We start from the raw sequence: 144,179 nt of genomic DNA on the forward strand, positions 1-144,179 counted from the left end.
TAGGCCCTTGAGCAGTGTCCTCACTTCCAGGCTTGGCCTTCTTCATCTGCTGGATAAGAGACCCTTTAAAACGCAAGCTGACCATATTATCTCCTGCTTTCATGGCTCTCATTGTTCTTAGATAAAGAACTACCTACTTAACAGGACTAGAAAATCCAGCCTCATGTCGACCCCCTTCTCTCTGCTGTCTGCAGTCAGGACCACTTGCTTGCTTGCACGTGGGTATCTTCATCCTACTGCTCCGAAACGCTCTCCCCCCGCCCCACCCCCCAGCCCCCAAGTTTGGTTAACTTACTCATTCTTCACTATTAGACCACATGTCACTTCTTCAGGGACACCTTCTCGCTGCTCCTCCACTCCCCACCTTACCAGACTGGGACAGGTCTCCTGGTATTTATAACACCCTGAACCTCATTGTCATAACTTGCTCAGTTTGTCATAATGCCTTCGTTTCTGTGTTTATTTACTCAACGACTTTCTTCCTCTGGTAGAATATAAACTCCCAAAGGGCAAGGACTAAGTTAGTTTTTGCTGACCATTGTATCCCCTGCAGGCATTGATAAATATTCATGGAATCAATATGAGATGAATGACTTTTATAACACAAGAGAATTAATTTTGAATGCAACAGATTAAATGGCAAGAACTAAATCTCTGTTGAATGATAGGGAATGTGTTAAACTTTAAGGTAGTTAAAATTTTTTGACTCAAACTCTCTTCTTCTGGTGTAAGCTTCTTGCCACACTCTGAATATTTCATTGTATAATCCTTTTAAGTTTCTCAGTGACATATGACAAAATCTAGTCTTTTCCACCCCTGGGTTTTGAAACTTGACCTCACTGTAGTGTGTGGCAGTCAGAGCGTGCTGCTTTGGGATACTGCCTGGCTGTTCCCCTTTCTACCACACTCACCAGACGTCCTTGCATCGCCAACTTTCTGGGTTCCCCAGCTACCCTGCCTTCAGGTCAGAGCCTATGGCTGGCCCTCAGTTGGGGTGATTCTGTTTTTAGTTCCACCCTTGGATTTTGTGTCCCTACAGCTTCAGCAGAAGTGGAGAGTGCAGAGCTGAGGGTAGAAGGAAAAGAGGGTAGGAGTGGGGGTATTGATGATTGGGCTCATTCCAGGTCCCTGGCAAGAGGGTTATTTGAGAAGATCGGACCTAGAATCCAAACAGCCTAGACGAAAGAACATGGAATGATGAGAACTGCATGAGAGGATGAGATACTAATAGGATTCAATATTTTCAGTGTGCTTTGGGGAAATGATTAAGTGCCAGATCTACTAACTCTGAGTCTCTGAAATTGGTCCAGGAAATCTGCACTTTTATATGCAGCCCAAGTAATTTTGATACATGTGGTCCCTGTACTGCACTTTGAAACAACACTGGCACAGAGTCACCTTTTATTCAGAGCACTGTTAACACTTATTTTCAAAAAAAGCCCATATTCTCAGCTCTGCTGACTTGCTTGGAATAAGATACCTATATTTCACCAGTGGACTGATCCTCGGGTCCCTTCTATTAAATATAGTAATGGGTATCACTGTGTTTTTATGCTTAGAAACATAGAGGAGCAGCTACCTGTTTTTCTTTGTGAATCCCAGGCACATCTGTTGCTGCACACCTGGCGTTCTCTGTAACAGGTGTATGCTCAAGATAGCAATGGTAAAAAATCAGATGATGTTGGCCCAGACCACAATTTGCAGCCTGTTACTCCTGCCAAATGGGTCAGTTGAGATGGAAACCACAATTTGAGCAGATGTGTGTTAATAATTTAGGGGAGAGTCATAATTTAAAGGAAAGAGTACAAGAAGATGGGCTGTCTTGTGAAGTGGGAGAGGTGATTACCAATTGCCCAGGAACCTCATTTTCTTTCTTCCTCTTTATAAGCTCTCATTCCACCCTTACTTTTTTACCATAAAGCATTGCTGCTGCTGCTGCTGCTAAGTCGCTTCAGTCGTGTCCTACTCTGTGCGACCCCATAGACGGCAGCCCACCAGGCTCCCCCGTCCCTGGGATTCTCCAGGCAAGAACACTGGAGTGGGTTGCCATTTCCTTCTCCAATGCACGGAAGTGAAAAGTGAAAGTGAAGTCACTCAGTTGTGTCCGATTCTTCGTGACCCCACGGACTGCAGCCTACCAGGCTTCTCCGTCTCTGGGATTTTGCAGGCAAGAGTACTGGAGTGGGTTGCCATTGACTTCTCCGACCATAAAGCATTACCTACTTCTAAAGCCAATGAAGGAGATGAAGGCTGGAAATTTGTCTGAGCAAAAGAGAGCTGTGGCATCAATTGTGGAGACCTCAGTTGGAAGACTGGTAGGTTGTCTGATAGGCTGTCAGGTCATCGGGTTCAGACTCCCACTATTTAGATGAGGCAGTGGAGGCCCAGGGATGTTATGTGATTGAGCCCTGGGACAGGCTCCCTTATCTTCTATTCTGTCTGGAACCCAAAGCTCAGCTAGAGTCCAGATGTAGTTTGTTAGTTCTTCCCCCGTTTTATCGCAACATGCTAACTCTAAGAGTTCTAGGGAAGGGAAATGGTTAGTGATGTTCTCTCCACTACAGTGGAGATTGTATGACTACAGGCACCTCTCCCGTGTTGTTCTTTATTGTAACCTTAACATTTAAAACAGTGCCAGGCATACTGCAAATGACTGATAAGTCTTAAGAAGCCCTGGTAGCTTCTACTTCTGTGTTTCTGGGAACCTTGAGCTGCCTCTGAGAAGTCTGCTACTCTGATAGAGAGGCCACATAGAGAGACTGTGTGCCCAGTTGAAAACTATAGGTGAGACCTTACTTGGAAATAGGGTCTTTGCAGGCAGAACTGCATTAAAATGAGATCATATGGATTAGATGAAACATAGAGCCGATAGCTGGTATGCTCACAAGAAAGTGAAAAAGTGAAAGTGTTTGTTGTCCAGTCTTGTCTGACGCTTTGCAACCCCATGTACTATAGGCGGCTAGGCTTCTCTGCCCATGGAATTCTCCAGACAAAAATACTGGAGGGAGTTACCATTCCCTTCTCCAGGGGATCTTCCTGACCCAGGGATTGAACCAGGTCTACCACATTGCAGGCAGATTCTTTACCATCTGACATAAGAAGGTCATGTAAGTACACAGGCACACATTGGGCAAAGGCCATGTGATGACAGAGGCAGAGATTATAATGATATAGCTACAAGCCAGGGCACCTCAAAGATTGAGAGCAACTGCCAGAAGCTAGAAAGAGTGACAAAGGATTTTTCCCTGGAGCCTTCAGAAGGAGCATGGCCCTGCTGACACCTTGGCTTTGACTTCCAGCCACCAGAACTGTGAGAGAATACATATGTGTTGTTTTAAGCCACCAGTTTGTGGTACTTTGTTTCAGCAGCCCTGGGAAATGAATACAAGTGAAGCAGCCTTGGAACAACATGGAGAGGGAGCAAAGACCAGGTATCCAGTAATCATGTGGGTTCTCCAGGTGACTCTAGCCCCAGCCTCCATCAGACCACAGACATGGGAGACCCCAGGTGTGACAAGCAGAACTGTCAAGGGACCTCAGACACATGAGGTTCCACAGCATGGGGGCACCTTGGACAGTCCAGCCCAGGAAAGCCCCCAGATGACTGCAGCCCCTCTGTGATTACACAGGCTAGAGGAACTACTTACCTGAGCAGTCCCATTGTACTGTGAGAGATAATAATATGGTTGTTTTAGCCACTACACTTTGGGATGGTTTTACACACAGCAATAGACAACTAAAATATTTGGACTCCCCAGAAGTAGACTTTGAGATACGGAAGTGATTTATCAGGAGGCATTCCTGGGAACACTAGAGGTAAATGAGGAAGTGGGACAGCAAAGGAGAGACAACCAGGCAAGGATGTAGCACCAAACAAAGTCCCATGGAGGGTAAGTTTGACCTAATCTTGCAAGGAGCACTGGAGACAGTGAAAGTCCTAATGCAGCGTTGTCCCCTTCAGGGTCAAAAATCCTGGCATGTCTAAACTCCTTTACATTTCAGTCATTGGTTAAGAGCTGCTCAGATGGTAAAGTGTCTAGCCGCAATGTGGAAGACCTGGGTTACATCCCTGGGTTGGGAAGATCCCCTGGAGAAGGAAATGGCAACCCACTCCAGTACTCTTGCCTGGAAAATTCTATGAACGGAGGAGCCTGGTAGGCTACAAGTCCATGGGGTAGAAAAGAGTCGGACACAACTGAGTGACTTCACTTTCTTTCTTTTCTGGCTCTCTGGGGGGTCGTAGGGAGGTTACAGGAGGTTAGCAGCGTGAGAGTAGCTCTTCAGCAAGTAGACACAGGCACCAAGAGTGAAGACCAACACAGAAGCAGATGTGTAAATTAGAAAAGAGAGTGACCTGTTCATTCCAGCTTACCAAGGACTGCATTCAAAATGGAAAGTCCCACATCTCAGGAACGTTCTCCGTTCTAGGCAAGTCAAGCCAACCTGTTAGTTGGCCACCCTAGAAAGGGATCCTAGGGGATGTGGGCAGAGCCTATGGATATCTCTAAACTGGAGAAAGTGGGGCCCACAGGACTCTCCAGAGGCATCTCTGTCAGAGACCAGGGATGCTGGAGGTCAACCTGCAGCCAGAAACCCCCTTAATGATAAGATCCTGTAAGCTATGATGAGTATAAATGATTCCAAACTGTTTTAAACTCTGTAGAAGGGCTGAGGATGATCAGAGTGGGGAAATATCTTTTACTTTGGCTGTGAAAGGCATGGGTGAAAAAAGAGGAGCAGAAACACAGTGGTATGACATGAAACCCAACAATGGCCTCAGAGCACTGCATCCTCCAGGGGCGAGGGCGGACAGGGAACAAGAAACCTGGGAGGCAGAGGAGTGGCGGGGGACAGGAAGAGATGAATTTACCGAAAGGATTTAAAAAAAATCTGTGCTCCGTAAGAATCATTTTTGGATGTTTTCTGATGGAAAAGAGTTCATGGATGAAAATGAAGGTGAAAGATAGTCAGGAGAGGGATGAGGCTGGTGGCTGGTGGTTCCCGTAGGGAGATGAAATGGAGTCCCAGTCACTTCAATTACGAGCAGAGAAGCTGATTTATGTAATTAACTGAAGAGAACTAAGAAATTTATTAGCAGGAATGAGAACCCTTCAGTGAGAAAAGGCAAAAGATAACGGGAAGATTTCATTAAGGTTTATAGATTAATGAATGGTTTTGGGGACAATAAACATAAATACGTTGATTTAATCTAGGCATATTAGATGAAAGGGGTTGGTTTTTCAACCAAGAAAGAAATGTTTATAGTATAAATGAAAGGAATGCTATTTTATTTAATTCGACAAGTAAATATATGGAAGAGTCTCTGCTAACAGGGTGTAATATGTAGGCTAAATACATAAAGAGGTTCAAGACAGGTTTGAAGACATTACTGAGTACAAATCTATATCGTATCATTAATGAAAGATGTTTAAGATTTCCTTGTCCATTATTCATTTTTATAGAAGTATTTGGGAAATACAAAAGGCCTACAGTGAAAACTTGTTCTCTTGCAGCTGTTCTATGTTTGCCCAGCCCTTGCATCTCCCAACAGTTAATCACTACTATGGACTTCTTGTATCTTCTATTTTTAAAACTGCATATGTAGACAAATAAGAATAAATTCCATGAAGGCAGGGAGTTTAGTCGGTTTTGTTTGTTGTCATATCCTCAGAGTCTATAAGAGTCCCTGGGACATTGAAAGTATTCAATAAATATATACTACATGATCAAATATATTTACCCCCATAAGGGTTAAACAAATAGCAGCATGCTATACATAATTGCTTGTTGCATCTTGCTTTATTTATTTGAAAATATGTCCTCAAGATCTTTCCTTATGTGTACATAAAGACCTTTTTCATCCTTTTATAGAGTTATAGAGCTGAGTTATATTCCATTGTGTGGCTGTGCCTTAATTTATTCAGCCAATGTCATTAATGACTACTTAGTTGGTTTCCAGTGATGTTTGATTTTACAAACATCACTGCAGTAAATAATCTCATGCGATTCTTGTATTTGTGGGATGCATTTTCAGAAGTGCAACACCAGTTTTTAAGAAGTCATGTCCTCCCCCAAATGTCTCAGATAATGGTGACAAGATTCTTGATCAAATGGACCACTGACCTGCCCCTACATGACATTTGTTGTGTTTTTTTCAGTAGTCACTGTTGATGCCAGGTGTCTTTAGCCTGATTAAAAAAAAACAGAGTTTTGTGGAATGAGGAATAGTGAGAAGGATTGGGAGGCAATGAAATTGTCACATGGATGCTCAAGACCAGGCTGAAACATCACTGCAGAATCAAATCTAAAAACCCCCAGCTCTGTGTGGCCATTGCTTGGATGGCTAAGCTGTTTTCACTGTGATGTATAGGTTTTAATGGCCACTGTATCATATAATACACATCTATAGTTTTACTTATTTTCTAAGGACAATTGAGTACCCAGGGTTCTTGCTTCATCATAGCCTTTTATTTTCATCATAGCCTTGGGGCTTCGATCTTATTATTTTGGTCAGACTGTGACACCGGGGCCATCAGGCTGAAATGACAGTTGGTTTATCTCAGTGTTGCTTCTTACAGGGGAGGGCAGAGCTGAATTGGACGTGGATGATGGTGCTAAAAGAAAACGGTCTCTGAATCCTTAACCCAGACACACATGGCTATGCTTCTTTTCACTGCCATGTTTCCACAGGAAACATGAAAATAATGATACATGCCCTGCACCCACGGAGAGTGTGGTGGTGAATATTAATAAGACAAGCTTCAAAATTCAGTTTGAGCTCTTCAGCCCTGAGGTTCTTGATAAAAACTGGTTATAGAATTAGTGAGATAAAGAAGCACATTCCAACCATGACCATTTTTCATTATAGAATACCTGACAACTGCTTTAAGCCTGGAACTCCAGTACAATACCTAAGAACTTTCAGTACAGTGCATATATATTTTTAATACTTGGCTTTATCTTCTCATGTACTTGCTAAGTGCCAGGGACTGTGGGTCGTTTAGTCAGTCACTGTGCTGTGCTGGGCTGTGCTTAGTCTCTCAGCCGTGTTCAGCTCTTTCCAACCCCATGAGCTCCTCTGTCCATGGGGATTCTCCAGGCAAGAATACTGGAGTGCGTTGCCATGCCCTCCTCCAGGGGATCTTCCCAACCCAGGGATCAAACCCAGGTCTCCCGCATTGCAAGGGGTGTTTCTTTACTATCTGAGCCACCAGGGAAGCCCAAGAATAGTCCCGAGGGGAACTTCTCAACCCAGGAATTGAACCAGGGTCTCCTGCATTGCAGGCAGATTCTTTACCAGCTGAGCTACCAGGAAGCCGTTAATCAATCCCTAGATATGTTTTAAATGTTCACTGGGTTCTGTGTGACCTTCAGTCTCAAAAAGGGCCCTAGGCTGCCAGCTGGGAAATGACTTTGCTCTGACTCCTCCACAACCACCTAAATGCTCGTGGGCAGCCACTTCACTTGAGCCTCAGCTTCCTTTTCATCAAATCAGGGTAATGATTGCTGCCTTGTGTGTCTCTGTGGATGGACGGGAAAGCTCAGTGAGAATGGATGGGCAGGTAGTTTAGTAGGATGTTGTTGTTGTTTAGTTGCTAAGATTGTGTGACTCTTTTGTGATCCCATGGACTGTAGCCTGCCAGGCCCTTCTGCCCATAGAATTTCTCAGGCAAGAGTACTAGAGTGGGTTGCCTTTTCCTTCTCCAGGGGATCTTCCTGACCCAAGGACTGAACCCATATCTTCTGTATTGGCAGGCGGGTTCTTTACAGCTGAGCCACCAGGGAAGCCCATTTAGTAGGATAAGGTCCATGAAAGATTACTCTATTAATGTCTATGCAGGGTACTCATACTTTAGCAAAGAAAACCAAGATGTCAGGAAACAAGGGCCACACACTTTAGACTCGGGCTTCTCTACCTCAACTGAACTATAGACCAGTAACATATCTAAGATTTCTACTCTGATACATCAAAATTATATAGGTCTATATATGTGTAAAATGTGTAAACAAAATATATGTAAAATATGCATTTTGTTGTTCAATCGCTAAGTCATGTCAGACTCTTCATGACCCCATGGACTTCAGCCCACCAGGTTCCTCTGTCCTTGGGGATTCTCCAGGCCAAGTATACTGGAATAGGTTGCCGTACCCTCCTCCAAGGGATCTTCTCAACCCAGGGATTGCACTCAGGTTTCCCACACTGCAGGTGAATTCTTTACCATCTGAACCACGAGGGAAGCCCAAGAATACTGGAGTGGGTAGCCTATCCCTTCTCCAGGGGATCTTCCCAACCCAGGAATCAAACTGGGGTTTCCTGCATTGCAGAAGGATTCTTTACCAGCTGAGCTACTAGGAAAGGCACCAAATATGCATATATCCATATAAAATATAGGGAAAGCAATACTTCAATGGCAGCAACAATAGAAAAAGGATTTCTCTTTCAGTCAGCTCATACCCTGCCAGCCCACATTCCAGACCTGGGAACAGGCCCATGTCCTTTGAATACCCATAGGAGCTTGGTACAGACTCCATTCCAGGAGCCCTGGGGACTCAGTGAAAGGGCGGGGGGAACACTGTTGATTTTGTTTTGATTTTTTAAAAAGTGGACAGCTAACTGGAGGCTGGTGATGCTGGTACCCACGGTGGTGATTAGAGTCTAGCAGGCAGCGAGAATTCACTTAAATGTGTATTGGACTAAGCAGATGATACAGAAGAGTGAAGCAGCCAATATAAGAATTCTTTTAATCCAGCATCATTACATTTCATTTTCAGAACTGCAACTGAGCACATTTCAGGAATATTCAGGAAGACTACGGTTCAACAGACAGCATCACTCCTCTTGATTGGTGTCCCAGATGGGAATGGAGGCTTCATGTTGTAGCATCCTTTGATTTTTAGTTGAGGCCTAAATCTGAATCTTTTGTGACATTATTCTATCTGTATACATATATACTCATACATACATGCACAGATCATTATGTGATACAACCTGGGGTAGTCTCCTGGGGATACCTGGACCCTTCGGTGATGGAGAGGAGTTGATGATGTTAGGCAGTAGACATGATTATAACTCAGCCATAACAAGTTTTCTTCTGGAGCTCAGCCCAAGCTCCAAGGGTTGAGAGGCTGCTGGGCCATGGCAGAAGCAATCATCAACTTTCTAGGGACTGGCAGTTGAGGAAGGTTACTTTACAACTGTTCAGATTTCCCATTTAGTTTGTCCAGGATCATGCATTTCCCTGGCCATAGGAGAATTAATGTGCAGACAGTGGCACTATTCTTTGACAGCTATATGGTTTCCTAAGAACAGCAAGAAGAGGTAAGAAAGCCTTCTTCAGAGATCAATGCAAAGAGATAGAGGGAAAGAACAGAATGGGAAAGACTAGAGATCTCTTTAAGAAAACTAGAGATACCAAGGGAACATTTCATGCAAAGATGGGCTTGATAAAGGACAGAAATGGTCTGGACCTAACAGAAGCAGAAGATAGTAAGAAGAGGTGGCAAGAATACACGGAAGAACTGTACAAAAAAGATCTTCATGACCCAGATAATCATGATGATGTGATCACTCATCTAGAGCCAGACACCTCGGAATGTGAAGTCAAGTGGGCCTTAGAAAGCATCACTACGAACAAAGCTAGTGGAGGTGATGGCATTCCAGTTGAGCTGTTTCAAATCCTGAAAGATGATGCTGTGAAAGTGCTGCTCTCAATATGCCAACAAATTTGGAAAACTCAGCAGTGGCCACAGGACTGGAAAAGGACAGTGTTCATTCCAATTCCAAAGAAAGGCAATGCCAAAGAATGCTCAAACTACCGCACAATTGCACTCACCTCACATGCTAGTAAAGTAATGCTCAAAATTCTCCAAGCCAGGCTTCAGCAATACATGAACCGTGAACTCCCTGATGTTCAAGCTGGTTTTAGAAAAGGCAGAGAAACCAGAGATCAAATTGCCAACATCCGCTGGATCATGGAAAAAGCAAGAGAGTTCCAGAAAAACATCGATTTCTGCTTTCTTGACTATGCCAAAGCCTTTGACTGTGTGGATCCCAATAAACTGTGGAAAATTCTGAAAGAGATGGGAATACCAGACCACCTAACCTGCCTCTTGAGAAATCTATATGCAGGTCAGGAAGCAACAGTTAGAACTGGACATGGAACAACAGACTGGTTCCAAATAGGAAAAGGAGTACGTCAAGGCTGTATATTGTCACCTTGCTTATTTAACTTATATGCAGAGTACATCATGAGAAACGCTGGGCTGGAAGAAACACAAGCTGGAATCAAGATTGCCGGGAGAAATATCAATAACCTCAGATATGCAGATGACACCACCCTTATGGCAGAAAGTGAAGAGGAGCTAAAAAGCCTCTTGATGAAAGTGAAAGAGGAGAGCGAAAAAGTTGGCTTAAAGCTCAACATTCAGAAAATGAAGATCATGGCATCTGGTCCCATCACTTCATGGGAAATAGATGGGGAAACAGTGGAAACAGTGTCAGATTTTATTTCTGGGGGCTCCAAAATCACTGCAGATGGTGACTGCAGCCATGAAATTAAAAGACGCTTACTCCTTGGAAGAAAAGTTATGACCAACCTAGATAGCATATTCAAAAGCAGAGACATTACTTTGCTGACTAAAGTCTGTCTAGTCAAGGCTATGGTTTTTCCTGTGGTCATGTATGGATGTGAGAGTTGGACTGTGAAGAAGGCTGAGCGCCAAAGAATTGATGCTTTTGAACTGTGTTGTTGGAGAAGACTCTTGAGAGTCCCTTGGACTGCAAGGAGATCCAACCAGTCCATTCTGAAGGAGATCAGCCCTGGGATTTCTTTGGAAGGAATGATGCTAAAGCTGAAACTCCAGTACTTTGGCCACCTCATGTGAAGAGTTGACTCATTGGAAAAGACTCTGATGCTGGGAGGGATTGGGGGCAGGAGGAGAAGGGGACGACCGAGGATGAGATGGCTGGATGGCATCACCGGCTCGATGGACGTGAGTCTGAGTGAACTCCGGGAGATGGTGATGGACAGGGAGGCCTGGCGTGCTGCGATTCATGGGGTCGCAAAGAGTCGGACACGACTGAGCGACTGAACTGAACTGAACTGAAGGAAAACAATATGAATTGTATTGAATATTACAGGAAAGGTGGGTCCAGTAAATGGAACTTGGTCATTCCTATAGTCATAAACACTGGCTATTTCTAATAAAGGGAAAAGGTAAACAGGCTGATGATTGCCCTTTGCTCTTGCAAAACAGCAGAGCTGAAATGTAAGAACTAAGCTGCAGACCTCCTGTAAAGTAATTCTGGGGAATTGTTTGCTCCAGAATTGGAAAGGTAAGTACTTCCCAATGATTTATTGTCTTCCTTCTTTTCACTCCCTGCAATTTCCCAAGTGCTAAGTGACAGGCAAGAAAGTATCTGCCAGGGCACAGACTAGAACTATGAATTTGGATAGAGTACTTCTATTCAGCTGATTATTTCAATTTTCTCACCCATTAAAGGGTGTAGCAAAGAACATGTTTTCAATACGCTGTGAATGCTCATTTGGAAACCAAAGGCTTGATTCTTTTCTTTTGCTATTAAGCCTGGATGTAGAAATCAGCCACACCTAATTTAAGCACACCTGTTTCCATTTTGATGATGAGATCAAGGGATTTATAAGCTGAGGCAGACAACCCCAGGGAAGCAGGAGGGCAGGCACTGGTGCCACACGTGGTGAAAATCAACACATTGAACACCCGGAAATGCAGTCACATCCATGATCCTGATTAATACTCACAGCTTCCGCAGAGGCAGAAATCCTTACCTTCATTTTATAATGAAACAAGTTTTTTTTTTTTTTTTTTGGACGATTCTAATTAGAAATCAAAGTGAAAAATAGAAGCGATACACAGGAAAGGAGGAGGAGGAGGGAAAGAAGAGAAGCATTAGAAGCTGCCTCCTCCTCGCTTGCCTTTAACTTAACTTGATTAATCTTTCCTCCTTTCCTCCCAGTGTTCAATCCTTAAAGGGAAGCACTTCCAACCTTTGCTTCTTATCCCAGTTTCTATTTCTGAAAGATCTTATCCACTCCAGGCTCGAGTTATAGCCTCTGGAAGATGACTCCCGTCTCTACTCCCAATTCTGTCCTAATTCAAGACATGTGTCAGGCTTGCTTGCTCCCAGCTCCCTGTACATATAAATGAGCAGGGCTGAACTGTTTATGGGTAATGGGTATATGTGTGTGTTGAGGGAGGGAGGGACAGAGTTAACTCCAGCCCTTTCCAGAATCCTAGTGAGAGAAGGTAGGACCAAAGTGCATCTGCTTAAACCAAGAGGTCAGGAATCTGACTGAAGGGGACACCTTGGATCAACAGCACCCTCTGGAAATAATGGGGCTGAGCAGATTTCTAGGGCCGTAAAACTTTCTGGGCATTTTAGATCCCCTCCCAGGCAGGTTCATCGCAGGAGGACACCCATCCATTATCCCTCCAAATCCTATTTTCCTATCATCCCCAAGGCTTGGGAAGACCAGCTCTTCCTCTCATTCTTCACAATCTGGCCTTACCTGGTTTGGCATATAGTGTCATACCCACTCTGCTCTGACCCTTGCCCCTGGATTGAAACTCCAGGATTTGCCACTTCCTGATTGGAAACTGGAGAAGACAATGGCACCCCGCTCCAGTACTCTTGCCTGGAAAATCCCATGGATGGAGGAGCCTGGTAGGCCGCAGTCCACGGGGTCCGCAAAGAGTCAGACACGACTGAGCGACTTCACTTTCACTTTTCACTTTCACTTTTCACTTTCCTGCATTGGAGAAGGAAATGGCAACCCACTCCAGTGTTCTTGCCTGGAGAATCCCAGGGAGGGGGGAGCCTGGTGGGCTGCCATCTATGGGGTCTCACAGAGTCGGACATGACTGAAGCGACTTAGCAGATTCCAAACTGGACTAAATCCTGACATCCCCTGGCAGAGTTGGTCTTCCCATACTGGTCCCCTCTGAGGAACAGAAGCTTGGTTCATTTTCTCATTCTCCATTTAACTTTGGAGTCAGGTTCCTCCACCCTCTCCCATACCAACTACTGACTGACAGCACCAGCAGCTGTCTATTTGAATGTATCCACATATATGTTTTCAACATGCTTCAGATCCCTCAAGACTTAAATAAAATAGGGTTTCTCCTGACCGTGACTCTGGATCCTTCTTTATGTTCATATGGAAGAAGAGTCAATGGCATAGCATATATGGCGTAGCATAGTATAGTTGTCATCCATAGCTGCTCCAACTTCCTCACTTTTTTCTATTGATACCTCTCTAGAAAGTCATGTGTCTTCTCTTCCTCCCCTACTCATCTCCCCCTGCCATTTTTGTGCTACTTTGCCACTAACGGGGTGCCTTGGTCAATATTTTTCTTCAAGCTGTTCTGGAAATTTAATATAGGCATACCTTGTTTTATTGTATCTTACTGTGCTTCACAGATATAGTGTTTTTTTTGTTTTTTGTTTTTTTACAAATGCAAAGTTTGTGGGAACCCTGCATTGAACAGGTCTACCAGCACTAGTTTTCCAACAGAGTTTTCCCCCTTCATGTCCGTGTCGCATACTGGTAATTCTCATAACATTTTGAATTTTATTACTATTACTATAGTTGTTATGGTGATCTGTGATCAATGATCTTTCATGTGAAAACTGTCATCCTTTTGGGGCATCATGAACCATGTCCATCTAAGACAGCAAACTTAAGGATAAATGTGTGTGTTCTGACTGTGCCACTGACTGTTCCCCAACTCTCCCCCTCCTTGGGCCTCTCTACTCCCTAAAACACAATAAAGTTGAAAATAGGCCAATTAATAGCCCCACGATGACCTCTAAGTGTTTAAATGAAAGGAAGGGCTGCACATCTGTCACTTTAGTTCAAAAGCTAGGAATGATCAAGGTTAGTGAAAAACGCATGTCAAAAGCTGAGAAAGACCAAAAGCTTGGGCTCTTTTCCAAATAGTTGACCAGGTTGTGAATGCAAAGGCAAAGTTCTTGAAGGAAATCAAAGTGCTACTCCAGTGGACACATGAATGGTAAGAAAGAGAAAGAGCCTTACTGATGATATGGAGAAAGTGTTAGTGGTTTGGATAGAAGATCAAACCAGCTATAACATTCCCTTAAGCCAAACCATAACCCTAAAAAAGGCCCTGACTCTCTTAAATTCTGTGAAGGCTGAGAGAGATGAGGAAGCAGCAGAAGAAAAGCTTGAAGTCAGCAGAGGTTGGTTCATGAGGTTTAAGGAAAGCTGCCTCCATAACATCAAAGTATAAGGGGAAACAGCAAGTGCAGATTATCCAGGATATTTAGTTAAGGTAATCCATGAAAATGACTACATGAAACAACAGATTTTTTTCAAAATAGAAGAAAGTCTTACATTGGAGGAAGATGCCAGCTAGAACTTTCATAGTGAGAGAGAAGAAGTCAATGCCTCACCTCATGTCTTCAAATGACAAGGTGACTCTCTTGTCAGGGTCTAATGCAGCTGGTGACTTTAGGTCAAAGCCAGTGTTCATTTACCATTCTGAAAATTCTAGGGCCCTTAAGAATTATGCTATATCTACTCTGCCTGTGTTCTAAAAATGGAACAACAAAATCTGGATGACAGCATATCTTTTTACAACATGGCTTATGGAATATAAGCCCATTGTTGAGATTCACTGATCAGAAACAAGATTCTTTGCAAAATATTACCACTTATTGACAATGCACCTGGTCATCCAAGAGCTCTGATGGAGATATATCTTGTTTTCATGCCTGCTAACACATCCATTCTGTAGCTCATGGATCAATGAGTCACTTCAACTTTTAAGTCCTCAGTTCAGTTCAGTCGCTGAGTCATGTCTGACTCTTTGTGACTCCGTGGGCTGCAGCATGCCAGGCTTCCCTGTCCATCACCAACTCTTGGAGCCTACTCAAACTCATGTCCATCATGTTGCTGATGCCATCCAACCATCTCATCCCCTGTGGTCCCCTTCTCCTCCCACCTTCAATCTTTTCCAGCATCAGGGTCTTTTCCAATGAGTCAGTTCTTTGCATCAGGTGGCCAAAGTATTGGAGCTTCAGCTTCAGCATCAGTCCTTCCAATGGATATTCAGGACTGACTTCCTTTAGGATTGACTGGTTGGATCTCCTTGCAGTCCAAGGGACTCTCAAGAGTCTTCTCCAGCACCACAGTTCAAAATCATCAATTCTTCAGTGCTCAGCTTTCTTTATAGTCCAACTCTCACATGCATACATGACTACTGGAAAAACCATAGCTTTGATTAGACGGACCATTGTTGGCAAAGTAACATCTCTGCTTTTTAATGTGCTGTCTAAGTTGGTCATAGCTTTTCTTCCAAGGAGCAACATCTTTTCATTTCATGGCTGTGGTCACCATCTGCAGTGGTTTTGGAGCCCCCAAAAATAAAGTCTGTCACTGTTTCCACTGTTTCTCCATCTATTAGCCATGAAGTGAGTGGACCAATGCCATGATCTGTTTTCTGAATGTTGAGTTTTCAGGCAACTTTTTCACTGTCCTCTTTCATTTTCATTAAGAGGCTCTTTAGTTCTTCTTCGCTTTCTACCATAGAGGTGGTGTCATCTGCGTATCTGAGGTTATTGATATTTCTCCCGGCAATCTTGATTCAGCTTGTGCTTCATCCAGCCGGGCGGTTCACATGATGTACTCTGCTGCTGCTGCTGCTGCTAAGTCACCTCAGTCGTGTCCGACTCTGTGTGACCCCACAGAAGGCAGCCCACCAGGCTCCCCCGTCCCTGGGATTCTCCAGGCAAGAACACTGGAGTGGGTTGCCATTTCCTCCTCCAATGCATGAAAGTGAAAAGTGAAAGTGAAGTCTCCCAGTCGTGTCAGACTCTTCGTGACTCTATAGACTGCAGCCTACCAGGCTCCTCCATCCATGGGATTTTCTAGGCAAGAGTACTGGAGTGGGGTGCCATTGCCTTTTGCTTATAAGTCAAACAAGCAGGGTGACAATATGCAGCCTTGATGAACTCTTTTCACTATTTGGAACCAGTCTGTTATTCCGTGTCCAGTTCTAACTGTTGCTTCTTGAACCACATAAAGATTTCTCAGGGGGCAGGTCAGGTGGTCTGGTATTCCCATCTCTTGAAGAATTTTCCACAGTTTGTTGTAATCCACACAGTCAAAGGCTTTGGCATAATCAATAAAGCAGAAGTAGATGTTTTTCAGGAACTCTCTTGCTTTTTCAATGATCCAACAGATGTTGGCAATTTGATCTCTGGTTTCTCTGCCTTTTCTAAATCTAGCTTGAACATCTGGAAGTTCACGGTTCATGTACTGCTGAAGGCTGGCTTGGAGAATTTTGAGTATTACTTTGCTAGCTTGTGAGATGAGTGCAATTGTGCTGTAGTTTGAGCATTCTTTGGCATTGCCTTTCTTTGGGATTGGAGTGAAAACTGACCTTGTCCAGTCCTGTGGCCACTGCTGAGTTTTCCAGATTTGCTGGCATATTGAGTGCAGCACTTTCACAGCATCATCTTTTAGGATTTGAAATAGCTCAACTGGAATTCCATCACCTCCAGTAGCTTTGTTTGTAGTGATGCTTCCTAAGGCCCACTTGACTTCACATTCCAGAATGTCTGGCTCTAGGTGAGTGATCACACCATTGTGATTATCTGGGTCATGAAGACCTTTTTTGTATAGTTCTTCTGTGTATTCTTGTCACCTCTTCTTAATATCTTCTCTTTCTGTTAGGTCCATACCATTTCTGTCCTTTATTGAGCCCATCTTTGCGTGAAATGTTCCTTTGGTATCTCTAATTTTCTTAAAGAGATCTCTAGTCTTTCCCATTTCATTGTTTTCCTCTATTTCTTTTCATTGACCACTGAGGAAGGCTTTCTTATCTCTCCTTGCTATTCTTTGGAATTCTGCATTCAAATATGTATATCTTTCCTTTTCTCCTTTGCTTTTAGTTTCTCTTCTTTTCTCAGCTGTTTGTAAGGCCTCATCTAAATACTAAGGAAATACATTCCGTAAGGATGTAACTGCCTTAGGTAGTGATTGCTCTTATGAATCTGGGCAAAGAAAAGTGAAAACGTTCTGGAAAGAATTCACCACTCCAGATGCCATTAAGAACATTTGAGACTCATGGGAAGAGAGCAAAATGTCAACGTTAACCGCAGTTTGGAAGAAGTTGATTCCAACCATCATGGATGACTTTGAGGGGTTCAAGACTTCTGCGGAGGATGTAACTGCAGAGGTGGTGGAAATAGCAAGGGAACTAAAATTAGAAGTGGGGCCTGAAGATGTGGCTGAATTGCTGCAATCTCGTGATAAAACTTGAACAGATGAGTTGCTTCTTATAGTTGAGCAGAGAAAGTGGTTTCTTGAGATAATCTACTACTAGTGAAGATGCTGTGATGGTGTTGAAATGACAACAAAGGATTTAGAATAAGACAAAAACTTTAGTTGATAAAGCAGGGGCAGGGCTTGAGAGAACTGACTTCAATTTTTAAAGAAGTTCCACTTCAGGCAAAATGCTATCCAACAACCTTGCACACTACAGGGAAATCACTCAGGAAAGGAAGAATCAATGGGTGCGGCAAACTACTTTTGTCTTCTTTTAAGAAATGGCCAGAGCCATCCTAACCTTCAGCAACCACCACCTTGATTAGTCAGCAGCCATCAACATCAAGGCCAAAAGAGGATGGCCCTTTGAAGGGTCAGATTATGGTTAACATATTTCAGCAATAAAGTATTTAAAATTAAAATATGTCAATTGTTTTTTAGGCATAATGTTACTGCACACTTAATAGACTACAGTATAGTATAAATACAGCTTTTATATGCACTGGGAAACCAAAAAAATTTCTGTGACTTGATTTACTGTGGTGGTTAGGAACTGAACCACAGTATTGCAAGGGTATGTTTGTACATATATTAAATTGCTTTCAGAGTAGTAGCTGTTCCATAAAGGACTGTTATAATTTAAAAACTGTACTGCACTATTATCAGCTTGACTTACCGCTGTCCTCTTATATTGTATATCTTTACATTTAGATTGAATGTATCACAGCATAATGGGCTCAAATACACTGTTGTGGGGCCTTGGGCATGTGACTCCTCTGAATCTCAGCTTCACATCTCTAAAATGGAAATAATACCTCCCTCAGTCGCAACATGAAATCTGATCATATAGATAAAATGCTTAGCACTGTGCCTGGCATACGGAGCAACAATCAGCATTATCACTATCTTTTGTGCCTTTGCTCATGTTAGTCTTCTCTTAGAATGCTGATTATCCTCCTTTTCATTTTGCAAAATTCTAGAAGACCTAGCTGAAATACCCTTTTTCCCACTGGAGTCATCTTTTCTCAATCATGTCTCATTGCACCCAGGTTTATTATTACAGTTTATTGTATTATGTATGTTGATTTGCCACTTTTCCTCCTGGACTCATCCTGGTATTCAGAATGCTCCATTTTAGCTTTCTTTTTTCCCAGTGTTCCTCTAATACTTCCTCTGGACCATCTGATCCCTTCATATCATAACGCACTCCCATGACTGTCTTTTCTTCTGCTGGAATGAGTTTTCCTATTTTTCTTTGCAACTGGACTCTTACTCATTCACCAGGGACCAACTCTATGAATTCTCTGTTTCCTCCAAGTTAGAATTACTCTTTCACCCAGCTTCAATAATACTGTTTATTTCTCTCTTAGGAAACTTGGCATTATAACATTTTAATTATATGCATCTATCTTTCCCATTAGAATGTGAACTCTTGGAGGGAAGGATAATGTCTTATCTATTTCTCTCAGTACCTAATACTGTGCTCAAAATAGAGGAACAATTTGTCAAATTTTTTGTTGTATTTGTCCTATATAAATGCGCCAGAAAAGCATCTGCCTAAACCAAGAGGTAAGATATACGACTGAAGGTGGCACTTCTGAATCAGCACTACCTTCTGTAAAGCTCATGGGTTCCTGAATAGTTTCCAAGAACCAGATGAATAGATGGTTTAAAATGTATCACAGGGGCTATCTGAGATAAAATATCCAGTGATGAACATAAATATAGGCTAACATAATGACCAACAAAGTCCAGGAAACATAAAAGAAATTGGGTCACATGCAAGGGCAATAAGTCAGTAAAACTAAGAAAAAAATCTAATAAACTCTGGCTGTGGTCGTAGTTCCTATGTATTATGAATGATCCTTATTGAAATTTATGCTTGTGGAAAACTGGCCAGTTTCAGGCTCAGCATGATTAGGTCAGGGACATTTCCTGTTATCAATAGGAAGCTGCTCTACAATTAAATGGATCAATGATGCAGTGAACTGAATTAGTTGTTTTTTTATAGCCAGGTAATTGAACTGGTTGTGCAAGTCTACATATTTTTAGTAGTACAAGCGTGATCTTTGAATCTATTGTGTAAGGAGATGCTTGGGCTGCTGTAGCTTATTGATTTGAGAAGCAGTAAAAGGAACTGGGTTTGGTTAGGAAGACAGTGAAATAGCATCGATAAAGTGGTGCAGTGGATGCACGTTCCGCATGCTTAGTAGGTTTATGGGGATGGTGGTTTCTGAGAACAATTTCCAAATCTGGTCTAATTCAGTTAGTACTATAATAATATACCTTAAAATATGGTGGAATGTTCTGCTGTGTATGTACTGCATTTGGTTCTGGTCTATGGAACATTACTATTCATGGCATGCTAGTAAACTGCCTCTCTGTCCTGTTTTCTTTTTCTTTTTTCACTTAAAAAAAAATCTGTCTATTTTTATTGAAGGATAATTGCTTTACAGAATGTTGCTGTTTTCTGTCAAGCCTCAATATGAATCAGCCATAGGTGTACCCATGTCCTCTCCCTTTTGAACCTCCCTCCCATCTCCCTCCCCATCCCACCCCTCTAGGTTGATACAGAGCCCCTGTTTGAGTTTCCTGAGCCATACAGTGAATTCCCGTTGGCTATTTTACAAATGGTAATGTAAGTTTCCATGTTACTCTTTCCATACATCTCACCCTCTCCTCCCCTCTCCCCATGTCCATAAGTCTATTCTCTATGTCTGTTTCTCCATTGTTGCCCTGTAAATAACTTCTTTGGTACCATCTTTCTGGATTCTGTATATATGCGTTAGAATACGGTATTTATCTTTCTCTTTCTAACTCACTTCACTCTGTATAATAGGTTCTAGGTTCATCCACCTCATTAGAACTGACTCAAATGTGATCCTTTTTATGGCTGAGTAATATTCCATTGTGTATATGTACCACAACTTCTTTATCCATTCATTTGTGGATGGACATCTAGGTTGCTTCCATGTTCTAGCTATTGTAAGTAGTGCTGCAATGAACAACAGGATACATGTGTCTCTTTCAATTTTGGTTTCCTCAGGGGATACGCCTAGGAGTGGGATTGCTGGGTCATATAGTGGTTTTATTCCTAGTTTTTTAAGAATCTCCATACTGTCTTCCACAGTGGCTGTATCAATTTACATTCCCACCAACAGTGCAAGAGTGTTCCCTTTTCTCCACACCCTTTCCAGCATCTATTGTTTGTACTTTTTGATGAGGGCCATTCTGACCGGTATGAGGTGATAACTCATTGTAGTTTTAATTTGCATTTCTCTGATAATGAGCGATGTTGAGCATCCTTTCATGTGTTTGTTAGCCATCTGTATGTCTTCATTGGAGAAATGTCTGTTTAGGTCTTTTCCCCACTTTTTGATTGGGTTGTTTGTTTGTCTGGTATTGGGTTGTATGAGCTGCTTGTATATTTTGGAAATTAATTCTTTGTCAGTTGTTTAATTTGCTATTATTTTCTCCCATTCTGAGGGTTGTCTTTTCACCTTGCTTAGAATTTCCTTTGCTGGGCAAAAGCTTTTAAGTTTAATCAGGTCCCACTTGTTTACTTTTGTTTTTATTACTGTTACTCTAGGAGGTGGGTCATAGAGGATCTTGCTTTGATTTATGTCATCGAGTGTTCTGCCTATGTTTTCCTCTAAGAGTTTTATAGTTTCTGGTCTTACATTTAGGTCTTTAATCCATTTTGACTTTATATTTGTGTATGGTGTTAGGAGGTGTTCTAATTTCATTCTTTTACGTGTAGCTGTCCAGTTTTCCTAGCACCATTTATTGAAGAGGATGTCTTTGTCCCACTGTAAATTTTTGCCTCCTTTGTCAAAAATAGGGTACCCCATAGATGCATGGGTTTATTTCTGGGCTTTATATCTTGTTCCATTGGTCTATATTTCTGTTTTTGTGCCAGTACCATACTGTCTTGATGACTGTAGCTTTGTAGTATAATCTGAAGTCAGGAAGGTTGTTTCCTCCAGCTCCATTTTTCTTTCTCAAGACTGCTTTGGCTATTCAGGGTCTTTGGTGCTTCCATATGAATTATGAAATCTTTTGTTCCAGTTCTGTGAAAATTGCCATTGGTAATTAGATAGGGATCACATTGAATCTGTAGATTGTGTTTGGCAGTATAGTCATTTTCACAATATTGATTCTTCCTAGTCAGGAACAAGGAATATCTCTCCATCTGTTATGTCATCTTCGATTTCTTTTATTAGTGTCTTATAATTTTCTGTGTACCATTCTTTTGTCTCCTTAAGTAAGTTTATTCCTGGATATTTAATTCTTTTTGTTGCAATGGTGAATGGGATTGATTCCTTAATTTCTCTTTCAGATTTTTCATTGTTAGTATGTAGAAATTCAAGGGATTTCTGTGTACTGGTTTTGTATCCTGCAACTTTGCTAAATTCACTGATTAGTTCTAGTAATTTTCTGATACTAACAGTAGGGTTTTCTATGTATAGTATCATGTCATCTGCAGACAGTGAGAGCTTTACTTCTTTTCCAATCTGGATTCCTTCCATTTCTTTTTCTTCTCTGATTGCTGTAGCTAGAACTTCCAGAACTATGTTGAATATACTGGCAAGAGTGGACACCCTTGTCTTGTTCCTGATCTTAGGGGGAATGCTTTCAGTTATTCACTGTTGAGAATAATCTTTGCTGTAGGCTTATCATATATGGCCTTTACTATGTTGAGGTAGGTTCCTTCTATGCCCATTTTTTGAAGAGTTTTAATCATAAATGGGTGCTGAATTTTGTCAGAGGCTTTTTCTGCATCTATTGAGATGATCATATGGTTTTTATTTTTCAATTTGTTAATATGGTATATCACATTGATTGATTTGTGTATATTGAAGAATCCTTGCATCCCTGGAATAAACCCAGTTTGATCGTGGTGCATGAGCTTTTTGATGTGTTGCTGAATTCTGTCTGCTAAAATTTTGTTGAGGAATTTTGCATCTATGTTCATCAGTGATATTGGCCTGTAGTTTTCTTTTTTGTGCTGTCTTTGTCTGGTTTTGGTATCAGGGTGATGGTGGCCTTGTAGAATGAGTTTGGAAGTGTTCCTTCCTCTGTAATTTTTTGGAAAGAGTTTTAGAAGGATAGGCATTAGCTCATCTCTAAAAGTTTGATAGAATTCTCCTGTGAAGCCATCTGGTCCTGGGCTTTTGTTTTTTGGAGAGATTTTTGATCACTGCTTCAATTTCAGTGCTTGTAATTGGGTTGTTCATAAATTCTATTTCTTCCTGGTTCAGTCTTGGAAGATTGAACTTTTCTAAGAATCTGTCCATTTCTTCCAGGTTATCCATTTTATTGCCATATAATTGTTCATAATAATCTCTTATAATCCTTTGTATTTCTGCATTGTTTGTTGTAACCTCTCCTTTTTCATTTCTAATTTTGTTGATTTGATTCTTCTCTCTTTTTCTCTTGATGAGTCTGACTAAAGGCTTGTCAATTTTGTTTATCTTCTCAAAGAACCAGATTTTAGTTTTATTAATCTTTACTATTGTTTCTTTCATTTATTTTTTCTGCTCAGATCATTGTGATTTCTTTTCTTCTACTAATTTCCAGATGTTTTGTTCTTCTTTTTCCAGTTTTAGGTGTAAAGTTAGGTTGTCTTTTCAATGTTTTTCTTGTTTCTTGAGGTAGGATTGTATTGCTGTTAACTTCCCTCTTAGAACTGCTTTTGCTGCATCCCGTAGGTTTTGAGTTGTCATGTTTTCATTGTCATTTGTTTCTAGAAAATTTTTTATTTCCATTTTGATTTCTTCAGTAACCTGTTGGTTATTTAGAAACATGTTATTTAATCTCTATGTGTTTGTGTTTCTCATGGGTTTTTTCTTGTAATTGATGTCTCATAGCATTGTGGTAGGAGAAGATGCTTGATATGATTTCAATTTTCTTAAATTTACTGAGGTTTGATTTGTGACCCAAAATGTGGTCTATCCTAGAGAATGTTCCGTGTGCACTTGAGAAAAAGGTGTACTCTTCTGCATTTGGATAGAATGTCCTGAAGATATCAATGAGATCCATCTCATCTAATGTATCATTTAAGACTTGTGTTTCCTTATTAATTTTTTTTGATGATCTATCCATTAGTGTGAGTGGGGTGTTAAAGTCTCCTACTATTATTGTGTTACTGTCAATTTCTCCCTTTACGTCTGTTAGTGTTTGTTTTATGTATTGAGGTGCTGCTATCTTGGGTGCATAGATATTTACAAATGTTATGTCTTCCTCATGGATTGATCCCTTGATCATTATGTAGTGTCCTTTCTTATCTCTTGAAATCTACTTTATTTTAAGGTCTATTTTGTCTGATATGAGGATTGCTACTCTAGCTTTCTTTTGCTTCCCAGTTGCATGGAATATATTTTTTCCATCCTCTCACTTTCAGTCTATATGTGTCTTGAGATCTGAAGTGGGTTTCTTATAGACAGCGTATATATGGGTCTTGTTTTTTGTGTCCATTCAGCCAATCTGTGTCTTTTGGTTGGAGCATTTAATCCATTTTCATTTAAAGTAATTATTGGTATATATGTTCCCATTGCCATTTTCTTAATTGTTTGGGGTTGATTTTGTAGATCTCTTTTCTTCTCTTGTACTTCTTGACTATATAAGACCCTTTAACATTTGTTGTAAAGTTGGTTTGGTGGTACTGAATTCTTTTAACTTTTGCTTGTCTGAAAAGCTTTTTATTTTTCCATCAATTTTGAATGAGATCCTTCTTGGGTACATTTGTCTTGGTTGTAGATTTTCTCCTTTCTGTACTTTAAATATATCCTGCCATTCCCTTCTGGCCTGCAGTTTCTGCTGAAAGATCAGCTATTAAGCATATGGGGTCTCCCTTGTATGTTATTTGATGCTTCTCCCTTGCTGCTTTTAATACTCTTTCTTTGTGTTTAGTCTTTGTTAGTTTGATTAGCATGTTTCTCCTTGAGTTTATCCTGTATGGGATTCTCTGTGCCTCTTGGACTTGATTGACTATTTCCTTTTCCATTTTGGGGAAATTTTCAACTATAACCTCTTCAAAAATTTTCTCATACCCTTTCTTTTTCTCTTCTTCTTCTGGGACCCCTATAATTTGAATGTTGGTGCATTTGATATGGTCCCAGAGATCTCTGAGACTGTCCTCAGTTCTTTTCATTCTTTTTACTTTATTCTGCTCTTCAGAAGTTATTTCCACCATTTTACCTTCCAGCTCACTGATTTGTTCTTCTGCTTCAGATATTCTGCTATTGATTCCTTGTAGAGTATTTTTAGTTTTAGTAATTGTGTTGTTTGTCTCTGTATGTTTATTCTTTAATTCTTCTAGGTCTTTGTTAATTGATTCTTGCTTTTTCTCCGTTTTGTTTTCAAGGTTTTTGATCATTTGTACTGTCATTTTCTGTATTCTTTTTCAGGTAGTTCTCCTTGTTTCCGTGGCTGCCTGGCTTTCCTCCATAGGAAATTCCCACCATGACCTCCTCCCTCACATCTCCTTGATCTGTCTCTCCACAGTCAACAGCATCCCTGGCCCTGGGGTTGCTCCACAGTCCCTAAACTCCAGCTCCAAGCTGCCGCTCCTTCCAGGAGACCAGCGTCTCTGTCTGGGGTATGTATGGCTGTGGCAAGGACTGTCTGATTCTCATTCCATTTAGGCTGCCACAGATCAGCTGTTTTACTTTTAGCCTTAACTGTTTCTCCTCTGACTCAGACAATTGCCCTGATTTGGGGATCAGACCCCTGCTTCAGTTCCCCCACCCACTGAGGGCCAGTCCAGTCCTACTAACACTCCTGTTTCCCCCCTCCCGCCCCCCCCCCCCCCCCGCCCCCCGCCCCAGTTCCTTTGTCCTACTGAGTTTTGCATGGTTCTATATATTCTTTTCCACTGATCAGGTCCTCCTGTCTGCGCTCAGCTGGTGTTCTGCATGCACTTCTGTGTCTGAAGGTGTATTTTTGATGTATCTATGGAGAGAGATGTACTCCACGTCCACCTATTCCTCTGTCATCATGTTCTCCTCTTGTCTTTTTGTTTTTTAAAGCCATGATTTTTAGTCCTATTTCTATGGTGTAAATACTCCCATTGATGGCTGATTTTAAGCTACAACAGTTTAATAACCACTCTCAAAATTTCTGAATCTCTGACAATGAGCTCTTAGGGGCTGGTACACCATTGCAAGCTACTACAGTGGAGGTGAGCCTATTAAAACTTAAAATCATGCAGTCTTAGGACTAGAAGCATCCAGAATATGTTAGTCCTACTCCTAACTTTTCAGAAGAAGAAAATTAATGCTGAAGATAAGTAACATCCTTAAAGTCATGCAGAAAATTACTAGAAAAGTTGGGATTGGAATCAAGGTGTCTGGACTCCCCATGCAGTGTTCTGTGCCAAAGCCTTTATATAGGGAGTAGAGAAAAAAGTAGTTTTGGGCTATGAATGGAAATCTGACTGTATAATTGTGTGTTGGGCCATAGATGGGACAGGATGGGTGATGGGCTATGAACCTGAAGCTCCCTCAGATTAGGAAACTCTGCACTTTGTAATCTTGGTTTGTTAAATAGGCAGGGCACTTAAACCTTTATGGCTTTGGTTTTACTATTTTTTAAAGACAGTTTTTAATATTAGTATGTCTTAAACTCTAGTGGTAAATAATCTAGGGTACTTAATTAAAAATCATTTCAGATGGGGTTAATTTTAAGATAGCTCACAGAAGAAGCACTAATTTAGATCCTCTTTGAAGACACTTTTGGATCTAAGGTAGTTTATCTGTTTACTCATAGCCAGGAAACATTTCTAGAGTGTTAATTCCTTAAAGGAGTTCTTAGATTAGCTGCATCAAAGGCACCTGAGGAGCTTTTTAAACTTTCTGACCACCCAAGGTTCCACCTAAGACCTGTGCGATAAGAACTGAGGGAGAGGAGGGCTGGGAAATTGGATTTTTTGTTTTTTAGAAGTTGACTACTTGATTCCATACTAGAGTTGGGAACTTCAGAGGTTTCCAACCTAGAGAATGCTGTGTAGGGTAAGGAAGTGATAACTTGCTGTTGACTACTGACCTGTAGAGTAGGGGCTATGTACAAAGATTTTATCCAATAATTTCTCAAATAGGGGATGGGAAAAAGCAGATGATGAGCTCTAGGGCACTATTGAGGAGCAACTGGAAAGTGTCACTGTAGTTCTCAAAGGGGCAAGGACAAAGTATGGAGTGGACCAAGGTGGCCTGAAATAAAATACTAATGGTGACTCAGCAAATCACAGGTTTGAACTTTGCATGTCTGTATCGAAAACACCCAATTATGGAAATCTAATGCTTAAGATGTATTCTTTAGAACATGTTAACATGAACACATTAAGATGGTTCTTGCCCTCTTCTTTCCTGTATTTGTAAAAAGACTTGTCAAATGACAACAAACTAGTGAATCCAAAATTGATTTTACCCTTTAAAAGACCATGCCACCTTTTCAAATATAAAATTTTAGGAATTATGACTTGGTTGTTGGGTGCATTCAGTTTTTAAAAAGGTAAAGCTTTGACAATGATTGCTATTTGACTACAAAATAGAGAGGATCCTCTCTAACTACTTCAATCACATTGTTATAATGAAGACTGCTTTAAAGAAAACACAAAAAGCATTTCAGGCTGGCAGAAAAGTTTTAAGAAGAAAAGCATTTGGGCATTTAATCCTAGGTTCTCTACAAAGGTTCCTAAATCCTTAAAGTCTACTGACCCTCAGCATTCAACCCCATGTTTGTTAACCATCCATGTCATGCAGAAGAGTTTTGAATCAGAGAATTACATGTTTTCTCATCTTCCTTCACAGACCCATCTATTCTAATAAAAGGCTGGAAAATAATCTAAGAACTGCACACTGATTTTTCATACCCGTTTACCTAAATCTACATTCTTAAAGGGCATTCTCGGTGAAGAAGGTCTGCTGTTACATTCCTTGTGAAAAAGAAAAGAAAGGGAACTACATTTGCTGCTTGCAGATTCACAGTGCAGATGAGAAGTCCTGAAGGAAATGATATTTAATGTTTTTCAAATTTACTGGTTATAGAAACATTTGCTTGTTTAAACTCATGGGAAATGCTGACCTAGGGTTAATTAAGAGGGCAGTAGAGAAATAGTTCCTTAGAGGTGTCAGAAAGTTGTTCCTACTTCATCAATGAATAAATCATTATGTAAGTTTAAGACATGTTCATTGGGCCATATAATTTTATTGGAGAGGTCATACGATTCACACAAGTTGCCTATTTGAATCAAAGGGAGACTTACTTTATACAAAGCATATCATTTCCAAGAACCATCATTTTTTTAGCTTTATACTTTGAAATAATTTCAGATTTATAGAAAAGTTCTAAAAATGTACAGTGGATTTCTATATATTTTTATATATTATTATCTCAAATCTCAAAATGTTAACAGTTAACCATATTTTAAAACTCATTTTTTTCTCTATACGTGTGTGAATATACAAACATACACACAAGTATACATTTTTTTCCCTGAACCATTTGAGAGCAAGTTGCTGACATGATGCTTCTTTGCCTCCAAATACTTGTGTGTATTGCTAAAACGAAGGACATCCTTTTGTATAACTCCAGTACAAATATTAAAAAAAATGTTAACACAATTATCCAGTCTATAGATCTTAATCTTACCTGTCTCAGAAAATCTTACCTTTTCTAACAAATAAAGGCTTTTTTATTTTTTTTGCCCACTATTCAGTCTTGAATTGTTTGTTGCGTTTAATTATGTCTCTTTCACCTCCTTTAATCTGGAGTAATTCCTCGGTGTTTTTCATGACCTTGTAATTTTTTTTTTTTAATTAGCCGCTCTTGATTTTTTTAAAATTTATTTTCAATTGGAGGATAATTGCTCCACCATATTGTGCTGGCTTCTGCCATACAGTAGTGTGAGTCAGCCACAAGTACACTTTTTAAAAGAACAGAGGCCATTTTGTAAAACATTCCTCTATTGGATTTGTCTGATGTTTTCTCATGACTATTAACAGAGTCAAGTCATACACTTTCAGGAATGTGTGCTCTTTTCAGGAGAAACATGCTATCTGTTTCACTGTTAACTTCTGATCCCTTAAAGTGATATATCCCAGGTTTCTCCACCGTCAAGTTATGATTTTTCTCTCTGTAGAGTATCTCATGGGCTTTGAGATTATGTAAATACTCAGTTTTTCATTAAACTTTTACCTACTAGTTTTAGCATTTGTCAAGAAATGGCAACCTACTCCAGTATTTGTGCCTGGAAGATTCCATGGACAGAGGAGCCTGGTGGACTGCAGTCCATGGGGTCACAAAGAGTTGGACACAACTTAGCAACTAGACAACAACGTACATAAAGAAGTACATTGAGGCCAGTTCAAATTACCAGTAATATTGTGCCATTTTCCCAACATGCTTTGGAAATGCTTATTTCATTCTCTGTGCTTCATTTGGGGAGTTGTTAAGAAAAGTTAATTCTTCAAATGTTTACTATTATTATTCTATGATCAGTGACCTTTTTTTTTTCCTTTCTGGCCATGCCATGTGGCATTTGGGATCTTGGTACTTGACCAGGCATTAAGCCCATGCCCTCTGCAGTGGAAGCATGGAATCCTAATCACTGGAACACCAGGAAATTCCCTGATTAGAGATCTTTTTTTCCTCCATCAAATTCCTTCTTATTTGCTACTCAAGATATCATTGAATGATAATTAGCTATTATCCAAATTTGTCTCTCAATTTTCTGTTTGAAGAGTACTTTCCTTCTTGACTATTTAAAAAGTCCCAGCAGAAGTGGAGACCTTTCTTCTCCCCTCCTTCCTGTCTATCCTTTCTCAACTAACCTGGGAAGGAACACAATTTATTCACAGTTAAACTTCTTGTTCACAACTTGATGAGTGGGCCTTGATTCTATTACTATGACTTGTAAACCTCAGATGATGGTTAGCAGTTTTTAGCAATAAAGTATTTTTTAATTAAAATATATACAATATAGTACAATATAGTTTTAAAAGCCAATGTTATTGCAGACAATAGAGACCACAGTTTATTGTGAACATAACCTTTACACGCTCTGGGAAACTAAAAAATTCATGTGATATACTTTATTATTTACTTTATGGTGGTAGCCTGGGATTGAACCTACAGTATCTGTGAGATACACCTGCATGGCCGTCGCCAGATGGTGATTTCTAAATGCTATATTTCTTTTACTTTAGCTGTTATTGTACTATAAGGAGGACCCTTCTCTTCTGCCATTGATTCATTTATCTCTACCTGTATGGACTCATAGTTTGTTGTTTTATTCTCTGGGTTATAATTTATTATTATTTGTTTTGATGCTCAGTTATCCCAGATTGGCTAGTATGATAATTCTACAGTCTATGTCCTTTAGCCATATCCCCATCATTTCTTTGTACATGTCCTTACTATCTGGCAAAGAATTCCAGGCTCATCTGTGCTTTCTCTGCCCCACCCCAGGAATTAGTAATTTTTCTAAGAAACCTGTTTTTTTGTTTTTGTTAAGTAGAAAATTTAGAAACCAAGATCTGAGTGCTAGGTCTTCTCATTGCTACCTACTGGAGAAGGCAATGGCACCCCACTCCAGTACTCTTGCCTGGAGAATCCCAGGGACGGGGGGGCCTGGTGGGCTGCCGTCTATGGGGTCGCACAGAGTCGGACACGACTGAAGTGATGCAGCAGCAGCAGTCACTGTTTCTAGACACTCTTAGAGGACGGAACTAGTAAACACATGTATAAAAGTATTTGTATTTCTATATCTATAAATATTTCTATTTTCAATTAATCTAACTGAAAAACCCAAGAGTTCATACTAATGCTGCCAATTCCAATGCTGGACCTATGATTTATAATTACTATCTTGAAACTGTCAGATCTCAGACTTGATAACATTAAATTAACCTGCTGTAGAATAGGACCTGCTATCTACTCTGGAGCTGCACACTACATCTACCCATTCACTTACTAACTCACATCCTATGTGCTAGGACCTGGTTAGGAACACAGAAACAAGATTTTCTCTGTATCTTCAAGCAGCTCAATCTGTTAGAGATAATGGAGGAAAAAATAATGACAATATAGTACAAGTTCTGTTATTCACAGGGCTCTATGGGAACTGAAAGGAGGACCACCTGGCCCAACCTGAGTAAATTGGATTATTTCAAAGGACGTGAAAATAGGTTGCTTACACTAGTTATTGGAAGAGTTCTTAGATTATTGCATTTGCATGAAATGAAGAGTGCACTTTGTTTCTGAGTAACAGTACATTTTATGGAGAGCTCTCATCCCATGACAATAGTGAAAGTGAAAAGTGAAGTTGCTCAGACTGTAGCCTACAAGGCTCCTCTGTCCATGGGATTTTCCAGGCAATAGTACTGGAGTGGATTGCCACTTCCTCCCCCAGGGGATCTTCCCAACCCAGGGCTCAAACCTGGGTCTCCCGCATTGTAGACAGACGCTTTACCGTCTGAACCATGACAATACCTATGCAAGTAAGTTCCAGGGAAACTGCTGTTGAGTTTGTGGGTCCAAAAGTTAGGTTTTGGTCTTTCTGCGCCTCCCAATGACCATAAAGGAAGGGAAAAATGTGGGACTTCATTTCGAACTACCTATTATCGCAAATTAAATAAAATGATTTTGCCATTGTATTGATTGCCACCCTCTTGAGTAATGGGCTTCCCTGATAGCTCAGCTGGTAAAGAATCTGCCTGCAATGTGGGAGACCTGGGTTTGATCCCTGGGTTGGGAAGATCCCCTGGAGAAGGGAAAGGCTACCCACTTCAGTATTCTGGCCTGGAGAATTCCATGGAGTGTACAGTCCATGGGGTCACAAAGAGTCAGACAGGACTTTCACTTTCACTCTTGAGTAAAAGAATAGTTTATGCATACTGATTTATCTAAATGTAATCTTAAACTAGAAAGTTTGAAAGAGAAAGATTTGTGTGTGTGAGGGTATATATATGGAAAGTAAAAGCTAAAACAAAGCAGGGTGGAAATAAAATAATCAAATGAAAAATATGAAGGGGATTTTATTTTTTGTCATATATATATATACATATATACGCATACACACACAAATATAGTATTCGAATCAAAATTTATCACTAGATCCTTGTTTCCCCCTTATTAAAAAAAAAAAATAAGTGTGGACTATCTTCTGGTTTGAGCACATTTCATCAGTTTCCCCCAGTTCCAAGTCTGGTCACTCTCATATTGCTTATGTCACCAACTTAGAAATCCCAGATGAGAAAGTTGCTCAGTAAAATGTGTAAATAAAGACCACCAGTACCAGGAGGCTGATTGTGACATGACTTGATATCCTTCCTTCTGCTACAAAATGACTCTTTAGTACATCTGATACCACAGAAAAAAGTAGAACTGAGAAATGTATATACCTCTTTATTCACTACAGGAACATAATCAAACATGACTGAAATATTTATTTTCTATCAGGGAACCTTAGATCATAGTAGATATAAAATCAGTTTAGTCATGAAATGGTCATGGTAAGTAATAAACTTCAAATGTTAATAAAGATACTAAAGTTTTATTCTTATGCTTTTTTAAAAAAACGTAATTTTAGGTAACCATAAAGTTGAGGCAAGGGTAGTTTGGAATTTTGGAAAGAATTCCTAGCCATTGCTGGCGGCATCTGGGAGCAGAAACACTTGTGATCACTGTGTGTGTATCAAATGGAAGGGGCCGGCTTATGCCAAAGGTCCCTGTGCTGACAGCAGCAGCAGCACCTGCAGAAAGCATGGGTCCTACCCACTCTGCACCACGTTCCTCTCCCTCAAATGCACAGAACCATAAGAACAGGGAGCCACCAGGTCAGGGCTTTACTATATGTAATGATTAGTGATAGCTGCTTTGAAAGTGAGAATTTTAAATTACTTTATTAAATATTATATTCAATTTAAAAGTTTTGACCATCCATAATCATCATGATACAATATGTGTGTATATATGTTAAAAAATACCCATCAACATGCTTGAAGAGGAATAACTGTGCTTTGTAATCTATGCAACATGAAATATGATTTTCTATAAAAAACCAATAATCAGAAGCATGAAAAATGGTATGTTTTAATAAGAGCCTATTGCAGATTCTGGAATGACTGTGGCATGCATGTCTCTTGTCATGTTGGACTTTTCCTTCAGTTTCGACTGGAGTAATGTGTGTTCCACAACACCGATTCTAATGTCCATCTGAACGGTTTCTTGCTTCAGCTTCGTTAAGCTCTGTTTAATCTTCACCAGAGGAGCTGCAGAATGAAAATAACATGGAATGAAAATTTTCATTTGGAGTATCAGTTTATTACAGAATGGTATGACATTTTCCTCACTTTGTCTTAAGCCAAAAACAGGGTTAAAAACATAGCCAACAATTTACTGACATTCACACAGTTTTGCTGTGGCATTTTAAACACCTGAAATTTCTAGTCTGGGAAATGATGTAGCATTTGATATACTGAGGCTGAACTTCTTTTCTAGGGGAAGAGTTGCTAAAGGGGTATATAATGATTTCTTCAGTATTTTTTAATGGGCTAGTATATCTGTCTAAGGAAAAAAGGATACTACAGGAGAAAGGAGATTAAAAAAGGGATACAAAGGGAAGAAAGAATTACTTTGAGACAGAGCTAATGGGTTCATTCAAACATACTGCAAACCCTCTATACATCACCTTTTGAAAGATTACTTAGAACTCTAAAATCTTTCTAGAACATAGAAAGGCCTTTGGGCAATCACCACCAGGCCATGTCAAAGTAACTAGCTCACAATGGAGGATGATTACTGTCGGAATATTAATTCTTCCCTGTCTGACCCTTGCCCATCAGGCCTACTGGGGGTGAGTGAAAAAGGAGTCATCACATCATCACCTACACTGAGTGTTTCTGTACAATAAAATGGAATGATGAATCTCACTGGATGAAAACAGAACAAAATATTACATTTTTAAACAGGCATATCAAAGTGTATATTTAAATATTTTCTACCCTATTTCTGAACAGATATAGTTTGAATAAAATCCTGAATGACAGTAAAAATGACTCTTCTCAGCTCATTTATAAGGAAGATAGTATACTGATTATCAGACATCATTTTTGTACCATGTACCCCTCCTTCAAACAAATTCATTTTAAAAAGGAGACTTCCTATTTATTAATACCTTCTTAAAAATACATTTCTTAAGGAGAGACACTGCTTTTGCTCATTTTCTTCTTAAAATTAGTGTGTACTTACCACCGTCAGTCATACTGCTGCCTTTTTCTTCCATTTCTTGTTTCACCTTCTCTAGCTCTTCTGTAACCTTTCATTGAAAACAAAAGTTCTCATGAGCGCTGGATTTTAAAGAAACTTCCAAATTTTTGAATGATGTATTAAGACAAATAATTCAGACATAATACACACATAAAGGGATACAAAGATATTAGCAGTATCCTGGACATAATTTGAACAATAAGATGCAGTATGCAGACATGCTAAGCTTTTTATCTTCTAAGCGTGCTCCTATTGTTAAACGTCCCCAAATTACTTTCTCATTAACTGTCTCAGGTTGTAACAGATCTAAGTTGTTTTTTTTTTTAGGCATTAGGCACTCAAGCTTTGCAGTTATCTCACAGCATCTACCATGCAAGTCTCTAATGACTAGTTATTAATTAAAATACCATAAACATCCTAAAGGCTCTGCTAATTCTAAAGATTTACTAGGTATCTTTCTTAATATTATAATTTTGTAACAGAATATGCCACCTCTTCCACTATAGGACACTAAAAATAACATTTATGCCATATGGCTATATGTAAAAATATTCTAACTGCTTTATCCAAACCATGAACTCCAAGAGGCGTACTGTGCTGTTATACTGGCCCTTATATGTACTCTACATCATACTCACAATTGTACTATAGTCTCTGTTATTAGCAAAATTCCAAACTAGCGTTAATATTGGTAGAAAGTTATCACCTTTAAAAAACTGAAAAAATTTTGATACAATCTAGAACCAAACCATGGAGAAGGCGATGGCACCCCACTCCAGTACTCTTGCCTGGAAAATCCCATGGACAGAGGAGCCTGGTAGGCTGCGGTCCATGGGGTCGCGAAGAGTCGGACATGACTGATTGACTCCACTTTTACTTCTCACTTTCATGCATTGGAGAAGGAAATGGCAACCCACTCCAGTGTTCCTGCCTGGAGAATCCCAGGGACGGGGGAGTCTGGTGGGCTGCCATCTATGGGGTCACAGAGAGTCAAACACAACTGAAGTGACTTAGCAGCAGCAGAACCAAACCATAATTATTATAACTTAGTAGTCTTTATTTTTTATCATACTGGTGAGTAAAAACTTCCTTGGGAATAAAGTGCACATCCAAGTAAAGCAAATTAATTTTGTTCAGGCATCTGAAATGTTACAACTGGGGATAACTACATACTCCGAAAGAACTAAATGGTTCCCTGGACTCCCTTCCAGTGTTAATTTACCTAACGTAAGTGAGCACTTTAGTTCTGTATAATGTTTTATCTGCCTAGAAGCACCACAGGACTAGAGTCTAAATATTTCTGAAGTAATATTCTTATTATTTTAAAATAACTATTTACTCCTCAAATAATCTCCAGGAAAAAAGCTTAATTCTACTGCATAGAATGTGTGTGTGCTGTTTGCTCAGTCACGTCAGACTCTTTGTGACCCCGTGGACTATAGCCCACCTCCGTCCATGGGATTCTCCAGGCAAGAACACGGGAAGTGGGTTGTCATTTCCTTCTCCAGGGGATCTTCCTGACCCAGGGATTGAACCCACATCTCCTGTGTCTCCTGCACTGGCAGGTGGATTCTTTACCGCTGAGCCACCTAGGAAGCCCACTATGCAGAAAAGTTTGTAACAATTATACTTGAATGTATCCAAAGATAGTCTTAGACTTTAGTCCCACACTGGCTACTGATCTTGTCAGGCCTTTTTTCCTCTCAGCTCTTCAGTGAGAAGCAGGAGTATATATTATTAATATATATATATATACACATACACACACATATTTAAAGGTAAGACCTAATACATAAAATATAATACATGTATTATTAATATAACTAATATATATTAGGTCTTCCATCTCTTGCAAAATGATGAAAGTAAATACAACAATGTATGTAAACATTCTAAAAACTCTTTTTATACTATTCTAAAAATAGTCTAAAAATCCCTTTAGAAGGGAAAGGGTTAAATGCCTGTCTCAGTTTCTGGACAGACAAACAGGATCACATACAAGTTATCAACAACAATCATTAAAAAAATTGTATCTTAAATACTAACATTAAAATTTACTATAGTAGCTCAGAGGTTAAAGTGTCTGCCTCTAATGCGGGAGACTGGGGTTCGATCCCTGGGTCGGGAAGATCCCCTGGAGAAGGAAATGGCAATCCACTCCAGTATTCTTGCCTGGAGAATCCCATGGACGGAGAAGCCTAGTAGGTTACAGTCCACAGGGTCACAAAGAGTCGGATATGACTGTCACCTTTATAGACATTTAAGTAAATACTTTACTTACTCTTCTATATGTTAATTATAATTATTATGTTTTTAAAAAGATTAAGGAAGGTTATAAACGTGCTAATAACATTAGCATGTTTTATGTTACATTTAGTAAAACAATTTTAGGCATTTTGTGGAAATAAGTAGGTATATAAATACCTAACTGATTCATTGAAAAGAAAATTTAGGGATTTTTCTCCTGAAGAAAAGGATTTAGAGCCACAGGAAGCAATTACTAAAGTAAACAACCATGGCTGTAGCAGTATTAAACCATCCATGGCTGTCAACAGCAGGGCCCTGCTGACAGGTGAGAATTTGGGTGAACACAGTGTGTACCTCAGACAGGATTCTGGTTCTTTCAGTTACTCCACCGTTTCCCTGCTGGTAACGCTCCCTTGCCTGAGGGAGAAAACATTTTGTTTAATGGCAAAATCAAAACAAGCAGATTACTTAAATATGACCTCTTTGTATTCACAACTTCTGCATATCATTTTATGACAACCCCCCTCCTTGTCTGTGAATACATTTGTGAAAAGTGACATTTTAACAGCAGCTATTGGAATGTCCCTAACGGGCACCATGTATTTAATGAAAACACTATATAAGGGTGAACTACCTCAATCACCATATACTGACTGCGTAACACACAGGGCCACAATTCACAATAAAAATCTGTCCTCAGCCATTCCTAAACAGTTTAGACAATGGCTCTTGGTTGATCTAATCTGCCCGCTATGCAGAGAAAACTCATTCTCAAAAACAACAGAACATCAGAATCAGTAATTAGTAAGATTTAACAGGCAGTATGACAATATAGAATGTGTTCTTGGGAACTTATTTAACAATTATTTAGTGTCGGTGTTTGAGAAATACAGGGTGGCTTTAATCAGAGACTTTTTACAGCATTTTAAAAGTAAAAATATCCATAAATTCATGTGTATATGTGTGAACAGTTAATTAAACAAACAATAAAAAATGTGAAGGTTAGTTTCTGCTTCGTCTTTGAGAACTCCTAAAAGTATTCATACAAAAGTATCTCCAGTTTATTCCCATTCTTTTCTCCTTCTAACTTTGTCTGCCTTCAACTGACATCAGTAAGTGCTCTTAGTGGTCTTCCTCAGTATCAGGAAAGTGGGGAGCATAAATCCCAGAGAAAAAAGCCTTTAGATCCCTACCGCTGGAACAAAGCGCGGCTGCTTTCAAAGGATGAAGGTTTTTATTTTTGGTTGAAATTCTAAAACGTTGCAAGGATCAAAAAATGTGCTCATTTAATTAATTAAACTGCTGTCTTTGAATGTGTCTCACTTTCATATCCCTGATTATGTGGTTGTAAGCCATTATGGCAAGGCTGTCTTTTCTCCCTGACACATGTAAATGCATACTCTTACTTCCTCCTACTCAGACAGTAAATTAACAGCAGACTTAGAAACAAAACCAGGTGTCCTGACACTCTGTTCCTTTTCTAAGGAATACATGACTTCTTTTACTTCAATCAGATGAAGAAATGCATTTTAAGGACTCCTAGGATGTCATTTCTATCACTCTAAAATGGAGATGACATGTTCCATTTGCTTCCGAATGCGGGCAGAGAATTATTGTGCTGCTGTCTGTGAAAAGTACTGCATGACCCTCTAGAAGAGAAGTGCTGTGCCAAGTTTAGGGATTAGAGTCATGACCTGGAATGAGCCCCAGCTGTCACTCTTCAGTTACCTCACTCAGCTGGGCTTGAGCCGCGCGATACTCCTGAACCAAGTGCTCGAGCTGATTGTTGATGTACTTTTCTCGGCTGCCAATCTTTTCCAGAGTCCTACTAATTTCATTATGAAGTCTGTCCAAAAATCCCTAGAAATTTCATAAAATTTTAATAGGCAAAGAATGCACAAATATGTTTTTCCAAAGTAGTTCTAAATGGGTTAAACCTCCGTTCAGCCCACAAATTCTTAGTTACAAATGAAAAAGACGAAACAGTTTGAAATTTTCAGTAACAAAAAAGTCTGCAAGGAGAATTATTTTAGTCACACTTTGCAGAATGTTAAAATTAAAAAGCACCTGGTAGTGTTAGTTGATTTATTTGTCCTTATGCAAATCCAAAATGTGTGTGAGTGGAATCTGCTTTAAAGTTCACAATCAAAGTAGGTAAGGGAATAACATAATTTTCTTATGAGCACAATTCAAAGATGACTGGAATACTGCAGCTGGAAGTAGATCATTAAACTTATCGCTCTAGTCTGCAGTGACATCATTGGGTGACACAAAAAAAGATGCCAGTTTTGAGTGGTATCCAGAGGGAAACAGGGGTTCTATAGCAGATTCATACTTTGGCATGAGCAATCTTGCTATGATTGAATTGTGTTTTCCGAAATTAATATGTTGATGCCTTCCTTTCCCCCATCTTCCCTCAAGTGACTGTACTGGAGCCTTTTAGGAGGTGATTTCGATTAAATGAGGTCATCAGAGTGGAGCAGACGGAACTGGTGTTGTTATAATATGAGGAAGAGACATCATAGCTCTCTTTCCCCATGTGAGGACACAGCGAGTAAGTGGCTGCATGTGCGCCAGGAAGAGAGCCCTCCCACAGCCTGGTCACGCTGGCATCCTGATATCAGACTTCTGGCCTCTGGAGCTGTGGGAAAATAAACTTATACTGTTCAAACCAAACCAAACCAAACTTATAGCTCCAGTCTGGGAACCAGAACCTTACTGCAGCTTGGCTTCCTTGCGGTAGTCTCCAAAAGTCCCTATTACTGGCAGGGCAGCAAGCCTGGAAGCTGTAGGTTCTAGGCATTGCTGGCCTGGCGCGCTATTATTCTTTGGGATTCAAAGAGGAAAGAATGATGAAATGATTCTAACACACCTACATATATAAATAAACTATCTAAAGTATGCAATAAACTATATATATATATATATATATATATATATATATATATACATAACACACACATTTTAAATAGTTACCTTTCTTTAGTTGGTTTAAATCTTAGGGCTGTTGAAATATAATATGGTATATTTGATCAGTAAACTCCTCAAGGGTAAGGACTGGGCCGTTTTTCTTTCATGTCTTCCCTTAACAGGTACTTCACAGATGAATAAATGGACTCACGGACTCATCTGAAGTAATTCACATACCTTGGTTTCCTTTAGAGCAGATTCAATCCCACTTTTGTGCTGGTGCATTTGGTCAACATGGATTCTCCAATCCTATAGGGATAACAGCATAGAGGAAGAAGTGAAAAATACATTTCCTTCTTTCTTCTACTTTTTTGAAGCTGTATTCTTTATTTTAATTACTTTGGTTGCTGCTCTGTTTCAGGTAGGAGAGGCCTATATATAGCTTGCAATCAGATTATAAAGAAATATGTGTAGAGCACTTCAGGATAAAAGGTTCTAAATAAATTTAAATTATTTTATGTGTTCACAGAGTGATGTCTGACAATTTGAATATAAATTATCCCTGCACTGCTGGTGGTTAATATTTATGACTACCCATCAAAATGGAAAAAAACCCTAATTACTAGAAAAGAAATACTTGTTTAAACAGTAACAATTATATATAACAGAAGCAACTCTGGAATCAAGTTTTTATTCAGTTGCTAAGTCATGTCCAACTTTTTGTGACTCCATGGACTGCAGCACCCCAGGCTTCCCCATCCTTCACCATCTCCCAGAGTCTGCTCAAACTTATGTCCATTGAGTCGGTGATGCCATGGAACCATCTTGTCCTCTATTGCCCCCTTCTCCTCTTGCCTTCAATCTTTTCCAGCATCAGGGTTTTGTACAATTAATTGGCTCTTCACATCAGGTGGCCAAAGTATTGGAGCTTCAGCTTCAGCATCAGTCCTTCCAAAGAATATTCAGGGTTGATTTTCTTTGGATTGACTGGTTGGATCTCCTTGCAGTTCAAGGACTCTCAAGAGTCCTCTCCAGCACCACAGTTCAAAAGCACCAATTCTTTGGCAGTCAGCATTCTTCATGGTCAAACTCTCACAACTGTACATGACTACTGGAAAAAATCACAGCTTTGACTAGATGTACCTTTGTCAGCAACAACTGAAGCGACTTGTCAGCAACAACTGAAGTGACTTAGCAGCAGCAGCAGCTAGGTTTGTCATAGCTTTTCTTCCAAGGAAGAAGTGTCCTAATTTCATGGCTGCAATCACCATCTGCAGTGATTTTGGAGCCCAAGAAAATAAAGTCTCTCATTGTTTCCCCATCTATTTATCATGAAGTGACAGGACTGAATGGCATGATCTTAGTTTTCTTAAGTTCTTTTCTTTCTTGAGTTTTAAGTCAGCTTTCTCACTCTCCTCTTTTACCTTCATCAAGAGGCTCTTTAGTTCCTCTTTGTTTTCTGCCATTAGGGGAGTATCATCTATGTATCTGAGGTTGTTGATATTTCTTCCAGCAGTCTTGATTCCAGCTTGTGATAGATATATCCATTCCAGCATTTCACATGATGTACTCTGCATATAAGTTAAATAAGCAAGGTGACAATATACAGCCTTGACATATTCCTTTCCCAACTTTGAAACAGTCCGTTGTTCCCTGTCTGGTTCTAACTGTTGCTTCTTGACCTGCATACAAGTTTCTCAGGAGGCAGGTAAGGTAGTCTGGTATTCCCATCTCTTTCAAAATTTTCCACAGTTTGTTATACGCACACAGCCAAAGGCTTTAGTGTAGTAAATGAAGCAGATGTTTTTCTGGAATTCTCTTGCTTCTTCTATGATCCAATGGATGTTGGCAATTTAACCTCTAGTTCCTCTGCCTTTTGTAAATCCAGCTTGTACGCCTGGAAGTTGTTGGTTCACATACTGCTGAAGCCTGGCTTGAAGGATTTTAAGTATTACCTAGCTAGCATGTGAAACGAGCACAACTGTAAGGTAGTTTGAACTTATATCATATATCAAATATTAGTTTGTCCCTTGAAATTAAAATGGGGCTCTCTTGTTTAGACTTCAGAGTCTCCCTCTTAAGAAATCTCTGTAATGATTATTAGAGTTCATATATTTGAGACATATTCTACTACTTCTAGACTGATCTAAATTTATGTGCATATTTAAAATCTATCACAACATTTTAATTTCCTAGAAGAGATTCTAAAAATTTTTGATTTATATTACTAAAGGTAACAACTTTAAGACTTGAAAAATATTCATCAGATGAGAAAAAATATTAAGGTGAGTTGAAGTAAGTGATGGGGCCAGGCTATCCCTCAATCACACATACCTTTCTGCATTTTCTCCCTTCCTGCTCCCATTTTATATTTACACCACTTTATGAAGGAAAAATTCTTTTGTGAATAGTTCTATTCTAATGATTTCTTAACTTTGAAACGTGTCTGTGATTATATGGTAAAAAATCCTTGGATATTTCACACATATCAATTATGAAACTACATTACATCTGCAAAGAAGCTCAAAGAGCATCTAGCCTGACCTTCATCATTTCACAGATAGGCAAACAGATGCTCAGTGACAGAAAGGGCCACGTCCAAGGCCCCAGAGGTAGTGGTGCTTGTGGATCAGAAGCCCAGGGTGCTAATCCCCACACAGTATCTTTTGGCGGTTCAGAGTTAATAAAAGGAGAAACTGGCTGCTTGACACCAGTGAAGGTGCTAGTCAAAGAACTGTTTGTCACTCAGCTATGTCCAACTCTGCGACCCCACGGACTGCAGCCTGCCAGGCTCCTCAGGCAAGGATACTAGAGTGGGAAGCCAGTCCCTTCTCCAGGAGATCTTCCTGATCCAGGGATCAAACCTGGGTCTCTTGCATTACAGACAGATTCTTTACTGCCTGAGCCACCAGGGAAACCCTAGAGCAGAGAACAAACAGCACTTTGCTGTGTCCTTAAACACTTTTTCTGTCTCATGAGTGGAAAGTATCTCAGAATACAGAGCGTGGAAAGAACCTTGAAGATCGATTCACCCATCTAATAATCATCTAGAGCAATGCCTTCATTTTATACTTGAGGGGACTGCTGATGACCTATGACTAGGGTTAGACAGATGTGACCAGGAAACAGGCCCCTCCAACTAAGCCAGTCAACACAGGAAAAGAGAATCAACTGGCTGACCTCCTGCAACTAGACCTAATATGGTTAAGTTTAAAAATGGAAACCTGTTAAGCTCAAGCAAGCATTTTGATGAAAGATAATGAACCTAACAAGTATCATTATAATAATTTTGTAAAGAAGTACTCATCCTGCCTGATTAAAAAAAAAAAGTTAGCTTAATAAACATCAGGCTCAAGTATTCCTATCAGTCTCTGTCTCTGTCAATAGATACATATGTATATGTGTGTATATATATACATAAATGTATAAACATACACATATATTTACACATACATTTAAAATTTAGTGTAACTGGTGTTTAAAATACTTTTCTGTTCTACTTTCTTCTACCTAGCATTGTTTTCTATCCAGCAAATGTTTAAAACATACATTTTTTTTCATGTTTTGATTTTCAAAGTATTTTGAGAGAAGCAAACATGCCTGACTCATCTGTGCATAACGATGACAACTTACATTGATGTTAAGCTCCATGGAGGAGCTGGCATTTCATTGGAACCTTGAAACGTGAGTACTAGCATTTCAACTTGCTGAAAAGGAGGGGGAGAGGAACAGTATTTTAGGCTGAGGGAGTAACAAGAACAAGGGAAAACAGGAAAATATATAGAGAACAGTAGGCCAGGCTGGCTAGAATATAACACACAAAGTTCATAGGGTGGGTGGGGTGAGGTGGTTGAATCACAAGGAAACAAAGCTGGAGATGGTAGGTTAAATTAGATCAAGGGCTTTAATTAAGGAGTGTGGATTTTATCTTGTAGAGATAATGGAGAGCTATCAAAGAGTTTTGATTTCAGTTTTAAAGACAAGTCTGTGTTTTGAGAAAGTAACAGAGTGAAGGACCAATTAGAAAGGTAAGAGATTGAAGGCTGGTAGCAGACCAATTGGAGAAGGCAATGGCAACCCACTCCAGTACTCTTGCCTGGAAAATCGCATGGATGGAGGAGCCTGGTAGGCTGCAGTCTATAGAGTCACGAAGAGTCTGACACGACTGGGAGACTTCACTTTCACTTTTCACTTTCATGCATTGGAGGAGGAAATGGCAACCCACTCCAGTGTTCTCGCCTAGAGAATCCCAGGGATGGGGGAGCCTGGTGGGCTGCTGTCTATGGGGTCGCACAGAGTCAGATATGACTGAAGCGACTTAGCAGCAGCAGCAGCAGGCCAATTAAGAGGCTGTGGGAAGCTCACTGACAGATTAGCAGGGGTTTATCAGAGCAGTGCTTGTAAGAATGGAAGGGAAGGGGTGGATTCCAGGGACACTGCAGAGACAGACTACATGTATTTGATTACTGACTCAGGGGAAGTGTGAGGTGGCTGAAGAGGTGGGGGGGAAGTAGACAGATGTCTGCAAAGTTTCTAGTCTTAGGAACTGAGAGCATAGTACAATCACAGTGTGACAAGAACAGAATGGATTTCAGGGGGTCAGAAATACTGAAGAATTTGGTTTTGGACTTTCTAATTTGATAAGCTAATGGGACATCTGTGTATTCTTATTGCCTTTTAAAGTGGAAAACTAGTAATGATCTATAATTATCTGCCAGGCAAATCTGAATGCTTGTTTTCTTAAGATCTTTGAGATGGACACATTTCCTGACATACAACTATTTTTATAAAAGCCTTATAAAAGTGTTCTTACACTTTAACCCAGCAATTTCACCTCTAGAGATTATTCCCAAGGAAGTAATTGGGGATACACACAAAGGCCAATGTATAAGCTCTGGGTGAAATAGCAGAACACTCTCTAAATATCTAATAGTAGAGGATGATTTTAACTAATTCTGCAACATACATTTCATCCCTAAAAACAGTGTAGCATGATAACGTTTTTATAAAGCTCAAAGCAAAAATCAAGGATGCACTATTTGGAGACGTGCACACATGCTGCTGTGTTAGTCACCAAGTCATGCCCGACTCTATGTGATCCCATGGACTGTAGCCCACCAGGCTCCTCTGTCTGTGGAATTCTCTATACAAAAGTACTAGAGTGGGTTGCCGTTGCCTTCTTCAGGTAATCTTCCCTATCCAGGGATCGAAGCTGGGTCTCCTATATTGCAGGTAGATTCTTTACTGAGCCACCTGGGAAGGACACACACATATGTGGAAACACTAAAAAGGAGAAAGAAAAGGAGGCAGCAGCAGCTACTGGCAGTACTCAGATCAGAGGACAGTGATTCCCTACGGGTCGGGGGGTGGGGAGGGGCAGCAGCAGGGCAGCACATGGACAGCTTCCAGGGTACTGTAATGATCCAGTTCTCTCTCAGGCTGGGTACTGGGTTCATAAGTGCTTATCACTAGATTTTAAAAATTCCATATGATTTCATAGTCAATATATAATATTGTATATTAAAATGTTAAATTCATATCAAAAATATTTCATAGAAAAAAAAGCCTGTTTTTCACACATGTAGCATACAGTAAGGTGGAAAAACACTGCCAATAGAGTATATTCATTAGTTGTCCACCCAGTAAAAATTAATCTCTGTCTATATTTTTATGTGTTTATTAAGACAGGATTTGAATATTGGTATTTTAAATTTCTTCCTCATTCTAATAACACTTTCCCAGTTTCCTATAAGAGAATCTTGTCACTTTTAATCATCAGGGGAAAAAATGTCAAAAACTTCCTGGGTGCCCAAAGACATTTCTGAAAGGGGTTTAATATAGCTATAATAGAGGATATAAATAATTGTACTTGTAACATTTTAAAAACATGAATGTTCTTGTTTAGTTGCTAAGTTGTATCCAACTCTTTTATCCCATGGATTGTAGCCCACCAGGCTCCTCTGTCCATGGGATTTCCCAGGCAAGAATACTGAAGTGGGTTGCCATTTTCTTCTCAGAGGATCTTCCCAACCGAGGAATTGAACCTGTGTCTCCTAAGTTGCAGGTGGATTTGTCACTACTGAGCCATCTGGGAGGTCCCAAAACATGAATACATAGCTTTAAAAACTACAACTGAGAGAGTAAAAACTTTAGAAAGGCTAGTGGTAAGAATGGAGAGTATAGGTTTCAATGATATGTTAGGATCTGATCCTCCAAATAAGGAACAGTGAGAAGAACTGTTAAACAATAACAGCAATTCTTAAATAAGAGAGAATCCATTCGGTTATGAGGCACTTTTAAACACTTCTCTTGTCTGAGACTCACAAAGCTTGAGAGCACTAGTAGATATTCCTTGTCCCTTCTTTTTCACCGCTATCCGTCCCTGTAATAGGGTTATGTGACTTGCTGCTGGTTGTGGGAGAAGTGCACTTCACTGCTCCAGTCATGCTGGCCTTGGCCACGTGATTCTCTTTGGCCAGTGGAATGATGACGGACAGGGCCTACGCCAGGACGGTGCAGAAGCTGTAAGAGGTACTGTCAACTCACTTGCCCTTTCTTTCAGCCATGATAATAGGCAAGCCCCACAAAGGGTTTATCCTATAGGTCTGGGAATAAGAAACATGGAAAGCAGCTGGAGCAAAGCCACAGCTGAGCACACATCGGCAAATGCATATCTTGAATGAGAATAAATGTATGTTATTATTGTTGTAAACCACTGTGATTTGGGGGTGGTTTGTGATACAGAAATCTGACTATATATACGTAATTTATAGGGAAGAAAAGAATCAGGTTAAACGACCTTTCCGAAGTTTCATGTCTGGAAAGCGGAAATCATTCCACACTGGTGCCTCTTCCACATACTATACGCTGCTTTTCTTTGTCATAAAATGAACTACCAGAGAGTACTTAAGGTAAACCAAGATTTCTTTTTGTTATGTGTCAAGTGAGATCACATGGACTACGAGAGGTTACTGGTCACCTATTCCAAAGTGCTCCACGTGTGTCTATTAAGCATCATTTATCATCACTATTGAAGGTGACCTTTTCATCTAATCTAGCACATTTCTTCTCTCTATGGAATGAGAAAACTAATAATGATAGAGAATATCATTTCTTTAGACTTTCCTTCTATTTTACAAATCCTTTCATACAAAATCTTGTGTGTAGTTCTGTCACTGTGAGGTAGATGGCAAAGGTATTGTTGAAACTATAATCCTCCTCCCTGTTCCAAATTCTTGAGTACCAAATTATATATCTCCCTTTTTCAGAAACTGGAGAACTGTGATAACATCTCTGCAGATGGTGATTCATAGTATACCATAAAATCAAAATGTATGAGATCTAGTTCCAAAGGTAAGGTGAATGGAAGACTACAGATCTTTGGGTTTTACTTCAACAGAACAACACCTGAACAATTTCCTTTGCATACACAGAGACATTTTGTTTTTTCCCAACTGAGTGCTTAAAGCGCCTCTCTGAAATAGCAGGGAAAAGTGAGTCTGAAACATGAGCTAGGGATGGCAAATGGAACTTTTATCTGTGTATAAGTTCTACTAATTTACAACTTGTGAAATGTCAAATTCTCAGTTTTTTTTTTCCACCCAAGTTTGAGCTTCTTTATGTGTGGAAAGGCATTGTGCCAAAGACTCTTGATATAGAAAAGCTGAGGAAGGCACCTTCGTGTGTACTGGGATGGTTTTCTTACAGGCTCAGGAAAAGTCCATGCCAGGGCACAGCTGACTGATCTATGGGCGCCTTTCGCTCCAGCCCCCAAGGGCAGGGGCAGGGTCCCAAGGCCCTGATGTCTTGAACTGCTTTCCATCACAGAATGTTACTTCTGCTGTATGTCCCACCTTTTCCCTCTATTCTTATTGTTCCTCCCTCAATTCTGTTATGAATAATTAGTGATGGAATCTTCATTCATTGTTCTGTTTTTGTAGTTTTATTTTAATGAATATAAAACCATTTACAACAGCTTTTACGGGTTCCCTCCATGAAAAGTGCCTAACCCATTTTTTCTTTTTAAACCTTTGTTTCAACTCTGAATTCATTTTCTCTGGGAATTTTAAAAAATCACTCTGGGGAGGAAATCCTATGTACCTTACATCCATTCTGAGATCTTTTTAAGCCTAATAATAGCAAATTCAATGTTAATATTCAAGGAATGCGTTATATGTGTCAGGCACTATGTTAAACATTGTTTCTAAAATCATCACATATGATCCTCTTAAAAACTTCATGAGGATATTGAGATGTGGCTGCTTCAAAGTAGGCTGCCCAAGCTCACACAGGCAAATTGGGTAGAGCCTAAACCTGCAAAGACCAGCACAGAATATCACGTCCTTTCTCTGATGAAATGCAGTAAAGCATAACTAAAAATTTTACGGGGTGATGGTTAAAGGAGTCTTTAGTTTTACCTCTAGTATTTGAATTTTTATAAGAATGTATTTATACATCAATAGTATAATGAAAAAATACGAAACATTTTAGGATAAACATATGTAATTAAAAACTTTTTCACAAAGAAACAGCCACACCTACATGCTTTACCTGTGTGTCTCGTTTTGTTTTTGGCCATGCTGCATGGCCTGTGGGAGCTTAGTTCCTTAGTCAGGGATTGACTCTGCACCCTCAGCAGTGGAAGCTGGGCAACCAGGGAATTCCTATACCTATACGGCATTATCAGTGAGTATTCTCAAACACGTAAGTAAGAAATAACAACAACCTTATGTGAACTCTACCAGAAAATAGAAGAAAAAGGGATAGCAACTGCCAACTTGCTTTATAAGAACTTCAGAACATCACACGAAAACCTGACAAAGATATTTAAAAAACAAGAAAAAAAATACAGATCAGTATCTTTTGTAGGGCTATAAAAACCTAACAGCCAACAGAATCCAGTAACATACAAAAAGACAATATAACATGATTAAGGTACATTAATTCCAAAATGCAAGGTTAAATACTCAATAAACCATTATAACATGAGAGAAAACAAGAAGAGATAAATCAAATGGTCATTTCAATAGATGAAAAAAGAAAAATATCACTTGAAAAAATTTAACATCCATTCATAATAACAACTCAACAAACTAGGAACAAAAAAGAAAGTTCCTTAACCCATCTTAGGATATTTATAAAAGTCATAAAGCTAACATCATCCTTAATGGTAAAACTGAAATATTTAAAGCTTTCTCCTTACTAATGCCACGTATATCCAACATAGACTAGGATTCTTAATCAGTATATTTCAGACAAGACAAAGGAAATAAAAGGGATAAGGCTTATAAAGAAAGAAATAAGATGGATGTTATTTGCAGATAATATAATTGTATATACAGAAAATGCAAAAGTCTATAGGCCTACAGTTAGAATGAATAAGTGAGTTTAGCAAGTTTGCTGGAGATGTGTACAAATACACACATACACAGATAAATGTATTTTTAAATAGCAGAAACAAATAAACAGAAAATAAAATCTAAGAGATACTACTGAAACAAACAGACCAATGAAATAAAACAGAATGTCCAGTTACAGACCCACAAAAACATGTTCTCTTTTTATGACAAAGCAGAACACTGGTAAAAAGAAAATTTTTGAAAATAAATTGGGTCAATTGCATAAACATATGAAAACCAAATAAATCTTGAGTTCTGCCTTACACTCTCACACTGTATATAAGAACAAATGTTAGACGGACTGCAGATCTCAATGAAAAAGGTAAAACAATACAGCATCAAGAGGAAAACAGGAGATTATCTTTGTTAACACTGAGAAGCAAAGATTCTTAAACCTAGATTTAAATAAAGATTATTGAAACAAAGATTAAAACACAAATATCAGCCATATTCCACTCTCTCCAAAACAGATCATTTTGTGTATATTACAATTAAGCCATTTTATCACAGTACACCCATAAGAGTGAAAAGAGAGCCAAAAGGTAGATATTTACAATACATATTAATATATCTGACAAAGGACTCATGTCCAGGGTATTTAAAAAAGACTTCTTTAAATCAAAAGAAAAAGCAGGTAATCCAATAGCAAAAGACAAAAGGGAATACACAATTGCCAAATAAACATATGGAAACAGGCACAACTTCATCAGGCATCAGGAAAAAGCAAATTAAAATGACAATGAGACATCACAAGAAACCCACCATGATTATTAAAATAAAAAAGACTAAAACTATACTAAATGCTGAAGAAAATGGGGAGAAACTGGAACTTTCAGACACGGCAGGAAGAATATAAATTTGTATAATTACTTTCAAAAATGATCAGTATCTGGCAGGGTCTGCTAAAGGTGAACATACGCAGACACTATGACCCAGCAATTCCACTCTTAGTAGAAACTGTAAGAGAAATGTGTACTTGTTTCCCAAATGACGTATTCAAGAATTTTCAAATCAGAGTTATGTATGTAAGTCACAAACTATAAACAACTCACATAAGCCAGATGTGGGTTACCCTGGCAGGGCATGAGCTTGGGTTAGGCAGCTCTGTACTGAAGGAGCTGATAGCTGGAGGTTGTCTGCAGACAGCACTCTCTGAAGTTGGGCAGCAAGGCCTTGCTTGGAAGGGGACCTGGACAACTCATTTGTGTTTTAGCCAGAGGGAGACAGACCTAGTTATTAAAATGATAACTGTCGTTGCAGTCATACAGAGATAGGGCCAAGGGTGAGCTGCGGTCCCAAAGTGATCAGTCTCAAGATTTCGCTCTGGAATACTGATGTTCCTGTGACATGTTTAATATCCCATCCACAGTCAATGACAAAATTCTCTGGTAATCTGATAGCAGGAAATCAGGTTAAATGAAAGAGGCAGAGGAGACAGCTTGATAGAAGGAGCTGCATATGGCTAAGTTCACTGTAGCAAATATTTTTGGAATAGGTCAATAATTTATCATACTCTCTGCAAGGATATGAGTAGCATATTTCCCTCCTCCACCCAGAACACTCCCCACTCTAATGACGGAACATTATCTGTATTCTTGCTTTTTGTCACTCTGCACAAGCAGTTTTGCAATCGCTTCTTCCTGTCCTAATTGTTACATTAATTTTCAGCTTCATCACTGCTCACATTTTTGTGTATGTGAGTGAGAGAGAAAAAGAGAGAGACTGTGCATTAAATTAAATAATTTTTTCATGAGATTAAATTACTTCCTTAATGAAAAATGCCCACCAGGTTGCAGGATAATTGCAGAATGTGGTTGCTTTGAATTTTTAAATGGGAGATTTTTCTTTAATTGTCAGCAGCTTAAAGTCTTCTGTGGTACACCTTTTTGGAGTGGAAGCAGGATTTTTCTTTCTAAGTGTTCAAAGAACTAACCATATGACTTAGGAAGAGTTCAGTATGTATGTTCGGTGTATGCTATATGTTGCAGGGGGTGTGAGAATCATGCTAGAAATATGTATTTCCTCGGGAAAGTTCTTGCTTCCTAGACATTCCTCTTGTACAGAAAAATAAGACGTGCATATAAAGGGTAAGCAAAGGCTATCATAACAATCACTGGGATCCTCACATCTGACTGTAATTGAACTGAAAGTAGAGATCCATAATCTCTCCATAAAATACCTTGTTAGTTAAAAAATAACATTTCTAATGTGTGCTCAGAGATTATCTATACTGATTACCATCTGCTACTAAGCATTTTCATATGTTGACTCCATCTTATTATTCATGCTTTCTCTATCCACAACCCTTTTAAAAGTCCAAATCTTCTGAGTGAGGGCTTCCAAATTTTAGTTAGAGTCATGAGCCTTGAGAAGAGATTTGGCAAGGCAGAGAAAAGGGCTCTTCTGAAAATGCAGGAACACTCTCAGGCTGACTCAGAATGTCATTTTTTCACATGACGCTGAGGAATCATGGTGGTGGGTCAGAAGGGATGACCTTGCCAGTCCCTCTCAACCTCAAGAATTAATCATCAAAACTTTGATCTCATACTGATACTCAAAAAACAAAAATGGAAGTCATCTACATATTTGAAGAACTAAGAAACATAAATCATTACCATGGCATAAAGAAACAACCACATACAATGGGATAAAGACTATGGGGTAACAATCCGTACAAATGTTAAGAAATTTGTAATAAAACATTCTGATGGTTTAGAGAACTGCTCTATTGATTGGAAAAATGAGGCAAGGCAATTACAAAGTGCATTTCATAGAGAGGTCCATATGATAAATGGTTTCTGCTTCAATTCATATTTTATATTAAGTAATTAAAAGGAAACATGAAATTTTACTTTGCAATAATGAAATATTTAGGCAGTCTAGAAATTTCAGTTATAATCAATGTGTATTAACTCCATGCTCTCAATCACAAATGTCTACCTGAGGTATATCTGCCATGAGGCATGAATCACTTTCCTCTACAGCATTTACATAACATGTAATCTTTATTGGTTATTTCCTTAAAAATCTACCACTGTTGATGTTCTTTAGTTAGAGCTGATTGTAATCTCTAAAGCAAAAACTGTTCCAACTTGTGATAAATGAAACCTTTCCGGATCCAATTGAAACATTTATCACACTCAGGGTAAATAGGAAGGAAAGCATCTTCAACCAAGTTTAAACACAGAATATCCTGAACGCTCAGCGCTGACAGAAGCAGCTAAAAATCATTTCCAGGTGCCTAAGGATGGCTGGATTTTCCTTCGCCCCTTTGTAGTATTTTCAAATGCGTAATTATGCCTAGTATACTTTCCTACAACCCCACCCATGATCCACAAGCTACAAAGAAAAGAAAAAAAAAATACAGCTGACCTTGAGAATGCAACTTAAAGTCCACTAAATGACACCATTTTTTAAAAACAATACAAAAATCCACAACAGTACTCTTTCGTGCAGTCTCCCTTAAAGAAAGTGTGCCTGTAAAAGTCCGTCAGTGAATATTTCCTCTCATTCTCTGAGACAACCTGCAGTTGAGTAATCACACCGGCTGCTCTAAAAATGTAAGTGTGTCTAGTTAATTTAGGCAGTTTATTTTGATAGCATTCACCTCTTTTTGATTATAGCAGGTGTTTCAAGGATAAATTTGCTGAAAATTGTATTTTGTTTAAACAACAGCAGCGTGTACATTTATGGCCTTACTATATTAAAAAGCATTTATTGTCTGGCAGCAATAGACACAATTACAAACCTTTGTGACAGTAATTGGAGCTATTACTCCTGCATGGAGCCTCATGGAGATCAACTTACTGCCACCTGTATTTACATGTGCTACTGGTAACTGCAAAATCTGGTGCCTTATTTTTTAAAACTTTTGTGAATATTTTTCAACAAAAGGTCTACCAGAAAATCTGTAAGAATTACAACTGTAGTTTCTCCATTATTCAAATAACAGGCAGAATCCCATCTTCTGACTAATATGTACGTAAAATATATTCCTGTATCACAGCCCACAGACTGTTCAAGATGGATTTAGAAAATGCAGAGGAATCAGAGATCAAACTACCAACATCCTGGATCATAGAAAAAGCAAGAGAATTCCAGGAAAACATCAATTTCTGCTTCATTCATTGATTACACTAAAAATTTGACTGTGTGGATCACAACAAATGGTGGGAAATTCTTAAAGAGATGGGAATACCAGGCCACCTGACCTGCCCCCTGAGAAATATGTATGCAGGTCAAGAAACAACAGTCAGAACTGGACATGGGACAACGGACTGGTTCCAAATTGGGAGAGGAGTACGTCAAGGCTGTGTGCTGTAACCCTGCTTATTTAACGTATATGCAGAGTACATCATGTGAAATGCCGGGCTGGATGAAGCACAAGCTGGAATCACGATTTCCAGGAGAAATATCAATAACCTCAGATATGCAGATGACACCGTCCTTATGGCAGAAAGCAAAGAGGAACTGAGGAGCCTCTTGATGAAAGTGAAAGAGGGGAGTGAAAAAGTTGACTTAAAACTAAACATTCAAAAAACTATTATGATGGCATCCAGTACCATCACTTCAAGGCAAACAGATGGGGAAACAATGTAAACAGTGACAAACTTTACTTTCTTGGGCTCCAAAATCACTGCAGATGGTGGCTGCGGCCATGAAATTAAAAGACGCTTACTCCTTGGAAGAAAAGCTATGACCAACCTAGACAGCATATTAAAAAGCAGAGACATTACATTGCTGACAAATGTCTGTATAGTTAAAGCTATGGTTTTTCTAGTAGTCATGTATGGATGTGAGAGCTGGACCATAGAGCTAAGCGCCAAAGAATTGATGCTTTTCAACTGTGGTGAAGGAGAAAACTCTTCAGAGTCCCTTGGACTGCAAGGAGATCAAATTGGTCAATCCTAAAGGAAATCAGCCTGGAATATTCATTGGAAGGACTGATGCTGAAGCTGAAACTCCAATACTTTGGCCACCTGATGCAAAGAACTGACTCATGCTGGGAAAAGACCCTGATGCTGGGAAAGATTGAAGGCAGGAGAAGGGGCCGACAGAGGATGAGATGGTTGGATGGCATCACCAACTTGATGGACGTGAGCTTGAGCAAGCTTGAGGAGCTGTTGATAGATAGGGAAGCCTGGCATTATGCAGTCCAAGGGGTCGCAGAGTCAGACATGACTGAGTGACTGAACTGGACTGAGCAGAGCCCACAAAGTATATAATATATTTTTGCTCATGTCTACAAGGATCCTTTCTGAATGTTGAGCTTTAAGCCAACTTTTTCACTCTCTTTCACTTTCACCAAGAGGCTCTTTAGTTCTTCACTTTCTGCCATAAGGGTGGTGTCATCTGCATATCTGAGGTTATTGATATTTCTCCCAGCAATCTTGATTCCAGCTTGTGCTTCCTCCAGCCCAGCGTTTCTCATGATGCACTCTGCATATACGTTAAATAAGCAGGGTGACAATATACACCCTTGACGTACTCATTTTCCTATTTGGAACCAGTCTGTTGTTCCATGTCCAGTTCTAACTGTTGCTTCCTGACCTGCATACAGGTTTCTCAAGAGACAGGTTAGGTGTTCTGGTATTCCCATCTCTTTCAGAATTTTCCACAGTTTATTGGGATCCACACAGTCAAAGGCTTTGGCATAGTCAATAAAGGAGAAATAGATGTTTTTCTGGAACTCTCCTGCTTTCTCAATGATCCACCGGATGTTAGCAATTTGATCTCTGGTTCCTCTGCCTTTTCTAAAACCAGCTTGAACATCTGGAAGTTCACGGTTCACATATTGCTGAAGCCTGGCTTGGAGAATTTTGAGCATTACTTTACTAATGTGGGAGATGAGTGCAATTGTGCAGTAGTTTGAGCATTCTTTGGCATTGCCTTTCTTTGGGATTGGAATGAAAACTGACCTTTTCCAGTCCTGTGGCCACTGCTGAGTTTTCCAAATTTGTTGGCATATTGAGTGCAGCACTTTCACAATGTCAACTTTCAGGATTTGAAACAGCTCCACTGGAATTCCATCACCTCCAGTAGCTTTGTTCATATGATGCTTCCTAAGGCTCACTTGACTTCACATTCCACGATGTCTGGCTCTATGTGAGTGTGAGTGATCATACCATTGTGATTATCTGGGTCATGAAAATCTTTTTAGTACAGTTCTTCTGTGTATTCTTGTCACCTCTTCTTCATATCTTCTGCTTCTGTTAGGTCCATTCCATTTCTGTCCTTTATCGAGCCCATCTTTGCATGAAATGTTCCCTTGGTATCTCTAATTTTCTTGAAGAGATCTCTAGTCTTTCCCATTCTACTGTTGTTTTCCTCTATTTCTTTGCATTGATCACTGGAGAAGGCTTTCTTATCTCTCCTTGCTATTCTTTGGAACTCTGTTTCCAAATGGGTATATCTTTCCTTTTTTCCTTTGTTTTTCGCTTCTCTTTTCACAGCTATTTGTAAGGCTCCTCAGACAGCCATTTTGCTTTTTTGCATTTTTTTTTTCCTCAGGGATGGTCTTGATCCCTGTCTCCTGTACAATGTCATGAACCTCTGTCCATAGTTCATCAGGTACTCTGTCTATCAGATCTAGTCCCTTAAATCTATTTCTCACTTCCACTGTATAGTCATAAGGGATTTGATTTAGGTCATACCTGAATGGTCTAGTGGTTTTCCCTACTTTCTTCAATTTAAGTCTGAATTTGGCAATGAGGAGTTCATGATCTGAGCCACAGTCAGTTCCCAGTCTTGTTTTTGCTGACTGTATAGAGCTTCTCTATCTGCAAAGAATATAATCAATCTGATTTTGGTTTTGACCATCTGATGATATCCATGTGTAGAGTCTTCTCTTGTGTTGTCAGAAGAGGGTGTTTGCTTTGACCAGTGTGTTCTCTTGGAAGAACTCTATTAGCCTTCGCCTTGCTTCATTCTGTACTCCAAGGCCAAATTTGCCTGTTACTCCAGGTGTTTCCTGACTTCCTACTTTTGCATTCCAGTCCCCTATAATGAAAAGCACATCTTTTTTGGGTGTTAGTTCCAGAAGGTCTTGTAGGGCTTCATAGAACCGTTGAACTTCAGTTTCTTCAGTGTTACTGGTTGGGGCATACACTTGGATTACCGTGATATTGAAAAAGTTGGCTTAAAGCTCAACATTCAGAAAATGAAGATCGTGGCATCCGGTCCCATCACTTCATGGGAAATAGATGGGGAAACAGTGGAAACAGTGTCAGACTTTATTTTTTTGGGCTCCAAAATCACTGCAGATGGCAATTCCAGCCATGAAATTAAAAGACGCTTACTCCTTGGAAGGAAAGTTATGACCAACCTAGAGAGCATAGTAAAAAGCAGACATTACTTTGTCAACAAAGGTCCGTCTAGGCTATGGTTTTCCCAGTGGTCACGTATGGAAGTGAGAGTTGGACTATAAAGAAAGCTGAGCACTGAGGAATTGATGCTTTTGAACTGTGGTGCTGGAGAAGACTCTTGAGAGTCCCTTGGACTGCAGGAGATCCAACCAGTCCATTCTGAAGGAGGTCAGCCCTGGGTGTTCATTGGAAGGACTGATGGTGAAGGTGATACTCCAATACTTGGCCACCTGATGAGAAGAGCTGACTCATTTGAGAAGACCCTGATGCTGGGAAAGATTGAGGGCAGGAGGAGAAGGGGACAACAGAGAATGAGATGGTTGGATGGCATCACTGACTCAATGGATACGAGTTTGGGTGGACTCCAGGTATTGGTGATGGACAGGGAGTCCTGGTGTGCTGCGGTTCATGGGGTCGCAAAGAGTTGGACATGACTGAATGACTGAACTGAACTGAACAAGGATCCTATCAATATAGCCTATCCAGCAACCAGAGAACAAGTCTTAAGAAATGCTCTTTATTCCAGAACTGTAATAATTGATAAATCCATATAGGTAAGAAATATTTAGAAAGCTAAATTTTATTAACACTCTTCAACACACTGATGGCAGAAGATCAAAGCAAGTTGATCTTCCACTGCTTTGGAATGGAAAAAATACCCTCTATTGCTTCCTGGTACAGATCTGTCTACAAGAGTAAAAAGAGAAAGCCTAGCATTGTACACTTCTGCAGGATTTGGCTTACAATATGAAGAGACTTAGAAATAATACAGCAATTCTGTGGTTTCTTCAGGTTCATTTAAATGAAATTCCACCTTCTGATTAATGAAGGCCTCTCTATTCCCTTTTAGGTTTTAGCTAGCACAGTGACTGAAGAGCCCAAGGGCTCAAGACTATTGTAATGATTACACCCTTAGCACAAATACTTCCCAAAAGGTTTCTTGTTGTGAATTACCCAAGGCAACACCCATATGGTTTGTTTACATTAAAACAAAACCCAATTGCTTGGAGTTGAAATTTAAAGTTTAAGGTTCTTTTTACAAGTGCAACCTGACAAAGCTGAACTCTGAAGAACAAGTAAGGATGTAAAAAAGCAGTTCAGTGAATGAAAGGCTTGAAATAATTAGAAACACATGCTGCAGTACTACCTAAGCTTTAAGTAAAAAATCATCTCTTTATCTGAATTCCTTGTAATGAACCTGAAGATTTACATAATGACTAAAGACATTTTGGTGGAAAGAAGGGGTACCTAGCCAACTATCTTTTTTTTTTTTTTGCCAACTATCTTTTAAAGCAACAAAGCAAGAAACATTTAATTATAATTTGGAAAAAAGTCTATTTAAGTCATTAATCAAAATTCTAATTACAATATCCACAGGGCATTAAAGCACGATAGAACATTTGTTCACTGCATTAAATACCTAATATTAAATCATTCTAATATACAATCTTTTTAGGAATAAATACTGCATAATTGAAAAAAAAGAATCTGTGTAAGGTTTAGTTGAAAACTGATTTCACACTTGGTGCTCTTCCTTATTTGTGAAATAAATATTATTAATGATTACTTGGCTTCTATGTAAAAACCCTTGACTTGAAAAAATCATTCTCCTGATAAAGATTAATAAGATTGATCATTTTAAGAAGACATTTCCCTTCGATTCAATGACTAAAGTTGAGAAACTGAACATACAAATGGACACCAGGTAGCTAGACCATTACTCAGAGTAGAATTCTGACCCACAATCTGTGGCCACTACTTCAGGAAGCCAAGCCACGACCTGTGTAGCAAGTGACCAAAATGGTCAGCACTTAATAACTGTCGGCTTCTCCAACTTTTAGCCCCTGCTGCCACCCCATTTCTAATGTAGGACCAATCAGACAAAGCCAAATATCCACCCCTAACCGATCACGAGAGGCCCTGTTTCTAGTGAGCCTGCCTCTAAATTTCCAGTCACATCTGAACATTTGAAGCCTTTCCTTTTTTCTATTATAATTCTTTTAAGTATTCCTGCATGCCTTAAATTCTCTGCCAAATGCAAGTGGTGGTGGCTGATTCCTTGCTATAGCAAGCTCTGAATAAACAGACTTGCTCTCATTTCGGTGGGCTCTGTTTATTTTCATGAAGTCAAATAAAGGCTTGCTTTTCTATAGTAAAAAGAAAACTAAAAAAGAATAACTTTCCTTAAGAAATGGCATTAAGTATTTCTTTAGCAATCAAAATTAATCAAAAATACACAAAGTGAAATCTATATGAATATGCACTCACATTTTCTATTTTCCCAGAAATAGAGGACATGTAGAATTCTTTGGCATCTCAGCTTCAATCATTTTATTATTTAACCCAACAACTGTCAACTGATTCACTATGGCAAAAACCATCACAATACTGTAATTATCCACCAATTAAAATAAATAAAAATTTTTAAAAGTTTAAAAATTATTATCATAAAAATTAAAATATTTTGATCAAGTAGGAAATATTATCCTTCAATAATCATCATAAAGTAACCTGGAGAAGAGCCCCTCACACAGTTAAAAACAGATAACAGCAGTTACAACCCATAGGCTTTTCTGACTGTACATTCTTGCACCAATAAGCAATTATGTAAGATTTCTAATTTCATTTTCTATTTAATCATCATTGGCTTTCTCGTCTCCAAGTTTTCTCTTTCAACTGGATTTTCTTATGCAACAACCACTTGTTCTCTAAAATGACTCACTAGCCAATCCACTTCCAGCTACTGGATTGTGTTCTCAGATCTTATGGTCCTTAGGCTTGCCCATATCCTAACCACTAGCTCTTGTGTGACACTGCCCTGTCATTTCTCCACCCAGATCTTAGACCCCCTGGTTTGATCCCAACCTGCTAAACTTGGCCAAGACATCTCGCTACCTGTGCTTAGCTGGAGAATGACGGTAACCGTCTAGCACTACAGACAGTCATCTAAAGTTATGCTTTATAATTTTTAAGAATATGTGGAAATACTCATGATGAAATGTTAGGTGAAAAAAAGAGGTATCATTTCAACACTATACACAAAAGCACACAGCAACATATATTAAGTGATTCTTCTGGCACCATTCTAAGTGCTTTAGATATGTTAATTCATTTAATACTTTTAATAACTTAAGGTAGGCTTTATAATGAATTCCATTTTACAGACCAGGAAACTGAGGCATAGAGTGGTTAAGTAACCTACCCACAGGGTCCAACCACTAATAAGTGTTAGAGTCAAGACTATTATTCAAGCATCCTGGATTCAGAATTTGTGCTTTTAAACCAGTGTGCTATATAGTCATTAACTGAATAGGTCAGAACCCAGGCTGGAGGCTCAAATATCGTGTCTGTCACCTACTAGGCAGAGGCAAATAACTTCTCCCTGTTTCAGTTTCCTCATTTGTATTAAAAGGTACCTGCATATCACAGGGCAGTGGAAGGGATTAAATGAGTTAATGTATGTGAAGTGCTAAGAACAGCACGTGGCACAAAGCAAACACTGAACAAATATCATTTACTACTATTATTTTCATCATATTATACATACCTTTACTAGGGAAAAAACTAGAAATATTACAAAAATAATATGTATATGAATCCAACTATACCCTATTAAAAAATATAAGGCTGACAGTAATCAATATTCCTTAAATGTTGGAAGCATTAGTGCAGAAATTTTGTAAACTCCTCCTGAACACTGATAAAGACACAAAGAGGGCTATGATAGAACACAGTAATATTACAAAACAATGCTGTAACATAAAATAATCAATATTCATTAGGCAATAACTATCAGTCAGATACTGTTCTCGGTGCTTTACAACAACTCCACAAGGTGAGTAATATAATTAGTCCCTTTTTAGAGAAAAGGAAAAGAGGAACAGAGAGGTACAGTAGCTTGCCCTGGATCACACAGCTAGTTAAGTGGTAGAAATATGAATTTCAGGTGCCCACGGAAGGTGTGTGAGATAGGCTCCATCTTCCCTGGGTCTTTATAACTACCACAGTTCTATTAAGTTTCTGAAACTTTGTTCAATAAAACAGGATTTGATGGTGGGACTAAATGTGTTCTCCCTAGCTTCTAATTCACAGTACACTGCTTGCCTCCTTTCCCCTTGAAATATTATTTCTGTGTTACTTATATAATTAAAAACAAAATTTTATTTTAAAAAGACTCAGAGATTAGGATAATTCTTGAGCAGTTACAGATTTAAATCTAGTCTGAGTATAATCACAGATGTTTGCTCTTAAAGTTTTACATTCCATCCAAGTAGGTGTGTAACAGTTGTGGGCACTTACTATTGGATCTAATAAAGAACAATGGTGGCTTAGTGGCTAAGTCATGTCCAACTCTTGTGACCCCATGGACTGTAGCCTGCCAGGCTCCTCTGTCCATGGGATACTCCAGACAAGAATACTGGAATGGGTTGCCATTTCCTTTTCCAGGGAATCTTCCTGACCCAGGAACTGAACCTGGGTCTCCTGCATTGCAGGCAGATTCTTTTTTGACTGAGCTACCAGAGAAGCCCAATAAAGAACAACAACAACAACAAAAAACACAGCAGAAAGGAAAGATTAGAGAAATAAAGAGGAAAAAAAGAACAAGATGTAGAGTTGCAAACTAATAGCTGTAGATAATTTTATTAGGTGGCACCAACATCTACTCTAGCTTAAGTGTCCTCAGACTGTCCTTCTAAGGAACTGACACCCTAGCCTTACACACTTGGCCCTAAATGAAGCATTAACTAGGGCTGAGCGACCCAGGATTTGGCTGAATTTATTGACACTCTTGGCAGAACTTCTGACTGTGTCTTCAGACATATTATTCCAAGTTGAGGTAGATCTGAGACGGATATACAGCTACTCTAGAAGTAATCACCAGGAGCATTCTCTGTATCTAGCTCTAGAAAGGGAAACAGCTCACACAGTCCATTCAAGCCAGCATATGACAAAATCTTTTATCTTCAGTTGTGGAATGTATTATTTGTAGTTTTGGCAACATATTTATTTTCCCAATTGTAATTTGTTTAAGCTAATATTAAAATTTATTTGCTTTCTTTGGGAACTGGCAATAGTAACAAGTAGTGCCAGAAACAAGGATAAGCTAGCCTTGCAATAAAATCCTGATTACAAGATGACGCATATACAAAATAAAATATTGGTGTATGACAGGATCTCATCAAGCATACAGACTATAATATGCAAAAAGAACAGAAAAGAAGATTTACTGTTTTTGCAGTTGGGAAGCATACAAGGAATAAACTGAACTTGTAAGAAAAAAAAGCAAAACAAATGCTTGATCTGGTGCCAAATAAATATGCAACTTTTTTTACTTATACCACCAGGTCATTTAAAAGAAATTTATAATGGTTTTAAATAATGGAAACTCTGCATTACTTATCTCCTACATCTCTATGCTACTTAAAACTTAATCTAACAGTGATCAGTAAAACACATTGATCTGAAAGTAATTAATTTTTCACCACCTCCTCAAACATGAAGTTGAAATCTTTAAGAGGTCCTAAACAGCCTGCAGATGAGTGAAAGGTTATTGTTTTGTCCAAAAGTAAAGGGGAGGTTTTGGTTAGCCAGGAGCTGAGGAAGAAGGGGATCTACCATGATGCTGGAGTCAACCTCTCCTGATGAAGGAGGATAATGAGTCCGTGAGAAACCACATATATTACCAGATTTCTTTACTTCTGAAACATGAAAAACATTTCTCTATTCATTAGCACCTTATTTTCTCAAATCAATGTATAATTTTATTTTTCTTAAGTGAGCTGAATAAAGAATTGACCTTAAAGCTGCAATTCCCATTTGCTACAGCTGAAATACTTAGGGGAAAAAAAGGGTTTATGAACTAACTAGTGGACACAAAGACCAAATTATCTAGAGAAGAATTCAGAAAAAGCAATCAAACATGATTTTACATCACTATCTTTTACCACAAAAATCTAAACTCAAAATGATATTCACATATTCTAAAAAATACCAACCCCCCTAAAAACTTTTTCGAGTACTGCCTGTAACACAGGGATTGTATAGCTAATTTGACACAGTATATCCTCGTAAGGTCAAGGCTGGTAATGAATGGCGTGAGACTCAGTTCAACCCTGAACTAGTTAATTCTTTCCCGATTTTGTAAGAATCCAGGATTTTGATTACTGCTATACTGGTTTATAAAACCGTACAGGTTAGCAGTTACATTTATATTCTCTCATTTTTTATTCAATGACTTCTATTATATAGTGATCAAGACCATTCGTGTGGTCCTATTATTATCCTATCAAACATCCTATTGTGAGATGTTTCGTTTCAAGAGTTTACTTACCTTGAAAGTAAACAAATTAAACTTGCTTCCTTATGGAACTAAAATGTGCTTGAGAGCTCCCAACTACACAGTTATTTTAACACGTTCTAACTACAGTCACAATAGTAGTGATCTTTAATTTTATGAAGAGAATTTGTTCTGACAAAACTATAAAAATGAGAAATTACATTTTAAGAAAAAATTACATTTTTGCAATTTATGACTTTCAGCAGAGATCAAATCAGGAAAGAAATTCTTATTAATATATATTTATATATGAGATATATAAACAGGAATTTACCCCCAATGTATTCAAATAATAACTGTCCTCCATAATGACTGGGTAAACATATGGTAAAGAGAGTGCAGGATTTGCCTATCTATTCTACAGAAAGCTTGTTCCACAGCTGTTCACAGTCTCGGAAGACCTCTGAGGTCCTTATTTTAAGACTGTCCTAGGAATGGACTGGCCCTAGGCCAAGTCTTACCTTCTCCAGGATTCAACTCTACAAGCCCAAATCCAGACAATCTAGTATGAATTAGCTTCCCAGAAAATGAGAACAGCAGTCTTTGCAAGGCTTCTACTTTGGAGATAAACACACAACCACATTTGCAGAATGACAAGTTTCCCCGGAACCTTGTTCCATAATTCTGGAGCCTGTCTCAGGTTCCAAAGATGAAAATCCTTTTGTTCTTTTTTATTTTTTTTAACCTAGATGTCTCTCTAGCTCTTTTAGAGATTACTATATAGTATTGTCCAGTATATAGTATTGTCTAAAGAATAGGATTGTCTAGTCACTTATTAGCTTATTCTGAAGTTTTTACTCATAAATTGTAGGTAAAAAAGCAGAAACTTTATTAAATGGGCTGGTTCATTTGGCCTAATCTCCAAATATTTTTTGCATATGATTTCTTGATGATTTTGTTAATATTTAACTTTTAGTCACATGTACTGAATAGATTATGTAAGATAACTTCCAGGATGTCTTGTTTTGCCATCCAGCAGAGATCTAAAACCACTTTTAACTCTACTCAATATACAGTCATAGAATTCCAATTTCATTCACTATTCACCTAGACAAAATATGACTGCCAAGAAAATATATCAAAATATATCAAGAAAATACACCTTACTCCCAGGGGAATGTGATATATTCCAAATCAGTTTAAAGATATATTCCTTGATTTGTGGACCATATAATGTTATATATTCATTCAACAACAGTTTACTAAATCTCTACTAAAATAAAACACTGGAAACTGAATCCCTTCTGAAATCATTTGTATAAGCGGGAGTACCCTTGATCCGAAATGGCCATATAAAAATCTATCTGACCAAAATGTGTTCTCTCTTCTATACCTTATTGTCAGTCCTGATCGTGACTTTCAGTTGTGGTAGTACACGTTCTACTTCCAGACTCCATTCCGCAGCATCTGTTGTAGATTCCAAAATATCTTCTTGTTTGGCAGACTCGTTCATATCCTAAGAAAGGAAAGATATCACAGGATTGAGAGTTTATAAAAAGAAATGGTAAAATTTTGAGGCATTTTAGCAGCACTGCACAATTTATATCAAGCACGGTAGTGTTAAAATTATAGCAGCAGCAGAAATTCTTTTCTGTCCTCCTATCCATGTTGAAAGAAGATAATGCACCAAGCTGGTAGAATAGCAAAATAAGTATTTAGAATTATAAAGAAGCAAATTTGTGATGTAACTATCGTTTTTTTATAAAGAATAAGGCTTCTGAGATATCAGAGTGAACTCAATAGGAATACTGTCAAATGGACAAGCCATTTAGGCATGTTAATAACAGCTAAGAAGATACAAACACTCACATGTTTGGTAAGAAAACACTGTCTTAGATTGAACTCACTGTACTGAAATACAAACCCCAAATCTGAGAAACAAAAAAGATAAAATTCCAGAAGCAAAGGGCACTTCATTTACAAATTTTGTATTTATAAGGTGATATTTTGGTTAGGTTAAACCATAATAAAGCTTAAAAATGTGATTTAATGCAGACCTATTTGAACTCAAATAGGGTTAACTTTCTGCATTTGATTTCTGCTGTTGAGCAATAAGATCAATTCATGCCTGTTTTCAAATCAGAAAAGGAAAACTCCCCCCCCCCCATTTTCCTAGCCCTATACACTTCAGCATTAAGTATGTATGGATCTGAAAACATACAGAACATAAAAATTAATGATTTAAATATAAAGCTTATAGTCAAAGCTATCGCTTTTCCAGTAATCATGTACAGATGTGAGAGTTGGACCATAACGAAGGCTGAGCGCTGAAGAATTGATGCTTTCAAATTGTGGTGTTGGAGAAGACTCTTGAGAGTCCCCTGGACAGCAAGGAGATCAAATCAGTCAATGCAAAAGGAAACTAGTTCTGAATATTCATTGGAAGAACTGAAGTTGATGCTCCAACACTTTGGCCACCTGATATGTAGAGCCAACTCATTGGAAAACACCCTGATGCTGGGAAAGACTGAGGGCAGGAGGAGAAGGGGGGACAGAGGATGAGATAGTTGGGTGGCATCACTGACTCAACGGACATGAGTTAGAGCAAACTCCGGGAGATGGTGAACGATGGGGAAGCCTGGCATGCTGCAATTCATGGGGTCAGAAAAAATCGGACATGATTGAGCGACTGAACAACAACAACAAAACATAAAGCTTAATATGTTAATTCTGGTAGTATTTTTCCTTTTATGCTCCCTTGAAAAAGTATTTTTAAAGTAAGGAAAAATACTAATGTAGAAAAAAAGAAACTTGAGGGACATAAACAGCCAAATACAATGTATAGACCTTCTATGGATTCTAATTTAAATAATCTGTAAAAGGATGTTTTTGAGACAATCAGGGAAACTGGAATGTGGAAGAGTATTAGATGATATTAAGGAATTATTATTAATTTTATAGGTATGAAAATAGCATGGTGGATATGTTTTAAAAAAGACTTATAAATTAGAGATAAGTGCTGAAATATTTGGAGAGGGCAATGGCACCCCACTCCAGTACTCTTGCCTGGAAAATCCCACGGACGAAGGAGCCTGGTGGGCTGCAGTCCATGAGGTTGCTAAGAGTCGGACACAACTGAGCGACTTCACTTTCACTTTCTGCTTTCATGCATTGGGGAAAGAAATGGCAACCCACTCCAGTGTTGTTGCCTGGACAATCCCAGGGACGGGGGAGCCTGGTGGGCTGCCATCTATGGGGTCGCACAGAGTCAGACACGACTGAAGCGACTTAGCAGCAGCAGCAGCAGCAGCTGAAACATTTACAAGTGAACTGATATAATATCTGAAATTTACTTTAAAACACTATGGGGCAAAGAAAAAAAGAGGCAGAGGCTTCAAAGGAAACACAATCAACCAAATGTTAACTGTTAAACTGGCTACTACTGCCTAAGGGTTCATTATCTCATTCTAATTGTGTATATGTTTGATATTTCCCAAAATACAACATTTAAAATAAAAGACTATATAAACAACCTCATGGTGAAATTACACTCAATGTGAATTTATGTCACTAAAAGATATTTTTATCCAGTCTAACACCAAGTATAAGAATAACCTTATATCGGGATTTGATTTTATGGGGAGCTTGAGGTCTTTAGGGGCTTTGAACTCATTCCTGACTGAGTCTCTAGGGCACTGCTAACACGAGAAAGCCTCTCTTCCTCTCCTACCTCCCAGTTCATATCAGCAAGTTCGAAATAGGCTCAGAGCCTTAAAAGGAGCATATACTGCTTTTTGTTCAGAAATTCTGGGGGCTATACAGTTCTAACCATGCAGTTAGAGGATGGGTAACTAATATATGCTTTTTCATTTCACAATATGTGGTCTGAATTTATTCAGTTACATTCTATTTTTAAAAAACCCAGAAGTATGAAAAAATACAAGGATTACATTAAGAAAAGTAAAATGTAGAAACTCTTAAGTGCAAAATGTTCAAGATCCTATTTGAAACATTAAAGTGCTCATATTGCGCACCTAACATAATGCTATATATCTGTATAAACTGAACCCAAGGTAGCACATAGCATCAAAACTGGCAAGTGGTGGCGTATTCACCAGACATGTGTGAAGTTATATAAGGATGTATGTGATGGCATGAGAAGAGATACTGGATCTCCCAGGGGAAATGTAAAGCCACGGGGAATGTTCTCAGTCATGTAGCTCCACACAGATACTCACTGACATTCATATACTTGCACACTCACTGGCACATCCCAGTTCCCCTCCCTGGCTCTAGGAAGCCCAATTCTGATGAACTCATTGTCTATAACAACCAGGGTGAGGTCTTATGAGGATGAGGGTGAGGGTGGGAGGGTGGATGCACTGCCAGTGGGATTTGAGCCCTGACATCTGGGGCATGTGTATGGTACATACACAGGCTTGCTCCTGCCAGGATTACGAGCCCCCCACATCCCAACCCTGCAGAGCCAGGCTGAGTGAAAAAGGGACATGTCCTCTGAAGCAGCAGTTTTTCTATGATTCTTAATAGAACATAGATGGTCTAATCACTGATTTAAAAATCAGTTGCTTTACAGACCCACTGTCTGAGTGAACTGAAATTGGTATTCTTGATGAAATACCCGAGCCATTGCTACCCAAGACCATCCTCTCATCCCCATGCCCCCCTTCCTCCTCTCCTTCCAGGAGGGTGGAGCCCAGAATCACCAAAGCCATCCACATTCCCACTTTCTTCAGGCCTGAACAGGATTATTCAAGTCATGCATAACATACTTAAAATTTTTACTCAAGGAAGGGCACATTTTTCTGATTTTCACAATGGCGAATGGGTTAGCATTGGCCCTGTCTGAATCAAGACTCAGAATCCAAGAGTTAACAGAATATATGGAGACCACACACTACATCAAGATACTCCAGTGCATGAGCCACTATTTATTTTTATACTGGGCCCTTTAGTAAGCTGCATTTACCCTTCTTAGCTCATTATTTGGTTCTGGTAAGCAATGATTTGCTAATTCCTACTCCCAATGTCCTGAAATGATTTAATGTAGTAGCTTGAAAGTTTTCACTTAGTACTGGGCTATAGTTAATATACTGGGGGAAATAACCTAGGTTACTAAATGAAGAAAAGGCAAAAAAAAAAAAAGCACATTAGATTTGGTAGAGCAGCATTAATGTATTAAAACTATACAGTCTCTTTCTATTTCCATCTTTGCACATACGTTTCATAACTTTGTTCCTCACTCAAAATTTCCTAATGCCTAATAAGTGGATACATTCACTGAGCAAGCCCTATATATGAAGTATAAATCATTTTAACCACGCCTTGGTGATAATACTTGGAGAAAATCTTTCCTTTCTAATTGTTTCTCTGATAACAAATGGGTGTTTTATGTGAAGCTATTAGTAAAGAGAAATAAACTGCTGTTTCCACTTAATCAAAATTTTATATCATCATGACGAAGTCCCTCTCTGAAACAACATTAACTAAGATAAAGGATGCCTCTTGGGAAATTGCATTTCCTAGTTAATGTTGCTGAAGAAACAATTAGAAGCTCAATAATACACAGACTATCCTGAAGTCTCATTTATAATTAATTAACTTACCAATAAGCTATCTGTTAAGCTTCTATAACATGCAAGGTAAGAATCCAGACACTGTGCTTAGTATGGGATGACAAAAGGATTTAATTCCTGCCTGTAAAGAGTTTATAGCCTATTAGAAAGCATCTGAGGCTAGTTAATGCAGGTAATAATTGGTCCTAAGAAAGAGAAACTGATGAGAACTGACCCTAAGACTGCCAAAGGCTAAGCCATCCCATAATGTAACCTTGATGCATATTACCCAAGGTCAGTTCAAGGATCAAACATGCAATGGTACTAGCCTGCTCAGAATCCTATTCCAGAAAGTAGTCTCCCCTTTTCCCAGGAAATATGAATGGGATAGTTTAGCATCTGAAGAAATGCTATGTTCTCTGTGTGTGCATTTATGTACACACACATACACACATAAATATACACAATGAGATGTGGTTTTGGTCTTATGATGATAGAGAGGTAATAAGGAAGGGCCCTGCATATCAGAAAGGGAGATCACATGAGGGTAAATAAAGCCGTTGGATGGGCAGACCCAAGAGTGAAGCTCAAGGCTCAGGCACCCATGAGAACACATTTCTGATAACGGATACCTCAGGTCAGACACCACAGAGAGATCATAAATTCAGACTGGAGCCTGCTGGGAGGACCTAGATCATGAAGGCCTGGGCAGAAACTGGACTCACCGACTTCCAGGTGAAAATGGGAGATGAAGGGAGATTTAGAAGATCCCAACACATAACTAGTAGTGAAACAAGAGCAAGGGGAGGTGCTTAAGCCTGCAACTACCAAGCCCAAATCCCCCTGCCTCTGAGGAAGATCAAACACCACTGTCAGAATGGATTTCAGATACGGGGAATGCTGACACTTACTGGCTATAACTTAATCTTTTTGACGTCTTTTATTGTACTATGCTGTAATACAACGATGCCTTAAAAGTGGAGAAATCTGGATATGACTGATCCCACACTAAATGATCCCAGATAACTGTAAGTTTTGCTTTCTAATGTCTGCTTTTAAATCGTTCCTAGAGCTGTGTTTATTATTATGATGCCAGTGATCACCTGTGGCTGTCTTCCCCTGCTTGTCTGTAGCACCTCTTCCTTCTCCTAAGCTGCTGTGGATTTAGAAACCTAATAACCAACCTTGTTAGAATTTCGGCAAAGTTGGACTTCCCAGGTGGTGCAGTGGTAAAGAATCCACCTGCCAATGCAGGAGACTCAAGAGACAAGGGTTTGACCCCTGGGTCAGGAAGATCCCCTGGAGAAGGAAATGACAACCCACTCTAGTATTCTTGCCTGGGAAATCCCATGGACAGAAGAGCCTGGCAGGCTACAGTCCATGGGGTTACAGAGTTGGACACGACTGAGCAACTGAGCACAAGAATACAAGAGAAAAAAGTGAGCATTCAGGGATGGAGGGCAGTGAGGTTAGGACTCTTCACAGAAAAATTTTAGATGAAAGTGTTTATTCACTTGGTTGTTCAGCGGTCTTTTTTGAATTCTGCCTCATTTGCCGCATTTCCAAGATAGGCTAGAGGGCCAGAAGGCTAATAGATATATACAGTATTACTACGAATTAAACAGGGTTTCTCCTAAGGGTACGGGTATCTAGTGCTCTTCTTTCCCATCTATCAATAAAGCTAGAGAAACGGGTAAATAAGTTATTGATATTTCAATCAGAGTATTCCCTCAAAATCTAATGATTTTAACAAATTATATTTAGGGCAGAGATAAAACCATTCATGTCGCTACAAGTCAATTCTTCTTCATGATTAAAGCAGCACAAAATGTGAATCTAATTCATTATTTTCTTTCCAAATTAGGTTTTACATGATTTAACACTATATTACTGTGAAGAAGAATGTTTAATACCATGCAAAAAGTATCTTCAAATTTGCTCTGAATAACCAAATTAAACCCTGGCTAATCTATCGAAAGAAATAGATAGATGGTAGCCTCTGTCTTGAAATATATGAAGTTCACAAAAGTTTTAAGTTCAATTTTAAGACTATCAAAAGAAATTTTATTGAGTTATAATGTGAACCAAGACTTGAACAAATTTTGTTACCATATACCAAAAAAGGTAAAAAGAAAGCTCCCCAAATTAACACAAAATAAATTTAATTTTCTAATAAAAGACCTGATATTGTTTTTGAATAAGAATTTAACCTCCAATATTATTTCTATTTAACACATCAAACGACCTTTGCTACTTTAACTACTTTAGCTACTACATTGGTACACTAAGTGCTAAGATAAAATCATTTCCATAGACTATTTAATTTTCTCAAACTAAAACCAAAGAAAGTAACACAGGAAGTGCATCTGGAGGAAATAATGTAGACATTATACTTGGTGTTGCAGAGTATGTAAAATAAGTCTAACTTTTTATGGCATAAATATCTGTAAGGCTTCTTTTCTTTGAGATGGCAACAACATGGATATATCAATGCCCCAATACTAGGTGTTGCAGAGTATGCAAAATAAGTCTAACTTTTTATGGCAGGAATTTCTATAAGGTTTCTTTTGAGACTGCAACCACATGGATATACCAGCACTCAAATACATTTGAAGAGCTCAATTCATACCTACTGAGAGGAATATTAACATCCAATTAATTTTCAAGATTAAATATTCCCCAGGACTCAGGGAACCAAGTTGCCTTAAGAATCACTACAGTATGATGTAAATGTTAAGACAATGAGTCAGGCATTCCATCTCTGGTCAAATTCCACCTTTATCACTTAACTAGTTGCTAGTCATTAAATCTCAGGGTCCCCATCTGTAAAATGGAAGTAATAATTGTACCCTCTCCACACTGAAAGTTTTGTTACAGGGATTAAATTAAATGATGTGTTGGAAAGGCTTTCATAATATTTGATACATAATAAGCCCCCAACATATGTTAGTAGTTATAATTACTATTACCATTATTATATGCCAAGCATGGTATTAGATGCTTTTACACACAGGTTAAATGCCCAGTAATAAGAGCATGAATCAAAGGAGGCTTATTCCCATTTTTTCGAATAAGAAAAATGAGGTAGAGAGTAGTTATGCAATTTTCCCAATGTCACATCATCAGTAAGTGGCAGGGCCCAGGCAAGGCCACCCTAGAGCACAAGCTCTGAAGCACCTTACTAAACGGCTATCAATCCTTTGTCATATAAGTTACAGCTCTATTTGTCCAGTTTCTTACTTGTCTTTTAACTGTATGGTATTCCCCATCCCTCCATATATAAGGATTTAATTTATCAGAGGATTTATCAGTACTCTTCCTTTACGGTTTTTAGTTTTCTCCCCATGCTTTATCATGCCTATTTCAACCCATGAGTATTACACTTCCCACTCATATCCTTGGGCCTCATCAGTTTTTAATTTGTTGATCCAGATGAGGTTTATTTGGGTGTAAGATATGAGGGAGGAATCCATCTTTTTTCTCCAAATGAACAGCCTGTTATCTCATCACCATTTAATTGAATCTCTGATTGATTTGCATTTCTTCATATACTAATATAACCATATATGTGGATTATTTTTTTAACTCTGTACTACTTCAGTTATCTATTTTCGCATCAGTATAATTTTTTTCAGACTTGTAAAAAATTACACAAATAGCATTAAAAATTCACATATACCCTTCATCCAGGTTCACTAAATGTTAGCGTCTCACTTGACCTCAGGACAATTATGTGTAAAGGGATACAATGTTTATATCTAGGTGCTGAGATTTGAAGGAATTTTTAATTTTTCCTTTGTATTCTTTTGGGCTTTCATTTAAAATAAACAAGGAATATATTTTACCTTTAAAAAGAATAAAGTTTTTTCAATAAAAACAAGTAAAAATGTAAGTTTGATTAATTTCCAAACACTAGCTGGTACAGGGGTGGTAAATGCTTTAGAAGTCTGAGTAATAGAGAGAAGTGCATTTTAATGGGAATGGTGAAACTGAAGTTTAGCTTTACAAGGAAGTTTGGGATGTAAACAGGCAGAAGAGGCAAGTCAAGCGTTTACATAGGCAGGAAAGCATCATAAGCCAAATATGAAATACGGAATGAACATAGCTTGTGAAGATCATATGAGACGAGAGACTAGGAGATTAAAAAGCTAAATATTGGGAAGCAAAAGAAAATTGAATATATCGTGAAGACCTCAGAGGCCAGGCTGAGGAATGTGAATTTTGTCCTCTAACCCAGAGGACAAAGAAAAGTTACAAACAAGGTAAAATAATTTAACCTAACAAATCTTTATTTAGTACCTACTAAATACCAGGTACTGTTCTACTCCAGGGATAGTGAATAAAATGATAAAAATCCTCATAAAAGAATATTTTAGTTTTGTTTTATGAAAATTTATAGGTTGTGGATTTGTGAATCATAGGATTAAATGGAGCTGGGGTGATAAGGAAAGGTATCACTAAGGAGGCAGGATTTGAGCTGAACCTGAAACATTGAAGGGTCAGGTAGAGAGATGACGGGAAGGCATTTTAGGTAAGAGACAAAAGAGGATGAGATGAGAGCAGATATACTCATGAGGTTACCTTGAAACCTCATGAGTCTGCCTGGAAAAGTTATCCCAGAAAAAGAAAATAAAGTTGGCTAGACTGTTGTCAAATTGCTAAGGGTTTTGAAAGCCAGACCAAAAATGTATTGCTTTGTTATCTGTCTAAACTTAGCTGTAGGCAATGAAAAGCCAACAAAAGTTACTGGATTCAGAATGATCTGGCAAAAGCCATGTTTGGGGGAGTAACATCAAAGAGTAAGAGGATATTCTCTAGTGGGCCAGTGGTTAGGACTCCATGCTTTCACTGTCGAGGGCCCAGGTTCAGTCCCTGATCAGGGAACTAGGATCCCACAACATGGGGGAAAAAAAAAAAAAAAAAGATTGAGGAATAAAGGAAAAATATTTCAGCAAAGGGTAGAGTTGGGGAAGGTGAATATGAGAGGGATTTCAAAGGCACCATCTACAGGTCTTAGTAACTAACTACATGTCCTGGATGAAAATGAATCAGTTGTCAGATATTCAAAGCACTAACACTGTGAGGGGTAGATGGGTACAGGTGAGGGTTTTTAAGAATATAGGTTTATAGAAGAGCACACATTCCGGGTAAACATCTAATGTACTGAATTCTATAATAAATTACATGCTATTAGTGTTGATTAAGGAACTAAAACCTATCCATTCATAAAATGACAGCTTTCAAATGATTCCTAGAAAAGATCCTAAAACTACAATCCTTTTCATTAGATTCCCCTTAGTCATCTCTATAGAGGAGATCCTATGCAACAGCAGACTGAGTCCAAAGGGCCTTCAATAATAATCCAGCGACAGATAACAAATTAAAGCCATGCTATCACCAGAGCTTCCTAATTCACATCAAAATGCAATCTTCCTTATAACTTACATGCTACGAAAGCTTCTTACTCAAAAATATTCATGGTGGTCTAGAAATTTGTATTGTGAGACTGGGGCTTTTTTCTATTCTTCTATAACACCTAAGAATGTTTATAACTAATTCCAATCTCTAGGAGAGGTAGAAATTATACAAAATAAGAAACTTATCAAACATATACTCTCTGCCAGCACCATGCTAGGTGTGGTCCCCAAGTTCTATTAATCTTGAAACAACTCTGGGTTGAACTGTGTCCCCACCTAAAGATAAGAAATTGAGTTAGAGAGAGGATAAATCATGGCCATGTGGTCAGGATTTTCCACCTAATGCTGCTTTTCCACTGTAGCACTGGCCTTAAAGGTATGGACTCAGAGTTGGAAGTGACCTTGAAAAGTCCTTGCTTCCCCACAATAAAACCAGGATGAAGATGAGGATCTTTCCTATTTCAAATGTGGATTCAAAAGCAATGCTAAAGATCAAGCAAAACTCTCTTTTAAACCCAGCAAGAACTGCCATTTGAGTCTCCTCTGAGCAGTGAGGGGTGCAGCTTTTTTCTCTAACCTACATTTCCTATTCACCTCCAGATGTGAAACTGCTGGGGTGGTACAGGTTAGTTAACAGAGAAATAAAAGCATTTGCTCAGCCATAACGCATTCCATCACACTCAAAACATGTGGCGTTTTAATTGTTTCTCCTGTGAAGTACCAATGAGAGTACAGTCACAGCACAGAGAGGAGAACTCACAACCCATTGTTTTAGGAAAGGAGAAGAAAGAACATTTTCCTCAAGCAGGAATCAGAACCAGGGATAAACTATGGGGCATAGTTTATCACAGTTTATCAAATACACCATGTTGTAGCATGGTATATTTTCCCTCGTATTACTCAGAAAGACACTTTGTTGAACAGTAAAGTGTAAACCATATGTAAAGTGAAGAAAATGTAAAGTATTTAAGCTATTAATCTAAGTAGATCCATCTTCTTCCCCTTTTTTATTGCAATATTGCAGACTTACCACAATGACACCCTAAACTACAACTGAAATGATTTTTATCCTAAGCCCAGAGTTTTACTTCCTTACAGCTTTTGCCTTTTAAGCTAAAAATTCTCTCATTCTTGCTACAATGAATTTTTTGCTAAGTAATTAAAAACCAATTGTGTTTAAACCTTTTCAGAGAGTTGGTTTTGTGCAGTATAACTTAGGATTTGGTTTCTAAAACCTTAAATTTAGCATCTCAAGGAAGAATGGTGTCTATGGCATGTTTGAAAAAAATGTTTTGAAATGAAGTGATGGGCATTTAAAAATAGAATTCAGAGAGTGTGCAGCTTCCCTCCCATTTTTTTTTTTCTGCTGGGGGAGAAGAATGAGACATCTGCATTATGCTGCCAGATCGCTACTGCTGGGATTCTGTTGAGCTTCAGAATGGAGAGGTTTTTCAGAGACCACTCATAATTACAGCCTAGTTACCATGAACATGCTGGCACTTTCCAATCAGCATGCTCAAATTTCAAATGGTAATAACCAGAACACCTGCTGAACACCTTGCTTCTTTCCCTGCTCCCACGCCTCACATCTTCGAACATTCTACCACATCACTAACCCTCACAGGCTCTGCCCAACTGTCAGAGCTTCATTCCCCGCTAGGGTCCCCCACCCCATGGCCAATCTCACAGACGCTTTTAACTCAATTTCAGACTTGGAAAACATTCGGAAACCAGAGGGACTAAAAGAATGTGGAACTCTGGGGGCTAGCATTTTTTTCTAAGAAAAAATTCAAAATTTAAACAAATAGCCTGCAAATCAAACTCTGGAAAAATAAAGCAATCCCTCACTAGTTGCAGGAATTGTTTTCTTGCACAGTATGGGCATAAACCTCAGCGATGTTGCAGGTTTGGCTTCAGACCACTTCAGTAAAGTGAATACCACAATAAAGCAAATCACACAACTGTTTCGGTTTCCCAGTGCATGTAAGAGATATGTTTACAATACGCTGTAGTCTGTTAAGTGTGCAACAGCACTATGTCTAAAAAATAATGTACATGCTTTAATTAAAAAAGATTTTATCAATAAAAATGCTGTCATCCGAGCCTTTAGCAAGTTATAGTGGTAATATCAAGATCACTGATAAAAAAATCATTGATCACAAACTGCCATAACAAATATAATAATTATGGAAAAGTTTGAAACATTTCTAGAATTATCAAAATATGACACAGAGATCAAGTGAGAAAATACTGTTGGAAAAATAACACCAGCAGACTTGCTCAATGCAGGGTTGCCACAAATCTTCGATTTGTTATAAAAAAAAAAGCAGTATCTGCAAAATGCAGTATCCTGCAAAGCACAATAAAGTGAAGTATTACAAGATGAGGTATACCTGTGTTATTGGTAAAACTATAATGCATTAAGAGACTGGAGGAGGAAATCACAGCAAAAATGGCTTCAAAGTATATTTTTTAAACCTCAAAGTAGATAACTATTCTGAAAAACACCTGCTTCCACACAAGCCAATGCCATCACTGCAAGCATTCATGACTGATAGGAAGCACCATTTCCTTAGAACCCCGGTTTCAGTGTTCATGAAATGCTGCTGCTGCATCACACTCTGATTAGGAAGACATTGCAAAGTTTAGCCAATGGGCACACAGCATCTCTTTACAAATTCCTCAAATTAGCAGTTAAAGGCTTCAGCTATTTAGTGGGAGTAAGGACGCTCGGCCTCTTGGATTTCTTTCAAGGAAGGACTTGTGCTCAGCTGGGCAGCAAGTGGCTTTCCTGCTGTCAGCTCCCTCGGGCTCTGTCCCACGTGCAGAGCTACCGATCCTGGGGGTTGCCTCCTTCCCAGGGCAGCCTGCCTCCAGAGATCAAGCCCAGCAGGCAGCACTTTTCCACAGCTTCTCAGTAGGCTGGCCAAGGCTTTATCAGGCCTGACTCACAGTTCCATCCCCTCTCAGCACAATACCGCTTTCTCACCCTGTCTTTTCAACATGAACATCTTGCATCCCAAACTGTCTCAGTGTCTTCTTCCAGAGAACACGATCTACAACGTATGTCTGTTTCATTTGCCTTCTCTCTTGTTCCTACCACAGGTCTCAGGAAAATGCTCATGTAGACCCAGCTTCTTGAGTTACCACCATCCTTAAGAGCAAACTTCTCAGGGTCTAGACTATGCTTTATTAAATCAAAGAAAGGAATATAAGTAAATTTCTCCTTGCATGATCCTACATGGTACATAGAAGAGAACCGAATTACTGCTGAGAGATTCTCTTCTCTATGAAGATTAAACTATACTTTCTCATAAAATTATATATAAAATAGCATCCATTCATACGTGTTTTCATTCAATATTATTCAATATCGAGCACATTCTACATAACAGGCACAGGTAGGTGAAAAAGAGTTTAAAAAGTTTCTGCTCTAGAGGAGTTTGTGTTCTACTGGTTGAGACAGACAATAAACAAATCAGATGAGTATGATGCCAGAGCCTGTGAAGAACCATAAAGCTAGGGAAGGAGACAAAGAATGACTGGAGAAGCATCTAATGTTTCAAAACCACAGTTAGAGGGGACTGCTGTATGCCACATGCTGCTGGGCTGGCACAGTCACGTATACATTTAGGAAATCAATTTCCTAGATAGAATCCACCATTCTTGTTCTAGCGATGAATTCATCACATCAACTTGAGTGAGATAATATTTCTTCTGCATTGTGAGCCCACCTGCTTCATGAAACATAAAATCTTAAATCTGTGTAACTAACTATACAGCAGTTCTGTCTTAGGGAAAGAGCAGCCTGAGCCACTGAAAGCTCTAGTCAGATACAGCTGTCTCAGGCAGATGGCTTTAGTGGGCAACATCATAAACTTGCCAGATTTTTTAAAATATAAAAGGGTTTTCTGCCTCATTAGTACTTCATGGCTGACCATCCACAAACACCTGGTGTTCAGACTTTTTCCTCTTGTGAAAATGCAACCATACAGTCTTAGCTCAAAAAAAGTATAGGTTATATATGAATAACTATTGACCAAAGGGTCTAATGCTTAGATCATTTTTAAAGTCACTGGTAGAGCAAAAACCCATCCTTACACAGTTTAATGGAGGTGAAAAATTGAAATTAGGACCAACAGGGACTTAGAGTCATGGTAGAGGCAAGTTAAATTACTTTGCTCCTTCCCAATACTCAAACTACGTAGTCTAGAGGGAATCACAGGTGGCCTGCACAGGCTTCTATTTACACCATCAATATAAGAATGAATAGTACAAATAACAACTTCTTTATAAGAATAACTGTGTATGCAACTCCCCTTTTGTTTTTTTCCTCACACTTTAGAACTCTGTCATCACATCTTCATCACAAGAACACCAAGCACCAAAGCATCCTTGCTTAAGTTAGGAATCTATGCCATTGAACTCTTTGTTATAAGGTAAAGGAGAAAAAGCAATAGACTTGGGAGTTTGAAGAAACTGAGCTAAAATTATGGCATTGCAATTTATTTGCTTTTTAAAAGATTAAACTGTCTCAAGGTTAGAAATTTCAGTTTGTGTATCTATAAAACGGAGGTAACATCTTCTCAAATACCTTAAAAGGTCAAGAAAGGATGTGTTTTAAAGTACTTTGAAAACTGTAGTGACTGGCAAGTATATTGTTATAACGGAAGCTTGGCTGTATTTAAATGTTAACATATTATTTTGAAATAATTTTCAATTAAGCAACAAAAATTTATTTGTTCATTTAAGAAGCGTTTAGTCAGTACCTTTTGTATTACACTATGGAGAATATAAAAAATGATAGTTATTCCTGTTACCAAGGAGCTTATACAAGTCAGATTTAAGAGAAGGAATGTGGGGGGAGGTGTGGTTTTGGTTTTTGCCAATAACTTGTAAGTACTTTCTATGTGCCAGACAGACATCGTATAAATGCTTTATGTGCAGTAACTCTTTCAATCTTTAAAAAATCTTTGTTAAAGGCAATAGTTTTGTTCTGATTTTATGGATGATGAAGATATGACACAAGAAGATTGGAAACCTACTCAAAGTCAAGCACCTACTAAGTATGGAAAAGTCTCAAAGACAACTCACACAGTCAGTCAAGTTAGCCACATTATATTACATACACCTCAAGTTGGGCAGAAAACACACACATATTGTTAATAATAGTTACAAATGCTAATAATACTATGGCAGTGAATGATAAGTGAAGAGACCACCTTGGGGTGAGGTGGCCAAGGAAGTCTTCATGATATGTACCCAAAACTAGGTCCAAAATTATTTGCAGAATTAAGATAAGAAAAATTAAATAAAGGACAAATAAGATTTTGTTTCATGTGTATTTTTTGTGGCATGCGATAAGTATCACTTTATTGAAATACAAGATACATATAGGAAAATACAAAAATCCCAACTGTACTTTGAAATTATTTCATTGAGTGGGTTCTCTTTTATAGACTGGGCTTATTTCCTAATTAAAATAAAGCAAAAAATGAATTGAAGCAACTGACCATTTATTCATATACCAGTCTTAATATAATCCATTTTATTTCAAAGAATTACCTAGAATTTAGGTATTTTCCTATAATGAAGACCGTTACAGGCCATTATAATGGAAAATAACTTGAAATTGACCCTGAGTTGATATTTCATAATATAGACCAGAGGCTGTTCCACTTGCTCCTCTGAGTTTTATACCTGCTATAACATTTTATGTATAGAAAAATATTTTCAAGAGCTACTTTTCAAATGACACACAGAACAATGGCCAGAACAATGATTTCTACTTGCTTCCATTCCCAGCAGAATACATGTACTGACTGCTTATTGGTCCTGCCTGTATCCCATGTAACTCACCAAGCGATAGGTCTGGGCCTTCAAAACGTTGAGATCAATAAAGTTTTCTTCATTGTCTGTCTCCTCTTCCTTAGGAAAATAAAAGAGTTTAAAAGTTAATAATTATAAAAGTTGTAATTAAAAAATATATTTCCAGATTTTTTTTACAGTAGGTCCTTGTTGGTTATATATTTTAAATATAGCAATGTATACATGTCAATTCCAAACACTTATGCTAAGCTTGACAGGAAGACTAACAAAGAAGGGACATTTAAAAGCCTAGTAGTGTGCATAAAGTAGGGCATTATGTTATCTGTTTTTTGAGGTTTTGATGATGCCATTTAAAAATAGGACCTGCTTTTTTTTACAATCACTTAAGGAAAAAAAAGAGCTGTGAAACTAGGGATAAATAAACATAAGAACAGAATAAGCAACAGTTAATGGAAATTTTGACTAAGATGACTAAAATGGACAAAAATGAGAGGTTGATAGATATGGGATACTCTTACCTACTCCAGGGACCAATCACAGTAATGTGTATTTTTGACATCTCATCTCCTATATGCTTAAGTTTAAACATATTAAATATTAATTATATATAAGGATGTAAGATATTAACCTTGTATCTTAGATATTAACTATCTAATAAAAGGATAATTCAGGTAGATTCCAAGCTGGTCCTGATTCTGAGCCCAACTGATGCGGGGGACAGGGTCAGAAGAGACCCTTTGACAAGCAATCTCCTTCCATACACAGTAAGTACAGAGTTTGAGCTGGCTGTATAAGCAGGTAGGACAAAACGTTAAAATGTCTTTCTGGTGACAAGTGACAAAGTGGGTGAAGCAATTTTAACAAGAATATCCAAAGCTTAAAGACATGATAATGAGGCCAATGGAGCTTGGTTCTAAAGTCTTGTAAAGAAAAACAAAAAAAATAAGTGAGAGTTGTTTGGTGGACACTTTCACATGCAGAGCTGCACAAAAGCTACGGTAGTTGATTTCAAAGATAACCCTTATCTTTAAGCACTTAGAAGTATGTAAGACAGTGGTTCTCAAAATGTGGTTCTTAGATCAGCAGCATTAGTATCACCTGGGAGCTTGTGACAATGTAATCTAACCATCCCAGACCTATAAAGAAACTCCTAGGAGTGGGGCCACTGAGCTGAGACATTAGAACTATGTTAATCTTTGAGAAATTAGAAAGATTATAGTAAACTATGAAACAATATAAACACAGATAACGTACAACCAAATAACGTTCACTTTTTTAGGGATGGAGGCAGTGGGGCCTAGATGTGTAAACAAAACTGATGTGTTTACACTTTAAATCCTAAGCATACATGCAGATGCACATCTCTGAGAAACAGCTCAGTCTATCCTGTGTTTGCACTAATGATGGTGTACTTAACCAGAGCAAATGACAGACGCCAATGACTCAGTGCCGATGGGAGAAGAGACGAGTTTATAATGCTTTTATAATAACCTAATCGATACTGTTTACATAGGTGATCAATAAGTACTTGTTGAACTGTGGTCAACTGGACACTATTAGGCAAAAAGCTTTAAGAGTAGGTACTAGAAAAAGAATTTAAGTTATTAAAAATTATTAAGAAAGCATTCAAAATGAATTTCAATATAAACAGACTCAAAAAATAGCTTTAAATTGAGGATTTTAATCTCAGTAATTTAAAAGGTACTCAATTTCCTGTCATTTCTTTGTCTAATATGTGTCTTCATTCTCTTACTGCCAATTACTAAGGATATGATTATATACTGTGAGGACATTCTGTGAGAATATTCTGTGTCGTGATCCCAATCCTCCCTTCTTCCCTCTCGGCTGCCCTCCCTCCCTCCTTCCCCTATCCCTCTCTCTCACTTTCCAGTTATCAATGTGTCCTAACTTGATTTGACCAGTCCAAAACGGAAGCTTTTGAGTTTCTTGTTGATCACAGAAGAACTTTACTTTGTCAGAAGTAAATGATCTTTGCCATCTGTGAGCTATCCCACAAACTCTGGCAACAAAATAGAGTAATATACCACCATCCAGAGGCTTTTGGCACTGACCCAGCTCTCCTTACTAAGAAGAACGAGAAAGGTAAAAGGCCTCCTTAAAATAATATAATAACAAGGAAGGAGGAAAAGGAAAAAATTCAAGAGACATGATGTAAGGGAACTAAGAGCCTCAGACACAACCCTTTGAGGAAGGCTTCAGCTTGGTCTTATGACAGCAGAAGGTCTTTACTTCACAGTTAGCAAGAAATGTGTGAAGAGGATGCTTTCTAGTTTGTTTCTCTAATTTATACAAACAGCAATGCTGCTTTGAACATTAAATGGTTCTCAGAAAAAGAAAAAAAAAAACCCTATTTTCTAAAAGTTACAAGCAATACGCTGACAGATGATTTTTTGTCAAATATTTAATGAACAGCTACTATGCACCAGGCATTGCATAATTAACTGGAGACAAAAAATGTGCAAAATTGGTTTATGCCCTCATGGAGTTTTCCTTCTGATTAGTTGGGTTTTGTCCTTTTTTCCCCTGACTAGCTGTTTTGAGTTATAGGTCTTTGAAGCTAAATACTGATGCATTAGGACCAGGTATCTGTAGATAAACTATTTACTACTAATAATAAACAGTAACTAAGAAACAAGATGAGGAAATATCTGATTAAAATAAGTGAGATTAACAACAGGGACTATATGAGGACTTAAAATTTTCTAAGCCTGAATGGAAAGATTTATTAAGTCTAAACTCCCTAAAATGACCAAAATGATCTGGACCTGGTCTTTCTTCCCAGTTAACCCTGGAGATGGGAATGGCAACCCACTCCAGTATTCTTGCCTGGAGAAGTCCATGGGCTGAGGAGCCTGGCAGGCTATAGTCCATGGGGTCCCAAAGAGCCATACAAAACTGGGCAACTAACATGCACAATCAGAAGTCACTCTCCTCCTCACTCAGAAGAGCCGGCCGCAATGGTTTTCTCTCAGTTCCTTGATCATGGTAAGTGTCCTCCTTCCTCTGAGTTTTTGTACATGCAGCTCCACCAGGGTCTTGCCCAGTGCTTACTACATAACAGGTGCTCAATAAACACATGAATGACTACATTTTTACCTTAACTTTAAAAATTTATCACATTAAGAAAGATATCTTTTAAACTGATTGGTTTTACAATGGTCTTTTTCTATCTATAGACAGTAGTCATCTTTTTAAAAAAAATCATTTATTTATTTTAATTGGAGGCTAATTACTATACAATACTTGGTGGTTTTTGCCATACATTGACATGAATCAGCCATGGGTGTACATGTGTCCCCCAACCTGAACCCCCCCGCCACCTCCCTCCCCATCCCATCCCTCTGGGTTGTCCCCGTGCACCAGCTTTGAGTGCCTTGTTTCACACATTGAACCTGGACTGGTCATCTGTTTCACATATGGTAATATACATGTTTCAATGCTATTCTCTCAAATCATTCCATCCTTGTCTTCTCCCATTGAGTCAAAAAGTCTTTTCTTTATATCTGTGTCTCTTTTGCTGTCTCGCATATAGGGTCATTGTTACCATCTTTCTAAATTCCATATATATGCATTAAGAAACTGTATCGGTGTTTTTCTTTCTGACTTACTTCACTTTGTATAATAGGCTCCAGTTTCATCCACCTCGTTAGAACTGATTCAAATGCATTCTTTCTAATAGCTGAGTAATATTCCGTTGTGTTTATGTACCACAACTTTCTTATCCATTTGTCTACTGATGGACATTTATGTTGCCTCCATGTCCTATTTGTATGGAAATACAAAAAACCTCAAGTAGCCTAAGCAATCTTGAGAAAGAAGAATGGAACTGGAGGAATCAACCTGCCTGACTTCAGGCTATACTACAAAGCTACAGTCATCAAGACAGTATGGTACTGGCACAAAGACAGAAATATAGACAAATGGAACAAAATGGAAAGCCCAGAGATGGATCCACATACCTAAGGACGCCTTATATTTGACAAAGGAGGCAAGAATATACAATGGAGAAAAGTCAATCTCTTTAACAAGTGGTGCTGGGAAAACTGGTCAACCACCTGTAAAAGAATGAAACTAGAACACTTTCTAACACCATATACAAAAATAAACTCAAAATGGATTAATGATCTAAATGTAAGACCAGAAACTATAAAACTCCTAGAAGAAAACATAGGCAAAACATTCTCTGACAGGAATCACAGTAGGATCCTCTATGACCCACCTCCCAAAGTAATGAACATAAAAGCAAAAATAAACAAATGGGACCTAATTAAACTTAAAAGCTTTTGCACAATGAAGGAAACTATAAGCAAGGTGAAAAGACAGCCTTCAGAATGGGAGAAAATAATAGCAAATGAAGCAACTGAAAAAGAATTAATCTCAAAAATATACAAGCAGCTTATGCAGCTCAATATCAGAAAAATAAGCGACCCAATCAAAAAATGGGCCAAACAACTCAAAAGACATTTCTTCAACGAAGACATACAGATGGCTAACAAACACATGAAAAGATGCTCAACATTACTCATTATCAGAGAAATACAAATCAAAACCACAATTAGGTACCATCTCACACCAGTCAAACAATAAATGCTGGAGAGCGTACGGAGAAAAGGGAACCCTCTCACATTATTGGTGGGAAATCAAACTAGTACAGCCACTATGGAGAAAAGTGTGGAGATTCCTTAAAAAACTGGAAATAGAACTGCCATATGACCCAGAAATCCCACTGCTGGGCAAACACACTGAGGAAACCAGAACTGAAAGAGACACGTGTACCCCAATGTTCACTGCTGTTTACAACAGCAGTCATCTTTTTTATACATATGGTTTAAAATATTTATACTACTGATAAAATACATTAAAAACTTTAAAGATAGAAGGGAAAATAATCATTCATAATCCTTCTACCTACATATAACTAATATTAATATATTGGTGTTAATTGTTTTTCTGTGTATTTTACATAGTTGAGTTTGTGCATATAGTATGTTATCATCAAATGTCACTAACATTTCTTTGTAAACACTTCTTTTAATGGCTATGTGACATTCTACCATATGGATATGTCTAATTTATTTAATGGTTATTTTCAGCATTCACTATAAAATAATGCAGTGATTAATATCTTTGCAGCCTATCAGTTCAGTTAAGTTCAGTCACTCAGTCGTGTTCGACTCTTTGGGACCCCATGAATAGCAGCACGCCAGGCCTCCCTGTCCATCACCAACTCCCGGAGTTCACTCAGACTCACGTCCATCGAGTCAGTGATGCCATCCAGCCATCTCATCTTCTGTTGTCCCCTTCTCCTCCTGCCCTCAATCCATCCCAGCATCAGAGTCCTTTCCAATGAGTCAACTCTTCGCATGAGGTGGCCAAAGCACTGGAGTTTCAGCTTTAGCATCATTCCCTCCAAAGAAATCCCAGGGCTGATCTCCTTCAGAATGGACTGGTTGGATCTCCTTGCAGTCCAAGGGACTCTCAAGAGTCTTCTCCAACACCACAGTTCAAAAGCATCAATTCTTTGGTGCTCAGCCTTCTTCACAGTCCAACTCTCACATCCATACGTGACCACTGGAAAAACCATAGCCTTGACTAGACGGACCTTAGTCGGCAAAGTAATGTCTCTGCTTTTGAATATGCTATCTACGTTGGTCATAACTTTTCTTCCAAGGAGTAAGCGTCTTTTAATTTCATGGTTGCAGTCACCATCTGCAGTGATTTTGGAGCCCACAGTAGCAAAATAAATTACTGTTAAGTTAAATACAGAATGTATGTATCATCTATTGATTTTTAAAAAATCACCTCAAAAATGTAATTGGTCTATGACAGTAAAATATACTGCACCATTTTCCTTTTAAATCATATATACACTTTCTAAAATACGAGTGTCAACTCATCTCTGATTCTGAGGAAGAACTCTTCTTCTCTACCATTCTCCTAGTCCAGTCTGTTATAAAGACATGATCATTTAATTTCACACTATAGATAGAATTTTAAGAATGAGGATATGCCCAGAGGTTGCCAAACAACTTAAATAATGTTGATATTTATAAGTATTTTTTAATGTTCCTGCAGGGTAGGGTAGTAATCATCTTAATTTCACAAGCATAAAGGAGTTCCTGAGAAATGAATGGTATTCTTATGAAGCAGATGGCATTAATTCAAAAGTCTATTGCTGTCTTCTAAATTCTCTATTATTTATGGTCTATTTAAGATCATGAATGGTTAACAAACTGTTTACCTATATAACTAGTGGTTGACTATTTTCTGTCTATATTCAAAGAACCTCTGCTAAATTCACACCATAATCATTAGTGAACATGAGAATTAATTTAACCAAAGGTTTAAATTACTGGTATTTGGCACTATATTCAAAGGCTGGTTTTGTTTTTTAAATCTACAAACAATGAAATAAACTATATTCCAGAAAATGGAAGTCTACAGGAATTAAGAGAAGGGAAATGAATCCAAAGGTGAAAATGGACAAAAAAGTTCAGCAACACACATACCACAAATTCTTCATCCACTTTATTCAATGTTAATTCTGCATCATCTTCTGCAACAGTTTCTTCATCTAATTCTTCCACTGGGTATGCTGGTCTAAAATAATAAAGCTTTACATGAGATGAGAGGGAAAAACAAAACATTTCAGCAGGGCAAAAAGGTACAATGTGAGTATTAAGGATCCTCCCCACTCTATGCCAGTTCTGGTTCTTTTTCACCTGCCCCTCTTCCCATAATCAGTTAAATGTTTCATGTATCCTTCCTGAAACTCTTTATGTAAAGAAGCAAAAATGTTTATTTCTAAACTTGAAGATTTAAGTAGTAATACATGAATGGGAAGGTACCATGCATGATATTAGCCAACCAACTTTCTTCACTTACTAACATATCATATTTAAGTATATACACAGTTGACCCTTGAACAGCATAGGTTTGAACTGTGTGGGTCTATTTAACACAGAGATTTTTTTTTTAATCTATAGTAAATACTAACTATTACATGATTCTTGATAGGTTGAATCTATAGATGTGGAACTGTGGATACGGAGGAACAGCTTATAAGGAAGCCCTACCCACTCCAGGATTCTTCAAAAATCCAAAGGACAGAGAAGACTGGTGGGCTACAGTCCATGGGGTCACAAAGACACGACTGAGTGCCTGAGTACAAGCACAAGCACACTAAGTTACATGTGGATTTTCCACATCCTTAACCCTTGCACTGTTAAAAGGTCAATTGTGCGTCTCTCTCCCTCCTCATCCCTCTCTCTTGCCCTCATGCTAGCTCTCTCTCAACATACCTGCAGTGTTTTCGATCAAACAGCAGTACCATAGCAATATAACTAGCAACCTATGGATGAACATTAAGATTATTTTTCATTTCCTTATTAGACAATGCTGCAAAGATCATTCTTATACATCAAGTATAAATGCTGGGCCAACAACTGTGTCTATTTTGCTGTTCTGTTCAATATTACTAAAAACAACTTCCAAAATGTCACCCTAATTTAAACTCCCAACAGCAGTGATGCCTTTTCCATACATTTGCCAATATGGTAAATAAGCTTCAATTTTTGTCTATCATCTAAGGGAAAAAAATCCCTAATAGCATTTCTTTCACATGAGAGTGGTTGAATGCCTTCTCATGTTTTAACTGGTTATGTGGTTTTCAGTGAAATGCCTATCAATGCCCTCTGCTTTTGTGTATATTAAGAAAATTAATACTCTGCCTAACCCTGTTAGGCACTTCCCTTGTAGCTCAGTCGGTAAAGAATCTGCCTGCAGTGTAGAAGACCTGGGTTCGACCCCTGGGTTTGGAAGGTCCCCTGGAGAAGGAAATGGCAACCCGCTCCAGTATCCTTGCCTGGAAAATCTCATGGACAGAGGAGCCTGGTGGGCTGTAGTCCATGGGGTTGCAAAGAGTCAGGCACGACTGAGTGACTAACACTTACCCTGTTAAGATATTTTTCTTAGCTTATTACCTAAATATTAGCTATTCAGGACTGTTATTATTACATAGACTTCCCAACGTTTTCTTGCATGAATCCTACTTTTCACATCATATATCTAACATCCCTTCATGGATCACAGTCTTGCTGTGACAAAGGGGCTTGCATAACTCAAAGAAGCTATGAATTATGCCCTGCAGGGCCACCCAAGATGGACAGGTCATAATGGAGAGTTCTGAGAAGATGTGGTCCACTGGAGGAGGAAATGACAAACCACTCCAGTATTCTTGCCTTGAGACCCCATGAACGGTGTGAAAAGGCAAAAAGATAGGACACTGAAAGATGAAGCCTCCAGGTGAGAAGGTATCCATTATGCTACTGGGGAAGAAAGGAGGGCAATTACTATTAGCTCCAAAAAGAGGGAAGTGGCTGGGCCAAAGCAAAAACGATGTTAACTGTGGATATGTCTGGTGGTAAAAGTAAAGTCTGATGCTGTAAAGAACAATATTGATAGGAACCTGGAATGTTAGTGTCATGAATCATGGTAAATTGGTCATGGTCAACTTACCATCTTGTGTGGTCAGGTAGGAGACGGCAAGATTGAACATCTACATCTCAGGAATCAGTGACTAAAATGGACAGGAATAAGTGACTTTAATACAGAGGATCATTATATCTACCATTGTGGGCAATAATTCCTTAGAAGAAATGGAGTAGCCTTTATAGTCAACAAGAGTTCGAAATGCAACACTTGGGTACAAATTCAAAAACAACAGAATGTTATAAATTTGTTTTCAAGGCAAGCCATTCAGCATTACAGTAATCCAAGTCTATGCCCCAACCACTGATGCTAAAGAAGTTGACCTGCTCTATGAAGACCTACAACACCTTCTGGAACACCAAAAAAGTTATCTTATTCATCATAGGGGATTGAAATGCAAAGTAGGAAGTCAAGACATACCCAGAATAATAGGCAAGCATGGCCTTGGAGTTCAAAATGAAGCAGAACAAAGGCTAACAGAGTTTTGTCAAGAAAATATGCTGGTCATAGCAAACACCCTTTTCCAACAATAAAAGAGATGACTCTGGCTGTACTTTGCAGCCAAAGATGGAGGAGCTCTATACAGTTAGTAAAAACAAGACCTGGAGCTGACTGTGGCTCAGATCATGAGTTCCTTACTGCAAAAGTCAGACTTAAATAGAAGAAAGTAGGGAAAACCACTAGGCTGTTCAGGTAAATCAAATCCCTTGTTTGTACAGCAGAGGTGATAAATAGATTCAAGAGATTAGATCTGATATACAGAGTGCCTGAAGAACTATGGATGGAAATTTGTGACACTGTGCAGGAGGCAGTGACCAAAACCACCCCGAAGAAAAAGAAAAGAAAAAAAGCAAAGTGGTTGAGGAGGCTTTACAAATAGCTGAGGAAAGAAGAGAAGTGAAAGCAAGGAAGAAAGGGAAAGATATACCCAACAGAGTATATCTTTGAACACAGAGTTCCAGAGAGTATCAGGGAGAAATATGAAGTCCTTCCTAAGTGAACAGTGAAAAGAAAGAGGGGAAAACAATAGAATGGGTAAGACTAGAAATCTCTTCAAGAAAACTGGAGATATCAAGAAAACAAATCATACAAGGATGAAGCAATACAGGACAGAAAAGGTAAGGACCTAACAAAAGCAGAAGATACTAAGATATGGTAAAAATACACAGAAGAACTATACAAAAAGGTCCTCATGATCCAGGTAACCATGGATGGTGTGGTCACTCACCTAGAGCCACAAAACCTGAGTGTGAAGTCAAGCGAATCTTGGAAAGCATTACTATTAACAAAGCTGGTGGAGGTGACAGAATGCCTGTTAGCTACTTAAAATCCTAAAACATGATGCTGTTAAAGTGCTGCACTCCAACACGTCAACAAATTTGGAAAACTCAGCAATGGGCACAGGACAAGAAAAGGTCAGTTTTCATTCCAATCCCTAAGAAGGGCAATGCCATACAACTACTGTAAAACTATGCTCATTTTACATGTATGTGATCAAACTACCATACAACTGCACTCATTTCACATGCTAGAAAGATAATGCTCAAAATATTTCAACCTAGGCTTTAGCAATATGTGAATCCAAAACTTACAGATCAATACACTAGATTTCAAAAGGGGCAGAGGAATGAGAGATCAAATTGCCAACATTTGCTGGATAGTGAAGAATGGAGAAAGCAAAGGAGTTCCAGAAAAATATCTGCTTCTGATTATTTAACTTATATGCAGAGTTTGGTTCAGTTCAGTCACTCAGTTGTGTCTGACTCTTTGTGACCCCATGGACTGCAGCAGGCCAAGCTTCCCTGTCCATCACCAACTCCTGGAGCTCGCTCAAACTCATGTCCACTGAGTCGGTGATGTCATTCAACCATCTCATCCTCTGTTGGCCTCTTCTCCTCCCACCTTCAATCTTTCCCAGCATCAGGGTCTTTCTAATGAGTAAGTTCTTCACATCTGATGGCCAAAGTATCAGAGCTTCGGCTTCAGCATCAGTCCTCCCAGTGAACACTCAGGACTGATCTCCTTTAGGATGGACTGGTTGGATCTCCTTGCAGTCCAAGGGACTCTCAAGAGTCTTCTCCAACACCACAGTTCAAAAGCATCAATTCTTAGGCACTCAGCTTTCTTTATATTCCAACCCTCACATCCATACTTGCCTACTGGAAAAACCATAGCTTTGACTATGACTAGACGGGCCTTTGTCAGCAAAGTAATGTCTCTGCTTTTTAATATGCTGACTAGGTTGGTCATAGCTTTTCTTCCAAGAAGCAAGGGTCTTTCAATTGCATGGCTGCAGTCACCATTTGCAGTGATTTTGGAGCCCCCCAAAATAAAGTCTCTCACTGTTTCCATTGCTTCCCTGTCTATCTGCCATGAAGTGGCAGGACCGAAGGCCATGATGTTTGTTTCCTGAATGTTGAGTTTTAAGCCAACTTTTTCACTTTCTTCACTTTTCTCTTTAGTTCTTCTTCACTTTCTGCCATAAGGGTGGTGTCATCTGCTTATCTGAGGTGATTGATATTTCTCCCAGGAAACTTGATTCCAGCTTGTGCTTCATCCAGCCCAGCATTTCACATGATGTACTCTGCATGTAAGTTAAATAAGCAAGGTGACAATATACAGCCTCGATGTACTTCTTTCCCAATTTGGAACCAGTCTGTTGTTCCATGTCCAGTTCTCACTGTTGCTTCTTGACCTGCATACAGGTTTCTCAAGAGGCAGGTAAGGTGGTCTGATAAGGTAAGATATCCCATCTCTTTAAGAATTTTCCAGTTTGTTGTGATCCACACAGTCAAAGGCTTTGGTGGAGTCAATAAAGCAGAAATAGATGTTTTTCTGGAACTCTCTTGCTTTTTTGATGATCCAACACATGTTGGCAATTTGACCTCTGGTTTCTCTGCCTTTTCTAAATCCAACTTGAACATCTGGAAGTTCTTGGTTCATGTACCCTTGAGGCCTGGCTTGGAGAATTTTGAGCATTACTTTGCTAGTGTGTGAGATGAGTGCAATTGTGTGGTAGTTTGAGCATTCTTTGGCAGTGCCTTTCTTTGGGATTGGGATGAAAACTGACCTTTTCCAGTCCTGTGGCCACTGCTGAGTTTTCCAAATTTGTTGGCATATTGGGTGCAGCACTTTCACAGCATCATCTTTCAGGATTTGAAATAGTTCAACTGGAATTCCATCACCTCCACTAGCTTTGTTAGTAGTGATGCTTCCTAAGGTGCACTTGACTTCGCATTCCAGGATGTCTGGCTCCAGGTGAGTGATCATGCCATCGTGCTTATCTGAGTCATCAAGATCTTTTTTGTATAGTTCCGTGTATTCTTTCCACCTCTTCTCAATAGCTTCTGCTTCTGTTAGGTCCATACCATTTCTGTCCTTTATTGTGTCCATCTTTGCATGAAATATTCCCTCAGTATCTTGAAGAGATATCTAGTCTTTACTATTCTATTGTTTTCCTCTATTTCTGCACACTGATCACTGAAGAAGGCTTTCTTATCTCTCCTTGCTATTCTTTGGAACTCTGCTTTCAGACAGGTATATCTTTCCTTTTCTCCTTTGCCTTTAACTTCTCTCCTTTTCTCAGCTATTTGTAAGGCCTCTTCAGACAACCATTTTGCCTTTTTGCATTTCTTTTTCTTGGGGATGGTCTTGATCACTGCCTCCTATACAATGTCCTGAACCTCCATCCATAGTTTTTCAGGCACTCTATCAGATCTAATCCCTTGAATCTATTTGTCACTTTCACCGTATAATCATAAGGGATTTGACTTAGGTCAAATGTGAATGTCTAGTGGTTTTCCCTACTTTCTTCAGCTTAAGTCTGAATTTGGCAATAAGGAGCTCATGATCTGAGCCACAGTCAGCTCCTGGTCTTGTTTTGCTAACTGTCCAGAGCTTCTCCATATTTGGCTACAAAATATATAATCAATATAATCAATCTGATTTGGTATCGACCACCTGGTGACATCCATGCGTAGAGTCATCTCTTGTGTTGGAAAGTAAAAGTAAGTATTGAACACTCATTTCTCCACCAAGATCACTGACACACAGGGTACTGGATCAAGATGCCAGAGTAACAGGATGTGCAGTTATCTCATCCTGCGAGGGCACCAAAACCAGAACTAGCTGTTAAACTACCATCAACAGAATGCTGGAACCCACCAGAAAAAGACACCCCACGTCCAAAGAAAAAGGAGAAGCCACAACAAGATGGTAGGAGGGGTGTAATAATGATAAAATAAGATCCTGTAACTGCTGGGTGGGTAACGCACAAACTGAAGAACAATAATACCGAAGACGTTCTCCTACTTTTGTGAAAGTTCTGAGCCCCAAGGCAGGCTTCCCAGCCTGGGGACCCAGCAAAGGGATTAGGAATCCCCAGGCAATCTGACTTTGAGGACCAGCACAATTTGATCATAGGACTTTCACAGGAGCGGGTAAAATAGAGACTCTACTGTTGGAAAACAGAAACAAAACCCTATGCAGACCAGGACCCAGGGGAAAGGAGTAGTAACCCCATGGAGACTGAAACAGACGTATCTGCTAGTGTTGGAGTGCCTTCTTTGCAGGCGTATGTCAGCAGTGGCTAACTGTGGGGACAGGGGGACTGGCAGCAGCAGTCATGGGAGGTGCCCCTTGGGTCAGTCTTCTTGGAGATCTCCATTAACCCTAACATAGAGCCTACAGACTCCAGGCCTGGGTTGCCTCAGGCCAAACAATTAACAGAGAGGGAATGCAGCCCTACCCATCAGCAGACAATCAGATCAAAGTTCTACTGAGCTGGGCCCTGTCCACCAGAGCAAGACCCAATTTTTCCCACTGCCAGTCCCTCCCATCAGGAAGCTCACACAAGCCTCTTAGCCTCATCCACCAGAGAGCAAACAGAAGAAGCAAGAAGAACTACAATCCTGCATCTACCAGGATGAAAACCACATAACAGAAAGTTAATCAAAATGGAAAGGCAGAAGGTTATGTCCCAGAAGAAGGGACCAGACAAAACCCCAGAAAAACTAAATGAAGTAGAGATATGCAACTTTCCAGAAAATGAATTCAGAGTAATGATACAGATGATCTAGGAAGATCTCAGAAAAAGAATGAAGATGCAAGAAATGTTTGTCAAAGCCCTAGAAGAACTAAAGAACAAATGAACAGAGATGAACAATACACTAGAAAGAATCAACAGCAGAATAACTGAGGCAGGAGAACGGGTAAGTGACCTGGAGGAAAGAATGGCGGAAATTACTGCCATAAAACAGAATATAGAAAAAAGAATGAAAATAAATGAAGACAGCCTAAGACACTTCTGGGACAACATTAAATTCACATTATAGGGGTCCCAGAAGGAGAAGAGAGAGAGAGAAGACTCAAGGAAATATTTGAAGAGGTAATAGCTGAAAACTTCCCTAACATAGGAAAGGAAATGGTCAAACAAGTCCAGGAAGCAAGCACAGAAACTCTCAGGCACAATAAACCCAAGGAGGAACACACCAAGACACACAGTCATCAAAAAGACAAAAAATTAAGGCAAAGATAAACTATTAAAAGCAACAAGGGAAAAGCGACAAATTACTTACAAGCAAACTCCCATAAGGTTATCAGCTGATTTCTAAACAGAAACTCTACAAGACAGACAGGAGTGGCATATTTTTTTTGGCATATATATTTAAAGTGCTAAAACAGAAGAGAACTTACAACCAAGAATACTCTACCCAGCAAGATTCTCATTCAGATTTGATGGAGAACTCAAAAGCTTTACAGACAAGCAAAAGTGAAGAGAATTCAGCACCATCAATCTAGCTTTATTTACAACAACTGCTAAAGGAACTTCTCTAGGAAGGAAACACAAGAGAAGGAAAAGATCTATAAAAAATAAACCCAAAACAATTAAGAAAATAGTAACAGGATCATTATCTTAAATGTAAATGGATTAAATACCAAAATATATAGACTGGCTGGTGGATGAAAACATGGGCATGTTTGCACTTCCACTTAGCTCATCAGTCTACTTAACCCTCTAGATTGTATGTAATTATTATATATTGTTAATCATGTTTCCATTATGGCTTGCAATTGTAATTATCTTTTTTTTTTGGTCTGGATATTGATTATGAAAACAGATAAAAGTCATCTACTATGTGATTGTGATTATTTAACTATTATCCCTTTTAATACCACTGCATCATGATTGGTCAACAGAAAATAACAGAATTCTATATCACTAAAACTATCATTTAATAGGAAAACCTGTAATCACTTTTTAAAATCCAGATGCACATTAGAATTATCTTGGAATTTTTTGAAAAAAAAAAAAAAAAAAAGCCCAGCTATTGTTTTTTCTCCAAAGTTCCAGATGTGATTCTAATGAGCAGTCATGTTTAAAAACAACTGGACTATATAATGATCTTAAAAAAAAAAGAAAGAAATACATGCAATTGGAGCTGAAGTCTGAGTAAAGCAGCCTAGTGGTCCTCCCACACCTGCTGATGTGATTGCTCAGGGGAAGGATAATACTGTATTAGTGATGATCCCCAGACAAGAAAAATGTGCCATTTAAACCACTGTTAATCTCATGAATAGGTTATTCTTGGAAGCTTGACTGTACTGTGGGTTGTCACTCACGCCTCAACCTTCAAGAATATGCCTCGATTAAAAGAAAATATGAAGAAAGCTATAGGATCATCTTCAGCTGGAGAAACCTGAGCTGGACCTGAACTCAGGATAACTTCACTTGTTCAGCAAACCAGGCCTGTCCTTTCTTAATTTTGCCTTTCTATGGACAAAATTTATCTGTCTGCTAGATCACATCCCATTGATAAAGATACAGCTCAAGCCTTGAACACAACGATTATATGCCAATGTCATGTGTTACTTTAATAGTTGCACCTACTTACTGATAGATTGTGACAAGGCTAATGATAGACTGTGATGTGGAACAACTTCTTGCATTTGGGGAACCCTGCATACTGGAAAATTCCATCAACTATTGTGAATGGACTATTTCCCCTAAAACCTACAGTATGTTTTTTGAAATCACTCCTCAATTAGTAAGTATTATAACTGATGATGTAAACATTAGCTCCAGGTATCACTTAGGAATCCCTTTCTCTGGATGCTTAATACATGTTAATCTTTTATATTGGAAGAGGACCATCTATTATTATTTCACTCCTCCACCATGCAAATTCAGGTGTTATCAACTTCAATGTTATTTCCTACTTTGTCTGTTCCTAATAGTAGCTTTTCCTTAGAACCCCTACATAAGATTTTGCAAGGAATCAAAGTATTAAAAGATTTCATATGCTGTGCTTAGTCACTCAGTAGTGTCTGACTTTTTGTGACCCCATGGAATATAGCCCACCAGGCTCCTCTGTCCATGGGGATTCTCCAGGCTGCCATGCCCTCCTCCAGGGGATCTTCACAACCCAGGGACAGAAACCAGGTCTCCTGCATTGCAGGCAGATTCTTTACCATCTGAGCATGCTGCTGCTGCTAAGTCGCTTCAGTCGTGTCCAACTCTATGCGACCCCAAAGATGGCAGCCCACCAGGCTCCCCCGTCCCTGGGATTCTCTAGGCAAGAACGCTAGAGTGGGCTGCCATTTCCTTCTCCAGTGCATGAAAGTGAAAAGTGAAAGTGAAGTCGCTCAGTCGTGTCTGACTCTTAGCGACCCCATGGACTGTAGCCCTCCAGACTCCTCCATCCATGGGATTTTCCAGGCAAGAGGACTGGAGTGGGGTGCCACTGCCATCTGAGCATAGGAAAACACAATTGTATCTTGATAGAATAGTTTACTGTTTTACTATTATCATAGCTGACAAGTTAATGGATATAGGAGTTAATGTACAAAAACATACCTCTCATTCCTGGTGGGACTTTTCCTTTACTACATCCCCTATCACTCAGAAATGGGTTTTTCCCATTGTTTAACTCACTGTTTTTTATTTTGTTTCTTTTGACTGTTTGGAATTGTTAATTGACCTATAGAATTAACAAGATTGTTCATGTTATTTTGCCTTATTCCTATGCTCTTAAGTATAAATAATCCTGAGGCTATTATGGAAATTAAAATGGAGGAAGCTTTGGTTCAGGCTTCAGAAACACGAGAGAGCAGGTCTCTGACCTTGCTTTTGATGTGCCTGGCCACAGAATATTCCATGGTTGTCTGCAAGCACTAGTCAGGCAGCAATTTAAATAAAAAAGGGAGTGGGCCTGGAATTCTTGAGCTCCTGGAGGCCTGGCCAACTGTGCCCAGGATTTATGGAATCCTATGACTCGTAAGATAAAACAAACAGCATTGTAAAAGTGTTAACATAAAACCAAAGCTTCATTTTTGCACACAAACCAATGATAATATTAGTTTGCACCCTGGGATTATAAGCAAAAGCCCCTGAAACTGCAATCTGAAGTTTCATTTGTGGCGTGGACATACTTTTCCCAATTGGGACTCCAGACTGCTATTATTTGGAGCTTCCCAGCATGCTGCTTAAGTTCTGGATGTTGGTTGGCCTAATTTGGTGATGTATGTGCTATTATGCTTCTTTATTGTTTCTATTTCTCTTTCCTTTTAATGACTGTATATTGAAATTAAGTTAAATAATCCTTATTAGATACTGAAGTTTAATGCTTTAAAAAAAAGATTAATGACACATATTTCTCATATTAAAAATATTCAGAAGTATTTGCATTTATTTCTGGAAACTTATAAAAATCCATACCTCAGAAAGGTTAACAAAAGACAAAAACTGACATTTAATATTAAGGAAGGAAAGTACTATACACCAAATTAATCTTAAAGGATAAATTTCCTATTTTTGTTTTTACTAATTAGAATTAGATTATATCTTAAAAGCAATGTTTTCCTAGGATTTCTATGTTTTCTAGGGTTTATTTTAGCATATTTAAATATATAAAATAAGCATATACAAACATGTAACTTCTTTCTCACATATATCACATAGCTGATATGTAATTTTGATTTTCAATGTTTTTCTGATTTTCAATGTTCCCTCCTCCTTCCCTCTCAGTGTATATACGGTCCCTATAAATTATCCAAATTACAATACGTGGCCAAGAATAAGATATACTAAGAAACAAAGGAAGTACCAAATTAAATAGTAGCTGAAATACTAATAGTTCCTGAATTTAGAATCCACTGGGCAAAAAATTTAAAAATTTCTAAAAATTACAAATGTAGGATATCTCATAACTTTTCATCGAATCTAATAAGGAAGTAATGTGGATCATATACTCATTCTCCATACTGTACTAAGTCGTAATGTTTGAGTTGGAGCATATGCAATTGCCACTCTTTTTTAATTAAAAAATAGATGAATATCTGTAATTTCATATGGTTCAACTTGATGATAACCTAAGTCAAGTAAGTTTTTAAAAGTATTCATTAATAGAGAGTAGATTGTTTTCCTGAGAGAATGTAATTGAATATACGTTAAAATTTGTTGTTGTTGTTTAGTTACTAAATTGTGCCCAACTCTTTTGCAGTCTCATAAACTGTAGCCTGCCAGGCTCCTCTATCCAAGGGATTTCCTAGGCAAGAATACTGGAGTGGGTTGCCATTTCCTTCTCTAATACATTAAAATATAGAAATAATATATATACCTTTCCAAGAAATTAGTTCTAATTCAATATCACCGTTTGCTCATGTTTTTACCTAAATAATGCCTTCCACAATTTTTAACCTATCAATAATCTCAATCTCCAAAAGACAAAATTTATATACTTTCTAATTATAATCTATACAAATTGACAGTTTCTAAATATTTTATTTCCTCATCCATGTGGTCAACATTTATTGAGTATCTATGATATACCAAATGCTATGCTAACTGCCATACAAAGATTTCATAATTTCTAGAAAGAAAGACCTGTCAACAAATGACTTTAATACCATGGGAAAGATATGGCAACAGAAATATAAACAAATCACAGGTGAGAGAAAGAAGTAATGAACAATATCTAACAGAGTGTCTTCTTCAGTCTTATTCTTGCCTCATCACTATAAACAAAGGAAAAAATCCCACCTGAAATACTTTATTAATTTCCATTTTTCCTTAAATTTGTAGGCTATCAGTTACTTCCCATGTATATACTATCTTTGTTTGTATAAATAAATATATTCAAAGAAACTTCAAAAAATATACTCAATTGACTAGGATATAGTTACAGTTAAATCTTTAATAACTACATATTTGAATCGGGAAGACTGTCTCCAATGACTAGATATCTCCAATTTTGTTTGTACTGACTTTTCTAATTACCTGTGGCATTTTCAGTTTAATGGTCAAGAGGAAATACTTCTTATCAGTTCAGTTAAATAGCTCTTAACAGTTAGAAGAAAAAGCTATGCACATAAAATTACTATTTCCAGGTTGGGTAATTTTTACCTTTTCCAAGTAAAACCAATATATTTTAATGCTTCTTCAGCTAAACAGTCAAGAACATAGCATACATGCTCTCCATAACCCGACTTTAATTTTGAAGGAGGAAAATCTGCAGTTCTTCCCTGAAATACAAAAGATACACTGGGTATTATTTGTTATTTATATTGCAAATGTCAAAATATTTTAAGCAAAGTACTGTTGAATAAATGTATCACTTCTTGATTCTTCAAATGATTTAAAATAACTGTAATTACATTGCTTCTCAGAAATCCACCTCTTTAGTCTTCTTTTAAAAATCCATTGGTATATAAATACAAAAGGAAAATGAAGATGTTTTATTGTCAAAAGTATCAAATTAAAAGGCAACAGTATCAAATTAAAAGGCAATAACCTCATGAAAGCAGAACAAATCACTGATGTTATTAGGGTGAAAAATCAGTAAAACCACTAGGTTAGCATCATACTGTTAAACAACTATGTGAACGATGAAGTGATTCACTTGTCAAAAATTAATAATGTGTGTGCCAAAAATTCTTACTGCTTGTCCCCAGGAAAAGTCAGAAATGAAAAGCACCACTGCTATCATGGTCTATTAAATCAAAGTTTCTTTTCAAAATACAGTGTTTCAGCTTTCTAGTTTTTAATCATTTTTTAGAAGGTGAACTAAGTATACATAAATTCATTTCTGAGATATATCAACATTAATAATGAACACACACTGAACATACACACATAGACAGTTATCCACAGAGAATTCTTCTAAAAGGCTAGCATTTATGTTGCTGAATTATCAATATTAAAAATGTCCTAACTACAAACATGCAGAAAGAAGGGAGTTGTTTATACTTACAAATGATCGAAGCTCAGATAATATGCTAGATATTATCGCATTAGGGTCATCATATTCTTGAGGCTGCTCAAAGGGGCGTCCTGCTTTGTTAATCAACCAAGCAGCGAGGGTACAAAACATGTAGAACTGTTCCCCGGGATTGGTAGGCAGTGCAAAATAGTGTCTGTTCCAAAACAAAGGAGGAGAACAGAATATGAAATATTGCAAACAAGTCCATAGTAGCTAAACGAACAAAATCCGAAACAGCCGAAGGATTTTTTGTCCCAATGACTTTAACATCAAAAGACACTGACAATTCATTCTGAGGTTTCTAGTAACCTACCACACTCTTATATTAAAGATTTTAATCAACAGGATAAGGGCAATTTCTACTGGACACAAAATATTAGTTCAAAGACTTTGACCCAGAAAATGCACTGATGAATGTAGAACTCTGAACAAAATCATGTGTCAGGACAATTAATAAGAGGGTATCTCCTGAAATGGTAATTTGAAATTTAAGAGACTCTTGGAGTTTAAAATAAAGATTGTAATGATTATTTACAATGCATTTTTACTTTTTTTTAAAATACAGTGTCACTGTCAAATCTTTACTTACTGTTTCTAACCTACCCACCATGTTAAACAGTTGTTCCCAAGTTGGCTGTATACTGTATACTGTTCTCAATTGGCTGAATCACTTGAAGAGCTTGTTAAACTACTGCTACCTGACTAAACATTGTTTCTTACCTCACAAATTAAATCAAAACTTTGGGGAGTGAAGTCCGGAGTAGGTATGTTTCAAAAGCTTCCTAGATAGTTCTAAGGTTCAGCCAGGATTAAGAACCACTGCCTGTGTATATCCCAGTCTAACAAACATTTGTGGACTTTAGGTTAAAGCCCCTAGCCTCTTAAAAATAGCCCTATGAGGACCAACATGATTCACACCTGAACTTTTAAGAAATAAAACCTGCAAGCCACAGCATTTTTTACTTTGATCAAAGACCTTATTTTGCTTTTATGTGAAGCTATTACTATTGTTTATAATTAGATTTATAGATACTTTAAATATTTTTCATAAGAATCAGCAATCTACTCCTTCCTGATTTTTTTTTCCAGTTTTTTTTTTCCTTCCCTATTTTTCTCTTGCAGGATAGTTTAAATGTTCTGGAAAATAACAGCTGGGAGGGAAAAAAAGGCCTTCCAAATAGGTATATGTTCACCCACTACTACTAATTCTTTTTTTGTTTCCTTATTAGCTGATAACAACTCCAGGGCAGAGGAATAGATACTGATAGATACTGGAGACCCATGACAGTTCAGTTCAGTTCAATAGCTCAGTCGTGTCTGACTCTTTGCGACCCCATGGACTGCAGGACACCAGGCTTCCCGGTCCATCACCAACTCCTGGAGTTAACTTAAACTCATGTCCATTGAGTTGGTGATGCCATCTAACTAGCGCATTCTCTGTCATCCCCTTCTCCTCCCACCTTCAATCTTTCCCAGCATCAGGGTATTTTCAAATGAGTCAGTTCTTCACATCAGATAGCCAAAGTATTGGAGCTTCAACATCAGTCCTTCCAATGAACACCCAGGACTGATCTCCTTTAGGATGTACTGGATGGATCTCCTTGCAGTCCAAGGGACTCTCAAGAGTCTTCTCCAATACCACAGTTCAAAAGCATCAATTCTTCAGCGCTCAGCTTTCTTTATAGTTCCACTCTCACATCCATACATGACTACTGGAAAAACCATAGCCTTGACTAGACAGACCTTTGTTGGCAAAGTAATGTCTCTGCTTTTTAATATGCTGTTTAGGTTAGTGGTTCTCAAACTTAAGTGGGTATCAGAATCACCTGGAAGGCTTGTTGCAAAAGCAGACTTCTACACCTCACCCTCTAGGATTTCTGCTATAATGGACTCAGGAAAGGGGCTGTAGGATTACACTTCTATTAAGTTCCCAGGTGATGCTGATGTTGCTAATCTGTTGACCATACTTTGAGAACCTTTAGACTAGGATATTTCCATGCAAATCCATGACTCAAAGTACCCTCCTGAACTTCTGAGGAAATAACAGAGATTGTTATCAACAGAGTCTTAAAGCCAATTTATTTTTGTTTGAAAAATATACTTGGAGAAAAAAAACACATTTTTATTAACAGAAAATGTTGACCGTTTATGAATTATTCTATTCATTTAAGTAATAACTTCCAATCTTACAATTTATATCATGGATCAAACAACATTATTTCTTCCTCTAACTTTTCTATTATGGACTGGCTTACCAATATGGGCAGTTTACATGAAGCCAACATTATCTTCTAATGGAAGTTACTGGAAGAGAGTAAGGAATTAAATTTAAACTGTCAAGATAAATAATTTGAAAATAATTTGAGCCTAGGTATAGTCATTTAGAGAAAGGACTACAGATTCTTAAACTAAATTGCCTCTTACACAATTAAACAAAAACAAAAATTTAATACAAAAAAAAGTATTAATGTGAAGGAAATCTACAAAGTTTATGAGGCCTATCACTAGGCTACACTAATAAAGATAAAGTGCTGGCTGTCCATCATCCTCAGCAACTAATACCAGCCGCGGCTTCAGAATATGATGGACTTTCCCAACAGAATAGAGCAGAACTTCAGGTTCTATGAAAAGAGACAATTCCATTGTCACTTCATTTGTCTTGTTCACTTCTTAGTTTCCAAAAGTACTGTTACTGCAAAGACAGAAATCTTTTAAAAGATAGCAATTAGTGAACAAGTTTACTAACCACTTATAAAATGCACAGGTAGGTGTCCGGTACGAAAGTTACAAGTTGTAGGGACAAATTCTCGAAAAGGAAAACAAAAACTAGAAACAGATCTAAACTGATTATGGCATTCATCTTTGAGGATGAGATCATGAGTGACTGCAGTACTTTACACATTGTAAGTTTTCTGAGTTTTTTAAGAGGTTGTTTTATTATGTTTACAATCAGGAAAAAAAAAAAGTTTGCGTTTTATGGAGCTGCGTGAGTGCTCGTTCCAAAACTTTACTCTCGCTACAAAAATATCAAGTCTAAACTCCGTGAGCAGTCCGGCCCTACGTCGCCAAGTTTGGGGTGAAGCGCTCTTTCCTGCGTAGGAAGACAGAGGCAAGTGCTTGGTAACCCACGCTCGGAGTTCCCCCAAAGGCCGGAGGAAGGCTTCTCCCCAGGGCCCAGCCGGCTTCCAGGCGGCTCGGGGGACGAGGGCACCCACCTGGACGGGGGCTTCAGGTTGTTCTTCCGAAGGAGATCCTCCTCATAGCGGAGCAACTTCAGCTTCTCCACCAGGTCTTCCATCACCACAAACATGTGGTAGGCCGCGCCGGGGCCCCTCTCCACGACCACCTCCCCCGCTCCTTCGCCGCGGGACCGAGACACCTCATCCTCCAAACCCGACGGGGTGACCACGGCGGCGGCGGCTGCCATCACGGAACAGACCGAAAGAGCCCAGCGCGAGGTCTGACCCACAGACCTCCGCGGCCTGCGCGGGCGCAGCCAGGACCAGCGCGGCCGGTTACCCAGGCGACCCGGGCACACCAACAGGAAAATTAGACTCCGCCCCCTTCCCCCGCAACGTTCTAAATTCCCTCCAACCAGGGCGGGCTTCCTTGAGGGCGTCACGTCTGGCTCCTGCTCCTTCCCCCGCCCCTTCTCCCGCCTCTGGAGAGGCGGAGGCTGAAGCAGCCCCGCCCCATAGGCGTGGCGTTCTCCTAGTCACGTTGGGCCACGCCTCCTACCGCTTCATTTTAAAGAGAGAAGGGTCTGCGGGCGTTTCTGTTGTGCTTTCTTGATGGTCTTCAGGAGGCTCTAGGAGACTTGGAACGGTCATCAAGGGCCCCTGAGTCGGCGTCTGAGTCAGCTGGTAGCAGATAAAAAGATTAAAGAGAGAGGAAGGCGTGCAGTATTGAAGGCTACTATAGCCCACTGGTATCTTTTTAATTTTTCTTTTTCAAATTGAAAGTTTTCACAGTTGTAAAGATATTCGATATCATCGGTTTCCCTTTACTTCAGGAGTTTTCCAAAGAGAATTTTCCTTATTTTTCTTAATCTTTCTCTCATTCGGGAATGCAGTATTTGATTTAACAGTATATTGCAAGATTTGAAGTATTATAATTCTCTGCTGTTACTCCAGGGATGAGAAAAGTTGTTGGTTGGGAGGGGAAGAAGAAAGGCAGAGGATAAGCAGAAAGGAGGCATAAGAAAGTGTTTGTTGTACCTCAGAAACAAAAATTCTAAACTCACATCCTGCTGTTTAATCAAGGCCATTACATGTTGTGTCAAGTTTTGGGGTGCCTTGTTAAAATAGCAAAGGAGATAATCTTGAGAGGAATTCCCTGCCCTGTAGCTGTAAGTGTGGCTAATGACAGAATGTTACTACTGTACTGTGCAGCTGTTGACCTGGAAAATACCAATACAAGGAAGGGGGCATAACTGACTGCTTTACAGGTCTCAAAAAAAACTTTTGTGTATCAAGCAGTTTTCCTACCAGCTATATAAAAAATCAGGTAAGTGGTAGATACTGGGTGTTTCCTGGGAGATGAGAACTTTTGGCAAGAGGTTGAAACTATGTGTTTATGTGATTTTTGATCTCTGTACTTTTATCTGTTACTAGAAAATACAGAGGCCCATTTTTTGACAGAGCTGAAGTTTGAAATTTATTTGTTGTATCTTTTTGTTAGAAAAATGGGCAGAAGAGCACTTCTCATTTTTATATCAGTCTAGACCTAACTTGTTTCTTAGATGTATAAAGGATCAGAATGAAAAATCAGAAAGGCAAATACCTTTACCTACTTACTGAAGAAAGTAAATACATAAAGTAACTGATTTATATAGAAAATAGCTCAAAGGGGGAGACCACTTTAAGAATAAATAGCATTGTTTGCCTATTGCAGGTCATTAACGGCTGCTTTTAATAAAAATGAGAGCGAAATTTGGATTTGATTCAAGCCCACTGCCAAAAGCCCACTGCCAAATTGTTGTTTTTCTTTTCCTTCTTAGAACGGTGTTTCTCCCCAATATATACCAACAGCAATCACTGCATGTGTGGGTAAGGCATATTGTGATATGTCTGTGTAACTTTCAGAGAACAAGATAGATGCATAGTCTTTTAGGATTGGAAGAAAAAAGTTAAAGCTCAGTCATATGCTTGAGTGACTAAACAGCACATATGCTTTAAGGTCCTTGATTAGCAAGTAACCTGTGGCTTTTTAAGATGACTCTCAAAACAGTGTCAGACTTTACAGGTAAATTGATTATAATCAAGGAGATGTTCACTTGAAGGCAGACTGCTTACATAAGATATTCTGACATGTTCAGAAAATTATGTATAACACGCAGAATGAAACCGTCAAACATTGTTTTCTGGCTGACAAGAAATTCCCCAACAACATATGTATTTTGATTGGGGACATTTGATGGGGATCGGGGGGAGAATCTCTCCCAGAACCTAACCATTTCCTTCCCAAGAACAATGCTGATACATTTTGGCTTGAAACCAGTGTAAAGAATTATTCCCCCCTTAATTATGTGAAGAATAAAAAAAATGAGATTAAAATATAAACTGTCCGCTAGTAACTGTCACAGAAAAAAAATGAAACAAAGGAAAAACCAACTGTTCAAGGCTGAACATATTTTCCCCACAGGGAAAAAAGATAGGAAAGAATACTCTGAAATACTATTTGATTTTTATAAGGCCTAGAGATTATTTTTGCTGAATTTTTGTATATCCACAATAGTTTAACACTTCAAGAGGCCTTTTGCCTGATGGAAGTAGTTCCCTTCACGTGTGTGAGAATACACACTCAAATCCTCCTCCAGCTTTCTCAGCCACCCAGAAGTTTTGGGGTACATTTGTGTTAGTATTTTGGCAGGACCTGCTTACTGATTGCAGAGTTAAATAAGAACTTGAAAGAATAGGATGTTGCAGCATGTGAGTACTTCAAGAATCTTAGAAATTATCCTTCGTTGTATGTGTTGACCACAATTAAGAGCTGGGCTTCTAACTTTGAATTTTATTTCTTGCAAACTGCCTGTGAAATGATAGAAGTAATTTTTAAGGCCCTTAAAATATTGCTGTGAATGGGTTAATCTCAGAAAGCTGAAGAGCATTCCAATCGAAGGTGATTTAAGCTAAAAGGATTTCCCTGAGAGATGAGCAAACCTAGGGGTGAAAAGGAGGCGGGTTCAGAGATGGAGGAATGCTTTCCAGCTGCATCTCCGAATATAAGAAGTCTTCCAAGAAGATTCAGCAGACTTAAAGAACAAAGTTGCTTTGTTTTATAAATGGCTTCAGTTCAGTTCAGTCGCTCAGTCGTGTCTGACTCTTTGCGACCCCATGGGGGTCGCAGCCCGCCAGGCCTCCCTGTCCATCACCAACTCCCGGAGTCCACTCAGACTCACGTCCATCGAGTCAGTGATGCCATCCAGCCATCTCATCCTCTGTCGGCCCCTTCTCCTCCTGCCCCCAATCCCTCCCAGCATCAGAGTCTTTTCCAATGAATCAACTCTTCGCATGAGGTGGCCAAAGTACTGGAGTTTCAGCTTCAGCATCATTCCTTCCAAAGAAATCCCAGGGCTGATCTCCTTCAGAATGGACTGGTTGGATCTCCTTGCAGTCCAAGGGACTCTCAAGAGTCTTCTCCAACACCACAGTTCAAAAGCATCAATTCTTCGGTGCTCAGCCTTCTTCACAGTCCAACTCTCACATCCATACATGACTACTGGAAAAACCATAGCCTTGACTAGACGGACCTTAGTCGGCAAAGTAATGTCTCTGCTTTAAATGGCTTAGTACCACCCATTCGGGATGTTTAAAACTTAGAAAGCCATTAACTGAATAAAACTTCTTAACCTGATAGAAAGTATTGGCCAAAAATCTAGAAGGAAAAAAGTAACATTTAAATGTAAAGCATTAGGTGATAAGCCTTTTAAAGTCAAAACCAAAGTGAAGATATCCCTCTTCAAAACTGTGCTAGAGATCAGAAAATTTACTTAAACCAAAAACCTCAGAAACAAACTATATATAGCACCCAGGAATAAGTTTGTCATGATAATTACAGAGTAATTGTTAAAGGCTTATAAAATCCAAATAGGGATATAATATTCATCAATAAGAAAAATCAGTTATCTTTCACTTATTCCATAAGCTCAGTTGGAGCTTATGGAATTTAGTTACAACTAAAATTTCATGAGAGCTGATACTGAAACTCATGTAAGAGTAAATTTAAAGAAGTGTGAGGAAGAAATCAGATAGTAAGTTCCCTAATATATAATTTAAAATAATGGCATCTCAAAAATAAATAGAAAATAGCCTGGAAGCAGGTGAGTTTATATAAAAATTCAGTATATGATAAAGTTGGTGTTACCAACTAATGGAAAAAGATAAACTATTCAATAAATGCTGCTGAAGCTATGGGTTATCTATATGGAAACAAAATTACATCTCTGAATTCCAGCATATAAATTCCATATGAAAAAAAAAATTCCATATGGACTGAGGACATAAATGTGAAATACTTGTAGGGTGGTTAGAAGGAAGCAAAATAATTTCAATGTAAGGGAGGATTTTTTGAAGGAAATAAAGAATAAATGAGAAACTCTTCAAATTTTAAGAAATTATATACCAAAGAGGACTCTAAACGATAAAGATACTTGTGATCTATTTAATGTCAATGGATTGGTTCCAAGGACACACAAAGATGATAGATCATTATAAGGCCTCTGTGCCATGTTGGAGAGTTTTAGAAGTATCCTTTTAGGTCTGAATTTCTTGACCTTAGCATGGTTGACATTTTAGGCTGGACAGCTCTTTGTTGTTGGGAGCTAGTCTGTACACTGTAAGATTTTAACAGCATCCTTGGCCTCTACCCACTGGATGCCAGCAGCACCCATGCATAACTGTAACAGCCAAAAATATCTCTAGACATTGCCTGCTGGCCCCTGGGTGACAGTAGGCCCCTGGCTGAAAACCACTTCTCTGGATACATGGGTTGAAACAGCTAATGCCTTTATAAAAACCAGGAGGGTAAAGGTAACTGAGTGGCTGAATGATGTGTATATGTGGTATGGGGAATGGTGATAGTGAGCTAGAAAACTCAGAAACCATCTCAAGGAGGGGACATTTTTGTCATATAGGAATTCAGCTCAGTTTTGCTGTGTTTTATGATTTTACAAGGATCTGAACTTGGGTTTGTATGTCACTGAGATCCTAATGATTTTGAGGGTGACCTAACAGAAAATATTATTTCAGGGGTTACATTAGTTGTTAAATACATTTAATTCATTAATGCGTTAAAGTTCAAAATGAGAAGCCTTACTCTTTTGATATTCAAATCTTATTCAATTTGTAAGTACAGTAAGTTTGTTACAACAGAGTTTAATGAGGGGATTTACAACTTAAATTTCTATAGAGGTATTAAACTGTAAGAAACATAAGCTTATTACATTGTTTTGATATTATCTGACAAACTATTGCAGATGCTATAAAATCTCCCGAATCTAAAAGTAAAAAATGGGAGAGGAGGGAAATGTTTTATTAAATATTCCAATACTGTTTGTAAAGGTAGGTGTCAATGTAAACCAAAAGTCTAAATCGATTACTCAGAATCTCAAGTCTGTTTCTCTAACAGGCTAAACTTTCAAACATTAGATACTTAAATATCAAAGAAGCACATTTTTTTTAACATAATTATACTACTGTAGGTTTGACTTTCTTCATTACTTACCCACTTGGCAACTAATCATCCCTACCTGAACCTGTGAAATTTCCCATCCAGTGTACCAATTTCTGGGCCAGAAATACAAGAGATTCTTGCCCAGAACACCATAGGACACACCAAGTCCTAACTTGCTGTAACAAACTCCCTAGCTTAGAAGTGAATAGTTTTGTAACGCATTTCCCTGGATTTACTTCATTTTTTTTTTAGTTCTCTACTAAATGGAAGGAAGTCTTCTAACTCCCCCAAGATTATAAATAATTAACTGTTTCAGCTAACTTTGGCTTTCAAGATAGATAAATGCCATCCAATTACATTCTATGTATTTCAAGACTTTGCTCCCTGGTTTCATTTTCTTGGAGGAGAAACCAAGTGCATGGTGAACTGAGTTCCATTTCCTCCCTCTGTGTAGATGGTGGGGGTGTTTATTGAAGGGTTTCACGTAGACATGTGTGTGCTGTGGGAGGGGTGTGGAAGATGATTATATTTGCATCTTCGAGTATTCAGGCAATATTGTAGAGGAGGGCCTACTGATTTGGCAAGTTGAATAGTCAGGTGAGAGATGGTTCTGAACTGGGATGAGGGGCAATTAGAATGGTGAGAAAATGATAGTTAAATATTTGGAAGGAGATTCAACAGAACGTAGTAATGGGCACCGTGGTATGTTCCCTGGGGCACAAATGGCACCATAGGATGTATCCACTGTAGGGCAAGAAGGCCCTTTATACCCTTTCCTCCCTGGTTCATTGGCTATAGGCTGTCCACATACATCTCTGGTTGGGGTGGCATCTGTTGGGGTGGGCAAGGGTAATTTTCTGGAAAAGAATGCAGCTGTGAACACTGAGCCCCCAATATTCATAGCAACTGGGAAATGCATTATCAACCTGGTGAAAAGGGACATGGGCAAGCACTGGCAACTTTTACTGCAATAGTTGACATTAAAATGCAACATTTCTAAATTTCTTATGTGGTTCTGAAGTAGTGAAGATGGTCCTAAGCTTTTTTTTTTTTTTTAAGTCTGCTAAAGATTGATCAGCTATAGTATATACTGTCAGATGGGAAAATAGGTAACTCTGCAAATCTTGAAGCATTCATTCTAGTTTCTTTATACAGCTTTCTATTGCATCACATATGTTAGTAACACTTAATTTGATGTATATTGGGTACTAACAAGAAGGATTGATTGGATTTGTCAGAGTTTTGAAGGTTAAATAGAAATAGGTTTATTCTTTAAGGTCTAGATTGAGATGATTCGATTTATTTTACAGTCTGGGACAGCATCTTTTCCCTCAAGGAAAAATTAAATTCAAGATGGAGATTAAATAACAAATGTCATAAAAAAAAATCATTCTTAATGGGGGTCCCTAGAGCCTAATAAAAGCAAAATCTGCTAGATGCCACACTTTCATAGTGTAACCATAGTGGCTGCTCACCACTCAAAAGCTAATAAAGAGGCCGGCTTGGTGAAAAGGAAGATTTGCTTTATTTTGGATCCTGGCAACGGGTGGGGGATGGAGGGTGGAAGGCAGATGCCTGCCCAAAGGCCTACCTCCCCTTCCCCCCTCCCCCACTGACAACCCACGGGCAAGAGCTTTTATAGGCTGAGGAATGGGGTTACATGCAGACACAGCACAGTAGCCCTGACTTTCACCTTGAAATTAGTCATCAGTGGCCTAACCGGCATTATTTTCATTGTTTTAAGTACAATGAACCTTCAGTTCCAGGACTGGTTGGTTTCCATTTCTTTGAGTTTTTGGAATTGTGGCAGCTTTATATCATGGCTATGGTCTGGTCTTCATGTAGTTAACTTCTATCACCTGGTGGAGGATTCAGTATCTATAAGACTGAATATGGCTCAGAATATTATCCGTAGCCCTTGAGGAGGAACCAAAGGTCCTTGATTATGCTTACATTATTATTACTTGATCTTCTTTGACTGTTTACCTTTGTTTCTGCATTTTCTCACTTCTCTGGTTAAACTTACTCTCTGGCTAAAATTTTTCCAGAGACAAAGACAAATGGAAGATATAGGGATGCAGGACCATAGGATCCCACTCTATTTCAGTAGTACAGCTCTGCATTGCAATACACAATACAACAGCGATTCTGATGGCTGTTTGTCGAACAGTTATTAGCACCTTTTCATGAGGTTCTGGAACCCATTGCCCAAACCATTACATGATATTAAAGCATTAAATCCAAACATCTGATTTTTATTCCTAACTGTTTAGTGGAAACGATTTCCTACTCCATACCTACATATTTTGCTGCCTGAATAGAACAACTAATCCATTCTGCTTTTGCATCTAGTGAGATTTTGACAATGAGAGAATTTTTTTCTTTCTGAAGGCAAGAATGTGAAAGTCCAAACTAACTGATCTAGAGATCAGAATTTTGCTTTTGACAGAGTAGTTGCTAAATTTTTATACAGCAAATATTTGAGTATGTGTCATGTGTTAGGCACATGCTTGGGCATGGTGATACAAAGACTTATGAGCCTGGCCTCTGTGCTCAAACAGCTCACACGCTCATGTGGGATATATGTGTAAATTGGGAGTTGCAATCTAGGATATGGAGAAGTAGAATGTATTTTTGAAAACGGCTCTCCAGACTTCTGTCATACCTCTCCACAAGGCAGAGTTGCTTGTGTCTCCTCTGTACATACTTTCTCTGGAGGTCTGTTTTTAACCTAGGCTCAGAAGAGTTGTAAGTTTTAGGGGAAATTGGTAGGAGAATTTATATAATTGAGGTAGATCTCTTGCCTGGAGAGGTCTGTGGGTGTTGTTGCCCTTTAGCTGAAAGGTTCAGAGGGGCTGACCTGACTCTTTTTACTTGGGAACTTTAGCAAGGGGTCTGCCTATAGAGTCGGGTATTTTCAGTCTGAAGAAGAACATGCACCTATGTCCAATTCACTAAGAATTCAAACTGAAAGGTGTGTAAGTGCATTCTAAAGCCCTCACCCCAATATGAAAGTGTCAATCACTCAGTTGTGTCCTAGTCTTTGTGACCCTGTGGACTGTAGCCCACCCGGCTCCTCTGTCCATGAAATTCTCCAGGCAAGAATACTGGAGTGGGTTGCCATGACCTTCTCCAGGATATCTTCCTGACCCAGGGATTGAACCTGGGTCACCTGCATTGCAGGCAGAGTCTTTATCATCTGACCCAGGCCTGAATCAAGAGCATAAACTAAAAACTTTTTGTGACTTTCTAACATCTTACCATTTTCAGTGTGTTTTTGTGTTTTATCTGCATGCCCCAATGTACATTGCAAAAAATTATAGAGAGCAGAGGAATACTCACAAACTCTGTATAAAACTTTTCTTCCTTCTCGGCAGTACCCCAAGGCAGAGTGTGGATTTGTCATAGTCGCTTTCTGAGGAAGAATAAACAGTTGTGAGGTACATAGACTGTGTGGTTGTCTCAGCCACCAGGAAGAATGAGAGACCTTCCCTACAGCTCCCACCTGGAGGGAAAATTGATTGTTTCCCCTTCATCCCACAGAACTGCGCAAAGATGACTAGCCATCTACCAGCTCATTCTTACCTATTCACGTGGAATGTTTATACTTGGTCCATTTTCAAAGTTCAGACTTTAAACAGACTTCTCTTTGCTTATTCTCATGCCTGTGGAAAAAGCCCTGTGTTTTGTGGCTTTAAAATTTACTCTCAGGTAGAACAACCCACCTCTAACTCGCTCACTCTTCTTGTTTATGATATATTCTTCTTCCAGGTGAGCTCTAAATTTATTTAATGTTAAAATATGTACTCTTAGTATATTTTTTGTAACATTAAGTTTATCATCCAGGGATATAGCATATACTCTATTTAAATCTGTTCTATTTTCGATTTTTAAACTGACAGGTAATTTTAAAATAAATTCTTGCCGTTCTCCTTATGCTAGTAAGTTAGCATTGTTGAATATGGAAACTCCATATTTTGCTTTCTGAAGGTGAGGAAGGATTGTTACACTGCAAAAGATCCGAATCTCCTCAGCTTCTTGGAGGAAGAATAATACTTCTGAAATGGGAGACCAGAGCTTTTATAAGTAAAATTAGAAATGCCCCAGAGGATCTTGCTCTTTCAAAAGGAACACAAGTTCTTTTAACAAAAGAAAAAGAAAAAGGTCTTTATTCTTGCTTGGAATACAATGTCAGCTTCCTTATATTTTCTCTGCAAATAGGGTCCTCTTTCACACTGTTCCTAGAGTAATCTTTCTGAAGTGCAAATATGGACACATCACTGTCCTGCCTGACATCCATACATGATCCTCCATTTGGGACAATATCCACATTTTTTAGCCTGCTATACAAGCCTCCGGGGGGCATATGTGGGCTTTGTGAAGCTTGAAGCTTATGGAATTTGGAGATGGGGATTCTTCCTCATATAAAGAAATATAAAATTTTGATTTCAAAATGAGCCTCAGGGCCTTAGGAGGGATAACGCAAGGGGCAATGCTCCTTGGAACATAAATTTTACTAATTTCCTAGTATATCTGCTTCTACTAAGGGAATTGATTTATCATCTCAAATGAGTTGCGGTTACCAGGTCAATAAATAATGACTAAGATAAAGTGTCCAGTAAGCTGAAGTTGAAAAGAACTTTTCCTCTGCCCTTCTAGCTTCTTTGGCTGAGGCTCTGCTGACAAGACAGATTAACAAAAGAAAAGTAAACAGTTTGTTAACATGTGTGGTGAGCTTATATGCAGGAGAAATCAGTGATGAGTAACTCAGAGGTGGTTAGAATTGGGCTCATGTAGTATTTTTGACGAAGGACAGTAAATATGTTGAGAAGAGATAAGACAAAGGAAAAGGGTTTTAAGCTTCCAAGGTAAATATATGGAGGAAACCAATGGAAGATAAGGGTTGTTTTGGTAAAGCATGTCGTGTAGATTCTTCTCTGTGCTGGCTCTAGGTTGGAAGGCATCTCCAGTGATTGAGGAGTCTAAGTTTAGTTTTAGGCAAATGTAGGGGAGGGCAGAGAGTTAGTTTTGTTTTTTTTTTCTTTTTTTGGCATCTGCTATTTCTTAGCTGTCTTCAACTCAAAATAATCTTTAAGTCAGTGTAGCATATTTTAATGTGTCATATTCGGATCCCCTACAGCCTAGAGATCTCACTAGAACTCAAGACCCAGAGGCTGCGTATGGCAAAGATGGTTCTTCTTAACAAGATGATTTTAAGCCCTTTCTATGGTCACTACAATAAGGAAAATATTAAGCCGTAGTTTTCATACTAGGTTTATTTCAAATAGATTCAAGTTCAACCCTTAAATTACTAAATTGCATTGCTTAATAATTACTAAATTACTTCCATCTGATTTGAGATTGTAGCTGTCTGCCCTCAGTAGTAACTCACGTCCTTCACCGATCCTTCATCCTGGTTGAAGTATCTATCAGTCTTCTTGTGTGGGAGAGCCACCAATCTTAATGCTGTTTTAACCATGGCTGTTTAGATCCTATATCTCTTCTGCCTTTATCTGCCTTTGTAGTCAGTACCACCAGAGTCATGCTTTGATTAACTTCCTCACACCGAGTGATGGTTCTAGTTTCTTCTCAGTTGAGACTGAGAGGGTGGAATGGGGAGAATGGCTATACATATTCCCCTTGTTTCTTACCCCATGTGACCATCCTCTCCTCACTCTATAAATTCAGTTCCTCCCTTTTGTTTCCTCTAGAGTTTCTTTTTAAAGATGGCAATGGATCCTTCTTCTTTAGGTGACTTTTCTCTAAAGCACTTGTGTTAGTTTGAGTCTTTATGGAATCAGAGGCCAAAATGTGATTGAACAGGCAGTCTTGTTTATTAGTCTATATGCCTTGACTGGCAAATGGGAAGGGAACTGGCAAAGGCTGGGTCAACACTCAGTCTTGGTGTAAGACTGATCTATGTGCAGACTAAAGGGAAGAAAGCCTGTGTGGAAGTGCTCACACTTCACTGGACATGTAGTCCAAGGGCCTCCGTCAAAGCTGGAAGCCTTTTATATCACCCTGTAAATGGGTGGGGTGAATTTTCCCAGGTTTGGAATATGTCACTTTCTTCTTTGTGTAGAGAATACAAAATATAGTGCTTTGTCGTCTTCTCTGGGGCATGTCCCAGCATACCTGTGATTACTGAATTCTTAAAACTTCACTGAAAGGACTGGCACCTGAACACCTCAAAAGGTCAATGGGCTGCAAGGAAGGCTGTGGAAAACCTGCAGCTTAGTTTCTTGCCATTGCTAGCTTCCTGGATTTATGTTCATCATAACACACTTCACATGTGTTATAATTGCCCATTTACTTCTGTTTCCATCTTCCTCTGCATCTGGCACACAGGTGCTTAATAGGCATTCAATTAACTGTTCCTCCCTTAAACCTGCTTTGGGAGCAAAACTATGTAGGATAATAAAATTACAGCTTCATGTGGTTCCAGTTGTACAATAAGAGTTAAGTCTTCTTTTCTTCCTCATCTGAATTAAATCTAGGATGGTGAAAACTAGGAATTTTCCAAATAAAAAACTGCAGGGAACTATTTCAAGATTCTTCCTTTTTCTTAGGTGGTTGATAAACAATTCAACCGTAGTCTGACATTTAATTCCAAAATAATAAAATCCTAGCTTGCCTCCTGAAATGGCCTTTCTAAACTGGGAATTAGGGAGCTGAGTTCTCATCCAAAGGTAATTAAATGGCCTTAATAGGCCTAATGACTTCTTAAGAACCTTCTCAGTGTATTTAAGTGCAGTGTTTACCACAGTAAGAAAACTATGAGAGAAGTGGGAAGAATGATAGGACTTTGTCCTGAAGGACATTCCAAACAATTCTTCAACCTTCCCCTACTATGTCTCCCTTTAAAAATATTACCAAAAAGTAAATGAAGAATATTAGATAATAAAATGGATTAAATCTCCATCTATACAGTGGTTAAAATGCAAAGTAACAGAAGAAGCAGGAGGGAAATAAATGAGACCAAACAAAACTACATCTTACGGCTGTGTCAAATTACCCCTGAGTTTGTTTAATCTCTATGTGATTTATGCATGAGGACCTCACTAATCTGTGATATTGTTTGGAGAATCCAGAGGTATCAGAGAGAAGTCGGGTTTTCCAAACTAAAATGAGTTGGGGAGATAAGAAAATCCACCATTTAAAATAAATTGGCTTCAGGACTAGCAAAGCTCAGTACAAAGCTCTATCACGAATGAAATCCTTACTGCAAACTTAGCTCTGACCTGTCACTAAATATAAAATTCTTATTTTAGTTTTGTGCGGCAGTAGATATCATTTATTTATAATTCTGATTTTGCCTGTAACAATTTGCATAGCATGGTAACTTAAGAAATCTGCACAGTTCTAAAGAGAAAACAAAGATCCGTTGAAATTAGAAAAAGTTTTCTTACCAATCCTTGCTTTTCATTATGGATTTGATAAAGCAGTACGTTTCCTTTGAGATGTACAGAATCTAATTATTGCACTTGGGCCTGTCTTTCTTAAAGATGCGTAGGATTATACCTTTATCTTTCCTACATTCCGTTTGTTTTTGTAGTCAGACTAGCTGAGAACAAAGCGGACTGCTTTCTCCATGGTCTCTCTTTCTCACTTCTGACAGGCTTGATCAAAGAGGAAATATGTATATAGAGATGAGGGATAGTTCTTTTACTTTGTTCTTGCGTAAAGTACTGGGTTGAAAGCTTAAAATAATAATGAAAAGTACCACGAATCCAGAAAAATCTGTTTGGGTAGTTATATCCTGTTTAGAGATCATTTGTAAGTATCATGGAGAGAGGGGAAGTGGGGCACCTATGTTTGATGTTAATTAAAGCTACAGAACTAGAGAGGAGATTCTTTTCATTTGAGAAATTAATTGAACTTATCTGAGTCTTAAGGTATCATTCAGTATGCACCAGTAAGACATATATTTTATATAATACCTACTTGTCATTGGCAGTTTCTGGCTATAAAGTCAAGGTAATTGAGGATTAACCTTTTAGATTCTAAAAGTAATGTTTAATGAGAGTCTTCCTAAGTGTATGGGGTTGGCGATCCTAGTTGACTAAAGACTAGTTCACAGAGCAGCCGTTATGCCCATCCCCCAGCCACCAAGGGTGTTTTGATTTACTGCATTTGAACGGAGCCTGTATATCTACGTGTTTAAAATCTCTCTACCGTTGAATCTGAAATGCAGCTAGTAGCTATATCATCCTCCCAGGAAAGTTACTGCTTCTATCTTACATCATATTGCTGTGGATTAAAAATTCAGAACTATCTTCTTTTTCACAAAATACTGCTTGTTGGGTTGACTACACTACCCTGTGACATTGTGCAATGTGAATTTTCCTCCCTACATTATCATTTTGCTCTATCCATTTGGGCTTCGGCTTTCTGTCAGTACTCTTCAACCATACAATAAAGATTTTTTTTTTCTCCTTTATAAAGAAGAAATAAAAACAAAATTAAGCAATTCTACTTCTTTTCACTGCATGGTTTTTTAATCCTATTTAAGCAGGGGGTCTATCCTATGTTTGTTGCTTTTTCTTTGAAAACTTAATTTTGGCTTCCTAATGCAGTCCTTTCTTGTGTTTTTGATTATATACCTATTCCCTGAAACTGTAATTTGGGTTGTTGAATTTATATATGTGTTTCCCTTTTTTCTTTCCTCTGTAACTTCCTAAATGATTCCAGAGTTTAGTTTGAGCCTCCTATCAGGCCTGAACTGTTTTTCAGAATAAGCGACTGTCTAGCATTTGAATGATCTAAGTGCTTTGAAATAAATTTTCCCAATATCTGGTATACTTTTCACAACGTACTTGACATTCTTTTCTTCAATTGTAATAGATTCTGAGGTGTTTTCACTTTCTTCCCAAGTTTCTATTACTTCTACTTCAAAAAGCATTAATGTGTGTTGATCAGAGTGAAATTAATTCAAGAGGAACAAATACTTACTTCCAAAAAAGCATCTTCTTAAAAATCCTGCTGCATTCTTTTCAGAAGGATTTGTCACACAAATCAAGAATTTTAGAGTACAAGTTTCCCCCGCTATCTGAAACTAGAATGTTCCTATTAAACTTTTTGTAAGCTGAAATGGTGTAAAGCAAAGAAGCAATCATCTTAGGACACATTTTGCTAACGGATGCACAAAGTAAATCAACATAAATCACACATGCTCATAGACACGGTTCAAAGCAATGGCAGCTCAAAGCTGAGAGGCTGAGTGTGGTTCCCGGAAAGGAGTTGGGCGGTGCCACTCTCACTGCTTGGGGCATACAGCGCCTTTATAACTGCGCAACTGCAAAACAAACACTGAATGCAGTTTTTGCTTTTTGCCTATTTTTTGTAAAAGCGAAAATCCTCTTTGGATTTCTTTCTGTTAGCAAAAACAGGTACTAATGTAGGTAATTTGTAAGAATGAAGTGTAAAGCAAATTTTCAAAAAGGTGTGTGTGTGGGTTGCCTGTATATTCTTTTTCTCAATATCCCCTCTATAGAAAGTATTCTTTTGTCAATAGTCAACTTATACAAAATTTTATGTAACTTGAATTTTTCTATTAGTTTTTACTGGAGAAAAAAATTGGAATCAATAATATGTCCATTCTATTAAGGCTCTAGTTTAGATAACATTGCAGAAGATGTTTTAAGATATTTGATGATGTGGAAAAATACGCATGCAATCAAAAAGTAGATCTGAAAATTGTATATCAGCAACATAATAACAGTGTTCTAAAAATATATGCATATAAAAATAAGATTAATCATGTTATTCTATAATGATGATTGCATTTTCTGTGTCTCTTTAAAATGTTCAGTCTCTATAATCATATACTCTTTAAAAACAAGGAAATGTTATTAGACCATTTTTTTTTTAATTACATATACACTTCTGTTAACATGTCTGCTTAGTTGGGGTTCCTTGTCTCTTGTACACTTTGTTTTATAATAAATAATCACTTATCAAGGGACACATCATAGGGACAGAAGAAACAATTGCTTGCTAAATAATTGCTCTGATTCTTTCTCCTTCATGATAACTAGCATTTGAGTACTACTATGCGGTTAGGCACAATGCCAGAGGTTTTAAGTATACAGTGTTTTATGTATCTAATTTAGCAGTTATAAAGGTTCTTGCTTAAGGAATCTAGTGTTTTATAGAAGAAGACACTGAAGGTCAGACTGTCTAAGGTCACACAGCTGATATGTGGTAAGCTGTATCTGACCCAAGGTTTCGAATGACAAAGCGCATAGTCTTTCCACTACAAACTGAACATTACCATGCTTCTTCCATAGTACTTGGATAATATAGCAGCCCCTAACAGAATTATTTGGATGTGCAATAAAGCTTTCCCATGGCCCTTTTTAAAAATTAAACTTTTAAGATAATTGTGGATCCTCATACAGTTGTAAGAAATAATCCAGAGAGATCCTTTGTACCCTTTGTATACTCCAGTGGTGTCATCTTGCAAAACTATGGTACAATCTCATCATCAGGATATCGACATAGTCAAGATACATTACCACAGGGGTCTCTCATGTTGAACTTTTATAGCCAGGTCCACCTCCTTCCCACCTCACTTAACCACTGGTGTCTGTATAACTGTTCTGTTTATGTAATTGGTCATTTAAAGAATGTTACATAAATAGACTCAAACTATGTGTAGCCTTTTGGAATTGCTTTTTTAAACTTAGCATAGTTTTCTGGAGATTCATCTGGTCGTTGTACGTATCTATAGTTGGTGCTTTGTTATTGCTGAGTAGTTTTCTATGGTATAGATATGCCACAGTTTAGCCATTCACAGCTTAACCATTCATACAAGGATATCTGTGTTGTTTTCAGTTTATTACTGTTACAAATGAAACTACTATGCATAGTACAGATTTTTGTGTGAACGTGTTTTCATTTCTCTGGGGTAAATGCTCAGGGGTGCAGTTGTTGAATGCTATGGTAGTTGCATATTTATTCATTTATTTTTAATTGCCAAGCTGTTTTCTGGACTGGCCGTGCATTTTGGGTTTCCATCAGCAATGTTATGAGATTCAGTTTCTCCACATCCTCATCAGTGTTGGAAGTCATTTCTTTTTAAGTGTAATTATTAAAAAAAATTTTATTTTAATTAGAAATGTTATGATGTGTAGTGATTGTCGTTTTACTTTGCATTTCCCCAGTGTCTAATGATGCTGAATATCTTTTCATTTGCTTATTTGCTATCTCTATATCTCCTTAGGTATAGTGTCCTTTCATGCCTATTGTCCATTTTCTTTCGGATTCTTTGCTTTGTTGCTGTTGTGCTTTGGAAGTGCTTCCTATATTTCAGATACTAGTCCTTTGCCAGATATGTGGCTTACAAATATTTTCTCTCAGTCTGTAGTTTTCTTTCTCTTAACAGAGTCTTTTGCAAAGTAAAAGTTTAAGCTTTTGGATGTGAAGTATTTAAGTAGGATTTTGGATCATCTGCTGCTGCTGCTGCTAAGTCACTTCAGTCATGTCTGACTCTGTGCAACCCCAGAGACGGCAGCCCACCAGGCTCCTCCATCCCTGGGATTCTCCAGGCAACAACACTGGAGTGGGTTGCCATTTCCTTCTCCAATGCATGAAAGTGAAAAGTGAAAGTGAAGTCACTCAGTAGTGTCCGACTCTTCGCGACCCCATGGACTGCAGCCTACCAGGCTCCTCCGTCCATCGGATTTTCCAGGCCAGAGTACTGGAGTGGGATGCCATTGCCTTCTCCTTTGGATCATATATTTAGTGTCAAATCTCAGAACTTTCATCCAACTCTGGTTACTAAAGATTTTCTCTCTCTCTCTCTCTCTTTTTTTTTTTTCTAAAAGTTCTACAGTTTTATATTTTATTCTTAAGTTCAGGCTGATTCTCTGCCTTAGTCCTAGAATCAACCATTCTAGCCTACAGAGCAAGGAAATATATGTTACACTAACCCATACACTAAAACTTGTATGTATATATCTAGAAATATTTTTATATGTAACAGTCTGTATCTATAACTAAGCTAAATCTGAGTTTATATTGATGTTTCAACTTTAATCTATTACCACATGGATCATTCTAGCTTCCTTCCCTTGTCGTTCAGTTGCCAAGTCATGTCCGGTTCTTTGTGACCCCATGAACTGCCACACGCCAGGCCTCTGTCCCTCACCGTCTCCCAGAGTTTGCCCAAGTTCATGTCCATTGAATTGGTGATGCCATCCAACCATCTCATCCTCTGTCAACCTCTTCTCCTGCCCTCAATCTTTCCTAGCGTCAGGGTCTTTTCCAGTGAGTCAGCTCTTTGTATCAGGTGGCCAAAGTATTTGAGTTTCAGCCTCAGTCCTTCCAATGAGTATTCAGGGTTGATTTCTTTTAGGATTGACTGGTTTGATCTCCTTGCTGTCCTAGGGACTCTCTCTTCTCTTGCTTATCTATAAATTCCCAACAATGAGAAAACTGGCTCCCGTCATCTGCCAACTATTTACTTAATTGTTCAACTCCACTATATGTATATAGTGATATCAGAATTGTGCATTTGTACCCCAGTGGGAAACAACTTAATCAGTGAGGGTACAGTGGTTACGTACAGTTTCTTTTGCTGTAGTGTTAGAGGGCCCACTAATTTCCACAGTTATACTTTGTTCAGCACCTCTTCTACTTTTAAAGTAAAGTTGTCTCATACATTTGTAGTACAATTAGATTGTTTTAGCACAGTTTGCATTCCATCCTAGAATCCTCTGACCTCTAAAGGATTTTTTAAATTTGCATGCGTTACAGTTTGCTCTTTGAGCTATGAAGTTCTATTGCTTTTGACAAATGCATAATTGAATGTATCCACAACTAAGTGATAATACAAAATGCATGCCTTAAAAATATCTTCCATGCTTCACCTACTCACCCTTCCCTCTTCCCTCTCCTTGGAAAACACTGATATTTTTACAGTCTCTACAGTTATACTTTTCCAGACTGTCACTGTCTTCTTTCATTCTGTCTTATGCATTTAAAATAAATCCATGTTCTTTCCTGACTTGATAGCTTGTTTCTTTTTTTTTTTTAATAACTAATACTCCATTTGTACCTCAGTTTATTTATCCATTTACTTATTCAGGAACATTTTGGTGGTTTTTAGGTTTTTGTGACTATGAATAAAGTTACAAGAAGCATTCATTACAGATTTTTGTATGAACATACATTTTTATGTTGAGTAAATATCTAGAAGTAAACTTGCTGGACTATATGGTAAATCTGCATTTAGCTTTATAATAAAACTTCCAAGTCGCTGTCTTCTAAAGTTACTTTACCTTTTTTGCATTCCCATCAGCAGTGAACGAAAGTTCCTGTTGCTCTGCATGCTCACGAGCAATTCAGTTCGGTTCAGTCACTCAGTCGTGTCTGACTCTTTGTGACCCCATGAACCACAGCACGCTAGGTCTCCCTGTTTATCACCAACTCCCGGAGTCCACCCAAACTCATGTCCATTGAGTCAGTGATGCCATCCAACCATCTCATCCTCTTGTCGTCCCCTTCTCCTCCTGCCCTCACTCTTTCCTAGCATCAGGGTCTTCTCAAATGAGTCAGCTCTTCACATGAGGTGGCCAAAGTATTGGAGTTTCAGTTTCAACATCAGTCCTTCCGGTGAACACCCAGGACTGATTTCCTTTAGGATGGACTGGTTGGATCTCTTTGCAGTCCAAGGGACTCTCAAGAGTCTTCTCCAACACCACAGTTCAAAAGCATCAGTTCTTCAGCGCTCAGCTTTCTATGTAGTCCAGCTCTCACATCCATACATAACTACTGGAAAAACCATAGATGGACCTTTGTTGACAAAGTAATGTCTCTGCTTTTTAATATGCTATCTAGGTTGGCCATAACTTTCCTTCCAAGGAGTAAGTGTACTTTAATTTCACAAGCAATTAGGATGCTTGTTGTTTTTTTTTTAACTATCCATTATAATGTGTAGTAGTGAGTTATATTTTTATTCTTAAAAATATTCTAGAAGACATTATTTTGCAATGCAGAAGAATTAATTTGAGGAAATGATACTGTCAAAGGCAATGGTAACCATAGACTTTGCCTCCTCCTTACTGAATGCAGACTAGCTTCACAGCTAAGGAATTTGCTTCAAGACCCAGGAGAGCTCATGTTTATAAAAATTCCCTGAAATCCATGCTTCTCAGTCCTGTCAGACACAGTGCACCCTTACAACAAATGTTTGTAATGCTTTCTTTTCTGTGCCAAAATGAAATTATCTGTAATATAGCCTAAATACATGGTTTCAAAAAATCAGTATAATGTCCTATTACATACAGGAGAAATCTTAAAAATTAAAAATTATGTATTCAAGCATATAAATGTTCAGTCATAAATACATTAACTATATTAGAACATAAGTAGTCAGGTATTAGTACCTTCTTCCTGAATAAGTGAGACAATCAGAAGTCATTTCATATAATTAAAGCAATGGTATGAATGGACACTAGAATATAAGTTAAGTTTTGCTCTTGTGCATAACTGGAAAAGAACTTATTTATGTGTAATGAGAAAGAACAGCCCCAGTTGAAGTAGAAATAACATGCTGAGATAAACTACAGACTGTTGAAGTGAAAACAAATGAGGATATATGATTCTCACTAATGAGCTCACTATAACAAGAGTGGTGTTAAAATTTCCTATATTGTGACATAGGGTATGTTAGTGACAGAGTTCATGTGTTCTGCCATTTCGAAATTCTATATGTTGGAACACATGGTAAGTCTCAGCTAAGACAACCTGGGAGGTTCTATTCTTCCATAAGAACAGTGACTATAGATTGGAAAGAAACTATGACTAAGAGGCTACGAGAAATTATGTGATGAACCTTAAGGGACAATATTGTATTGAATAGTAAGAGCTGAAAACAGGCAACCCCCAAATAATCTTAATGCTGTTTTCACAATGTAAGTTTTGGTCCCAGTACTGCAGAAATATAATGTAAAATGATATGTGAAATTTAAAAAATATTTTTATAATGAAATGTAGTGTTATGCTAGTGTAGTAATACTTGGCATGAAGTCACAAAAGGAGTCCCAAAGTTATCATTTATTTGCAATCTGCCTTGTTTTTAAAGTTTTTACAGAAACTGCATTTCTGTGCTGAAACCATTTTTAAACTAATATGCATTAAAAAAGGCTTTATAACAGTGAGTAGATAGAAAGTAGAGAGATAGTAAACTATTGAATAGTTTGAAAACAGTCTGTGTCCCGTTTAAGCTTTTCTTTGTATAACAGCCTTCTCTTAAATTATGTTGACTTTTTGCATAAATATATGAAAAATCTTTTTGGTATCTCATCTACTAAAGTATCATTTGTTTGTACTTGTAGTGGGTTTGACATCTGGTATATTAAAATTTTGTTCAGGAAGATACTCCCTATGTGAAATTGTCATTTCTAATTTAGGACATCTAAAATTCTTGGCCCCTAACCTAACTGCCTAAGAGCCTCCGCGTCTCTGTCCAGTCATCAGGAAAGTGAAAATGTTCCCATGTTTTCAGGATGTACCTTAGCCTACAGTACCAGCCTTACTGAGAACCACAACTAAATCTATGGTTCCTAACCTTTCATGAGGAATATTGTTAGTTTCTACTGCTTGAGCCTAGAGAAGAAAATGTACTTGAGGAGGAAATAGGCTGTTAGCAAAGAAGAAAACTAGGTCAGAGACTAATTTTGCTCATTTTTTTGTTGCTTTTTAGCCCATAAAGCTGAATTAGGACTTGGGAAACAAGAAGTAAAGGAAACTAACATGCAAGCGTGTTAGTTTCATGTGCCAAGAACTCTTGATACTTCCAAATCTAATCTCCATAAAAGCTCTGAGGAGGTTGCACTGTCCTCAATTAAGTCTCCTTAATAGTAGAGGAAATTGGGATCATGAGAAATTATGTAACTCTTTGATCCCTGGGAAGATCCCCTGGAGAAAAGAAAGGCTACCCACTCCAGTATTCTGGCCTAGAGAATTCCATGGACCGTATAGTCCATGGGGTTGCAAAGACTTGGGCATGACTGAGCGACTTTCACTTTACTTCCCTTCCTACTTCAGTTGAAAAACAGAATCTGAAATGGGCCAAAGAACTAAACAGACATTTCTCCAAAGAAGACATACAGATGGCTAACAAACACATGAAAAGATGCTCAATATCAGTCATTATCAGAGAAATGCAAGTCAAGACCACAATGAGGTACCATTTCACGCCAGTCAGAATGGCTGCTATCCAAAAGTCTACAAGCAATAAATGCTGGAGAGGGTGTGGAGAAAAGGGAACCCTCTTACACTGTTGGTGGGAATGCAGACTAGTACAGCCACTATGGAGAACAGTGTGGAGATTCCTTAAAAAACTGGAAACAGAACTGCCTTATGACCCAGCAATCCCACTGCTGGGCATACACACCAAGGAAACCAGAATTGAAAGAGACACGTGTACCCCAATGTTCATCGCAGCACTGTTTATAATAGCCAGGACATGGAAGCAACCTAGATGTCCATCAGCAGATGAATGATAAGAAAGCTGTGGTGCATATACACAATGGAGTATTACTCAGCTATTAAAAAGAATGCATTTGAATCAGTTCTAATGAGGTGGATGAAACTGGAGCCGATTATACAGAGTGAAGTAAGCCAGAAAGAAAAACACCAATACAGTATACTAATGCATATATATGGAATTTAGAAAGATGGTAATGATAACCCTGTATGCGAGACAGCAAAAGAGATGAATAGAACCGTCTTTTGGACTCTGTGGGAGAGGGCGAGGATGGGATGATTTGGGAGAATGACATTGAAACATGTATAATATCATATGTGAAACAAATTGCCAGTCCAGGTTTGATGCATGATACAGGGTGCTCGGGGCTAGTGCACTGGGATGACCCAGAGGGATGGTACAGGGAGGGAGGTGGGAGGGGGGTTCAGGATGGGGAACACGTGTATACCTGTGGCAGATTCATGTTGATGTATGGCAAAACCAGTACAATATTGTAATTAGCCTCCAATTAAAATAAATTAAAAAAAAAGAAAAACAGAATCTGCAAAAAAAGAGGAATAAAAAGAAAATTGGATGTTGGAAATAGAGCAGGTTGCCATCTAAGCAGGGTTTTAGATGAGAGAGATCAATGATTTGGAAGACGGAGAAAGCCTTTGTGAGATGGTAGCGCAGGCACTCTGTACTCTTAACCTGAGCTAATGTCTTTTGTTCAAGTGGTTAAGAACATACAACTATTGTACTTTGCTCCCTCTAGGTAGGAACAAAATAACACCACTCAAGGTTTAAACTCTGATTCAGATCTCACTTTGGTGAAACCCGCATTAAATAACATGCTCTGTGATTGTACAATAATTAAGAATTCCAAATTGAAAGATGGAAGAAGTTCCTGTTAGCTCAGATTAAAGATTCAGTGTGGGTGAAATGTGTTGCTTTCTAAGTATTTATGAACAGAAAATCTCTTATGTGTTTATGTGCCCCTCCTGGCAAGATCTTCATTTAAATCAGCGGGTCTTTTGCTGTAATTCTGGAGTCTCAAAGGTACTGCTTGGAACATGCTCCTACCAGATTGTGAGGGCCAAATGTTAAATTTTCTTGAGTTTTGTCATTAGTTTGTTAATTCCTTAGTAGTTTGAAACCAACTGTGATGGCAATATTTACATCAAAAAAATGAGAAAACCCTGCAAATTCAGCCCCTACTCCCTGCTTCAGAAGTAATTGTTAAACCTTGCATCAGTATATACTACTGTTCAAAGGCTGTGAAATGATCCAGCTGTGGTCACTGGCATTTACCTGTGCTCAAGGGTATCTTCCTATGGCTTAAAATCACTGGCTATATAACAACTACTGACAAAAATTATTTGCTTCTTTTACATAACCCACTTTTGGTTGGGATGAGGTAAGAAACAAAATGACTTATTTACAGGGAGATCTCTAGTGCAGAGGGTGGTGGTAGTCAGTTTGTGCCTCATTATCATTAAACCCTTTATTATTTCCCTTCATCCTCATTCTTTATTCCCATAGTCCTCTGCTGTCATTGGCAAGCATTCTCATCAATTTACTGTCTGTATTTTTTAATGTGTTCTTACAAAATGTGTTCTGTTTTGCAGATGTATTAACTTACAGAAATGGTTCTTCTCAATCCATCTTCCTCTATTTCATACCAGAATTAGTTTTAAAGAGTTTTAATTTGACTATGTTGTAACCAGTTGTCCTCTGGAAAGATTTCACTCGTCACTTTCCCATGATCCGTTCTTGAGGATCCCTATATTCACACATTCTTGCCAATATTTGACAGTCATCCAGCTTCCGATTTCCAGGCTAATAGGTGTAAAATAATATCTTTTCTTAATTTACATTCCTTTGATTATTAATGAGTTTGAGCACCTTGTTATATAGTTGCTAGCTTTTGCATTTTCTGTAAATAGCTTGTGGGTATATAGTTTGCACTTTTTTCTTTGGTGTTCCTGTCTCTTTATTGTACATTCTAGATGTTAATTTTTGTTTCAGATCCTACAAACTTCTTTGGAGGAACATATTTAAGTACTTTTACTATCCAGGTCCTAAAACTAGAAACTCAAATGTCATAATTTTTGGTCAAAGTGTACCAAGAAGAAAATTATAGTAATGGGTTCTTTCATCAGTCAGGATATGTTAGATCATGTTTCAGTACCATACATTCCCATATCTTTTTGGTTTAAACAGGCAGTATGCCTGAGTGAGAAATAAATATGTCAACTGTGGATCACCAGAGGGCTTCTGCTTGTCACAATAACTGAGGGACTGTCAATCAGACACCCCCAACCCTACCCAAGCATTGCTGGATGCTGAGACAAAGAGGAAGAAAGAATTCTGGAGCATTTAGTGCCAACAAATATTGGCCAGGAGTTGGTCATTTCAGTTTAGTTAGTTCAGTTGCTCAGTCATGTCCAACTCTTTGCAACCTCATGGACTGAAGCACGCCAGGCCTCCACCTCCATCAACAATGCCCAGAAGTTGCTCAAACTCATGTTCATTGAGTTGGTGATGCCATCCAACCATCTCATCCTCTGTCGTCCCCTTCTCTTCCTGCCTTCAATCTTTCCCAGCATCAGGATCTTTTCAAATGAGTCAGTTCTTCACATCAGGTGGCCAAAGTATTGGAGCTTCAGCTTCAGCATCAGTCGTTCCAGTGAATATTCAGGACTGATTTCCTTTAGGATGGACTGGCTGGATCTCTTTGCTGTCCAAGGGACTCTCAAGAGTCTTCTCCAACATCACAGTTCAAAAGCATCAGCTCTTCGGTGCTCAGCTTTCCTTATAGTCCAACTCTCACATCCATACATGACTACTGGAAAAACCATATCCTTGACTAGATGGACCTTTGTTGGCAAAGTAATGTCTCTGCTTTTTAATAAGCTGTCTAAGTTGGTCATAGCTTTTCTTCCAAGGAGCAAGCATCTTTTAATTTCATGGCTGCAGTCACCATCTGCAGTGATTTTGGAGCCCTCCAAAATAAAGTCTGACACAGTTTCCCCATCTATTTCCCATGAAGTGATGGGACCAGATGCCATGATCTTAGTTCTCTGAATGCTGAGTTTTAAACCAACATTTTCACTCTCCCTTTTCACTTTCATCAAGAGGCTCTCTAGTTCTTCTTCACTTTATGCTATTAGGGTAGTGTCATCTGCATATCCCGGCAATCTTGATTCCAGCCTGCGTTTCCTCCAGCCCAGCGTTTCTCAGGATGTACTCTGCATATAAGTTAAGCAATATAACATAACATAAAACATTCACTTACTCCTTTTCCTATTTGGAACCAGTCTGTTCCATGTCCAGTTCTAACTGTTGCTTCCTTACCTGCATACAGAGTTCTCAGGAGGCAGGCAAGGTGGTCTGGTATTCCCATCTCTTGAAGAATTCTCCACAGTTTGTTCTGATCCACACAGTCAAAGGCTTTGGTGGAGTCAATAAAGCAGAAGTAGATGTTTTTCTGGAACTCTCTTGCTTTTTTGATGATCCAGCAGATGTTGGCAATTTGATCTCTGGTTCCTCTGCCTTTTCTAAAACCGGCTTGAACATCTGGAAATTCTTGGTTCACATACTGTTGAAGCCTGTCTTGGAGAATTTTGAGCGTTACTTTGCTAGAGTGTGAGATGAGTGCAATTGTGCGGTAGTTTGAGCATTCTTTGGCATTGCCTTTCTTTGGCATTAGAATGAAAACTGACCTTTTCCAGTCCTGTGGCCACTGCTGAGTTTTCCAAATTTGTTGGCATATTGAGTGCAGCACTTTCACAGCATCATCTTTCAGGATTTGAAATAGCTTAACTGGAATTCCATCACCTCCACTAGCTTTGTTCGTAGTGATACTTCCTAAGGCCCGCTTGACTTCTCATTTCAGGATCTCTGGCTCTGGGTAAGTGATCACACCATCGTGATTATCTGGGTTGTGAAGATCTTTTTTGTACAGTTCTTCTGTGCATTCTTGCCACCTCTTCTTAATAGCTTCTGCTTCTGTTAGATCCATACCATTTCTGTCCTTTATTGTGCCCATCTTTGCATGAAATATTCCCTTGGTATCTCGAATTTTCTTGAAGTCTTCTGTAGTCTTTCCCATTCTGTCTTTTTCCTCTATTTCTTTGCATTGATTGCTGAAGAAGGCTTTCCTATCTCTCCTTGCTATTCTTTGAACTCTGCATTCAAATGGGTATATCTTTCCTTTTCTCCTTTGCCTTTCACTTCTCTCCTTTTCTCAGCTATTTGTAAGGCCTCCTCGGACTGCCATTTTGCTTTTTTGCATTTCTTTTTCTTGGGGATGGTTTTGCTCCCTGTCTCCTGTACAATGTCACGAACTTCATTCCATAGTTCATCAGGCACTCTATCAGATCTAGTCCCTTAAATCTACTTCTCACTTCTACTGTATAATCGTTAGGGATTTGATTTCGGTCTTACCTGAATGGTCTAGTGGTTTTCCCTACTTTCTTCAATTTAAGTCTGAATTTGGCAATAAGGAGTTCATGATCTGAGCCACAGTCAGCTCCTGGTCTTGTTTTTGGTCATTGGTCATTTACCCATTTCCAAAAGGTCCAGGAAGTATAATCCTGTTTTTACGAGAAATAATCAAGATGGAAATAGTCAGCGAAAATCTCTATTATCGGTCTTTCTGGCCATCAGATATGCAGGTCACCACTTTCTTTATTGCAGCCAGAACACATTCCATCTTTCTTGAGAGATACCATGCAAAGTTTACTTTCAGTCAGTGCATCAAACTCAAAGCCCAGAATCTCTTAAGTAATAAATAGAATTCTTTTCATCAGGTCCAGTTATGGCCCTTCATTATCTGGAAACCTATGAACTAAGAGGAAAATTTATTAATTTCTCACACAGTCATACTTTGGTGGAAAAAAGAAAGGATAACTGAAACAAATAATCCTGTTCAGGTTGGGAAAGAATGGGAAATTTGAAAGTCAATGGCAGTTTGAAGATCTCCCTAGGAACGTGTTGTTTCGATTCTGTATCAGTGGATTGAGGATATTTCTAATTAGAGCTCAATTTTGCTTTGTGGAAAGGACTTCCAAGTTCATTTTTCCAAGGTCCTTGGCTTAGGCCCTGGGAAGTTTCTCCATTATATTCAGCGGCTACATTTGAGGAGAGCATTAGAGAATATATCTTCCTTAGAGATGAAGAAGCTTTCTCAGCTTGTGCTTTAGGGCCAAGAATCATTTTAAGTTTCAAATAATCATTGAATTTTGGTCTAGTCTTATGGTTCTTTGGACTAAAACTACACATTTAATTGAATTCTCATCTGTTTGATTCCATTCAGCAGCATGTGCCAATAGACGTCCACAATAATTTTCAGTGCTAGGCTAAGTTCAATTAAGTGCACAGCTTGAACCTATGAGGGTTTGGTGGGAGAATCATAGCCTTGTCTGTTTTCACTGAATCATTTTGTCCTCTTAAAAGTGTTGTAGTGGATGCCACAACCTTAAATAGATCTATGGTTTCTGATCATTATAAACATTTCAGAAGTTTTCAGTTTCAGCCAAGCTTTTGATTTAGTTCTTGCTATAAGGCTAAATTTTAATAAACCTTTCTTTTGGTTCAGATGTCTTCTTATTTTTATCTTTTATCAGTTGGGGAAGAAGCATTGCCTTTCTCAACCCTGCAAGTCCTGGACTTTCTGGATCTGCTCTGTTCCCTTTCATTCATTCTTATAAATCAGCTAGCTCTTTCCCCAAGTTAAATAATTTCATCTATTTATTGTTGGCAGATATAACCTATGGTAATTAAAATTCTCTCTTCTAACCTCTTCCCTCTGAGATGCAAATTTATCAAGCATGTACATTACATACCTTCCAAGTATCACAGGTGACAACCTAACCAAATGTTTCACTGCTGTGTAATATGGACTGTTACTCTTTCAGCCGCCAAAGTTAATTTTCTTTCTATCTAGCTCCTAGTCCAATGCCAAATAATTTGAGATTTTTGTTAGGTGATATTTCCTTTTCTAAATACTTACTTATGTAATGATCTGGACATTCTTCTAAGATGAATGACTAATGTAACAGGTAACTTTGAGGTTCCGCTGCTTAATGGACTGTCTCCCTCTGGATACTGAATTAGAAGGCGGGAACATTAATTGGTTCATTTTCTCCTTAGGTTCATATCTCTAGGTCAGTTACCAAACATAATATACAGTTCAGCCACTCAATTGTGTCTGACTCTTTGCCACCTCATGGACTATAGGACACCAGGGTTCCCTGTCCATTAGCAACTTCCGGAACTTGCTCAAACTCACGTTCATCGAGTCGGTGATGCCATCCAAACATCTCATCCTCTGTCGTCCCCTTCTTCTTCTGCCTTCAGTCTTTCCCAGCATCAGGGTCTTCTCTAGTGAATCAGTTCTTATCATCAGGTGGCCAAAGTATTGGAGTTTCAGTTTCAGCATCAACTTTCCAATGAATATTCAGGACTGATTTCCTTTAGGATGGTTGGATCCCCTTGCAGTCCAAGGGCCTCTCAAGAATCTTCTCCAACACCACAGTTCTAAGCATCAATACTTGGGCACTCAGCCTTTTATAGTCCAACTCTCACATCTATACATGACTACTGGAAAAATCACAGCTTTGACTAGGTGGACCTTTGTCAGCAAAGTAATGTTTCTGCTTTTTAATAAGCTGTTTAGGTTGGTCATAGCTTTTCTTACAAGGAGAAAGCGTCTTTTAATTTCATGGCTGCGGTCACCATCTGCAGTGATTTTGGAGCCCCCCCCCCCCAAAATAAAGTCACTCACTATTCCCATTGTTTTCCCATCTATTTGCGATGAAGTGATGGGACCAAATGCCATCATCTTAGTTTTTTGAATGTTGAGTTTTAAGCCAACTTTTTCACTCTCCTCTTTCACTTTCATCAAGAGGCTCTTTAGTTCCTCTTCACTTTCTGCCATAGGGGTGGTGTCATCTGCATATCTGACGTTGTTGATATTTCTCCCGGCAATCTTGATTCCAGCTTGTGCTTCATCCAGCCTGGCATTTTGCATGATATACTCTGCATATAAGTTCAATATAATGTTCAAGTAATAGTTAGTATAAATATCTAAGTCATCAATATCTAATATTAAGATATTGAATATCTGTTTCCCCCTGTTACAAATTGTTACAGATGAGGATATTTCTCATATGATTTGCCTTCTTGCCTGATCCTTTTACACAGGTAGAAAGAATAAATGGGTAACTTGGTTTTACCTGTCCTTTTCTGATATGCTTGTGTAGTCAGAATTTTTCAAGGTATTGTGTTGAGGCTACGCAGGCTCCAGCTTTGTGTCTTTGTTCTTTCAAGGGATCCTTGAATAATTTTAGACACTAATGTTTTGAAGTACTGATTTGGGGGAGGTAGAAAAATGAATGATGCTCCTCTACTCTGGGGGTGGGGGTGGGCAACAGACTCTTCCATAAGCCTTAGGGAGCTGATACCAACTTCATGTTTAAAATTTGTTGGGCATTAAGTCTCAGACCCATCCTGACTGCCAGGGCATGAGAGATGGATGAAGAGGATAAAGAAGTCTGGATAGGCTAGAGAGGGCCAAGGGGGCGACAGAAGATGAGATGGCTGGATGCCATCACCAACTCAATGGACGTGAATTTAAGCAAACTCTGGGAGACAGTGGAAGACAGAGGATCCTGGTGTGCTGTAGTCCATAGAGTCGCAAAGAGTCAGACACAGCGACTGAACAAAAACAACAAGTGCTTTGTATGTTTTGGCCTAAGGAGTTACAGCTATCATGCCTACCTTTGGGGCTAGGAAAAGGTATCTTATGATCTTTAGAAAATCTAGTACATATGCCTTTGGTCTTTATATCTCTCCTTTTAAAAGTCTTACTGAGGTTTTTGCACTGGGTAGGCATGTGCCAGGGCAGAGTTGTATAGGGTTTATGAGTCAGGCTGCTACATGGTGGTATAAAGCGGGTCAGCAGTCATGGCATCTCCAGGGCCAAGGTGGAAAGGAACTCTAAGGCCAGTCTATGGCTGTCATCTATGGTTGTCAAGAGAGTGCGTTTACATCAACTTCTTGATGGTTTCACTGTCTTTAATATCAAGCCAGCCCAAGTCCCCTTGCCTAGTTCTATCCTGCCTTTGTACTACCTTAAATATGGGACATAAGGAAACTTGACGCCCTTTTCTATGGCGTCTATTGTAGGTGCTAATGGAAACAGTTCTGTCCTGGTTGGTCCCCAAGTCTATTCAGTTTTGTTTGCCCAGTTCTTGGTCATTGTAAAGTCAGGCCAGTAATGGTTCTGGATATCTCATTCAGATGATATGGGGCAAAAATATCGACTTCACTCAGTTGCCTGCTTCCTCTGAGGATCTTGAATCAGCAGTTGACTTGCAGTTGAATGTCATTTTAAGGTCTCTAGTAGTTGTAACTTTCTAGACATGTTAAGAATACTTCCACTTTTATAGAGAGTTTGGATTAATAAGGACAATGAAGTTTCTGAATTAAGGACAAAGCCTTTCATAAACCATGAATAATTGCTCCCCACCAAAATGTCTTTCCCTATCAGTGGATGGGGATAAATGTTAGGCTGACCTAGGTAGAAGTTATGAAAACTTAGTCTCTCTTTTTAAATTATGCTCACTGCAATTGCTGTGTATTTGACCATCCAGAAAATAAATATTCTATTACCACTACTACATATTCACCTATGGGGTAAACTGTTTTATAAAATTTGTTTGGAGATGTTCAACCAATCCTGTCATTTGTAGTTTCAATCTGTATTACCTGTGTCATTTTTTTAGCGTTATGTTAATTACAGATGGGAGCATAAGTGGGCATATCCTCTCTTCTAGAAAAGGTTTTCCATTAATACTTAATATCAGAAGCAATTTCTCTCAAATATAACTAACTGTATCATGGAGGATTTTAGCAAGGTTCTTTGCAAGTTATCTGGTGACACCAGACATCTTTCCTCGATTTCACAGATTTTTCATGACTTTTAAAATGTGATGACTTCTATTTTTGCCCAGATTTTGAGGTCTAACTTTATGCTTCTATTGTGGACTCCTTGAACTTCTGCATAAGTTTTTTCCTTTCTGTTCTGTGAGAGGGTGCATTTGTACTAGAACTTATGTTAACACCACCTATTAAGAATGGTGATATACTATGGCTGTCTTTTTAATTACAGACTTCTATCTTGATGATAGCAACTTTCTCAGGTAGAAAATCTTAGGGTTTCCGTAGCATTTCAAAGTCCTGAACTATTTGGAATGAACTACTCCAAAATCGTATCAGTAATGTGTGTGTATCATATTTATTGGCAATTTAACATGCCCTGTGTATGCCTACAAGTTCAACTATTTGAGCCGATTTGGCTTCTTTTAAGGGACTGGGTTCTATGAGAGAGTCTCGAGTAATTGCTTATCCAACAATACCATTCTGGTATTATTACCTTTCACTTTCAAGATAAAACATCAAGAACTAAAAAGTCTGGATCTGATATGGGCATGTCCAAAAGATCTGTTCTACGATGGATGCTTTTCAAAGTATAGAAGAAGAACCATGTGGTTCTCTTTCATTAGGTAAGGTTAATCATGTTGCTGGACTAAGGATGCTAAGTCAGTAGATAGGAAAATGAAGGGAATAAAGTAACAATATTTCATAATTGTTTCGGCATCAATAGAAAGTGCTAGATGTTTTCTGTTAGCAGGGGGCTGTGCTGCATGTAGCAGCATCAGATTGATAGTTGACTGTTAGTTCAGAACCTCTGGGAAAGCAAATGTCAAGAAGTGCAGGATCTTCAGGTGTAGTCAACTACAGTGTTTAGACTGTGATCTAGGTCTGATACTTGTAAAAGAAGGAGAATTGAGAACAAAGCACTTCAAACTAGGTAAGTCTCAGAGAAAGTCATTTGGTCAACCTAACAGGGAGCTCTGGAGCAAGGAATGCCCTTTAAGGAATGCCCTTTAAGGAAAAATGGCCAGGATCTTATACCAGAGTGCCTGAGCACAGCCTGCCTGAGGAGATTTCAGTGCTGTGGTAGATTTCAAAAGCACAGTCCCTGGAAGTTGTCAGCCAACTCTACTCCTTGTGGCAGGTTTTCTCTTTACAGCAGGTGCTAATGGAACTTTGGGCTTCCCTGGTGGCTCAGATGGTAAAGAAAAATCTGCTCTCAACACAGGAGACCTGGGTTCTATCTCTGAGTCAGGAAGATCCCTTGGAGAAGGGAATGGTAACCCACTCCAGTATTTTTGCCTGGAGAATTCCATGGACACAGGAGCCTATTGGGCTACAGTCCATGGGATCGCAAAGAATTGGACTTGACTGTGTGAGTTTCACTTTCAATGGAACTATACATTGCTGTCATAGTCCACACTTGTTCAGGAGATGGCTTCTCCAGGGTTCCCATGGGCTTCTCTGCCTGAGTGGGGACTTGGAATAACCATAGCTTTACCATTGCATTTGATGTTGTGGCTGTAACTGGTAAGGTGAAATCTAGCTGATGGTCCAGATCTCTTAGACTGTGTTTAGACAGAGGGCCTTATTAAGTGAGGACATTGTTAGCTGTCCTTTAGGCAAAATTATAGAGAAATTTTGTCTGTTTCACATGAATGCGAGTGTTCTGATTCTCATTCATGGTTGGATCAGAAAAAAAAAAATGTTATGTCTCTGGTTGTGTGCCATGTACCTGAGGCCTTATTAATCTGCTCCAGCAATGAAACCACATTTAGCACAGTGGCTGTGACAGGGGCTACTAGTTGGTGAGCTTGCAGTGGTCTATAGACACTCTTTAGGATGCACTCAATTTCTCTAGGATCAGAGTGGCAAATTAAATAGAAATAGAATAGGGACCACCACCCTTGTGTTCTTTTTGAAATATGATATTGTTGTATATTTACTATTATATGTAGTATAAAATTATTTCAGAGACTTCCCCCCTCTTGTAGCTCCTACCACTTGGACAAGGACGCGATGTGGAGGTTATGCTAACTGACAAATATGTCAATCCTAATTATCTGTTTGAGGACTAAGAAACCGATGATGTGTGATTCTGCAGACCAAGCAGATGTACCATAAGTCAGTGTAATCCATTTCTTACGTGGAATTTGCATGTCCCCCTCTAACAGAGGAACTTTGTCTGTGTTCTCTTATTATCAGTGTTCGTAAAAATCTTATGCCCCAAAGTCTTGGGATATCTGGGTATTCTCCTTTCCCCTATGTTCAAGTAAATGGCCATAATTTTCTTTGGAAAATAACTAGTGGAATCTTTACAGTACATATCTACTATGGTTTTGAGAAGTCCTTCATCCTGAGGACTCAACCACCTTTTCAGTCAGTAAGTTCCAGGAAAACCTGATTGAGGAACTACACAGAAGAATGTGACTTTCAAAAGAGATGACTGCATTCAGCTTTCTGCTTTTCCATTCTTACCTTATTTTGTTTGTATGTAGTAGCACATCCTTACTAACTGCTGGTCTGTTTTGTCTCTGGACACTGCAGTCCCCTGTGGGATAAGCCCCTTAGCTGCCCTTCTAAGTTTGCTGGTTGTTAAGGTAATTTGGGGGTCCCTGGTTTATGGTATTTAAGCACCACCACCTCTCTTCTATTTTTGCCCATGTACCCCATTGCTATGAATGAGCCAAACCCTAATCCCGCCTTTCCTACTCTTAGCCCTGACCTGATGAGGTTTTTTTGTTGTTTGTTTATTTTTGCTGGTAATGCCTGTGAAATATAAAGAGGAAAGTAAGCAGGAAAAGGGAAAGCCTTCTGACTATGATGCAGATCTGACGTTTATGAAATAGGTCAGGGAATGAAGGATAGATTGGACAGGAAAAGTGTGAAGCTGAGGTGTCTCGAGTTTGACAGAGAGCTCCAGGGCAAAGACAGCATCACAGAATGCTGGCATTGGCCAGAAGCAATCACATTCCAGTACTGTTGTTTTTCTGTCATTGGCTGGGAGCTGTCTGGGGAGGATTGTCTTTGGCCCAAACACAGCAGTAGATCCTGAAGATGCTACAGCTAGAGATTGTCAGTGGCTTGTATTCCTTGTTATAGGTTCTCCCTTAAAGGGAGATCTGAGCAATGTGCTTTTGTACTTTTATGCTGCCAAATTAGATGTGGGCTAGAGGCTAGACATTACTTTTTGCATTTCAGACCTTTTGTCTGTGATCGTTTCCCTTCTTTTCGAATCACATTCATTAGAATTTACTTAGTGAATTTATTCTGGTTGTAAAAAACCAGAATAATTTAATATCTTTTTCTTCAGAATGTCTTTAGGCATGCAGTGATGTTATCTTACATATATTATTTCTCCATCTTCTACTTTCCATGATAGTCTTTCAAGAGTGCAACCATTGTTCTGTTGCCTTTATTTTATAGGCTGTCTTTCAACTTCTCTCTGATTAACTTCATAATCTACCTTTCTTTAATATTTATGATGTGTCAGTGTATGGTTTTATTTTTTTCTGCTTCAGACTTTTAGGAAATCTTGACATTTTAATACTTATAAAAATCATCAGCCATTATCCATCTAAAGCAGAGACATTACTTTGCCGACTAAGGTCCATCTAGTCAAGGCTATGGTTTTTCCTGTGGTCGTGTTAGGATGTGAGAGTTGGACTGTGAAGAAAGCTGAGCACCAAAGAATTGATGCTTTTGAACTGTGGCATTGGAGAAGACTCTTGAGAGTCCCTTGGACTGCAAGGAGATCCAACCAGTCCATTCTGAAGGAGATCAGCCCTGGAATTTCTTTGGAAGGAATGATGCTAAAGCTGAAACTCCAGTACTTTGGCCACCTCGTGCGAAGAGTTGACTCACTGGAAAAGACTCTGATGCTGGGAGGGATTGAGGGCAGGAGGAGAAGGGGCCGACAGAGGATGAGATGGCTGGATGGCATCACGGACTCGGTGGACATGAGTTTGAGTGAACTCCGGGAGTTGGTGATGGACAGGGAGGCCTGGCGTGCTGCGATTCATGGGGTCGCAAAGAGTCGGACACGACTGAGCGGCTGAGCTGAACTGACTGGTCCATCTCTACCTCAGGCTCTCGTGTCCTTCTGGAACTCCAGTCAGACGTTCTGTTCTGTTCTGTTTGTTCTCTTCTCCATGTCTCTTGCTGTCTCCCTTATATTTCTGTATCAGTCCTTCTAAGATGCATTTGGGATTTTTTTTTTTCAAATTATACTTCCAGTGTAGACAGAGCAAATAAAGTTAGCTTTTTAATTCATACTCTGAACTTTATATTTTATGCACTATATTCCTTTCTACATATTCTATTTGATTGTGTTTTAAATCTCTTAGTTCTTGTTCTTTGAAATCTCTTGTTCCTAGCTCATTCTCAAAAGATCTCATTTCTTTAAATATATTTGCTTTTTGTTCTCATTGATAATTCTGATATTTGAACTGTTTATGGGTCTATTTCTGACAGTTCTTACTCGTAATACGTTTTCATTATTACTTTGTGATTTGTCTTTTGGTATGTGTAAGGAGGTGCTCAGTTTTCTTGGAGTTTTATCTGTGGGAACTCTTAAGAGTTCTGGGTGATTGTTAAGTTCCTATAGAGGATTGATATTTTCTTATCTTAGTATCCTGGAGGTACAACTGCAAATTAGTTCTGTGCTTTGGGTTTCCTTGGACTACACAGGTAGCTTGAGTGTTGACAGTGAACTTGACAACTAGTTGACGTTTATATGTTCTCTGGGAGACATTTGTTTTCTTTTCCCTTCACCTAGCACCATGTTTGAAAGGCATGTTTTCTTGATGTCATCTTTTGGGGCAATGTTCTTTTTTTACCTTATTTTCTGAAGGAGTCAAAATTTTATGCAGGATATTCTGTTAGAGTATTAGGATATTTTGTTAGAATACTAGGGCTTCCCTTGTGGCTCAGAAGGTAAAGAATCTGCCCACAGTGCAGGAGACCCAGGTTTGATCCCTAGATCAGGAAGATCCCCTAGAGAAGGGAATGGCTACCCACTCCAGTATTCTTGCCTGGAGAATCCCATGGACAGAGGAGCCTGGTGGACTGCAGTCCATGGGATCTCAAAGAGTTGGACATGACTGACTGACTAACACTTGTTCTATTAGATTCCCTAACTAGATGGGACATAGGACTTAGTTCTTCCTCATTTTAGCTCACAAAGAATCTCCTTGAGACTCTCTAGGGTTCCTCAGAAACTGACAGGTCAAGAAATGGATTTGGTGCCTATTTATCCACCATTCCTGGTTTTAAGTAATTTGAGGGATTTTTTTTCTGATGTTCCTTAATTTTGTCTATTGACATTTTATAGAAGATTTTTAAAATATTTACATGAATTGTTAGATTAGGTTGTGAATGGTTGTTTAGGATATTTAATCTATCATACTTCTCAAACTATAAATACTGATAGCTCTTTATTATACACTTTCTTTAATTCCAACTTCCCCCTGAATATTTCTTATTCAAATTGCATATTTTGGTAATTAGATCCTTTAAATAAAATCAACATTCAATAAAAATCTAACTTACCCAAAAGTACTCCTGGGAGGAAACCTCCCAGTGGAGGAGAAGGAAAAAAGTTAACTAGTTCAGGGAAAATAACCTGTTTGTCCTCAAATATTTCCATGATTAAAGCCAACTTGCTGCTTTCCTTTGTTATCTAACACAAACTGCTATTAACAAAACTTACTGCTTTCTGGTTTACCTGTTGTACTTCTAGAACCTTCATGTTTCTATTGATCTTCTGTCATCTTCTCCTTTCTATCCCCACAGGCTATTTTGAATGCTCTTATTGTAAGGCAGCATTCAATCCATTGAAAAGTAGAAATATGTATTTCTGAGGTACCCAGTTACATTATTTTTCCTGTGTAAGATTCTGAAAGACTAAAAATTTTTCACTGAACCCTGAAAAACCTTAGCCTCAATTTCCTCTCCAGTTCTTACTAAACCAAATCATCCTATCAACGGCTGCTAAACCGATCTTGATGTCCTTGCATTTTCTTCTGTGATTATTAATAACACAACCTCAGTTTTCTCATACCCTTCAAGAACTTTCATAATGAAATTGACCTTCCTTAAATATAGCCTATAAAAATCTTTTAAGTGTCTTCTCCCCCTAGAACACTCGAGCACTCATCATAAGTTTTAAAAATAAATGCTTGAGTTAACTCCTTTTGTTTTTCTTCTCCTTTCACACTCCTTTCGTTCAATAAGTGCTTATTACTTTCCAGGTAATGAGGACCCTAGTTGCCAGGATGACAGGGTGAAGAAATATGATACTTGTCTTCAAGCCTTTTAAAAAAGTATGTAGGTAAGTAAACAGTTTCCTTGTCATTTGAAACATTCTTCACATCTACTGGTAACTGAAGAAATACAATCCAAGTTTGGGTAAACTTGACATCTACAGATGAATAGGAGAGAAAATATGAGGACATATCTGACTCATATGGAGATGATAAATCTATGTTTCTGGGGATGGGATTTCCTTGTGTAACATGCAGAGACAAAATCCATTCCACAGAAATATACACACATCTGATCTTCAAATAAAATAGGCTCCTTCTAAGGAATTTTTTCAACGCTCCTTCAAAGTAGGTTGGAGATTCTGAATTTACATCTTTCAGAAAAATCTTTTGAAATGAGCATGTAAAAAGTTAGATGGGTTCATTTATTGTTTTTAAGGAAGTGTAAATGTTTTAAACAGACCACTGGAGTGGCAACCAAATTGACGTACCTGAGGTTTCTCAAAACACATTAGATCATCTTCACCTTCAGATGACTTTAATTTGTTAGAACCTGGAAGCTGAACCAATTAACCTCAGGGTTATTGTCTCCAGCTCTAAATAACTATTTAATAACTGAAAGAAACTCTCATTGCATAGCCCTTTGTTTTAGAGTTGCAAAATTATTTTAAAAGTGTTCTTCACCCAATAATGTGCTTTTGGAATGTTATAGTTAAATTTGATTATGCATAGCTCTCATCCAAGAATTTAGTTCGGGAGAAATAGCACTCTGTATCTGTACATTACGCTATCTATGTCCCTGTATTGCTGTTCTACAGTGAAGGAAATCCTGGTTTGTGACTGCTGAGAGGGAAGCCTGAATCCTCCCTTGTGGTGTCTGTGTGTAACTCCCTTACACAATAGTCTTTGACTCTGCTGAAACTGTCTCCTCTTCCATTTTGCTGTCTTTACTATAATGTTACTTCCCCCTGTTGTGGAACAGTGGTGGAACTGGGGGGAAAAAAGTCAGGGAAAGACCAGTGATAATGGGAGGATTTTATTGCATAATTCTGGCAGTGTGCCTTTTTTTTTTTTTTTTTTAAGGTGTGGATATCATTTAGATGAGAAGGTTGGCATGTGGAGCCACTGATCCTATGAGGTAAATGTCTGGTGTCATCCCCATGCTATTACTAGGGAAATGGCCCTGTTGTGAGAGAATTGCCCCCAAGGCACTCCTAAAATTCACAATGATACAGGAGGAACTTTCTTTTGAGTAGATGTTTGAGTGTCTGCTATAGACAAGGGGCTTTGTTAAGGAAATCACATCCCTATATGAAATAGCCAACTCCAAGGGGGAAAGGCAGGAATAGTCTTATTGGTATGGAGTGGATGTAAAGGTCTGGCAGATACTGATCCCTGGAACTAGAAGATTCAGAGGAAGTCTTGTAAAATGCACCTGAAAGATCAGAAGGCTGGTAGCATAGTTTCATTTCAAAGAGAAACGATTCAGTAGTGCACTGTCTACAGTGAGTCAAGCACCTTATATATTGTCTTGTTTAGTCTTCTGCACCACTCTATGAGGTGGATGTTTCCCGGATCTCACAGAAGCTGAAGTGACAGGGAAGGGCTTCCCTATCACTGCTTCCAGGCCGACTAAGTGGAAGCACCTGTCTCTTTTTATTCCACTAAATACAGTAAAAACCCTGAACACTGTGTGTAGAATAATATAAGGCTCTGAAAGGTAGAAAGAGAAAGGACAACAGACTAGGACATCCAGGACCCAAGGAGCTACAGTGTAGAGAATTCCTTGGGTTTTCTCTTAGCCTTCCTCCTGACCCAGGGATCGAACCCAGGTCTCCCACGTGACAGGCAGATTCTTCGCTGTCTGAGCCACCAGGGAAGCCCTTGAATCCTAGACTTTGGCAACTGGAAACGCCGACAGGCATAGAGGAAAGGGCCAAAACAAAAGTCTGTTCTCTCTACTAAACAAACCAGAAAGGGAAATCCTAGCAAGACAGAAAACTTAGACAATAGCCTCTCAATTTATACCAAACATCACAGAAAAATGGTGGTGGGAGAACTGAGGCTTGTATTTTCTAGAGGCTGTAAGAAAGTGCCATGCCCCCCTACAGGGGTGGTGGGAGAGAAGGCTGATTAGGAAACTGGGACTTTTGTCCCTCCTAGGCAGTAAGGAGAACTTTGCCTGCCCCCGAGTGCCAGCAGAGACTGTGTGGGACCCTGGAGTTCCACCCCACTCTGTAGTAGGGTTAGGTAGTTAGAATAGGAAAAAGGAATCCAAAATAGTGTTGGCTAAAAGACAAAGGAAAAAGCCCTCCAAAATGAACAAAGGGAGGTCTGAGGACTGGAGTGAGAACCTCAGGTGAAACAAACAGTCCTCCTGGCTAGCCCAGTTTACATAGGGCAGGCTCACGGGGAAGAGAAAAAATATATATAAAAAGAGGAGCCAAAATTAAGCCCCTCTCTTTTTTTGGATCAACCTGCCCTCACGCCTTGAGGATATATTTTCCTTTGCTTGTCAAATAAAACTGAGCTGTAAACAAGCTGCAACACTGGTCCACCACTTCAAATTTTTCCACAGCGAGACAGAACCGAGGAAATTACACACTCCCTGAAATGACATCCCTACCTTTCCCCACTGAATCTGTATCAGAAAAAATCAATTAAAATACAATGTAAGAGTACGATCTAAAGTCTCAAACTAAAAACTGTTGCTCTGCAAAAGTCTCTTAGAAGGATAAAAAGACAACCTACAGACAGAAAATATTTGTAAACCATGTGTCTGACAAAGGACTAGTATTTAGAATATATAAAATGTGCTTAAAACTCAACAATAAATAGGCAAATCATTAGAAAATGAGGAAAAACATAAACAGACATTTCACTGGAATATATAAGTTAGCATGTGAAAAGATATTAACATTGTTAGGTATCAGGGAAATGCAAAATAAACTCACAATGAAGTACTGCCTACCTATCAGAATAGCTAAATGGTGACAGTACCACATGCTGATTAAAAAAGTGACACCAAATGCTGGTGAAGATTCAGAGAAATTGGATCACTCATATTGCTAGTGAATTACTCATACTGCTGGAGGGAATATAAATGGTACAGCTATTCTGGGAAATAAGCAGTTTCTTAAAAAAAAGTATAGATACTTATGTTCATAGATACTTATGGCAGATTTACTGATAACAGCCAAATACTGAAGTCAGCCCTCATGTCCTTCAACTAGTGAGTGGTTAAACTGTAGTACCCACACTATAGAATACTACTCAGTCTTAAAAAAGGAATGCATTAGTGACACATGCAACATGAATCACCAGAGAATTCTGCTGAGTTTAAAAAGACAGTCCCTAAAAGTAATATACTATCTGTACCATTTATAAGACATCCTCAAAATGACACAATTATAGAGATGGAGAAAAGATGCATAAATTCCAGGTGTTAAGGGGTTAAGTAGGGTGAGAGGAGGGAGGTAAATGTGCCTTAAAAGGTCAGTATGAGCTAATCTTGTGGTGATGGACATGTTCTGTATCTTCACTGTATGAATATCAATACCCTAATTGTTACAGACTGAATTTTACACCTCCCCCACCAGAATTCATAATTGAAATCCTAACTACCAGGATCTCAGAATGTAATCATATTTGGAGATTCAGTCTTTAAAGAGGTTCCTACATTGAAATAAGGTCATTAGGAAGGGTCCTAATCCAATATGAGTCATTTGCTTTTAAGAAGAAATCCAGACAAAGACACATACAGAGGGGAGACATAAAGACCCAGGGGGGAGACAGCCATGGGCACACCAAGAGAAACCAACAACCTTGGCAACAAACACCTTGAGGTGTTCAACACACCTGAACTTTAGCTTCTGAGGTCAAGGGACCTCAGAAGGAACCAGCCTTGCTGACAACTTGTTCTCAGACTTCAAGCCTTCAGAACAGTGACAAAATAGCTTTCAGTTGTTTAAACCACCTAAACTGTGGTACTTTGTTATGGCAGTCCAAGGAAACTAACACATTCATTCTAATATTATACTAGTTTTGCAGGGAAACTGGGTAAAGGGTACCTAGGATCTCTTTGTATTATTTCTTAACAACTGTACATTAATCTATAATTATCTCAAAAAGTGAAAAGAAAAAAAAAAAAAAGTGGTTCTGTGGTTCAAACATACGTCTGTTGCTAAAGCTTAGACTAAAAACCTGACCCAACCTTTGGACACAGTCTTGTGTCAGAGGGCCATCAATTCTGACATTGAGTCAAAAATCTAAACTGTGAATTCAGACTTAGGTGATTGACATGGGTGCTGACCTAGAGGCTTAGTGGTAACAGGTCAGAGGTAGCATTTTGCACTGGGGTTTTCTGATTTTCTTAATTGTGGATCAGTACTTACTGACTGCTTTCTTATAGAAAAGTCTTATTTCATAGACCCATAGCTTAGAGTTGGGAGTGACTTCAAGTTCTGTTGCTTTCATATGGAAGTGAAACTACTTCACCATGTCTTAAAGGTAATTGATACCACACAGTGTTCTGTGACTTTCTGTAAGTCATATTGTGTAGTTTTGAGTGCAGCTATTTCATAGTGATTAAGAATATCTCTGGTGGCTCAGTTAATAAAGAGTCCACCTGCAATGCGGGAGACCTGGGTTCAGTCCCAGTGTTGGGAATACCCCCTGGAAAAGGGCCAGGCTGCCCACTCCACTATACTTGCTTGGATAATCCCATGGACAAAGGAGCCCGGCAGGCTACATTCCATGAAGTTGCAAAGAGTCGGACATGACTGAGTGACCTTCACTGCACTTCACTTCAGGAATATATTGCTTTTATAGGTATTTTTAGTACCACATAGACCGAAATGCATGTCAATTACATTGGGTCCTCAAATGAAAAATAGTATTTTGAACTAAAGAAATAGTAGTCTGTTGCCATGCTTAAATAATAAAACTCTAAAAGACAAGCTCTTCTGTTAAACTTGGGATACTTCTGTCTGTTTCTTATGTGGTAAGGGATTTTTGTAAGGACTTTCAGAGATAATTTTGACTTTGCAAGTGTTTTGCTTTATACGCTGACTTTGGAAATTAACCTCCTCATAAAATCCAATCCCACTTTGCTATTTAGACACTTCTTTTGTCTGAAAGTATTCATTAACATTTCACGTAATTGCCCCGTTTCCAGAGCAAGTATATAATTTCCTACAGAGTGACGACTTCATAATGCATATCCAATAAAGTCCGTCCTGTCTCCCAAGTATTTGATGCCTTAGTCTTACCATGAGCTCCAGAGAGATTTTTCTGCTGTGGAACCTGTTGAAACTTGTTGACCATTTGCACCATTACAAGGTGACCACTGGTAGTGGCTGTTTGTGATGTCTACTATCCTCAGTCATTGTTGTTCTATGAACATCTGGCTCTTTTCTGTGCACTCCAACTGATTGTGGCCAAG

General features: G+C 38.7%; 1 protein-coding gene across 2 annotated transcripts; it reads right to left on the reverse strand.

The window, feature by feature from the left end:
• Positions 1-32,311: 32,311 nt before the first annotated feature.
• IFT57 (intraflagellar transport 57) lies at positions 32,312-101,907 on the reverse strand. 2 transcript variants are annotated; one of them, XM_052643234.1, is made up of 11 exons: positions 101,599-101,907; positions 98,375-98,537; positions 97,528-97,646; positions 85,145-85,235; positions 78,645-78,713; positions 63,189-63,311; positions 38,994-39,065; positions 37,575-37,706; positions 36,201-36,263; positions 33,582-33,648; positions 32,312-32,602 (listed from the first exon to the last, which is right to left on the reverse strand). In XM_052643234.1, exons 1-11 carry the CDS (start codon positions 101,808-101,810, stop codon positions 32,424-32,426), a joined length of 1,290 nt encoding a protein of 429 aa, XP_052499194.1. In that variant the 5' UTR covers positions 101,811-101,907; the 3' UTR covers positions 32,312-32,423. The 2 variants fall into 2 exon arrangements, with proteins under 2 accessions (XP_052499194.1, XP_052499204.1); XM_052643244.1 differs by lacking the exon at positions 37,575-37,706.
• Between the last annotated feature and the right edge of the window lie 42,272 nt (positions 101,908-144,179).

This window comes from Budorcas taxicolor, chromosome 1, assembly GCF_023091745.1.
Source record: "Budorcas taxicolor isolate Tak-1 chromosome 1, Takin1.1, whole genome shotgun sequence".
In the NCBI taxonomy this organism is placed as follows: Eukaryota; Metazoa; Chordata; class Mammalia; order Artiodactyla; family Bovidae; genus Budorcas; species Budorcas taxicolor.

Coding starts and splice junctions, on each gene's coding strand:
- IFT57 (XM_052643234.1), bottom strand. CDS start 101,810: ATGGCAGCCGCCGCCGCCGTGGTCACCCCGTCGGGTTTGGAGGATGAG. Junction 98,538..101,598: donor AACCTGAAGCCCCCGTCCAG/GTGGGTGCCCTC, acceptor GTTTTGGAACAG/ACACTATTTTGCACTGCCTA. Junction 63,312..78,644: donor AGGCCCAGACCTATCGCTTG/GTGAGTTACATG, acceptor TTCCTTTCTTAG/GATATGAACGAGTCTGCCAA.